The following is a 144,179-nucleotide window of genomic DNA, read 5'->3' as shown; positions in this document are numbered from 1 at the left end:
TAACCATGTACTTGTGGTAAATACAGTCATTTTCTCAGTGTGTCATGAATGCTTAATTAAAAATAAATCAATGGAAAAAATATTACATCTTTCATTGTGTTTATTTTTTTTAAATCCCCTTAATTATTCCCAAGAGAATAAAGGAAGAGGACAAATTGATACTCTCTCTTGTTCATTGCAAGTGGCATTTAACTTCATAAGACAGAGCAATTTGATAGATTTGAACATTACACCAGTACTGACAAATCTTATGTGCCTGAATAAAAATCAAGAAATTACTGTTGCTATTCAATGAGAATTTAGATGGCACCTTCTTTGTGCAACATTAATGCTAGAACTCTGGTGAATGTGACACACCAGGAAGGTCATTTTGACTAAACTTCAAAACATTTTTTTATATATAAGTGTAGGTCATCACTAATGACATAAGTGTAATTTTTGAAAAATAAATACGACACTACATCCTAAAAGATCTGGAGCTTTTAGTGAAAAAGCACCAACTACAGGTAAATTTTCATCTAATCATATAAACAGCTACAGATATTGGCACACTGCTAATAAGACACAGTGTGTAAACCAACAAGAGGGGGGTGTGAATATATGAACACTGCAACTGGCCTACACCTTCTGATTCCCAAATCAGGAGTATACAAAATATTTATACATAAGAATAAAAAAGAAAACCTGGTTTAACATGCTGACTGCCACAAGGCCACCAGCAACAAAGACTTATGCCTGATGACGTGTGCCCACCAGTATCCACAGTAGAGCCCAGTGCCACGTGGCTGGCCTGGCGATGAAACACCCATCACTATGTCTGCAGCAGTCGACAAGGTATAGAACATGAGCAACTGTTGTCTGAAAAATGCAGATAAATCTGCTGTTTCATATTGTGCAGTGGAATCAGGGAGCACCAAATTCATTTTTCCAGTGCTATAATTTATCAAGGTCCAAACATTACTACACTAAATGAAAGTATATGGTTCAGAGCCCTTTTCAAGTCTCAAACATCTATGATGTATACATGCAGACAAGCAACGAATGAAAATTTGAACCACAGACAGGATTTGAACCTGGGTCTCCAGCTCACTAGGCAGATGAGCTAAGTGCTATGTCACCCTGGCATAGTGGCTTTGTGCAGCCCACTTGTTATAGCCATAAACTCTAATAGCATTGCACAGGCCCTCCAACTATGCTGGAATTTGGATTGAGGAGGGAAGTGTACAAGGATAGTCGGTGCAGTTGTTGGTCCAAGAATCAGTTTCGTACATTGTTTCTACATGTGATATAGGACAGTGGTAAATGTAGTTAGTTTATAATACAGTAGTCATTTGGACTACATTGTTGACATACTGAAAATGCATAATAATGTAGGTTGGTGTACTACATTGCTTCTACATGTGATAATAGCAGTTATTAAGTGATATGACATGATAAGCACAATGTAAACTATATTATGAATTGACAATTAGTGAAATTTGGTAAATGAGGTTTACTTATTATGATGTTCCATGAACTCAGACAAAGAATAGAAGCAGTGGTCAAGCAAGAACTGTTTTAACTTTATTTTAAATGCATTTAATGTTGGTATGCATTTTAGGTAAGAAGGCATATGCTTATATAACATAGCTCCAGAATGATACACTCCTCTTTTGCATAAGTTTGTATTTACTGTGTTCCTGTGTAGGTGCATCTTCTGTCTAGTCTCATGTGTGTATATCGTAGGTGTGTTTGAAGAGATTTTCCTTTTTTAAGATGCTCCCTTTTGTGAAAATTAGTATTTCATATATATACAAGCAAGGCAGTGGAAATATTTTCAGTTTTAAAATGGGGTCTACAGGAATCCTTACATAAACTTTTTTTATCACCCTGATAATCTTTTTCTGTATTTTAAATGGTTTTGTAGTATTTGTGGAATTCCCTCAAAAAATTATTCCGTACATAAGTAGCAACTGTATACTGCAATGATACATTGTCAGCACTGATGAGCAGCTTATATTTTGAGTTAGGATCCTAACAGCATATGCTAGTGAATTCAGTCTCTTATTTAAATTGTTTAGGTGTACCTGCCATTTCAGATCTGCCTGAACATGTACACCTAGAAATTTTGTATGACTGATCTTCCACACATTTTTTCCTTCGATAGTGAAAACAGGGTTTGCAGGATGGAGGTTTTGTGTGGTATGAAAGTTAACTGCCACAGTTTTTTCAGAATTTATGATGAGCCTATTGGTCTTGAACCAATGTGTTAAGGTACGCATAACTGATATCCTGCACCCTCCAGCAGATTTTTCTCATTCTGTGATTTAATTAGAATATTAGTGTCATCTGCAAACAGTACAGTGATTCCATCATGTATTTTACTAGCCAAGTCATTTACATATAGCATAAATAGGACAGGTCCTAGAACTGACCCTTGTGGAACTGTATACTTGATTTTCTGCTCATCACTGCAAAAACTAGAAATTATTTGTGTTTCACTATCTTTGTGTTTTACTCTGTAATCTGCTGACGATTACTGAGGTATGACTGGATCCACTTTTCAGACTGGCCTCTAATTCCATAATTACTTAATTTACCCAAGAGAATGCCATGATCAATTACATCTAAGGCTTTACTTAGATCCAGAAATATCCCAGATACAATGAACCGTGATTTATTTTCAAAGAATATTCTTAAGAATGTATTTTATTTACTAGCGATTCATCAAGAACATTAACACATTTAATCACACTATGTAAGCATGGTAGTAGTTGCCAGGGAGTAACTGATGAAATCATAACCAAATTCCTTTTAACAAATGGGAATTTTATTCACTTTAATAGTGCCTAAAAGAATTTTTTAAAAGCAACAGATTTAAAATTATAATCAGAAAGCACCCTCTAAATATCCAAGTTACAATTTATTCAGAGGCAGAAAGAAACAAGTTTTGACTGTATGAGCTGTCGGGCAGAGAACCTTGCCGCTCCCTCTTGACGCAGTCATTGTTACAACAGCTTCTAGAGACTACACTGGTGCAAATCTGCAACACACCAGATTATTTTAAACTAAGAGTTTTAACAATTTACACAAGCACACAAACTATGCACCCCCCGTAGGAGGGATGAAAATGGTACAAAACACTAGCAATTGAAATATTAACCTTGCCACCGAAGGTGCAACTTGATTTTAACTTCTAAGAAAAGTCTAACGGTGAAAGGGTGGCAACTTTATATACTAAAATGATCATTTAAATAAAAGCACATTAAATGCAATCTTATATAAAATTCTACAAGGTTGGCCAAACAATAGTTAAGATGCTCTACAGTACACAGATACCGCCTCTCAAGATCATACGCAATAATAGCAAAGTTTCCAAAGATCAAAACATATCTCAAGTATTAGGCCGTTACACTCCAAGCAATAAATTCGTTAACGCACCATATCCGAAAAACATGACAGAGGCAGCTACTAATGTAAGGTAGATTGATAGGGAGATTACCGAACAACCCGAACCGCAGGTTGCTCTAACCCGCCCCTACTCCACAAGGGATAAACAGACCACCCAATTTATAAATAACCACCTTCCCATGGGTGGGAAAACTGAGAAGAACGGTGGGACGACCCCAAAGCAAAACGGTGACCTCACCAAGAAAACAAGTAGAATTTAACAAGAGTAAATCAAACAAGATATCACCAATCACTTAACTTCTAATAAACTGCGATTTCTCTAGAAGACCTGGCGCAGCACCCACAAATCACTCTCCCGAACCGTCTGCTGTCAGCCGCTTCAACGGACGCAGGACGGCGTGCCGATCTCACAGCGTCGCAGCTCGCACCGGCCAGACTGATGTCGTGGGTTGACTCCTGTTGCTCTCGTGTCAACCACGAAGTCACACCCTCTCTATACACCGCAGCCCACTGGCCTCACATGCGCCGACGCTCAAGACGGACAAGTCATCTTGTGTCTCAGTGTGCGACCGACCAACCGATCGATCCGACCACCAATGACCATTGCCTGAGCAAACTCGGGCAGACTGGCGGCTCAATGCGCAGACTCAGATGCAGGAACTAAGCCCCAAGCAGGCAACCACTCGCTGAATTCACTTACTCTCTTACTGGTGGAGTGGAAAGACTCATTTTGTCAGCTTTAAAGGTTGATCCAAATGACGGATATGCTAGCACTCCGAACAACAGACAGACACTAACAGCCTAACAAATGCGGACAAGAGACAGACTAGCAAGCTGGGGACGAGAGACTGAATGACTGGTGAGCTCATAGCACCCCTTAAATGCACATGAACAGGCACCCTTTCCCACCAGAGGGAGACACCAAAGCTGCGATTGCCACAGCGGTGCCACTGCCAGAAACGGAGGGCAACTGCTTCACACTACGCGTTGCGGCGCGCTATTCAAAACAGCAATTTGTACCACAGCTCATACATGTTGTTTATCATCCACTGCTTTTAATACTGCACTTAAGAAGGCAAAAATTGCTGACTGAGTTGACTTTCCAGCTCTGAACCCATGTTGGGAGTCACGTATCAGCCTCTCTTTATACAGGGTGTTTCAAAAATGACCGGTATATTTGAAACGGCAATAAAAACTAAACGAGCAATGATAGAAATACACCGTTTGTTGCAATATGCTTGGTACAACAGTACATTTTCAGGCGGACAAACTTTCGAAATTACAGTAGTTACAATTTTCAACAACAGATGGCGCTGCAAGTGATGTGAAAGATATAGAAGACAACGCAGTCTGTGGGTGCACCATTGTGTACGTCGTCTTTCTGCTGTAACCGTGTGCTGTTCACAACGTGCAAGTGTGCTGTAGACAACATGGTTTATTCCTGAGAACAGAGGATTTTTCTGGTGTTGGAATTCCACCGCCTAGAACACAGTGTTGTTGCAACAAGACGAAGTTTTCAACGGAGGTTTAATGTAACCAAAGGACTGAAAATCGATACAATAAAGGATCTGTTTGAAAAATTTCAACGGACTGGGAACGTGACGGATGAACGTGCTGGAAAGGTAGGGCGACCGCGTACGGCAACCACAGAGGGCAACGCGCAGCTAGTGCAGCAGGTGATCCGACAGCGGCCTCGGGTTTCCGTTCGCCATGTTGCAGCTGCGGTCCAAATGACGCCAACATCCACGTATCGTCTCATGCGCCAGAGTTTACACCTCTATCAATACAAAATTCAAACGCGGCAACCCCTCAGCGCCGCTACCATTGCTGCACGAGAGACATTCGCTAACGATATAGTGCACAGGATTGATGACGGCGATATGCATGTGGGCAGCATTTGGTTTACTGACGAAGCTTATTTTTACCTGGACGGCTTCGTCAATAAACAGAACTGGCGCATATGGGGAACCGAAAAGCCCCATGTTGCAGTCCCATCGTCCCTGCATCCTCAAAACGTACTGGTCTGGGCCGCCATTTCTTCCAAAAGAATCATTGGCCCATTTTTCAGATCCGAAACGATTACTGCATCACGCTATCTGGACATTCTTCGTGAATTTGTGGCGGTACAAACTGCCTTAGACGACACTGCGAACACCTCGTGGTTTATGCAAGATGGTGCCCGGCCACATCGCACGGCCGACGTCTTTAATTTCCCGAATGAATATTTCGATGATCGTGTGATTGCTTTGGGCTATCCGAAACATACAGGAGGCGGCGTGGATTGGCCTCCCTATTCGCCAGACATGAACCCCTGTGACTTCTTTCTGTGGGGACACTTGAAAGACCAGGTGTACCGCCAGAATCCAGAAACAATTGAACAGCTGAAGCAGTACATCTCATCTGCATGTGAAGCCATTCCGCCAGACACGTTGTCAAAGGTTTCGGGTAATTTCATTCAGAGACTACGCCATATTATTGCTACGCATGGTGGATATGTGGAAAATATCGTACTATAGAGTTTATACCTAAAAACAAAGATGATGTGACTTACCAAATGAAAGTGCTGGCAGGTCGACAGACACACAAACGAACACAAACATACACACAAAATTCAAGCTTTCGCAACAAACTGTTGCCTCATCAGGAAAGATGGAAGGAGAGGGAAAGACGAAAGGATGTGGGTTTTAAGGGAGAGGGTAAGGAGTCATTCCAGTCCCGGGAGCGGAAAGACTTACCTCAGGGGGAAAAAAGGACGGGTATACACTCGCACACACACACACACACATATCCATCCACACATATACAGACACAAGCAGACATATTGGTCTTTAAATATGTCTGCTTGTGTCTGTATATGTGTGGATGGATATGTGTGTGTGTGCGAGTGTATACCCGTCCTTTTTTCCCCCTAAGGTAAGTCTTTCCGCTCCCGGGACTGGAATGACTCCTTACCCTCTCCCTTAAAACCCACATCCTTTCGTCTTTCCCTCTCCTTCCCTCTTTCCTGATGAGGCAACAGTTTGTTGCGAAAGCTTGAATTTTGTGTGTATGTTTGTGTTCGTTTGTGTGTCTGTCGGCTGCCAGCACTTTCATTTGGTAAGTCACATCATCTTTGTTTTTAGGTATATTTTTCCTTCGTGGAATGTTTCCTTCTATTATAACCGTACTATAGAGTTTCCCAGACTGCAGCGCCATCTTTTGTTGAAAATGGTAACTATTGTAACTTCAAAAGTTTGTCTGCCTGAAAATGTACTGTTGTCCCAAGCATATTGCAACAAACGGTGTATTTCTATCGCTGCTCGTTTAGTTTTTATTGCCGTTTCAAATATACCGGACATTTTTGAAACACCCTGTATAAGAAAACTGTTAATCTTCTAAGGAACATTTTTTCCATAATTTTGCTGGGTTCTGACAAAACTGAAACTGGTCTATAATTAGCAATATCACTTTTTGCACCCTTCTTTTTCAAAGGTGTTACTTTTGCAGTTTTTAGATTATTTGGAAATACACCACTCTCAAAAGATGAATTTACTATGTCTGTTAGTGGTTCCACAATAAATGTTGCACTAGCTTTGATAATAGCTACTGGTACCTCATCAACACCCACTGAATATTTATTAGGTGATTCTGTTAGGATTCTTGACAGTTCCTCAGGTGTTGCTGGATACAGGAATAATGTGTTTGAATGAATTTTGTGATCTGAGTGACTGGTTGGCTGTTTGTCATGGTGTGTATTTATTAACTGCTGTGTTATATTTAAGAAATAATTGTTGAAAGCACTAGCAACATATTTGAGGTCAGTTAGTTTATTTTTATTCATAATCAGCTCTATATTATTGTGATTAACTGGTCTGGTACCCATTTCTTTTATTATAATTTGCCAAGTTGCTTTAGTTATATTCTTGGAATATCACAATATTTTGCCACTTTCTAGTTTTTTTGCTTTTGAAATAATTTGTGTTAGTATTCTTCTGTATCTTTGAAATATGCAATAAAGTCAGGACTGGTATTATGCTTGGAGTACTCATACAATCTCCTTTTAGTTTCACGTGATAAACCTTATCCCTTTTGTAATCCACTTGTTTGTTTTTTGAGTAGAGTGCAACATAGTTGTTTTCTTGGGAAAAGCCATTTCAAGAACATGTTTGAATGTAGCCATAAACTTATCATATTTCTCATTGGTCTCATTACAGTCACATACATCTTTCCAACTTTTACCCTCTAGGAGAGAACAAAAATATTCCACATTTTTTATACTGAAATTCCTTACAGTGTGTTGTATTCGACTGGGAATTTAGTGTCCTGAAACATTTATTGCAAGAATTTGAGCATAGTGAACGCTAAAACCCATGTTTACAACTTATATGTTATAGACATATTTGCACGTATTTATCAAGATCTGATCAATAATAGATGCGGAGGTAGGTGTTTCATGAGTTGGTTTGGTTACCGTTGGACTCCTGTTGAATGATTGTAGGAAATTTATAATATCATCTCTGAATTTATTGGATTTCGAGAAATCAATATTAAAGTCACCACGTTTTTCTTGGGAGAGAGAATTTCTTCCAAGAGATCCTCCATGTGATTGTAAAACACTTTTTTGTCTCCATCTGGTGACCTGTATACACAAAGAATAACTTTATCTTGCCTTGGTAGTTCAGAAATAGAGAGTTCTATATCTTTTTCACAGGACAGTTTATGGTATTTAGTTACACTAATGAATTCAATATTTTCTTTAACATATATACAAGTACCCCATGACTCAATATTTTCCTACAAAACATGCTTGCAAGTTTGAATTGAGGAAGGTAGTTTGTTCTAACATATCTTGTTTGAACCAGTGTTCTGTAAAGCATAGTTCAGAAATACCATTTAGATCATTTAATATTATTTCTATTTCATTTAGTTTATTCGGGAGCGACTGAACATTTTGATGGAGTAATTTAAAATAGGGACAGGGAGGGAATCATTTCTTGCTTGACCACTTACCTCACTATTTGAGCTAGTGTACTTATTGGTAAAAATTCCTCATGTTTTCCACAGACGGTATCATGGTTGTGCAAAGCCGCTGTACCAGAGGGGCGAGTTTAGCACGTCTGCCTAGTGAGCACGAGACCTGGATTCAAATCTTGGCCTCGGTACAAATTTTAATTTGTCGCTTCGTACTGCATATACACATCACAGATGTTTCACACTTGAAGAGACCTATGGAGCCATATAGTTTCATTTAATTAAAGCACCTACATCTGGGATTCAGGTAGGATCGCCATTTTGTAAGATGCTGTGGTGCTATTTCAATACAGTTGGAGAGCCTCTGCAACGCTGTTTGAATTTGGGGGAATACCAAGTGGGCTGAGGCATGAATGGGAATTTGGAATGAGGAGGGAGGCATGCTAGGGTAGTCCGTGGAGTTGCACAAAGCCACTGTGCCAGGGTGGCATAGGAGTCAGCACATCTGCAGGAGACCCATGTTTGAATCCCGGTCTTGGTACCAATTTTCATTCGTTGCTTCAGTCCACATACATACGTCATTACTATAGTAGAATATAGGGGCCACTTAAATTTAAATGCATGAAAACAACTTTTAATAGAAGAGGAGGAGAAATGAAATTAGACAAGTTGTGGCCCTTAATGTCAAATGCAGAAAGCAACGCCACCTCTTTGCTATTACAAACCCATAATAAATTATGGCGAGTCTCCGCGATCTTTACGCGCCTGTTACAACAGGCCGAATGCACATATGCAGACAATTTGCCAATGTTCACAACTTTTCGCTTGTATGTGAAGAAGCATTTATGCTGTGTGGAATAAGGGAAAACTGTGTTATTCTTTTTGGTGCTAATAATCAGTACACAGGATAGAACACTATATAGTTTGTCCCACAATACGAAACCTTGATATTCAGAGAGGATTATTCTGCATGGCGGATGCATTGTAAGAAAAATGGTGTAGGAAATGAAGGATTTGGGTGTCTCCATTTGTACAGCTGTCCTAGCTGAAAGTGAAGAAGATCTTGTAGTCCTACTGAATAGAATGGATAAAGTTATGGGGGAAGAATATGATATGAGAATTAATAAAGCAAAAACATTTGATAAAAACATTATGATCCCCATTCTAAAGAAGGCAAATGCTACAAGATGTGAAAATTATAGGACGCTCAGCCTAGTTACTCATGCCACTAAAATAGTAACCTCAATTATCCTAAAATGCATAGAACAAAAAGTCGAAGCTACACTCTCCAAAGACCAGTTTGGATTCCGGAAAGATAGAGGAATCAGAGAAGCAATATTTGCTCTAAAACTAATAACAGAGAAACGACTAGCTAAGAACCTGACAACATACATAGCTTTCGTAGATGTAGAGAAAGCCTTATAATGTTAAATGGAATAAGATGTTTGAGGTACTCAAAAAAGTAGGAATAGACTATAAAGATAGAAAAATGATATGGAACCTGTACAAAAATGAGACAGCAGTTATCCGTGGACGGACAAAACAAGAAGAGGTGCAGATACGGAAAGGTGTCCGACAAGGTTGCGCACTATCCCCTGTTATCTTTAACCTATACATTGAAGAGGCGCTGAAAAAAGTAAGGAAAAATTCACAGACAGGTGTAGTAATTCATGGCCAACGAATAGATATAATAAGACGTGCCGACGATATAGCTGTCCTGGCTGAAAGTGAAGAAGATCTCGTAGTCCTACTGAATAGGATGGATAAAGTTATGGAGGAAGAATATAATATGAGAATTAATAAAGCAAAAACAAAAGTAATGGCATGCAACAAAAAAGATCAAGTGAAAGTCCAAGTTCATGTAGGCAATGAACTGCTTGAACAAGTTGATAAATTTACTTATCTGGGCAGTAATATTACCAGGGACGGAAGGAGCAAGGCAGAAGTGAGAAGTAGAATTGCTTAAGCAAAGGCTGCTTTTAACAAGAAGAAAAACATCTTAACATCTAAGAGCATCAGCCTTGAAATCAGAAAAAGATTTTTTGAAATCATGTGTGTGGAGTGTAGCATGCTATGGGTGTGAAACATGGACTCTCGGGACAGAGGAAGACCAGAAGCTAAATTCTTTTGAAATGTGGTGCTATAGACGCATGCTCAAAATAAAATGTATCGACAAGGTCACAAATGAAGTGGTTCTGGAAAGAGCAGGCGAGAAGAGAAGCTTCTGGAGTTTCATTGTTAAAAGAAGAGTGCAATTTACGGGCCATCTATTAAGACATAAAAGACTCCTGAACACAATCATAGAGGGATATGTCGAGGGATAAAGACCAAGGGAAAGACCACGGCTGAGGTACATGGATCAAATCGTGAAAGATGTGGGATGTAACACCTATGAAGAAATGAAGAGAAAAGCTGAAAGACGCACAGAATGGAGACAAGCTGCCATTGTAGCTGTTGCAAACCAATCCTTGAACTGACCACTACAGAAGAAGATGAAATGTCTGTAGGTAGTGCACTTAACACTGAATTGCAGCCCCACCTTTCCTTAGTGTTATTCCAAAACTTTGCTCGCATGTCAGCTGATTCTTTTCATTGGCCTCTCGCTACAACTGAGGAGGAAATTTAAAAGCAGAACACTAATTACCAACATAACTTAAAGAAAGGCTTTGATATACACTATAATCTACTTAAATCAGTAGACCAGAGTTCTTGCTGACAAATTACTTTGTTACATAATATATGATGTCCATGAGATGTTATAAAAGGTCTGTCCAGACTTCAGACAAGAGGCTGCGTAAAATATACATCTGAGGTGCATATTCTCTTCTTCACCTTTGTTCATTTCAGGTTCTCACAGAATCTTCCATCTGGCATATTGCTTGGAGCTGCAGTTGGTGACTGAGATGTGTGCACTTGCCCTGACATCACAACACCAGCATGCCCCAACATCGCCTGTAGCCCACCAAACACCTCAAACATAAGGTGCATAAAACCAAGGCAAGACAAATGTCATGTTCATTACATTAAAAATTGTTTACAAAACATCTCACCAATTATTAACCACTACAAGAGCAACACTCTAACCTAATACATTCAATCATTCGTACCTGACATGGAGGGAGCAGAAATTTTAGTATGATGGTCGCACACATTTTGAAGATTCTGTAATCTCAACATTTCAGCACCCTTTTAGTATAAAGAAGGTACTGTCAGTAAAACATATTACATATGGTCTGCTTGATAAAATATGCTAGAAAGTTTGTTAGAGGGCTGATACTGTGGTTCTGGGCAAACCATTCTTACTGATCATCATAAATCTCTTTCAACATAGCAGTGATGAGTCAGCCATCTAACAACAGACACCAAGATTTCAAGTAAAGTTGGTGTGCTTTCTGTTTTTATTAAAAAGAAATTTAAAGCTTATGCTTAGTCACTCCTTTCCTGCCTGATGGAACCATTTAATGAATTTATTGGCTTCCTCACATGCCCGGTTGGATCTTTGGTGAGTTCCACAGCAATTTTCTACCAACCTTATTCCTTTTCCTTTGGCATTTGTGCTGTAAATCTCTTGGATCCTAGAAGCACCTCTAACTGTATTCTTCCATTAGCAACATTTTATTCTTTTCAAACAAATTCACCGCTCATCCAACTTGTGCCAACAACAGAAGCAGACAAGGCAGCAGATGAAATCTGTCTGTACTGCTAGTGCTGAGAGAAGACACAAATGAATGTAAATGTGAACTGAACACAACCAAATGCCATTAGCTGACATGGACCCAGCATTTGAACAAGAGAGAATTCTTGTACACTGTTGCATATTTGCTTCAGTGCAAAGGGGGCTTTAGGCAGTCATCCTATTATGTCAAGGCCTGACCGTTTGAAATGGCTGTCGATGTCTTCACAGCCTCTTGACGAGGAACCACTTGAGTGCAAAGTTGCACGTTCAGTCTTTAGTAAGGCTCATTTGTAAGTACTGTATTTACAATTATGACAGGAAAAATATTAGCTATTAATGACTCACCATGTGCATCAGGAGGGAACAGAAAATTTGTGTCCAGGAGGTGCAGACATAAACCTTTTATGGTATGTACGTAACAATATTATGAGAAGGAAAGTTGCTACCACACTGTGGTTTCAGTTGTCTGAGACTGCAGTCGTGTGTGTGAGTTGTGTTTGCGCGAGTGTGTGCACATGTATCTATTGTTTACGAAGGCCTTAATGGCCGAAAGCTATAATTGTGAGAGTCTTTTTGTTGTGCCTATCTCCGACTCAGCATCTCTGCTATATGTTGAGTAGCAACTTTCCTTCTCGTAATACTGTTACATTCCAGCCTGGATTTTCCATTGTATGGTATGTCTGTGTAACACTTCACAAAATGGACACTGTCAAGAATTGAGAAACATTCAAAACAGACCATTAACTTGCACCATAAACACCAAATGAAAAATGGCATGCTACAGTGATCACAAAGGTACACACTATCAAAATCAAAGGCAAACTGGTTGGGAGTTACAAACTTTGCAGTGCGTTCAGCTAGGTATCCACTCTTAAAGAATGCATAAAGCACCATATTGATGTAATGGGATGATGAGAACTGATGGAATGTGATGGCTTGCAACTGAATGCGAAACAGTCTGTCATGGAGCTTATCATGAAAGTGGCTATACTTTAAGGGATAGCTGCAGATAGTGTGATAACATGTTTTATAAGCATGAAAAAACAAACATCCTGAGACTGAATTCGTCCAGCAGTTCCAGGTGGATGAACTGCAATGTCACATGCTTTTCAGAAGGGATAGTTTGTTCTAAAGGAATATGATATTTTATATGCAGACCAGAAATCAAACAAGTTAGTTTGACCAACTATTGGCTAAAAACAGTACTCACACCATCACTGTGGCTCTCTCATACTCTTGCTGGTTGTGAGAAATATTCCCTAAGTCTTTGGAAGATCATGCACACAAAAAAGAACCATAGGGGCCAGAGCACCTGTAACTTCTCACAGCACAATAAATAATTTTCCAGTCAATTTACCATCCAGATTAACAGTCAGCATAATTGTATAAGAGGCATTGATGTAAGCTGATCTTGATGCAACTCTCTTGGTACCTCTGTCTTCCAGGGTTCCTTTTGTATACATTTCCTCTTCAAATCCTGATTGGTCAGAGATGAAACAAATTCCTTACTGAACGATGTGATAAGTTTGCTTATCTCATCTATAAATTTTCGGGCCAATTCTGCAGTTTGAGGTGCATCATCAAGTTGACACTTTGTTTGAAATTTCATTTTCTTACGTCTTCCAGTTCTGTAGCACAGTTTAAAGTTGTGCAACCATCCACTGCTTCCCTTGAAATCACGATAAACTACATTGAGCACAATTTTATGTACATACTGTAGTAGGTCACAATACTGAGGATCCTGTAAATTGCATCGAGCATCCTTGAAATGCACAAACACCAGTTATTGTAAGAAGTGCACCTTGTCTTCTGTTGAATATTCATAGTTTTTCTCATACACCACACTGTTGTATTGCTGCAGACTTATTTGAAATCTGCTCATAACTGAAACTTCCTGGCAGATTAAAACTGTGTGCCCGACCGAGACTCGAACTCGGGACCTTTGCCTTTCGCGGGCAAGTGCTCTACCATCTGAGCTACCGAAGCACGACTCACGCCCAGTACTCACAGCTTTACTTCTGCCAGTATCTCATCTCCTACCTTCCAAACTTTACAGAAGCTCTCCTGCGAAACTTGCAGAACTAGCACTCCTGAAAGAAAGGATATAGCGGAGACATGGCTTAGCCACAGCCTGGGGGATGTTTCCAGAATGAGATTTTCACTCTGCAGCGGAGTGTGCGCTGATATGAAACTTCCTGGCAGATTAAAACTGTGTGCCCGACCGAGACTCGAACTCGGGACCTTTGCCTTTCGCGGGCAAGTGCTCTACCTGCAGATGGTAGAGCACTTGCCCGCGAAAGGCAAAGGTCCCGAGTTCGAGTCTCGGTCGGGCACACAGTTTTAATCTGCCAGGAAGTTTAATATCAGCGCACACTCTGCTGCAGAGTGAAAATCTCATTCTGCTCATAACTGTTTTTTACTACATAGTGGGTGATCTTCCATGTACATGATTATGTTTAGTAACCACTCCTTGGACATTTCAGTATCATTTTCACTTGTTAAGCATGCATGTCATCATTGTACTCCTGATGTACGTTGTCCACACAGTCAAGTGTATACAACATGAGACATTCCACTGACTCATCTTGCAGAAACCCTAATATTTCAACTGCCATTTCTTTCTCACTCTGCAAAATTCCTTGGGTTCCTTTCTGATGAAGTATCAACTCCAGCAACTGTTGTTGTAGATATACTGCAACGTTTGGCTTGTTTATCACTGCCATCGCCATCGATCTGCTTTGTATCAACACCAGTAGCACAGCTGTAAGTTACTTGTCCACTATGTTCTGTAACCTCATGCTGTGTCTACCATTGGATACCTCAGTCCCACCCCTGTTGCCATTAGCAACCAATACTGTTGTCACACAGTAGACAATACATGAACTGTCAAAAGCCATGAACACCACTGGCCTTTCACAACCTCGCCCTCAAGGTTGCTTGTGAGAATATCTCCAGTACTAGAAGACGAAACGTTGGGTTCAGAAATTGCCTCGGACCACAGCCTAAAGCTGCATAAAACAAAATTAACCACATAAATTGTGATATAAACAATCCTAGGTCGCAGTTCAGTATGACCTTCAGTTAATATATATCAAAGCAAAATACAATAAAAGAAACTAATAAATTATGAGATAATTGTTGGCAGATACTTCCCTACATGAGGTGCAATGCATATTACTGCCAACAACAACTATAAAAGTGATGACACTATCCTAGTCTTCAGAACTAAATGTCACATCATGAGGAGAAAATAGGGGGAAGTTGAAAGGAAGATGAGTCTCAGTATTCCGACAAGAAAGAGGCCGTATGTGTTACTAAACCTGAAGGACTTCTGTAATCAGGGATGAGCACAGCAAACAGTCGTGTATCAATCTGTATTATAATGCAGATCTAGTTAGATTTCAGCTACAGTATAACCATTATCAATGCATTTAGGGAGAGTCATACAGACCTAGAAAGCTTGCCTATGCATGATGTTAAAATTACCTTAACCTTAACTGAGTTATCAACAGCTTAAGGTCATTTTAACATGTGCATTTACAAGCTGTCTGGGTCTATACAACCTGCCACTAAATACACTGATGATGGCTATACTTTAGCTGAAATCTAGTTAGCTCTGCAATAACAGTAAAGAATGGTACATGACTGCTGTGTTCATCCCTGATAGTAATCATTTCACATTCCCTGAGCACAAGGGAATCCAGTCCACTGGAGAACTTTGACTGGTAGCTTAGTCTACTTTAAACAACAATCTCCTTTAAGTGGTGAGTATAAATCCACCCTAATTCATAAGGTTCAAGTTTAAATTGTCATATGGTTGTAAAATACAAAAACTGAATTATAAATGTCTCCTCACATTTGAAATCTTTGGCCCCGTACAAACCCAACTACTCACCACTAACATATCTACGGTCAGAGGAAAAACCAGTAAGTCACTTCTTTTATTCGAGTTACTAGTACAGTTAAATTCAGATCAATCATACTCATCTGTTGAGAGGCTAAAACTGGAAAAAATGTGAGTCCAGAGACATCAGCATCTAAAAATTTACTGAATAAAAATGTTGTATTATGGAATACAAAGGCATTCACAGAATCACATGGAATGCAAAGGCATTCACGGAATCACCTGAAGATTTCAAGGAAGTGCTCGAAGCATTTAGATGCAACCCACCCCGTTTCACTGTGGTCAATATTAATCAAGAAATAGTGTTAGACTGGAAAACACTGTACTCAAAGTACACTGCAAAATGACCCTTTAAAACACAGCCTATTAAGATAATGTCATCTGATTCTGGACACTGCCATGTGCTGAAATATTAAATTATTTATTACAGGTGAAAGCAAATTGGCATCACAACGACACCACATCAATGGATAAGTTGTTTGACCTGCCCATACCTACTTATAATGGTATGTTTAATTTCAGTATTCCTTACTTGTCCAATGCACAACAGCTTCTGTGTGCTGTAAAATAACTCAAACAATTCTGATTTGCAGACTAAAATATAAAGATTTCCATACCTGATGTTTTGCTGTTCTGGTGCTGTGAACTTTTTCAGCCAGCTGTCACAGAGCTAAAATGATGGTTCAGTTATACTAATGTGACCACCACCAATATTTGATGTCAACATGAAATAACCACTCACAGATGGCAGGTGGTAGCAGTAGCAGTGGAGGTGGAAAACGGTGCCATCATTGTCATAAAGTGGAAACTCGGCGAATTATCTGATATCCAAAAGTGCATATTATTGGCTTTTGGGCCAATGGTGGAAGCACATCCATAACGGTTAAATTTGTAAACTGTTTGCGTGCTGCTGTGGTTGTATTTTGTGCATTGCAAAATAGGGATATCCAAACCTGGCACAGAGGCAACTGTGGAGCACAGGTGTGATGTACAAGAACAACTGACTGCCCAGATGAAGCAACAAGGATGTGGAGCCATACCGACTCCCGTGCTGTGGCAAGCTTTGCTGGGTCTCTAGGTTGAGGATCCGTGGCACAAACAGCCCAATTGAGTTGGTCCCACAGATTCCCTGATTGAGTTTAAATCGAGGGAGTTTTGCGGTTGGGAGAGAAAGGCAAACTCATGCTTGTGCTCTTCAAACCACACACGTATACTGCAAGCTGTACGACATAATTCATTATCCTGCTGGTAAATGCCATCGCGCCAAGGAGAAACAAACAGCACATAGGAGTGGACAGTGTCCCCAAGTATAGGTGCATACTTGTGTAGACCCACTGTGCCTTCCAGAATGACGACATCACCCATGAAATGTCACAAAAACATTTCCGGGACCATAACACTTCCTCCTCTGGCCTAGACCCTTCCGACAATTGTTGAATGGTGTTTACTTTCAGATGCTTCACGTCAACGGCCATTGTCTGACAGAGCATAAAATGTGGTTAATCTGAAAATGTCACCTGTTGGAACTCCGTTGACATCTAGAGGCGGTATTGGTGTGCAATTTCCAGCCTTTGTCACCAGGGGCAGTGGCAAGGGGGGGGGGGGGGGGCTATGGGGGCTACAGGCCCCCCCCCCCCCCCATTCAGTTGAGTATCATATTACACTGGATAAAATGACTTAAGAAATCAGCGAATATATTACTTCAACAGATTCAGAAGGAGAGCTGAAACTACAGAAGAAAAAGTGGGATGATGAAAGTAAAAGATCTGAAACAGCAACTGAAGATTTAAAGAACTGTGACAAGCAGTTTTTCCGAAATGTATATGTTTTACTTCATATATCTGGGACTATTCCTGTCACCACAAGCACTCCCGAACAAGACGAATGAAGACATATTTGCGTAACACAATGGGGCAGGTGAGACTAAATGGATTTTCTCTTGCAAATATCCATAAAGAAAGAGATATGGACATTGAAAATATCATTGACATATTCAGTAAAATGAAACAGAGACGAATGAGCACTACAAATTGGGCAGAAGACGGAAATAACCAGTGAATTTTGATACAAAACTTTTTTTTATATTCATGTCAAGTTCATGTTTTTACGTGCATGTCATCATCTGTATCCAGAAAATTAATGAAAACTTATTTGTTGTAAGTTGACCTTTCTTATGGTTTATGTAATTTATAAAATCTCCCATGTTAAAATAAGTTTTTTTAACCCTGAACTCCGAAACAGTTACCAAAAACTACTTTAAGAAACAAAATTTTACCAATTTGTCGGTGGAGGACTCTCCTTTTGTTAAGCGATATTCCATTCCCCCCAAACCCCCTCCCCCAATTAGCCGCCCTCCCCCTCCAATTGATCGACTTCTAGAATTGCCTCTGTTTGTCGTCAATGAACAGCATGGGTGCATGAACTAGGAGTCTGCTGCAGAGGTCCATACACAGAAACATCTGCTGAATGGTCATTGAGAAAATGCTGTTGGTAGTCCCTTCAGGCTTTTGACAGGTTGTCACACTGATGTGACTGGACAGTGTATATGTGATGTAAATACTATTACTGTATTATCACAACCATAATTTCACTTAGTCATGATTGTCATGGAATTACTGCATCTGCTTTTCTCAACTTACCTGTTTCTTCCCCATTACAGAGTGAAATTTGGCTGCAGTTGGGAAAATTACTACTTTCTGGTAATGCACGGGACACCAATAATGCTATTTCCACATTTGATGCAACTAAGATGTCTAATTTATGAAAAAAAATTGTATGTACTTATATATTGACGTAATCACACTTAAAACCTTGTTTTTGTTGCGGTCTTCAGTCCAAAGAATGGTTTGATGCTGCTCTCCACACTACTCTGTTCTGTGCAATCCTCTTCATCACAAAATAACTGTTGAAACTCACATCCTTCTGAATCTGGTAACTGTATTCATCTCTTGGTCTCCCCATACAATACTTACCTTCCACACTTCCTTCTGATACTAAATTGGTGATCCATAAATGTCTGAAAATCTGTTCTATCAACTGATCCCTTATTCTAGTTAGGTGGTGCCACAAATTTCTTTTCTCCCCAGTACTACTCAGTACCTCCTCTACATAATCTGCCTACCTAATCTTTAGCATTCTTCTGTAGCACCATATTTCAAAAGCTTCTATTCTATTCTTGTCTAAATTGTTAAACATCCATTTTCCCTTCCATATGTGGCTACACGCCATACAAATACTTTCAGAAAAGACTAGGCACTTCCATCAGTATCCCACCTTAACAAATTTCTCTACTTTGAAAACATTTTCCTTGCCACTGTCATTCTACATTTTAAATCCCTCTAGTTTGACCATCATCCGTTACTTTACTGCACAAATAACAAAAATCGTCTACTACTTTACGTCTCTCATTTCCTAATCTAATTTACCTCAGCATTACATGATTTAATTAGACAACATTCCATTATTGTTTTGCTTTTGTTGGTGCTCATCTTATATCCTCTTTTCAAGACACTGTCCATTCCATTCAACTGCTGCTCTAAGCCCTTTTCTGTCTCTGAAAGAATCTCAATGTCATTGGCAAAGCTCTAAGTTTTTATTTGTTCTCTTTGTACTTCAATTCCTACTTCAAATTTTTCTTTGGTTTCCTTTACTGCTTGCTCATTGCACGGATTGAATAAGATTGGGAATATGCTACAACCCTGTCTCGCTCCCTTCTCCACCACTGCTTCCTTTTCATGCCCCTCAACTCATAACTGCCATCTGATTTCTCACTGAAACAGGGCATAGTGCAGTACCTGGTATATAATCAAGAAATGAGAAGACAAGAACAGCATTATGTTTCTTCAACAGTATAATTAAGGAACAAACATCAGAAAACCTAATGGGAAGGAATAAGGTTTGCACCTGTAAGATAGCTTGGTCCCAGCTTTCTCTATCTTGCCATCTGATCTGTCATAGTGAAAAAATTGAGGAAGTTGATTTTACAGAACACTTGCAAAATATACTCACATAAAGCAGGTAGCCTGTCTCACACAAGACAATGAATTAGTGTTAGTAATACATAGAGTCTGTTAGTACTGACAGCAGGCATATACTCATATAAGACATCACAGCATCTAATGAAAACACTGTTTCCGTGAAATTTTGTGCAGAGGAATTGAATCACCCTCTTGCCTAGAAACATCAGTAAATACAGGGGCGATTCTGAAAGTAACTTTTATCTGCATCCTGCACAGGAAGGAGGAAATGAAGTAAAATCTACTGTTGCTATGTAGCAGTAGCCGACAAGTCTTGTGTGACAAAGGTTTTGAATGACCACTGCAGTCTAACTTAATAGTGCACAATGTTTTGTTTTCTATGGGTGAGAAAGAAAAGTCCATTTACATTCTGCATGAAACTGAGCATTTTATGGGGAAAATATTGAGCAAGTGGTGTCAAACAGTGATGATGATGATGTTTGGTTTGTGGGGCGCTCAACTGCGTGGTTATCAGCGCCCGTACAATTATCCAATCTTTGCTCAGTCCAATTTCGCCACTTTCCTGGATGATGATGAAATGATGAGGACAACACAAACACCCAGTCATCCCGAGGCAGGTGAAAATCCCTGACCCCGCCGGGAATCGAACCCGGGACCCCGTGCTCGGGAAGCAAGAACGCTACCGCGAGACCACGAGCGGCGGACGTCAAACAGTGATGTGACGCCTGCACCGGGAGTGATTTGCTTGGTTGGGCAATGGACCGTCACAAATCTGGGCAAGAAATGTATGAAACACTTAAGAGAAAAATAAACAACTTCGATTTTGCTGTCATCAATTTTTCTGACTGTCTGTGAAAGGTTTTGCATGATGTGGTATGCTAATCTATCAGTTATAACACATTCTGCACTCACTGGATGCCCAAATTACTTACTAACAACCATAAGAGCCAAGGTGGAGTTGTTATAATTCTCATATACGTGCACCAGGATGCAGGCATAGATTACTTTTCCCTTCATCCTTAAAAGATGATGAGGCATATTCAGCATGGAACAAAACTGCACTACGGTGCAAGACACCACCAATTCTCAATGGAAGTCCATAAAATACTTCCACACATTTTCTTTGAGTGTATGTTCATAGTTATGTGGCACAGCAAAGGTGTATTGCCCATTAATTCTGTGGAACATGAGAAAACAATCAAAGGGTTCAAAAGTGTACAGTGAAAATTTAAGAGAACCACAAAGATAATTTCAAAACTAATGATTTGGTATACTGAGATCTGGTGGGGTTTTGTTACATGTCTCCTTGTCACACTTTCAAACAATGCTGACAATTTTTAAATTAGTGTTGTCTGTCCATCCTTCATACAACCTTGTTTCATTTATGAGATTCTAAATAGCCACAAGTGTGTAATATTCCAAGCAGATATATTGCAGCAGTTAGTGGAAGACATCCTACTGATCATAAGGCAAACATGTGGCAATAACACGCAGTTGTCTATCCAGTCCACAGAGATGATTACAGACCCCCCATGACAAAACGTTTCGAGATCACTGGATTGTTTGTTTAAGATATTATCTTTGGGGGGGGGGGGGGGGGGTGTAAACACCCATCAATTTCCCCCAACAACCATGAAATACTGTGTAACACAGGCCTCTGCTGTCATAAAACCAGGTTAAATTATTCTCTCTGCAAACAGCTTTACAGCAAATTGTTCAAATGACCAATATTTTGAGCATTTACTGTGACAGTCATAATAAATATATGATCCATACCTGTTATGTGTTTGCTAACGTTTAATACAGGATCGCAGACATTTGCAGGATCTCTTCTACGTCTTCTGACAGAGGGACAGTGGTTTGCGGCACTGTTAACTTGTTGCATTTAGACTGAATTCCCAATTTTTTCATTGAAATTATCTTCAAAGGATCTTTCCCATGGCACAGAAACAATTACATAGTCCAATGTCTTCCTTCAGCAGCTATAAGTCCCTACATATGAGGTGTGATAAAATGTAAAGGAAATTTTTTGTTTCTCTTAAATAATGTTTATTTATTCATCAACATCAACTTTGTCCCATTCAAGTAATCCCCCTCAGCACTTTTTCCTATCTTGGAAACACTTCTGGAACTCATTGTTTGTTTGGTGTTCATCTTCTTCACTGATTCTGTTTTTTCATCACTGGTGGCAAAATTATGTTCTTTCACAGTTCTCTACAGCCTTGGGAATAGAATGAAGTCACATAGGGCCACATCCAGTGAATACGGTGGCTGAGGGAAATAACAGTTTTGTTTTTTGGTAAAAAAATTATGAACAAGCATTGAGGTGTGAGTGGGAGCATTATCGTGATGCAATTTCCACAAGTGTTTTTTGCCACAATTCTGATTGTTTTCTTCAGATTGCTACATGCAAAAGGCGCATAATTTCCAGGTAGTATTCCTTATTGAACATAGGACTGTACGGCAGGGACTCACGATGCACTATCCAATCGTAATTGAAGAAAACAGTGAGAAGAATCTTCACATGTGATCCAACTAATAGAATTTTTTTCGGTCTCGGCTCTTCAGGCAGCTCCCACTGAGGAGAATGGGCCTCAGTTTCAATGTCATATCCATATGCCCATGTTTTGTCACCAGTTATGACCTCCTTTACAAGTTCTGGTTTGTTGTAAACTTAATTCAGCAATTCCCGAGCAATGTCTATGCGACATTTTTGGTCAAAATTCAACAATTTTAGAACAAACTTTGCTGCTACCCATTTTGTGCCCAAATCACCAGACACAATTTCTTGGCACAAGCCAAACGATATGCCAACGACAGCAGCAATCTCTCTGATGGTGATTCAGCAATTTTCCACAATCAGTTTCTTCTTCCACATTGTCGTTAGTAATTGATGTGTTACAGCGCCCAGGCTGGTCGTCATGTTCAGCGTCTTGTTGACCCTCTTTGAAACATTTATACCGCTCGTAAACTCAAGTCAACATTTTGAATTCAGTGCTGCATTTTAATCCATTTCTCAGGCAAAATTTAATGCAAATTCCTTGCTCCCATCTTTTTCAGAAATTCACTGAGCATTTGAAAATACTTATAATCTTTTGAACTGTTAATAATACACTAAATATTCAACATATAAGGGGTGTTCAAAAATAAACGAGCCGGAGGCATAATTACCTGTATGTAAGAAGTATTGACCCTGGCTGTCGAGACACTTGTCCCACTGTGACACAATGCGGTGAATGGCTGTCTCATAAAATTCCTGGGGCTGCGATGTGAACCAGTTCCGTACGTACAGCTGGACTTCATCGTCCGAGGTGAATCGTTTGCCCCTCAGAGCCTTTTTAAGAGGACCAAAAATGGTGTAACCAAAGGGAGAGGAGTCCGAGCTGTACGGAGAGTGGTGGAGAACCTCCCATTTGAATTTCTGCAGGAGTGCCGCGACTGTGTTGGTCGTATTGAGGCTTTGCATTGTCGTGGAACAGAATGACCCCCCACGAAATTGCCTGGTCGTTTTGATTTGATCGCTTGGGGAGGGGCGGTCAAAGTTTGTGAGTAATGCTTGGTATTCACTGTTGTCCCATGCTGCATGAAGTGAATCACAAAGGGGCCCTATTGGTCAAAGAAGAAAGTCAGCATAACCTTTCCTGCACTCTTGTGGATGACGTCATCTGGCTGTATGTGCATCGCTGGTTAACATCGCAGTCCCGGGAATTTTATGAGACACTCATTCACCGCATTGTGTCACAGTGGGACAAGTGTCTCAACAGCCAGGGTCAATACTTCTGACATACAGGTACTGGTTTCGGCAAATATGCCTTTGGCTCATTTCTTTTTGAATGCCCCTTATACATCAGGAGCATGTGTACCAACAATATAAAAAAATATCTGACAACTGGATTTATAAAGCTCAGAAAATTAAAAAAATTCCCATTACTTTTGGATCACACCTCTTACAGATATACATGTATACAGGTGACCATGGACATAGGAATATGTGCTCACCTTACAATGTTCCTCTGTAGGTGGTACTCTTGTACCCTTTGGATCCAGTTGTGATGGACGTCCAGCTGCTGAAGGTGAAATGTGTTTTATTCATCTCATAATGTACACAAATTCAGAATGTATGTCTGATGTACAGGTGACATGTCAAGGTTACAATTTGCTTATTTAAAATTTTGTCACACTTACAATAATACTTTTTGGAGCATTTGCTTACTTGCAATTTGTCAAAATTACAGTATTTACATCTACTATAACTATCATACATTTTTGGTATCCAGCTCAAAGTATCACTTCATCCTTCATGAAATCTTCCACAGAGTAGTAGCATCGTTCAATTAGAAAATCATGTAACTTGCTTTCTTTATTAATATTCATTATGTCACACCCTTTTATTGTGTTTGTGAATTTTCATGGCTATATACCAAGGAGTCTGAGTAGGCAGTTTTAAGTGATGACAGGTGAGCATAAAGTTCTCTTTATGTCCTATGTCATATGAGTGTTCAAAATGATTTTTTTGAATAGATCAGCTCTGCTGCATAGGAAAAGAACCACCTCAAAGATGTATAAAGAGGGGACAGTTAATATTTTTAGGTCTTTAAATAATGGTCGACATGATTCCCTCGGCTGTGCAGAGCACATGTTGTGAATGATTCTTTTTTGCAACTTTAAAATTCGTGTAACATTTCCCGAGTTTCCCCCAAAAATTATTCCAGATCGAATAACCGATTCAAAGTAACTGTTGTTGTTGTGGTCTTCAGTCTGGAGGCTGGTTTGATGCAGCCCTCCATGCTACTCTATCCTGTGCAAGCTTCTTCATTTCCCAGTACTTACCGTAACCCACATCCTTCTGAATCTGCTTAGTGTATTCATCTCTTGGTCTCCCCCCCACCATGCTGCCCTCCAATGCTAAAGTTGTGATCCCTTGATGCCTCAGAACATGTCCTACTAACCGGTCCCTTCCTTTTGTCAAGTTGTGCCACATACTCCTCTTCTCCCCAACTCTATTCAATACTTCATCATTAGTTATGTGATCTACCCATCTAATCTTCAGCATTCTTCTGTAGCACCACATTTTGAAAACTTCTATTCTCTTCTTGTCCAAACTATTTATCGTCCATGTTTCACTTCCATACATGGCTACACTCCATACAAATATTTTCAGAAACGACTTCCTGACACTTAAATCTATACTCGATGTTAACAAATTTCTCTTCTTCAGGAACGCTTTCCTTGCCATTGCCAGTCTACATTTTATATCTTCTCTACTTCAACCATCATCAGTTATTTTGCTCCCCAAATAGCAAAACTCCTTACCTACTTTAAGTGCATCATTTCCTAATCTAATTCCCTCAGCATCACCCGACTTAATTCGACTACATTCCATTATCCTCGTTTTGCTTTTGTTGATGTTCATCTTATATCCTCCTTTCAAGACACGGTCCATTCTGTTCAACTGCTCTTCCAAGTCCTTTGCTTTCTCTGATAGAATTACAATGTCATCGGCGAACCTCAAAGTTTTTATTTCTTCTCCATGGATTTTAATACCTACTCCGAATTTTTCTTTTGTTTCCTTTACTGCTTTCTCAATATACAGATTGAATAACACCGGGGAGAGGCTACAACCCTGTCTCACTCCCTTCCCAACCACTGCTTCCCTTTCAAGCCCCTCGACTCTTATAACTGCCATCTGGTTTCTGTACAAATTGTAAATAGCCTTTCGCTCCCTGTATTTTACCCCTGCCACCTTTAGAATTTGAAAGAGAGTATTCCAGTCAACATTGTCAAAAGCTTTCTCTAAGTCTACAAATGCTAGAAACGTAGGTTTGCCTTTCCTTAATCTTTCTTCTAAGATAAGTCGTAAGGTCAGTATTGCCTCACGTGTTCCAATATTTCTACGGAATCCAAACTGATCTTCCCCGAGGTTGGCTTCTACTAGTTTTTCCATTCGTCTGTAAAGAATTCACGTTAGTATTTTGCAGCTGTGACTTATGAAACTGATAGTTCAGTAATTAACACATCTGTCAACACCTGGTTTCTTTGAGATTGGAATTATTATATTCTTCTTGAAGTCTGAGGGTATTTCACCTGTCTCATACATATTGCTCACCAGATGGTAGAGTTTTGTCAGGACTGGCTCTCCCAAGGCCATCAGTAGTTCTAATGGAATGTTGTCTACTCCTGGGGCCTTGTTTCGACTCAGGTCTTGTTTCAACTCAGGTAACTATAATATGTTATTTTCCAGGTGGCCATATCAAAAGCACAGGCTAAAATTTCCACTGCAAATGCAAGGCTGTTTAATTTATTTGCTAGATATTCTATATGAGAATTCCAACTCTAAGTTTTGTCTAAGTTTATTCCCAGGAACCTGGCTGAATCAAGCTCTTCCATTTTTTGATTGTTGTGAGTGACACAGATTTCTTCAGTTTTTGAATGTTTGGTTTTAAAACTCATCATGTGCGTTATGAAATGTTTAGCCTTAAGCCATTTTGACTGAACCATGTTTCCAGATTACATAAGTATTTATGACACTCTGTGGTATATTGTCAGAATTTTCATTTTCAATTAGGGCAGAAGTATCATCTGCAAACAAAGTTAAATGAGTATTTATATTGAGAGGCAAGTCATTTACATAGAACAGAAAGAAAATGGGTCCAAGGACTGAGCCTTGAGGAAGAACTTGTGACCAGTTTTTCCACTCAGAGACGTGATCTGCTCAATTTGATGTGATTGCTACCCTTTGTTTCCTCTCCAAGAGCTATGATTTCAAAGCAACATCCCTTATTCCATACCTGTTGAGTTTGAAAAGCATCAGGGCATGGTTTACAGAGACGATGCTTTTGTAAGATCACAGAATATTCCTGCGACCTTAGCTTTCCTATCTCGTGATGAAGTAATTTTTTTGATAAACTCATTTATCGCATCCGCTGTTTTTGCCTTGTTGGAAGCCAAACTGGTTATGTGCAATGATATCTTTCTGTGTGGTGAAGCATTGTATCTGTAAAGCAGCAAGTTTTTCAAATATTTTTGATATGAGAGGGAGTGTAGAGATGGGGGTGATAATTTCCAATATTATGTTGTAAAATTTTTTAATTATTTAGGTGGGTATCCCATCCCAGCCAGCAGAGATTTTGTTTTTTAAGAATGTTATGACCTTTTCAACAAATTTTGCTGAGACTGTATTGAATTTTTTGAGACATTCACTGGTATTGCTTTTTAACCCAAAACTATTTACTTTCTGCTCATAATTTGCTATGTCTGAATCAGATTTTGTTGCATTTATGAAGTACTCATTGAAGCACTCAGATATTTGAGATGGATTTACAATCGATTTTTCCTCAAGTTTGATTTCTAAAATGTCTTTCTTATGATTTTGGACACCAAATTCAGACTTAACTACAGACCATACTGTCCTTGTTTTATTTTTCTGCCCTAGAATGAATTTGTTATTTGCTATTTGTTTTGACACTTTCACAACTTTTTTAAAAATGGTTTTATAGCTTCTAACATATTTTACAAAATCAGGATCTTTGTCGTACTTCAGTTGATTGTATAGCTTCCTTTTCCTTTCACTCGATATTTTTATTCCTGGTGTGATCCATATTATCTTACTTCATTAAATACTCCAAGAAAACTGTTTCAGAATGTACTAAAGTTTTCATTTGTTGAATCACCATCTCCAAAACACCACTTACTTTACTTAGTTTCTCATAGAATATTTCAATATTTGTTTTATTGAAACTGCTTTTGATATGTGTTTTTCTTATATTATGTTTATCAGTTTTTGGCAATGACACAAATAAGGTAGAGTGATCAGAAAGTCCTAAGTCTAGGTAGAATTTATGTACATTATCAAAGTGTTAATTTGTTACAATGTTGTCGATGCATGTTGCTGAGTGAATATTTTCTCTGCTGAACTCCGAAAAATTTAGTTTAAAACCGGGCTTTTTTAATGGAATCAGTAAATGTTGTTGATTCTTTATTGTCATTTGCTGTGTTTATATTAAAATCTGCTGGTATTACAATTTTTTTCTTCTTTTCTTCCTTTAGTATATCTAGCCAAGTACTGGTATTTAGAGAGGAATGGCGTGACTAAAGCCCTTTCTGGAATTCCATAAATTGAAATGATTAAGATATTAAAGTCTTTAAGCTCTACGCAACAACTTTCGAATATGCAATATTCATTTAAACAATTAAAGTCTGTTTTCACTTCATAGCTTATAGAAGAGTCCAGGAGTACGCAGCAACCTCCATGAGATTTTTTCTCCCTGCAATAGCTGCTTGCAACATTGAAGTTTTAAATTTTATATAAAATTTTTATTGTATTAGAGCTAAGCCAGTGTTCATTTGAACAAATACTTTTTATGTTTTTACATTCTGAGAGAAGAATTTGTAACTCATAGAGTTTGTAGCTTAGGCTGCTGGAAGATTTAGAACTTAAGCCATTTGTATTCCAGTGCATCAAATAAGAACTTTTGCTTGTTTTGATGGTATTAAGTGTACATTTTAGTAGACACTCTTTAGTAGATTTCTTTTCACCTAACAGGAATTTTTCTTCTACATCCCCTCCTGTAAATATTAGTTTCCCTTAGGTTTAATGATTTTACAAACCACCATAAACATTTTGCTGAAGGTCATTGATCCTAGTCTGTTTAGATGCAGCCCATCCTTGGCTAGACATTCCTTGCCTAAAAACTTAATTGAGTTTATAAATATAGCACCTAGTCTGTCACAGCACTCAATAACCCTGCAGCAGGCGCGCTTAAGATTGTTGCGTCAGTGGGTGCGTGCGGCACTCAGTGCCGCCTACATTTAAATACATAAAAAAGCAGTTTTTTTAATTTTTTTGGAATTGTTTATTGTTCATAACATAATTCTTAACAGCAACTTTTAATATGATCTGTACACATATATCCAAGGTACATGGTAAAATTAAAATTGTTACAGAATATCTGACATATGTTTCCAGGAAATTTCCTAAGTGCTACTTTAATAACAAATTCTAAATAAATTATGTAATGCAGGAGTAGGTTTGATAATGAATAAAAAAAAATAGGAATGCGGGTAAGCTACTACAAACAGCATAGTGAATGCATTATTGTGGTCAAGATAGACACGAAACCCACGCCTCCTACAGTAGTACAAGTTTATATGCCAACTGGCTCTGCAGATGACAAAGAAATTGAAGAAATGTATGATGAAATAAAAGAAATTATTCACGTAGTGAAGGGAGACAAAAATTTAATAGTCATGGGTGACTGGAATTCGGTAGTAGGAAAAGGGAGAGAAGGAAACGTAGTAGGTGAATGTGGATTGGGGGTAAGAAATGAAAAAGGAAGCTGCCTCGTAGAATTTTGCACAGAGCACAACTTAATCATAGCTAACACTTGGTTCAAGAATCATAAAAGAAGGGTGTATACATGGAAGAAGCCTGGAGATACTAAAAGGTTTCAGATAGATTATATAATGGTAAGAGAGAGATTTAGGAACCAGGTTTTAAATTGTAAGACATTTCCAGGGGCAGATGTGGACTCTGACCGCAATCTATTGGTTATGAACTGTAGATTAAAACTGAAGAAACTGCAAAAAGGTAGGAATTTAAGGAGATGGGACCTGGATAAACTGACTAAACCAGAGGTTGTACAGTTTCAGGGAGAGCGTAAGGGAGCAATTGACAGGAATGGGGGGAAGAAATACAGTAGAATAAGAATGGATAGCTCTGAGGGATGAAATAGTGAAGGCAGCAGAGAATCAAGTAGGTAAAAAGACGAGGGCTAGTAGAAATCCTTGGGTAACAGAAGAAATATTGAATTTAATTGATGAAAGGACAAAATATAAAAAAAATGCAGTAAATGAAGCAGGCAAAAAGGAATACCAACGTCTCAAAAATGAGATCGATAGGAAGTACAAAATGGCTAAGCAGGCATGGCTAGAGGACAAATGTAAGGATGTAGAGGCTTATCTCACTAGCGTAAGATAGATACTGCCTACAGGAAAATTAAAGAGACCTTTGGAGAAAAGAGAACCACTTGTATGAATATCAAGAGCTCAGATGGAAACCCAGTTCTAAGCAAAGAAGGGAAAGCAGAAAGGTGGAAGGAATGTATAGAGGGCCTATACAATGGCGATGTACTGGAGGACAATATTATGGAAATGGAAGAGGATGTAGATGAAGATGAAATGGGAGATATGATACTGCGGGAAGCGTTTGACAAAGCACTGAAAGACCTGAGTCGAAACAAGGCCCCGGGAGTAGATAACATACCATTAGAACTACTAACAGCCTTGGGGGAGCCAGTCCTGACAAAACTCTACCATCTGGTGAGCAAGATGTATGAGACAGGTGAAATACCCTCAGATTTCAAGAAGAATATAATAATTCCAATCCCAAAGAAAGCAGGGGTTGACAGATGTGAAAATTACTGAACTATCAGTTTAATAAGTCACAGCTGCAAAATACTAACGCGAATTCTTTACAGACGGATGGAAAAACTAGTAGAAGCCGCCCTCGGGGAAGATATGTTTCAATTCCGTAGAAATATTGGAACACGTGAGGCAATACTGACCCTACGACTATCTTAGAAGAAAGATTAAGGAAAGGCAAACCTACGTTTCTAGCATTTGTAGACTTAGAGAAAGCTTTGACTGGAATACTCTCTTTCAGATTCTGAAGGTGGCAGGGGTAAAATACAGAGAGCGAAAGGCTATTTACAATTTGTACAGAAATCAAATGGCAGTTATAAGAGTTGAGGGACATGAAAGGGAAGCAGTGGTTGGGAAGGAAGTGAGACAGGGTTGTAGCATCTCACCGATGTTATTCAATCTGTATATTGAGCAAGCAGTGAAGGTAACAACAGAAAAATTTGGAGTAGGTATTAAAATCCATGGAGAAGAATTAAAAACCTTGAGGTTTGCCGATGACATTGTAATTCTGTCAGAGAAAGCAAAGGACTTGGAAGAGCAGTTGAACAGAATGGACCGTGTCTTGAAAGGAGGATATAAGATGAACATCAACAAAAGCAAAACGAGGATAATGGAATGTAGTCGAACTAAGTTGGGAGATGCTGAGGGTATTAGATTAGGAAATGAGACACTTAAAGTAGTAAAGGAGTTTTGCTATTTGGAGAGCAAAATAAGTGATGATGGTCGAAGTAGAGAGGATATAAAATGTAGATTGGCAATAGCAAGGAATACGTTTCTGAAGAAGAGAAATTGGTTAACATCGAGTATAGATTTAAGTGTCAGGAAGTCCTTTCTGAAAGTATTTGTATGAAGTGTAGCCACGTATGGAAGTGAAACATGGACGATAAATAGTTTGGACAAGAAGAGAATAGAAGCTTTCGAAATGTGGTGCTACAGAAGAATACATACAGAAGATTACATAACTAATGAGGAGGTATTGAATAGAATTGGGGGAAGAGGAGTTTGTGGCACAACTTGACAAAAAGAAGGGATCGATTGGTAGGACATGTTCTGAGGCATCAAGGGATCGCCAATTTAGCATTGGAGGGCAGCGTAGGGGGTAAAAATCGTAGAGGGAGACCAAGAGATGAACACACCAAGCAGATTCAGAAGGATGTAGGTTGCAGTAGGTACTGGGAGATGAAGTAGCTTGCACAGGATAGAGTAGCATGGAGAGCTGCATCAAACCAGTCTTAGGACTGAAGACCACAACAACAACAACAAATAAATTATAACCACAGATATGATTCGATTGTTTACCATTGTTAAAGAAAGTTTTACAAAGACGTGTAATATGTATAAAAACTTTGTAGTAATAATAAAGAATAAGGCAGTCAGTAAATACATATCAAGAATCGCACACTTTCTTCCTCCGGAGAAGCTCTGCAATCATTACATGTGACAACATTGTAGCAATGTTGCTTGCAAACGAATCTTTTGCGGCTATTGCAAGTGACAGTAGTTTTATTATTATTATTATTATTATTATTTCTTCTTTTTTTTACCACCACAAAGATGGCACCTATCACACCATCTTACAGTCTCATCGTGATTGGCGGGAATTGATTGATGAGGTGACATAAATCCTTGAATATCTCGTGGTAGTGTACAGAGCTGAGCCCTTTCTTTGAAATGGTAGTCCATCAGAGCCAAGGCCAGGTTTGTTAGGTAGGTTCTTCTTCTGAATCTTTTCTCTGGATTGTTTGCAAAAAACAAGACCTGGGAATTTATCCCAGCAATATCCAGATAACGAAAAAACAATGCTAAGGGCCATATTCTTGCTGTCCTTTGTGTAGACAGTGTGTATACATGGACAAGGAAAAAAAATTCCCGGATTTCCTGGTTGAAAATACACTTTCTCCCGGGTGAAAATACACTTTTTCCATGTTATGTGACAGTGTACGTTTCCTCGGCACTGCAAAATTTATCAATCTTTAGAATGTTTATGCTTTTCTTCACAGACGTAGAATTTGCCGGCACTTTAGAAAACGAAACGCAGGGGGGAGGGAGGGGGGGAACAAGTTTTGGAAAGATCTTTGATGTGCAGCAAACCGACAAAAATAACTTCATTGTTCTGCAAGGCGATTAATGCTTGACTGTCAGAAAGGTGGAAATAAAATCTGAAACTAATAACATTTTTACCTTCCGTAATTATGCGAAAGTATTTTAATTCATTTGCTAGCTCCCGGCCACAAAAATCCTTTTTGTTTTCATTTAACGCGAGAGCAAGAAACAAGGAGGAAACAACAAAGCCACTGAACGTAAACACAAGTCACGTGGAGACGACCCACCTACCCACTACACCTCAGACTGCTCTGTGCATCACCCCCCAACCTACGTTATTTCCGAACCGGAGCAATTTAGATAGTGGCGCCCAGCCACACATCCGTAGCCAGAAGCGGGAGAAGGTACTACCCATAAGCGACTCAACTGCGCATGCGCAAGAGCCCGTCCGCAAATGCTCAAATGAATCTAATGTAATCAGTTGTCACATCACGCTCATCGGAGGCAATTTGTTGTTAGGAAGCACTGCATATTCTTCCTAAAGCCTTTGACACACATTGGTTAGCAGACGCTTGTATGAGCACTGTCTTTTGTTGTTGTATATGGCGCATTTCCTTTGCGACTTAAGTTTTATTTTCGTTTTTTTTTTTTTTTTTTCTCTCTCGTTCATGTTTTGTTGCTGCAGTATTATCCTGCAGAAGCAGGATACACTAATATCCTTCGTTAGAGTATTGGTTCTTACCAGTCAAAATCACAAAAATTTAACTGGTAACTAAAACAACGAAAAATTCCCGGGATTCTACAAAATTCCCAGGTTTTTCCCGGATGTCCCGGGTTGTATACACCCTGTGTAGAGTAGGATGTACACATACGAGGGCAGTTCAATAAGTAATGCAACACATTTTTTTTCTCGGCCAATTTTGGTTGAAAAAACCGGAAATTTTTTGTGGAATATTTTCAAACATTCCCACTTCGTCTCGTATAGTTTCATTGACTTCCGACAGGTGACAGCGCTGTACGGAGCTGTTAAAATGGCGTCTGTAACGGATGTGCGTTGCAAACAACAGGCAGTGATCGAGTTTCTTTTGGCGGAAAACCAGGGCATCTCAGATATTAAATAGGCGCTTGCAGAATGTCTACGGTGATCTGGCAGTGGACAAAAGCACGATGAGTCGTTGGGCAAAGCGTGTGTCATCATCGCCGCAAGGTCAAGCAAGACTGTCTGATCTCCCGCATGCGGGCCGGCCGTGCACAGCTGTGACTCCTGCAATGGCGGAGCATGCGAACACACTCGTTCCAGATGATCGACGGATCACCATCAAACAACTCAGTGCTCAACTTGACATCTCTGTTGGTAGTGCTGTCACAATTGTTCACCAGTTGGGATATTCAAAGGTTTGTTCCCGCTGGGTCCCTCGTTGTCTAACCGAACACCATAAAGAGCAAAGAAGAACCATCTGTGCGGAATTGCTTGCTCGTCATGTGGCTGAGGGTGACAATTTCTTGTCAAAGATTGTTACAGGCGATGAAACATGGGTTCATCACTTCGAACCTGAAACAAAACGGCAATCAATGGAGTGGCGCCACACCCACTCCCCTACCAAGAAAAAGTTTAAAGCCATACCCTCAGCCGGTAAAGTCATGGTTACAGTCTTCTGGGACGCTGAAGGGGTTATTCTGTTCGATGTCCTTCCCCATGGTCAAACGATCAACTCTGAAGTGTATTGTGCTACTCTTCAGAAATTGAAGAAACGACTTCAGCGTGTTCGTAGGCACAAAAATCTGAACGAACTTGTCCTTCTTCATGACAACGCAAGACCTCACACAAGTCTTCGCACCCGAGAGGAGCTCACAAAACTTCAGTGGACTGTTCTTCCTCATGCACCCTACAGCCCCGATCTCGCACCGTCGGATTTCCATATGTTTGGCCCAATGAAGGACGCAATCCATGGGAGGCACTACGCGGATGATGAAGAAGTTATTGATGCAGTACGACGTTGGCTCCGACATCGACCAATGGAATGGTACCGTGCAGGCATACAGGCCCTCATTTCAAGGTGGCATAAGGCCGTAGCATTGAATGGAGATTACGTAGAAAAATAGTGTTGTGTAGCTAAAAGATTGGGGAATAATCTGGTGTATTTCAATGCTGAATAAAACAACCCCTGTTTCAGAAAAAAATGTGTTGCATTACTTATTGAACTGCCCTCGTATAATCCACAGTATCGACTCAACCTTTTGTTGCATTGTGTTCAAATTTACATCAGACTTGCCTGTAGTGGTGTCGATTTCAGCAGTTTCATGCACTGACGACAGGAAAAGCACAGCCTCGTTCCTTTTTGTTTGGCACAAAACAAGACAGAAGTTATCTTGAAATCCGAAAAGACAATTTCCAATATCTCGCGATCTGTTGGGCAAAAATTCCGGAGGAATTTCCTTCTTGTTCTTTTTCAATGGTCCAATGAACGTTAGCCCATTTTCTAAAATATGCTGGGCTACAGGGTAACTACTGTAGTAGTTGTCCGTAGTTACATTCCTGTGAGTTCCCTTGATTGGCTCAACCAATCTCTTCACAATATCCATTGGCTGGTTAGATGCAACATATGGTCCAGGATTCTGTCTGCCGCAGTACACTTCAAAATTAAAAGTATAAAATGTCTTGCTATCGCACAATGCATACAACTTCAATCCATACTTAGCAGGATTATTGGGCATGCACTGAACAAAACCACAATGCCCGCGAAATGGGACAAGCATTTCGTCTATGGTTGTGAACTCCCCTGGTCTATAGTTATTTATGCAGTTGTTCAGAAATGCTGAGTGGAGATTGCGGATGGCAGCAAGTTTATCAGTTGCTAGTCGTTCTTTTCTTGTAGAAGTATCGTCAAACCTGAGTGATAGGAGCAAGAACAGAAAGCACTTGCAGCTAAATGCTACCCTTAGAATAACCATTCCTGTTCCATTTGATGCCCACAGTTCTAATACATTCGTGCTTCCTCCTTTTTGTACAGCAATGAGAAACAGTGCTCCTAAAAGAGCCGTTATTTCAGAAGCAGAAGTAATTTTGCAATCTCTAGCCCTTGAGTAATTCACAGATGAGCTCTTGTTATTTACGTCCTTGTTTGTGTTTGCAACGACATAATCAATTATTCCAGGATCAAACAATTTGAGAAAACTTTCAGTTTTAGCTTCTCTACCATTGCGTTTCGGGCCAGATAGGACTTTCATTATATTCTTACGTTTTGCTTTCCCTGGTAGTGCTAACGGATTATTTATCCACAAAGTTTCTTGGTCCTTACCAATATAAAAATGGCACTCATCATGTGGCATTCCTTTCACTTCATTCCCTTCAATGCATGACTGCTCGGATTCGCTGGAATGATCCTGCAGTTTCAATTATTTCTCCTTCCTCATCACTGTCAGAGAAATCTGCATAATCTTCTTCGTCAGATGATTGCAGAAGCAGCGCTCAATTTCTGCTGGTGTTTGTCCTTTCCTTTGTGCGGACCTGGGAGACAATAAAATAATTATAATACCAAAGCAATGTTAAAAACTAAATCATCATTCACCAACAGAGTTGTAAAACAAAGCTTCTAATCACCAAAACATTCGACAGTGGTACGGCTACATACATTACCGGGCGCGTGCGGTACGCAGTGCCGTCCCGGTGCAGTCGTCCACTTCACAGATGTTATGGTGGGTATAATGATGGCGCAGTAATGCAGTTTGGCGCGTGATTAAACAATCGAAGCATATCTAGCACCATTGTTGTGTGCTCGGCGAGCTGACGTAATTATTGAACGAAAACAAAATTGGCGGTACTGTATGCCGCCACGCGCCCACCGCAGGGTTAATTCTGCAATTGTTTCCATTGATATAACTGTCACTCACCTCCTGTTTATAAGATTCCGCTAATCACTATCCTGGAAGCAGGGTAAATTTTTTCTGGCTAATCGGATTGTATTTTTTGATTCGTTAATGATTTCCTCTTCACTGTGTCCTCGGAGGGAATTTGTCCCAACATGGATTAAAACGGCTTTGTAATTTTTGTTCGCTTCTTTTTCGATGTTTTCTTTTGAATTTGTTATGTTTTTGAAATAGTTACTGAGGTGATGGGACCTAATTTCTGGGCGGACTTCAACTTCACAGGTTGGCACTAAAACATTTTTCAACATGGAATCGCCAATTGTGAAAAATTCATTTTCAGCTACACTTCTAATACTATGATGTCTTTTGTTCTCAAACTTTCCACTTATACGTAGTATTTATACCTGCTGAGTCTCCACTTTGCTTTAATTCACGTGACGTGAAACACTTGTCTTGCAGGGAGCTCATATTTGTATCCCTCCGCAAGTGGCGTACTTCCTTGTTTGCATCGGTCATTTTTTGGTATATGTTTGAGTTGCAGTTTTCTTCATGAATAAGATGCACATATTTATTTCTAGGCGTCAATACTTCTGATTGTCGTTTTATTGCTTCACAGAAAGCTACATTTCCGTTTTTTTGAAACAAGGTTTGTATCACTCTGTATCCACAGATTTTCATCATTTCTTACGATGTAGTCCCCGCAGTCACAGTGTTTTTGGCGCTTAAGTACACTGTTTTCTTTTTGTAACGCGAACAAGTCGTCCTTAAGGGATTCAATTTCTTTCTGCAGTACTTGAATAACAGTTAATTTTGCAGTCACTTCACTTTGGAGATCAGCCTTTTCATCACTTAAACATGTCTGTAAACAATCCTGACAACACCGCAAGAAATCACCAAAGAATCCTTCAAGTTCATCCCTCTACCACTTCCTTACAATTGGATGAGTTTCATCGGTTTTCCCATAAGCACAGCTTTGACCTGTCAAGTTTTTGGCTTCCTGGCAGTGTGCCCTGCCAGGTTTATTCTCTGTGCTTTCATTTCCTGCATGATGTTAGGTTGTTTCATCAGGTCGTACAGCTTATGGTTCTTCCTATGTCTCCAGGTGTGCTCTTCATAGATTAATCCAAAGATCTTTCTTACAATTTTCCATTCAAAGGTCAACAGGTTCTCCATCTTTTTTGTGCTGCTTAAGGTTTCTGTCCCAAATAACATTACCAGAACTATCACTACATTACACGCTTGTTCTTACTTAACTGACAGATTTTTTGGTGACATTATATGCTTCAGACTGAAGTAAACTTTAGATTCACTGATGATACATTGATTAATTTCTTGTTTTAGGTTATTATGCCTGTTGAACCAGGTGCCTAAATATTTAAGATTTTCCATATTCCTACTTGTAAGGGAGTATATTAAGCCAGGGGAATGTTATGGGTTTCTCTGGATACTTCTATCATTTCAGTCTTCTGCGTCCAATGCTACTGTCATTCTTTGCAAAGTCCTTCAGCAACTACAAACATTCAAAAATTGTGTATGACAAAATTCTGCCACCATGGAAGTTACAACATACACACAAAAAATGCTGTGGTGTGTCTTAACAGCTTACAGTGTGCAAAAGCTGAATAAATAAGTTTGAATCTAATTGTTATTTGAGTGCCCTTATATTTTTAAAGTGTGAAACAACACTACAAAAATTAATTTATATTCATACAACAATAGTGATGGAGCCACTCACCTACAGAGATCAGTGCGTGGAGCACAGAAACACATAACAGAAAACATTCACACAAGCTTTTACACTCATTTTCTAGCATTGTCCACCTGATTAGTTGAGTGGTAACGTGTTTGCCTACCACGCAGCGGGCCCAGGTTTGATTCCTGGCCAGGATGGATAGTTTCCCCACCCCTGAATCTCAAGACTCTTATGATTGATAATATACATAGCCAGTCACATTAATGTGGCCATCACCTATGTTCAATGTTGAAGTGGAATAACCAGTCACAGACGGAAGATGACAGCACCAGCAGTGTCGGGGAGACTTGAAAACAATGCAGTTGTTGACGTAATGTGGAAACAGATCAATTTATCTGATGTCCAAAAGGTTATTTCATTGGCTTCTGGGCCAAGTGTGGAAGCATTTCCGAAATGAAATGACAAAGTTTGTAAACTGTCTATGTGCCGCCAGGTTAAAATATACCACCTATGGCAAAATGGTGCTAGCCAAAACTGGTGTCAAGACAACTGATGCACAATGGTCCACAGATGACAAAGGTGAATTCTGGCTGTGGTGATGTGTATGAGTGAACAGTCATGCAACTGTTGAGCAACTGACCACCCAGAAGATCAAGAGGCTACCAACACTGCTTTCTTAATGGCCAGTAAGTGAATGCTGCTGAGTATGGGCCTCTATAGCAGAAGCTGTTTCATGCACCAATGCAGGCGACGAAGGTGGAATTTGCATGCCAGTACCACAATTGGATGTCCACCGAGTACAGACAGTTGGCACTTCAGACGAATTACATTTTATGTTCCACACGACAGATGGGTGTCGGTATGTATGGCACAAAACGTATGAAAGTAAACACCCTGCAACAATTGTCAGAAGGGTTGATACCAGATGGCATTCCCTGGGTGATCTCATTATTCTGGAAGGTACAACAGATCAACACATCACATGGGGACTATGTCCACACCCCTACATTGTTTTTCCTTGGCACAAAGGCATCTACCAGCAGAACAATGCAAAGTGTCACATGACACCCAACGTAAGTGTATGGTTTGAAGAGCACCAGGATGAATTTACCATACTCCCCTGGCCCCCAACACCCCAGCCCAATTTAAACTCAATCAAGAATCTGTGGGAACATTGCGATCGGGCTGTTCGCATCACAGATCCTCAACCGAGAAACCTAGCACAACTGACAACGGCACTAGAATCAGTACAGTTCCGCATCCCTCTCCGTACCTTCCTTAACCTCATAGACATAGTTCCTGCATGTCTAACAGTGGTCCATGTTCCAAAAGGTTGTAATTCTGTCTTTTGACAGGAGGTCTCATTAATGCAGCTGGACAGTGTAATTCCTTAATGTATTCAATAATCTGAATGAAGAGGAACTGGGTTGACAACCGACTTTGTGGCATGAAATAATGGGATGTATCATGTCACTAACATTCAGAAAACTGATCTGCAGAATCAGATATAGATTTTCCTTATATTTCACAAGTGATACCTCTTCACAGGTTTGAGAAGATTTGTATACAGGTAAATTCTGCAACAAATGCAAATTAATTTGCCTCAGATGAGCATTCCTTCAAAATTAGATCTGTAATATACCTTTCAAACAAAAGCTTTCCAGTATTCTCAGTAACAAAAAGTTGCAATCTGCTCGACTAACATATGACTAATTTGAAAGAGAATAATATAAAGCACTACTTCATTGCAAATAAACAGAAGTTTAAAATGTTGTTTAGATGTGACAAACTAGATATTTCTTTGAGTTCAGTTCCAACACCAGAAGAAAAGTCTCGGAACCTTAGGTTCAACTTGGTGAGCCTATAACTCTTTAGCTACGTGAAACCTTATCCGTACTTGGGTGTCAGATCTACATAGACAAGTTCAATTCCCTGGGCCTACAATATTATTTGAGTGAGAAGAATAATGACAGTTGTGGAACCAAACAAACCAACCATAAATACGCCAAAATCATTTTCTCTCAATAATGATACGCAAGCTGTGACGCACGATATCAGTAGCAATGGTTTGACAGGCTTGAACAGATGGATAACAACATCTGTTGCAAAAGCATTAGTGGAAAAAAAAAACTGTGTGCTTATTCTGACAAAATTAGTGATTCTTATCCAATACAAATACCATCAAGTACATGAGAGGCATTGATTTCATGGATCAGAAGAAAGTAACAAATTACAGTCTAATGTTTATACAAATGTAGGGAAACTGATGAATTCATTAGGATTTAAATAGTATGTTGCTCAAAGTCTAATTGGGGATGGTTCAATTCTACAAAGGAATCTGACAGCAATCATTGAAACAAAGAGAAGAATTCAAAATATCTGTCATCCTTTATGTCCAGGTCATTGTATGACCGACACTTTACTCTCCTCCTGTCACTCCTTTCAGCCCCCCCCCTCCCCCCCCTCTCTCCCCCCCCCCTCCCTCCCTCCCTGAGTCTTAAGCGAATTGTTTATATATAAAATTATGCCACTGTTGGCAACACAGTTATCATGTTTCTACAAGGTACAGGGTGGGGTAAATAAAAGCGAACTGGACAAGTGGATACAATTGGATATGAATTTGTGGCAGTATTAATGGAGGAAAGTACCTACAATTACTTTCAACCTGACGAAGCAACTGCCCATACATCTGCCCGAACCTTGAAGCACATTTACACAACCTTCACGCCTGACTGAGTTGTTAGCAGAGGTCAGTCTGGTCACAACCCTAGCTGGCCACCTAGGTCACCTGATCTCTCAGAGTGATAAGGTGAATGTGTAAGTATACGAGTGAGATTGGAGTACGTATCAAATGCAGCTACCGATGTTTCAAATGGGGAAAATAGCGACTTCCATTGTTATAGAGCAACAGAAAAAGATATGATGGCAAAATAGCAGCCTACAACATTCCAGAGTAATAGAAAAGTATTTAAAAGGAAAATTGCAACTTCCAATGTGCAAGCAGAGCACAAACTGTGTGTGATGTGTTAACAACAGATCTGTGAAAATGTTCAGAAAGAGCTTCATGTCGTCTGAGGCTGGAGGGTTAAAGCACCAAAATGCGTTGTGGAAATAAATAAAAACAGCGGGGCTGGTTAACTTGTTTCATTCAATGTACCAACTGTGCATTGAAAAACATTTAAAATCATACTAAAAATATTTGTGATGATGATTTGGTTTGTGGGGTGCTCAACTGCGCGGTTATCAGCGCCCGTACCAATTCCCAACCTTTGCTCAGTCCAAACACGCAACTTTCATGAATGATGATGAAATGATGAGGACAACACAAACACCCAGCCATCTCGAGGCAGAAAAATATTTGTGAAGAATGAAATGAGACTCAGATAAATCGTGCAAACAGGAATTGTTTCAGTGAATTTCAATACAGACAGTGACAGTAAACAAAGAAAAGAACCAAGAAAATTAATTTTTTTAAAAAGAAACTGTTACTTCTACATGTTATGTACCTTTAAAGTACATAGGTAGCTGTATGTCCCAAAAACTTCCTTGGGGATATAAATTAACAATTTCAAATTTTTCTGAATGTTAAACATTACCCATAAATACCATATTTTAATTAAAAAATACAAAAATCTACTCCTGGTCATACATGTGCTTCAAAGAGTTAATACTGATTCCTTCCTCATCTACTGAAGAATCACACCGTGCCATCTTCGTCTTCTTGTAAAAACTCCACCCAGCTGCACTGGTGTCCACCCCTAGCTGCAACAGCTGCCACACTTCCAGAAACGCCACTGGTGATTTGCATAGCTACATACTTATTGACAACAGCAAGGTGGGACTAATCACAGTTGCTCTCTTACCGAGCCTTAGACAAACCCTCTGTAGCAGGGAGTCACAGAGGGGGGTGGCCCAAAGTTCAGTTTTAACGTCTACACTGTGCATCAGAATTAAAGTATCATTTTTTCAGAACCCCATAACAGCCTTCCACTGCAATGCATAAATTTGAAATTTGGCTCGAAAGTGTCTACAACATTCCTCTGAAATGGTGCAAAAACATGGCATCCTGCGATGTCCCCTCTGGGCTTGGTGACACTTCAAACAGCATTTTGTTGATACATGCGAAAAAAGACCACAACTAAAAAGTTCATGGGAGCCACTGGTGGGTTAATGATGTGATAACGGGATCAAATTTCACCACAATTCCGCCCAATGCCACCGTGGAACTGTCACAGGATGAGATCGTCACCACAGCCCCGTTACCCACATTTTGCACCTCCTCCTGACGTTTCTGAGATGGGAGGTCAGAACCGCAATGCCTACCATTGAAATCGTGTGATTTTCTTCCACCTGGCTGAAGAAAGCATTTCAGACTCATCACTGCTCAGAATCAATAGAAAAAGGCCTCAGAGTGTGGTATAAAGGGTGTCAATGGAACCAGCCCTTCCCCTGGGGCATTGATTCACACACAATTTTTGTGTCACAAATGAAGTTGACATTGAGACGAGCAACAGGGAGATGTTCTTGTCAACTGCAGTCGCACTGCTAACACCCTCAGATGTTTCATTCCTTTTCTAAAGACATTGTAGAGCTGCATTCCCAATGAATGTAATCACACTCCTGGAGTGCAGTGTGAACAAAATTTTTGCTTTCATGTAAAAGTTGAAATCACTAGGGACTGTTCAAAACCATTACATGAACTATGAGCAAAGAGTACCTTTGGTTTTTCAACCTTCGTTTTTCGTGCTACTGTGGCATGATCAAGCGAGAGGGCAACTTTTTTCTGTTTTCTTTCTGCTTCATTAGGATCATTCAGGATCACGTGAACTTGTTTTGCAGGTCGTCTTTCTTCCCAATACTTCTTCATTCTCTCGCTTCTTCTGTTAAGACAACTCCGATTTCGATCACCTGTGACCATCCTCCAATCCTTTAATCTTCCCTGTCCTGTACTGCTGCCTGCAGATTCCTTTCTTTTATTCCTACAGCCTTCCAGTCATCTCTGTCTTCCTTCACCCAGTTGTTTCCTGTATGACATGTTGCACTCCATATCTTCTTAGTCAACCCCTCCTCATCCGTCCTTGTGATGTGCTGCACAAATTGTAACCTCCCCTTCCGTATCTCGCTCGATATGGGTTCAATATTATCATACAGTTCCTGTCATGTTCTGTGTATCCAGATATTCCCATGTTTTTTTGGTGCCCCCAAGTGTTTCTCAAAATTTTCCGCTCCTCCTTCTCCAACTATATAGAAGCTCTGTTGCCGAGTGTGATAGTTTCTGATGCATACAGAGCAGCATTTGTTAAAGTTGGCATTCCATGACAGATTTTTCTTGCCATATGTTGTTATCACCACATACCAAAGCTTCCGCAAAAGCTGTGACCTGTCTACTGCGCTACTGTTGCTCTGTATGCCACCAGTTATCTTCTCCCCCAAATAACAAAAACTGTTATTGAGTTTCTCAACCGCTTGGCCATCTATCTTCCAGTGAGACTCAGTGTTCAATGTCTTGGTCTTCTTATATGCAATCTTCAGTCCAACCTTTTCTGCTAGTTTTTTAGTGCTGTCTTTGCCTCTTCTTCTGTCTCATTTAAGAGTTCCACTTTATCTGCGAATGCCAGGCAGTCCACTGTTGCATTATGTTTGACCTTGTACCCTATTTGCACACCTTTGATCTTCATGTTACTATTTAGTTGTCTCCACTGTCTCACTACTTTGTCCAAAACCAGGTTAAATAAAATTGATGGCAGTCTGTCTCCTTGCGGGACCTTTTTTTTTTTTTTTTTTTTTTTTTTTTTTAAATTTCGAAGCTGTGTGACAGCATACTGCTAGTGTAACATTCACATGTGCATGAATAAAATGACACCCCCATTTCCTGATCCTCAGGCAGTAGAGCTGCTGCCAGGCTGAATCGGTGTCAAAATTCATGACAGATAAATTTGTAACGTGCTCAACAAAGTGGCACGGGTGACACTGAGGGTGTTGCAGAACTGGGAAGTCTCAGAGGGACCCTTTGCCATCTTATTCACGCACATGTTAAAGTTGCACCCTCGCACGATTGTGCCACAGGAGAGCGGAAAAGAAAGGCTGAAAATCGTAAGTACCTTTTGCTGCTCGTATCACATTCAGATTTCGTCTAATGGTTTTGAACAGTCCCTTGTGGTTCCAACCTCTGCACGAGTGCAATTGTACTTGCACTGTACTGCACATGGGTGTGATTATGTTCAATGGGGATGCAGCCCACAACGTCATTAGGGAACGGTTGAAACATCGAGGGAATCGGCAGTGTCAAAGGTTGTCCAGAACAACTTCCTGTTGCTCATCACACAGAGAACTGTCATTTTCAACTGTGAAATGTGTGGGAATCAATGCCCCAAGAAAGGGGTGGTTTCATTGATGCCCTTTTGCTTTTTCGTGTCGATTCTGAGCAGTGTTATGTCAAATGTTTTCCTCAGCCAACCAAGAAATACCCCAGGGAATCAGTTGGTTTCAATGACACCCTTTTGCCACCCACTGTCGATTCTGAGCAGTGGTGTGCCAAACGTTTTCCCCAGCCACCCGAGAAACCATGTGATTCCAATGCTGGATGTCGCAGTTGTGACCCCCACACTGAGGCGTCAAAAGAAAGTGTGAAATCTTGGTAAGATGAGCTCCGACAATCTTCTCATCGTATGCGACATCCGTGGTAGCACCAGGAACAACTGTGGTGACATTTGGTACAATTGTGACTTCACTAACCCACCTTACAGCTCACATGAACTTCTGAGCTGTGGCCTGTTTTTCCACATGAGCTGACACCTTGCTGTTGGAAGCATTGCCCTGCCAAAGGATGATGTCAAAGTGCATCACGCTTTTGCACCATTATATGGGAGCAAAATCTCATACTTATGCATTGTAATGGGAGACAATTACGGGGTTTCGAAAAGTGATCCTTTAATTTTGTTGTGCAGTGTATATTACAAGTCATTACCTGTGTTTGTGTTTTCCTAATAAGCAAATTCAAGTTACTTTCTGAAACATCCATCCTTCAAGCAATAACAAGTTGAAACAAAATTGAAGGATTCACGAATATATGCAGTTTTTCTTCTTCAAACGTTTATTCCAATAAATGAAGGGATAATAACAGAGGCAAGGTTGCAATGGATAGGGGAAAAAATAATTCAACAAATTTATTTGCCTGTTATGTGGAAGCGTTTATGACATCTGACTGTTGTTGCATATTTGCAACAATTATACTATGAAAGATAATAAGCTTAGGAGATTATAAACAAAACAATATTTCAAATTTTACTTATGTTTCTACTCCACTGGAGCTCAAAAGAAACACACACTACTCTATTTTCAACATCATGCAACTGATGTTAAAAGCATATATGGGTGTTTCTGAACGCAATGTAATGTGTCCACCTGTTCTTCAAAATTACCTGGGAAGTTTTCAACTAGAGTGTCATCAGGGGGAGTATGAACCCTGAGCTTCGTATTTTATTTTGGTTCTTTTTTTTTAATACAGAGATCAATGCCAATGAATTAATCAATGCACAAGCACTTATTTTGTTAGTGCGTATAAAAAACAGTTCATTATTACGGTAAATTTGCAACCTTTTGGCCAAGCTGACAATTACATTTTTAGGCACAATATTTTGAATACTGTCCAAGTCTTCATCTGATATTGTGAGCTATAGCCTCTGGACTTCAAACTAGACCATTAATCATCAAAATCGTGTGCAACTACGGAACCGTTAACTCGACTAAGAAACTGGAATTCAATCATTCTGACTACACCTCAACAACTGAAAGTTCATTTTATTTAAGCGCAATAATACTGTGCTCTAACACTGCTGACACACCATAGCTTACGCAAATGCTATTTCTGAAAATTATCAATCTCACAACTAGTAAAAAATTGTGTTATTCTCTGAGACATGCACGACTCTTCTCTGTCTGATGTGGCATCACAGCATATCAACAAAAACATGACAACCGTGTCCTTTTTCTTAGATTTCCTTCATTTATAAATATGTTGAGGTTATCAGTAAAAGTCCAATAAAAACAGAACCACATTCAAAAATTCACTGTTCAGATTCCAAAATGTGTAGGTTCCTTACCTTGGCTAATCAGATATCCACTCAGGCTGCATAGTCACTTGATTTTTAGAACATTCCCTTAATGGATAGGTGACATTCTTAATGACAAACCTTAATGATTTTGTGAATCATATTTGCAGGTAACAACGGATATTTAAAGTTTGTGTGAAAGCACGCTTAATAACTAATACAGAAATGTTTAAAATACAGATGTTAGTTTATACAAAGAATAAAATATATAGCAAAATAACAAAACAATAAAGACTACAATTACTTTTGATTAAAAGAATACCTTCAGGTAAATAGCAGTTTCAAAATGTACACAATCCTTCAAGATTATCACTTCCAAAGAAAAGGTGTACAAAATAAAAATTGTGTCTTATTTCATAGCTTGTAACCATCATCACATCAAAATGCTCTTTAATTTATGGTTAGAACAAGCAACTATACTTTCTGATATTTAGCAGGAGGCATCACCACATGAACAAATTCAGAGTGGCCGATATTGCTTAATTGTAACGATCATTATGGCTGTCTCACATATCAAGAAACGTTCATAAGTTCTTTTGGAAGTAACGTGCACAGTTTACAAGTGACATCACAAAGTTATGATGCAGGTATTTGAGGCAGACCAAATTCATCCACAGGTACACCATCCTGAAAAAAGAATGGAATTTTTGTCACAGGTGATAAAGAAAAGCAGTCATTCAGAATTGAAAAACAGTATTTCTACATAAGATGTATTTGTGAGGTACAATCATCATGTATTGTTGACACCCTTAAGCAATATTCTAAAATGGGACACACAAGTGATTTGTAAGCAGCCTCTTTTGTAGAATAATTCTATTTTATCAGTATCCGGTAGAATAATCCTATTTTATCAGTATCAGGTTCAACACTCAAATATTGTCTGACACCATCGTGATCTTATTTAATCTGATATGAAAATTTAAAGACGTGGTATTTAAGAAATGTTTGTGCTGTATTCATTGTATATTTCATTTAGGAAATTCAAATATCCATACAGATTATAAAAATGGATGTATTTACATGCATAGTATGTAAATATACAATGCATGAAATATACAGGGTGACTCTAATTAAAGTTAAAGTTTTAAACCACTGTAGAAGTAACGTCACTGGTCAGAACGATGTCAAAGTGCAACGGAATATTATCGGAAGAGGAGGGAAAAAGTATGGCAGAAGAAAAATAAATAGTTATAAATGTAGCACTCTGGTGACCTCGACCCTCATGAATCGAAACATGACTGCATGCGTCGTTTCATGATTCGAGGGTCAGCAACTGATAAAAAAAAAAAAAAAAAAATGGGGCCCCGGGGGTCCCAAGGTCGCGATGGCGGCGTCACTGTCCCGCTGAGATAATTTGTCCTTTTAGGACAATTATCTGAGCAAGCACCTACGCCAGCAAAAGGTTGCCCGACACGTGCTGTTTGATAACGTAATGTATATAAAAGGTGGTAATAATTTATTTAGTGTAGTCAGCACAATGTCTTGGGTAAATCAGTATTTAAGCACGGGCAACCATGGCTCTATACAATACGATGGAGGTGTTTTATATCCGGGACCTGAGGAAGACATTGAAATGGCGGAAAGAATTCCATTAACAAATGTTAATCGTTCACGTAGCAGTAATGATATTCGAACAGTGCAAAGAGAGGATGCTGCTACTCGTATACGGTATGGAGATAATCCAACATTCGATGATCTGGATACGAATGGCGAAACAGTTGAATTTGAACGGGTGCCAGAATCAAGGCCAGAAGAAAGTAACATTGGCGTGCAACGGCGCCGCCCAAATAGACCACTAAAACGCGGTGCTGTAAGCATCATAGTACAATAGTGGTTGACTACAAATGACAAATGAATCACACAACAATGCCTAAGGTGTACATTTGACACTAACAAAACTGTTCTACTCAAGTGTGCTTTGGTGTAGAGGTGTGATACTGTCAGTTACGTAATCCCATCCACCACAGCAAGGTCATATCACATCATACGAAAAAAATATGTTTTTAATTGTCCTGAGGCCAAAAGCTGCATAAAAAGCATCCATCACATCGGTTTTTAATTCTCCTGAGGCCAAAAACTGCATAAAAAGCATCACTCAAAATCAAATCAGATTATTAATTTCCACGTGACTGGCGCAAAAGATGTTCAATATGCTGTCCACCATTTTCTTCAACAAGTTGAAAACCAGAAACAGCATGTTCCACAACTGATCGAAGCGTTTCTGGGGTCACATTCAGATTGTGTTGTGCAATGCGTGCCTTCAATGCAGCTAAGTTTGCAATCGGAACACTGAACACAACAGCTTTCAGATAGACCCACAGCCAGAAGTCACACGGATTAAGATCAGGTGATTGGGACGGCCTTGCTGAAGGGAAATGGATGGCTGATAATTATAGCATTTCCGAAATGGCATTTCAGCAGCTGCTAAACTGGATTTGCAATGTGCAGAGGTGCGCCATCGTGTGTAAAAATGATCCCATCCATACATCCACGCTGTTGGACAGATGGAATGACGTGGTTGCGCAAAAGGCACTCATAGCACTTACCAGTGATGGTACAGGTAACTGGACGAGAAGCACCTGTATCTTTGAAAAAAATATGGCTCTATGACAAATGATGCTGTAAACCCGCACCACACAGTGACCTTTCAGGATGAAGTGGTACTGGACGATTTGTGTGTGGATTTTCTGTTGCCCATATTCGACAATTCTGTGTATTGACATACCTGTCAGATGAAAGTGGCCTTCTTCTGTCCACAGAATCTTCCACAGCTAATCATTGTCCACTTCCATGCAAGTAAGAAATTCTAAAGCACAGGTCTCTCTTGCTGGCACATCAACAGAAAGCAACTCGCGCACATGGGTGATTCTGAATGGACAGGAAAGAAAAATGTTTCATAGGATTTTATGCACCATGTTCACGGGTATGTCCAATGTTCGGGCAATTTTCTGTGCACTGTACATTTGCACACCAGCACCCTTTTCCTCCTGCATTGAAGTGGTCACTGCTTCCATTGGCGTCGAATCAGTTCGTTTCCTCCTCCTACCAGGTTGCACACCAAAAGAATCTGTCTTTTCGAATTTCCGAATCATTTTCTCCAGACCCACAGCACTCATTGGACCAACGCCTTTTTTCAAACCCTTCAGTGAACAGAACTTCTGAAGAACAACATGTGCACAGTCATCATTCCTGTAGTAAGGCTTTACAAGCAAACGTGATCCTGCACTGAGACAGTCATGGTGAATGTCACAGATGCAAAAGGAGGAAAAGCCATGTACCCGGCATGTTTATACCAACTTCAATAGGTCGTGTGCATGACAGATGTCTTCATTTACGTAATCTGACACCATCGCCATCTATTGATCAATTTCCACACTTTTTTTTCTGCTATACTTTTTGCCCCTTTTTCGATAATATTCAATTACAATTTTACGTCATTCTGGCCAGTGGTGTTATTTCTACAGCGTTTTGAAAGTATAATTTTAATTATAATCACCATGTACATTGAATACAGCATGAATGTACGTACGTGATGCATGATACGGCGGTTTTTCATGCATCTCAGTTTTTTATCTCCTGAGTTATGATAGGTAGGTGGCTCTTACCCCCACAGCAATTGTTGCCTGACAGTATGGAAGATGCGTACCAAGTTTGGCTGAAATCAGTCCAGTGGTTTGGGAGGTGTGTGTGTGTGTGTGTGTGTGTGTGTGTGTGTGTGTGTGTGTGTGTGTGGGGGGGGGGGGGGGGGGAGGGGGGGGGGGGGTGAGATCGCGCGCGTGCGTGTGTTTCTGTGCAACTAACTCTTATTTGCAATAAATTTTGCAGACAGTTTCCACATACGCTGCTAGACTGTGGTATCATACACTGTTCAGGAGATATGACATCATAAACACTGAGATGTGTGAAAACCTGCCACACTGCCCATGACGACCAACTATTCACAACACATTTTGCAGACAGTACCCACATATGCAACTGAATGTTCATATACAAATATATAATTATACTACACACAGTTCTACATCTACATCCATACTCCGCAAGCCACCTGACGGTGTGTGGCGGAGGGTACCATGAGTACCTCTATCGGTTCTCCCTTCTATTCCAGTCTCGTATTGTTCGTGGAAAGAAGGATTGTCGGTTGGTGGTGTTTTAGGGCGAAGAAGGATTGTCGATATGCCTCTGTGTGCGCTCTACTCTCTCTGATTTTATCCTCATGGTCTCTTTGCAAGATATACGTAGGAGGGAGCAATATACTGCTTGACTCCTCGGTGAAGGTATGTTCTCAAAACTTCAACAAAAGCCTGTACCGAGCTACTGAGCGTCTCTCCTGCAGAGTCTTCCACTGGAGTTTATCTATCATCTCCGTAACGCTTTCGCGATTACTAAATGGTCCTGTAACGAAGCGTGCTGTTCAAGAGACACAATGTCATAAACAATTAAATGTGAGAAAAATGTTTTAATACATCTATTCTTTATAACTAAGACACTCCTACAGTCAAGTCAGCTTAAGGAAATCCTCAACACCTGGCAGCGCTTTTGAAAGTTTTCAGCTGCGAAGTGCAGATGGCTCTAGAAGAAAACAATAGTCAGCTATAGAGCTAAGAAGAGGCATGGCACAGAGATGGTTACAAAAAATTTGGATACTGTGCTTATACATTTGTTTATTATACATATTTATTTGTACAAATATTTCGTAACTTCAAAGGTGTTTTCATGGATGCATGAAAATGAAATTTTCTTGATATTACATGATAAAGGAAGTTCATTTTTTTTGTTTTCGTTTCTAACAGAAAATTGGCAAAATTAATAACCGGGCAATGCTGGGTTTGTCAGCTAGTATGATAAGAGAGGTGAGATTAAGGCACACAGCGTCGCATCAGCCTTCGAACTGAGTCAACGTAGCCTTCTCCTCCTGTACCAGCCTCTTCCTCTCTGAGTAAGATTTCCACACAATGGCCTCAGTTATCTGTTCCGTATATTCCAGCCTCCTCGTTGATCCAGTGGGGACCTTCTCATTTCTTATCTGCCCAGCTAGTTTTCAACACCCTTCTACAGCATCATATCTCAAATGGTGTGATTCTCTTCTTTTCCAGTTTTCCAATAGTCTATGATAATTCAATACAATGCTGTACTCCAAATGGACGAGTTGTGACGATAAAGAAACAGAACTCACGCTCTAACTGTTTATTGAAAAAGCTTACACAACTGAAACGCCCCATTCAATGGATTCTGCTCTCAGATCGCTGCACCGGTCCATGTGAATTTGCCATTGTTGGAAGCAGTGCTGCAAGTCTTTTTCTGTTATGCTGTTGAGGAGTCTCGTTGCTTTTTCCTTAGTTGCATCCACTGACTCTAATCTTGTTCCTTTGAGTACGGATTTCAGTTCTGGGAAGAGAAAGAAGTTGCACAGTTCTACATCAGGTGAATACGGTGGATGTCTCATCACTGGAATGTTGTTTTTTTGCCAACAACCTCTTCACAGACATCGCATTATGAAACGGCGTGTTGTCCTGATGAAGAACCCTGGAGTGATTCTTCCACAGGTATGGTCTCCTTGGTCTCACACATTCATTCATGTAGCGTCTTCAGAACAGTTACATAATAAGCTTGATTGACAGTCTGACCTTCAGGTCTTTAATCAATGTAGATAACCCCTCGGATATTGAAGAAAACGACAATTGTCATCAAACCTTTGTCGTGCCCAAATCATCGCAAAAAGTCTGTCTAATGGTTTCCTTATTGATGCAGGCAAGTTCTGAAATTGCTGGAATGCTCAGGCGGTGGTCTTCTCGAACATTTTTACTGACCGCCTTCCAAGTGGAAGAATGGCCCAATTTTGGATCTTCAATGTCATCCCTACCATCCTTGAACCTCTTAACTCGCTTGAAAACTTGTGTACGAGATAGACACTGATCACCATAAACTTGTTTCAACAAATCGCAAGTTTCTGTGGCTGATTTTCCAAGTTTTGTGAGGAATTTGATGTTAACATGTTGTTCACTTTGGAGCATAGCATAAAATTCTGACAGAGCTCGGACACACGGCCTGTTTCTAAGAAAGCTCACAGCCAGACTAACCACCACAGCGGTGTGACATTTTGTACACATGTCATGGGAGACCCAAGGTTATTCCCCCACTCTCCTTTCTGTCATCAATAAAGCCAGAGATGTGCACAACCAGTACAGTTTCTTTATTGCCACATCTCGTATATTCTCGGAAATTTCCTCCTCAAATTAAGTCCAATGTCTGATATTGGAATTTTTTTTCCCCCCTGGGAATGTCCTCTTTGCCTGTGCTAATCTACACTCCTGGAAATGGAAAAAAGAACACATTGACACCGGTGTGTCAGACCCACCATACTTGCTCCGGACACTGCGAGAGGGCTGTACGAGCAATGATCACACGCACGGCACAGCGGACACACCAGGAACCGCGGTGTTGGCCGTCGAATGGCGCTAGCTGCGCAGCATTTGTGCACCGCCGCCGTCAGTGTCAGCCAGTTTGCCGTGGCATACGGAGCTCCATCGCAGTCTTTAACACTGGTAGCATGCCGCGACAGCGTGGACGTGAACCGTATGTGCAGTTGACGGACTTTGAGCGAGGGCGTATAGTGGGCATGCGGGAGGCCGGGTGGACGTACCGCCGAATTGCTCAACACGTGGGGCGTGAGGTCTCGACAGTACATCGATGTTGTCGCCAGTGGTCGGCGGAAGGTGCACGTGCCCGTCGACCTGGGACCGGACTGCAGCGACGCACGGATGCACGCCAAGACCGTAGGATCCTACGCAGTGCCGTAGGGGACCGCACCGCCACTTCCCAGCAAATTAGGGACACTGTTGCTCCTGGGGTATCGGCGAGGACCATTCGCAACCGTCTCCATGAAGCTGGGCTACGGTCCCGCACACCGTTAGGCCGTCTTCCGCTCACGCCCCAACATCGTGCAGCCTGCCTCCAGTGGTGTCGCGACAGGCGTGAATGGAGGGACGAATGGAGACGTGTCGTCTTCAGCGATGAGAGTCGCTTCTGCCTTGGTGCCAATGATGGCCGTATGCGTGTTTGGCGCCGTGCAGGTGAGCGCCACAATCAGGACTGCATACGACCGAGGCACACAGGGCCAACACCCGGCATCATGGTGTGGGGAGCGATCTCCTACACTGGCCGTACACCACTGGTGATCGTCGAGGGGACACTGAATAGTGCACGGTACATCCAAACCGTCATCGAACCCATCGTTCTACCATTCCTAGACCGGCAAGGGAACTTGCTGTTCCAACAGGACAATGCACGTCCGCATGTATCCCGTGCCACCCAACGTGCTCTAGAAGGTGTAAGTCAACCACCCTGGCCAGCAAGATCTCCGGATCTGTCCCCCATTGAGCATGTTTGGGACTGGATGAAGCGTCGTCTCACGCGGTCTGCACGTCCAGCACGAACGCTGGTCCAACTGAGGCGCCAGGTGGAAATGGCATGGCAAGCCGTTCCACAGGACTACATCCAGCATCTCTACGATCGTCTCCATGGGAGAATAGCAGCCTGCATTGCTGCGAAAGGTGGATATACACTGTACTAGTGCCGACATTGTGCATGCTCTGTTGCCTGTGTCTATGTGCCTGTGGTTCTGTCAGTGTGATCATGTGATGTATCTGACCCCAGGAATGTGTCAATAAAGTTTCCCCTTCCTGGGACAATGAATTCACGGTGTTCTTATTTCAATTTCCAGGAGTGTATTTGTTATGTTCTCCTCCTTTGTCTGCCACGAGTCACTTTGCTTCAAAGGTATCAAAATTCCTTTGCTTTACCTACTACAGGGTACCAAATGTTTATGTTCACTTTATTTAATCCCATTTTTGCTACTCCTCACTACTTTCATCTTTGGTATACCGTGTGCTCAGTAGGTTTCATTATTCTCAACAGGGCCTGTAATTTCCCCTCCCTTTGACCAAGGATGGCAATGTCATCATCATATTTTATTATTGATATCCTTTCATAGTGACTTTTAATCCCACTTCTGAACCTTTCTTTTTGTTTCCCTCATTGCTTCATCAATGTACACATTGTTTAGCAGTGGCAAAAGACAGCATCCCTGCTTTATACCACTCTTAATCCTATCAGAATCTCTCTCGATCTTCCATTCTTATTGTTCTCTTTGTTTTTAATTTGTCATAGGGTAATTCAAAATGAATATAGCAACTACAAATGGCTATAACCACTTCATGGATAGTGATACATTGCTAATAATTACAATGTCGAAAAAGTTCAAAATTTCAATCATAGCCCACGTGTTTGATTGGTCATACTAGATAGATGTGACGACTAGATAGGTATGACGATACAGTTTTCTGCTCCTGGCCACCTAGATCTGTGGACCCAACAACCGTGGTTTTCTTTTTAGAGGAATAAATGCATTTCTAGTGCCCTCACATCAATGACTCCACATATGCTACAGAATGTATGGCATCAACTAGTTTTTGCTAAACACTGTGTGTGTGACCAAAGGGAGTTACATAGAGTACCTATAAAGTAGGTACAACAGGACCTTCTTTTTCATTCTCTGCAATAAATGCTTGATCACTATGCACTGAATTTTTAAAGAAGCTCATAATTGCTATATTAATTTTGAACTGCCCTGTACAATATCTGTCTTTTCTATAGCTTATATCTATTTTCCCGATAACTTTGAACATTCTTCAACATTTTATGTTGCTGAATGCTTTATGTTTGCAAATGCTAGGAAGATATTTTGATTTTTCTTGCTCCCATTTTTGAGGCAATGTCACAACAGCCTCTTAGCTTTTCCTAAAGCCAAATATTGTCCTCCAACAGATTTTCAATTTTCTGTAATTATTCTTGTCAGCAAATTGGATGCACTAGCTTTTAAGCCAATTATGTGATAATACACATTTAGCTGCATCTACTATCTTGAAGATGGTGTGGATGATATTGTTCCATAAGTCCAGTGGTAGGTCTCAGTCTAAGTGCCTTAGATTCTATGTCATACAGGTCAGAAGAAGGGAAGAGTACAGCACATCCCACATGACCACGTCTAAGCAAAGCACTATGATGTTGACACCATCCCTTGATCTGATGAATGCTTTACCTCAGCAGTTCATATGTCATTTCCCCCCCTCAATCCATATGTGAATAGAATAGGATAAAAAGTCACTAACAGTATGAAGTAACCTCCACTACACACCGTATGATGGCTTGCAGATTATGTATGCATTTGTATGTGTGATTGAGCATAATACTATAACTGATTCAGGAATTCAATAAACAACAGAATATTCTCACAGCTGGCTTGTTGATTTACCCTGAGGGAAATTCTATCTTCCAACAATTATACAACTTTGCAGGGTTGAATTTATCTTACAGCTCCCTGTTCTTGATTCTCTGCACCAAAAGGATATTTACGTGAAAAATCTTAACTGAATAAAGTTCATTAAGGCCATGGATAAGACTGAGTCAAGTAGTCAGGGATTTTGAGAGTTTGCAGGAAAGCAATTACCATCATATTTCTATGGTCGATGAAGGGAGAGCTTGGAAATTAAGTCCACTACAGTGTGCATCACATCTACATCATACTCCAAATGGTGTGTGGCAAAGGGTACTTCTGGTACCACTAACTGAGCTCCACTTTCCTGTTCCACTAGTTCATTGTTGGTAAAGTCTCTGTATTAGGTCTAGTTTCTTGGATTTTCTCGTCACGGTCATTTCGAGAATTGTATGGAGGAGGAAGTAACATGCTGTCCGACTCTTCCCGGGAATCGGCCACTTGAAATTTCAATAAACCTCTCTGCAATGCACAACGTCTCTTATAGCGTCTGCCTCTGGAGTTTATTGACCATCTCTAAGGCTTTCACATCAACTAAACGAACAAAACCCACCACTTTTCGTTGGATCTCTCTCTCTCCCTCCCCCCCCCCCTCTCTCTCTCTCCCTCCCCCCCTCTCTCTCCCTCCCTCTCTCTCTCCCTCCCCCCTCTCTCCCTCCCTCCCTCTCTCTCTCTCTCTCTCTCTCACTCCCTCCCTCTCTCTCACTCCCTCCCTCCCCCTCTCTCTCTCTCTCTCTCCCTCCAACTCTCTCTCTCTCCCTCCCTCTCCCTCTCTCTCTCTCTCTGCCCCCTCCCCCCAATCAGTTGTATGTAGTAATGATGCCAAATTGACTAGCAATGACCAAGAACCAGTTGAATTAGCATCATGGTAGCCACTTCCTCTGTGGATGAGTTACATTTCCTTAAGACTATTCTTCCTATGATCTAAATCTAGCATCTGCTTTTCCTATAATTTGTTTCATGTGGTCTTCCACATCATCTTTCTAGATATTTTATGGTAGATATTGTTTCCAGAAATTTGTCATCAATAGTGTAGAAATTCACTAGCTGTACGTAGTGGATTTATTTTTCTATGTACCTGCGATATGTTACATTTACACTCCTGGAAATTGAAATAAGAACACCGTGAATTCATTGTCCCAGGAAGGGGAAACTTTATTGACACATTCCTGGGGTCAGATACATCACATGATCACACTGACAGAACCACAGGCACATAGACACAGGCAACAGAGCATGCACAATGTCGGCACTAGTACAGTGTATATCCACCTTTCGCAGCAATGCAGGCTGCTATTCTCCCATGGAGACAATCGTAGAGATGCTGGATGTAGTCCTGTGGAACGGCTTGCCATGCCATTTCCACCTGGCGCCTCAGTTGGACCAGCGTTCGTGCTGGACGTGCAGACCGCGTGAGACAACGCTTCATCCAGTCCCAAACATGCTCAATGGGGGACAGATCCGGAGATCTTGCTGGCCAGGGTAGTTGACTTACACCTTCTAGAGCACGTTGGGTGGCACGGGATACATGCGGACGTGCATTGTCCTGTTGGAACAGCAAGTTCCCTTGCCGGTCTAGGAATGGTAGAACGATGGGTTCGATGACGGTTTGGATGTACCGTGCACTATTCAGTGTCCCCTCGACGATCACCAGTGGTGTACGGCAAGTGTAGGAGATCGCTCCCCACACCATGATGCCGGGTGTTGGCCCTGTGTGCCTCGGTCGTATGCAGTCCTGATTGTGGCGCTCACCTGCACGGCGCCAAACACGCATACGACCATCATTGGCACCAAGGCAGAAGCGACTCTCATCGCTGAAGACGACACGTCTCCATTCGTCCCTCCATTCACGCCTGTCGCGACACCACTGGAGGCAGGCTGCACGATGTTGGGGCGTGAGCGGAAGACGGCCTAACGGTGTGCGGGACCATAGCCCAGCTTCATGGAGACGGTTGCGAATGGTCCTCGCCGATACCCCAGGAGCAACAGTGTCCCTAATTTGCTGGGAAGTGGCGGTGCGGTCCCCTATGGAACTGCGTAGGATCCTACGGTCTTGGCGTGCATCCGTGCGTCGCTGCGGTCCGGTCCCAGGTCGACGGGCACGTGCACCTTCCGCCGACCACTGGCGACAACATCGATGTACTGTCGAGACCTCACGCCCCACGTGTTGAGCAATTCGGCGGTACGTCCACCCGGCCTCCCGCATGCCCACTATACGCCCTCGCACAAAGTCCGTCAACTGCACATACGGTTCACGTCCACGCTGTCGCGGCATGCTACCAGTGTTAAAGACTGCGATGGAGCTCCGTATGCCACGGCAAACTGGCTGACACTGACGGCGGCGGTGCACAAATGCTGCGCAGCTAGCGCCATTCGACGGCCAACACCGCGGTTCCTGGTGTGTCCGCTGTGCCGTGCGTGTGATCATTGCTTGTACAGCCCTCTCGCAGTGTCCGGAGCAAGTATGGTGGGTCTGACACACCGGTGTCAATGTGTTCTTTTTTCCATTTCCAGGAGTGTATTTACGTTCAGGGTCAACTGCTGGAGCCTGCACCATTCATCAATTCTCTGCAGCTCACTCTGCAAATAGGTAATGTCTTATGGCATTGCTACTTTCTTATAGACAACCACATCACCTGCAAACTGTCTTAAAGAGCTTCTGACACTTTCTAATAGATCATTTATATACACTGTAAACAGCAGTAATAGTCGTATTTCACTTCCTTGGGGTACTTCAGAAATTATCTTTGTGTCTGTCAATTTTGTCCCATTAAGAGCAACATTAAGAGTGACATGTTTAGTTCTATCTACAAAGAAGTCTTTAATCCAGAGGAAAATCTGGTCCAATACTCAAAAAAACTCTATGTTTTTCACTAAACGGCAGAGCGAGTTGTCGTCAAATGTCTTCCTGAAGTGACGGAACACTGAATCAACTTGAGCACTGCTGTCTACAGTAATATGGATCTCGTGGAGAACAGAGCAAGCCAAGTTTCACAACAGAAGGTGGCCTAGTTTTGAACCATTCTCCCTTCCACTAATCTCCAGCAGCTAATCAAGTTTCGTCTTCTTCCACACACCTTGCCAGGAACAGGGCTGGACAGTGATTAACACTCTAAGGCAAACTGCTACATGGGCCTCACTTCAGTGGTGATACAATCTTTCTCACTGTCCCCTCACAGCTGCCATGTGTATGCAAACCTTGTCCTCGTCCGTGTTTACTACAGTTATCGTTCTCTGCACAAAAGTACCTTCCAATACGTGTACTACAACTTCCTTGGAAGAACTTTGGTAGAAAACTACAAGGCTCTGGTGGCAGATCTACAGCAGTGCCATTAGTGATTACTAAATAACACAAACTTTAAAGTCCATACACTCAAATCTGGGTTTAATTATCGACCACTGGGGTTCTTTAAGGAAGAAACACGAGGAAATTTTGAAGATTAAACAACAGTAGCTCGAATGAGGACTTCATCAGGCGCTGCATGGATCACAACCACCTTGTCAGTGTTAACAACAAAAGAGGGTCACCGCTGGTCGACGAAATAGACATCTATTTCTGTTGCAAATTGATTTCAATCACTACCTGACCATCATCAGGATTAGTATTGAAGCTCCATGGACTCCTAAATACAAGCAGTAAGACTGCAATATCTGCACATATCAATGAAGAGTACATATCATTTGTACCTTCTTGCCTAACAAGTACTCTTCATCAAACAATGGAAACTCCAGGTAGGAATATCAATGATGTAGGAAAAGACACATTGCTACTTGCCGTAAAGAAGACATGATAAGTTGTGAACAGGCACAATTAAAAGACACTTACGTAAAGCTATGGGCCACAACCTTCATCAGCAAAAGAGAAACATGTACCACCATTCATACACATAACCAAGCACGCCTCATGCTCACATGATCACCAACTCGGAGAGCTTTACAAATGAGTTTGTGTCAAGTATTTCACCTTAAGCTTGAAACAGTCTAAGTGTTCTTATTATGAAACACTGGACAGATATAATCTGGGTAATTTGCACTCCATTTTAAGCAAAAGCTAATTTTTCATGCATCTCAATGTTTATGACATCACATCTGCTGAACTATATGTCGTACACTGACATAATTTTGTAGGTATACTCAGTGATATATATGAACATTGTCTGCAAACTGTATTACAAATAGAGTACGTGGTAAAGTAATAAATTAAAATGTCGTGCCTGATGTTGAAGTTTTACTGAATATAAAAATGTTTTAACTGATAAAAAGTTTTCATTTCATCCTTTTTTATCATACAGGTTTGAAATTACATCTAATGTTTGTTGAAAGTCTCTAAGTGCTACAATTCTCAAATAGTGGATGAATAAAGTCTAGGTATTTTTGCGCCATCAGTTACGCTGCGTCAAGACCAACACTGTTTCTAACTATAACATTCATATTATTGCCTTAAACTTTTAATATAAGATGATTTCTCTTAATGAGCAGATTGTGACAGCATTTTAAATTTGTCAATCATTACACAAAAAACGGAGAATAAAATTTTTGTTGACCGTGGAATCCATTAAAATAGGCAAACTGCAATTGGTACTGTGATAGTTGCATACAGGAAGAGGTCCCCACAGGTGGGATCAACTTTTTGAAACCATCTGTATAGTGATGTAGATTAGGGTCCCAGATATCTCACCCTGTTGCCATTCACCCCAGTGGACTATCATTTATGGGTAATCAACAAATGTAAACTTTGTAATTCTGTGTGATGTTACAGAGCCATAAAATAGACAGTCCTAATTAGAGAGTCATTTTACCATAGTGTTCAATGCACATCTGTAATATGCAGAGGGTTATAGGTCCAAATTTTGGTAGGTGCTTCAAAACTTTTTTACAATTGTTATTTCAGTGATTTTGTTAGTTATTTTTATTCAGTTACTTGATTTAAAAGTATTTTTTTTTAATTTTTAATCTTTCGTCACAGCACTTCTTTAGTCAGCATATCAGCTTTGGCATTTGCTCTTACTTTTTCTTCCTAGCATTCCGTTTTCATTTGGAATGTGCACCATTCCACACTGTTTCAACTACCTGGGTGACACTGTGTCATTACTGCAAGTACTACGAGCAACCACCTGTACGATCTCCGGGCCTTTTTTCGAACTCCTGGCTGTTGGTCCGAGTTTCAACTTGCAGAAGACCAAATTTTTCAACCATTCCCCGAGTATCGGCGTCACACCGTATCATGGCAGGGCATCCAACTCCTGGTGATTCTTGTCAGGGCCATTACTGATCTGCCCTGTCCCTTGGCATTGCAAGAACTGCAGGATTTCCTGGGTGCAACTGCCTATCACACCAATTCATTCCCAGGGTGTCCACAACTGACCACCCCCTACCTCTACTTCCACCTTTGTCTGCTTCCTTTGTCTGGTCTCCACCATGTGACCAAGCCATCACCATGCTGAAGGATCGTCTCAGGTTGGCACAATGTGTAGCTACTTTTGATCCCACCAAAGCATTGCTTTTGGCTATGGGCACTTCGCACTATGGTGTAGGGGCAGTCTTTGCCCATTGCAATATAGACACCTCAGAGCGGCCACTGGTATTTCCATCCAAAAATCTCAGTCCAGCATAGGTCCACTACTCTCAGGTCAAGACGGTGGCTCTAGCTATTGTGTATGAGGTCATCAAATTTCACCTTTTCTTGTATGGCACCAAATTTCAAATAATTATGGGCCAAAAGCCATTTGTTTCTGCCTGGGACCCCAATAAGATGGCCCACAGGGTACAGCAGTGTGTCTTACACCTCTCCAAATACCACTACGACATCCATTTTTGCCCCACTAGGTACCAAGAACACGCAGATGCTTCATCCTGGCTGCCAGTCGCCCTGGCTCTCCAGTTTGAGAGACATTCGTATATTTTCATTTGGATATCACCTGCCGCCAAGCAGTACACGGGTTTCTGATCACTAGTACCCAGGTCGCCGACGCTACTGCGTGTGACCCATCCTCAAACAGGTCATGCCACTTGTCCAGCAAGTTTGACTGTCTCATCCCCTGAGCCAGGCTTATAACCCATTTCATAACTACTTCATGTGTTGCGTCATCATCTCTCGGTCTCAGATGGGGTCCACCTCCTCCCCACGGACTACGCAGCTCCCATGGTAGTTATTCCTGGGAGATTGCCACAAAAGGTCTTGCAGCTGTTACACGATTGTTGTTGGTGTGTTTCCCGCACCAAAGCCTTGACTCACAGACATGTACAGGATTGGCATTGACAGGGAGCTGTAGCATTTGGTTGCAGACTGTCCCCAGTGGGCTAGTCAACAGATGGCTCACAAGGCTTCGTTCTCCTGATGGCCTGTAGCTACGTAGCCCTGGGAACACATCCATATAGATTTGAAGGTCCATTTCTGGATGTGTTTAACCTGATTGTCAGTGATGCATTTTCGTGTTTTCCGTACATGGTCTAGCGCTTCTCAGCCACTACTGAAATCACTATTTTTCCTCCGAGAGGATTCCCAGTTACTCTCGTTTCCGACAAGGGACCTCATTTCCAGTCCCTGGCGCTTTGTGATTTCTGATTTCTGTGCACGGTCAAGCACTGGCCATGTTTGCTCCACTCCCTTTCACCCCCAACCTAATGGAGAGGCAGAGCGTATGGTTCACACACACTCAGACGAAAAAATATCTGCAGTAATTTCCCACAGAGGAGGCATTAAGGGTTTTTACGCTGGCCAACCAGATGACTCCTACTGATTCCCATTAACACTGCCGGCTTTCTCCACAACACCACTCGCAGGTGCTGTTCCATCTGGAATCTTGCCCGCCATCATGTTCTGCTGTAAAGTTTCTCACCAGGAACGGAAGTCTGGGCATGTGGTTTTGTTTGGCACCCTCTCTAGTTACTGGCAATCATCATGCGTCTGAATGGCCACAGCGTCTACACCCTTTAGACTGGGATCAGAAGGTCCGGCACCATCGAAATAAGCTCCGAGTCTGGGTAGACACACACTCACTCCCATTCTGGCCACATCACTACCTTCGCTGGTGCCCCAGTCGCTGGGTGCCACCTATCCACTGGTGTTCCAGCCTCCTCTTCTGCCTGCGTCAGTGCCTCTGCCTGAGGAGGGTGAGAGTCAACGGCTGCCAGTGGCGGCTCTGGCACCCCTCCAGCCGGTAGACGTGCCCCTCGCGACCTCCATCTGTGGCGGAGTCACTTCCACCTTCCCCACCGCTGCCAGACACCGCAGGGAATCCCAGCTTGGACTGTTTGTTGCCAGTCCTGCTGTCTCTTGCTTATATATATGGGTTCATCAGGGCACTCCCTGTACTGGACACTTTCACCTGTGTTCTAGTGACCAGGAGTTGCTCTCCCATCTCGCCTCCACGGACATGGAAGCCACCCCCACATCCTCGTCACCTGCGCTGTGCCCGTGAAGCTGCAACGATCAGTCCCTGATAGGGGAGGGGTGTAGTGACCCACGAAGATTCCACACTCGTAATCCGGACACACAGTCATACGCTGCGCCACAGGAGTCTGAAGATGCTACCATAGCACAGGCCACCACTCTCAGATGAGCACGCAGCCGCTCCTCAGGGAACTCTATTGGCTGGCCGACGGCTGGTAAAAGTGGACCCGGCCAGCCTCGCTCTCAGTCATATGTTGACATTCAGCCTACGTTTACCAAACTAATAGTGCAGCCACTCTGTGGCAAGTGTGTTCTTGTACAAGTGTTCTACACTCAATAAAGTGTTGTGTCTGTTATGATCTGTGTGTTCTTGTGGTCAGAACAAGTACTTCTTCATTTCTTGGTGCATCAACAAGTTTCAAGTGATCTTTCTGAGCCCTGCCCATCTTGAGGAATGTGCTAAGAGAAGTACTAAATGTTACAAATAAAAATTAGAATGCTACACTGAGCGATATAAATACTAACTGGCAGTGAAACAGAGGACTTACAGTAAAAAACAAGAAGTTATGCCAGACTTATTGCACTCTTCACACCTAGTCAGTATAAACCTTCTCATCCACATCTACTGAAATTCATAAACAGGAACAAAAAATGCACCTGGAGAATTCTGATTATTTTAGGCATACAACCTGTGTAACATAACTTGCATTTACCTTCGCAGAAAGTGACAATGATATCTTCTTTACAAACATTTTCAATATCAGACAAATAAGCCAATTTTTACAAAAAATACTGCTCTTCAGGCAGAAGTTCCTGCAAAACAGTCCAGAGTTACTTGAAAACCGCTTCAAGAGAAGCAACAAACAATAGCATGTCAAAGTTGTATTGACTAAGATAATGCTCTTTTAAAAAAAATGAAACACCACACATAAATGACTGTTGCTTCAATGATTTACACTAGTGACAGAATGGTACTTCATAAAAAATACTACTATGCTTAACATGACCTAACTGCAAGTTAAGTATATTCATAGACACAAGTAACTTGGTAATTCTTCAAAACTGCTACTATTTCATATTACGACAACTCCATGAAGTTGTGCTGAGGAGTGTGCTGAGGAGTGCATTTCCAGCAGTAATATAAATGTTTCTCTGTTATACTCTGTCTCTTTGTAAGCCGTAACATGATGGATCTTAACTCAGACACATTTTGCTTTCAGTTAATAAAATCTTTAGTGGGCATAATGAAATATAATTAACATCATAATCCTTAATTAAGTATTGTGATTTTTAACCCAGTACGAGACACTAGCTAACAAAGAAGCAGTGATCTGATTCCTCCATTACTGGCTTCATCTGGTTAAGGCCATTTCCTGGTGCAGCTGTATAGTATGAATTCTTATGAGATTCATCAAAACACAGGACACCAGCAAAATTCACAATGTATATTACTTCAATGAGCATTGAAACAAATGAGCTACGTGGATTGTGAATCACTGCTTTATAATATATGTTGACATTCACTTGCTTATAAAGGGGCTGGTGCATGGCACACAGAAACATTTAAAGAGTTAACACCAACTTTTGAGTGCCTGCTCTTTTTCTAGTAGGAGAGTACGACACACACACACACACACACACACACACACACACACACACACACACACAAGAGAGAGAAAGAGAGAGAGAGAGAGAGAGAGAGAGAGATCCAAATATACACACTCATGGAGGCAACAAGCAACGACTTTCACTGTTGTCACGAGTATGTACATTTGGGTGTTGTCGTGAATGTTTGTAATCTTACTAGAAGAAGACAACAGCTCGAAAGCTAGTGTTAATTCTTTTCTATTATGTGCTTCTATGCACCATACACCAGTCCTCAATGCGTGAATGTTTGCATTTTCCTTATTTTATGTATTTTTCCGTCCACAGATCGTGGTCTTTTGGTAGCGTTCTCGCTTCCCGCACACGGGGTCCCGGGTTCGATTCCCGGCGGGGTCAGGGGTTTTTCCTGCCTCGTGATGACTGGGTGTTGGGTCATCTTCACCATCGTCATTCATCCTCATTACGGTTGGAGGAAGGCAATGGCAAACCACCTCCACTAGGACCTTGCCTAGTACAGCGGTGCGGGTTTCCCACATCGTTCCCTACGCTCCTCGGAGTATGGGACCTCACCACCACCACCATGTATTTTTCCATCCAGGAATTTCCATATTGTTATATGTTGATGTTCATCATTTTTGATGTATTGTATTGTGACAGTGAATTACAGCTACAACAGAAGACAGCAGAAAACTGGTACATTGGATAACTACAATAATCTTGTTTGACTGTGTTTAGATAAAAACATTTGAGGCACTGAGAACCATTTAAGTGCATATCATAGAAACCAGTAAGACAGCTATACGTGAATGTTCATACGTACAATGTGGGTCTACAGCACAGATAAACTTGACTTACCATAAGATCAACAGACACCGGAGGCATGAATAAATGCAAAAATCTCACTACTGATTACGATATGCTTTAGGCCCCTATGGTTCTCAGTGCCTCAATTTATACACTGTAGTTTCAACTTTAGTTATTAAGACATCTTGAGAATATTTCCTTGTATCTGATACACAGCATCCATCGTTTAGCTGTCTACTATATATAGGATATACTAGGCATTCAAGCTCAAGCACGTGATGCGTGTTCCGAAACTACTGTAAAGGTTACAGGAAGAACTCGCACTGAACAGACATTTCAGCCTTGTAACAAGTACAGGGTAATCACCTATTGAACAGAACCGCTTTGTGGCGTGTGGCCAACTGGCAAGGCCACCTGTAGTGTCTGATGTGCAGATGACAGGAGGTCCACAGTAAACACAGTACAGTTTGTCACACCTGTTATTTCTAATATACCTAACAAACACTTAAAAAGAAAAGTAAATTAATCACACATGTGAAGCAAGGAGATACTAAACTGCCTCATTACATTCCCCATGCATTTCTGACACCTGCTTGGGAAATTAGTCATTATACTCTGCATTTTCCTCTGAGAAATGGGAGTAATTTCTTGACAAATGTTAATTTTAAGTTCACCTAAAGTATGTGAATTTGATTTGCACAATTTCATTTTCCCCACAGGAAATCTAGCAGGGAATGAGGAGGCCACATGTTATTGATAACTATTCTCTCTAAACACATCATGAGTTTCCTGTAACGACAAGCTGGCTTTGTGTGTCATTGCAGTCCTGCTGGAAGTTGACGAAAGCATGTTCTCTCTTACTTAAGGACATCTGCACAGGTTGGTAATCCCTTTTTATTCATATGAAAGGTGCCTTTTAGCAGAAATTATTAAAAAAAATTATATAGGTTTTGTACGTTACCCATTTCTAACCAATTTACCAGAAGCATTTCAAAAAATATTGATCAGTTTTAAGACAATGATACTTATTGAAAACGTGGACATCAAAATAAGAAACTGTTTACAATTTTCTATATGCGTAAGGCTCTAACTTCTTTGAGATTTACAGAATACGAAAACCTCTACGTTAAAATACGTACAATGCTTGGTTAGTATATCCTCTAATTTTGAACAAATTCTGGCAAACAGAAGCTAAGAAAACGTATACTTTACTCTTAAAAAATACAACTTGTGGAAAACAGACAGTAAAGTTGTCAATGAAGTCAAGTTTTATAAGATCGGTTAGTGCATTCTCTTCCTCCTCATCTTGTAATGTCCTTTTTTCCTGCTCGTCTGTGTTACCTTGATCTTGTTTAAAGGTCTCTAACAGCTTTCTCTGATGGCCTAACTCTTTTTTTTATCATAATTTAACATATATTTCACTGTGAAATGACCAACAGTTTGTAGCAGTCTTTTCAGGACTTCACACCTAGCAACATTTCCTTCACTGATCACTGCCACTGCTTCACAGACACCAAAATGCTGTGTACTAATTGCCACAAACACAAAAACTGTCTTGGGAATTCTGGCCCAGATTATACTGCTGATGGAATCATTAGGATTCTGGGTGCAGCCATAAAGGTATTTCTTCAATAGTCTTTCTTACATCTGACAAACCACTGAAAATTTTTCTCAGGACCTCTAATATGGCAAAAGGTATAGTTAGTTTGTGAATCAATTTCTCACAATTTTGCTGTGCTCTGCTGTATTTGCACCATTAATCACTTCTTGGAGGGCACAGTCTATGGATGGATTTATCGTCTTTTGAGGAGAAGTTAAACAAAATAGGGCCCACAGCTTTTCTATCTTCAACGCTTCAAACTTTTGCCTAATACCATGCCACAATAATTTTGGATTTTATCTACGATGGATTCTGTGAGTCTATTATTACCAACGAATCCTCTGCCACCTTCCAATTTCTTTCTCTAGTATGCAGTTTTCAGTCTTCGCAGCCTCGTACCCATTTGTTTTTGTGCATGACCTATGCACTCCAGGTTAGTGATAGTTACATTTTCTCCATATAGCTTCTCTTCTTTAACTGCTTTGAAAGCTTTTGAATCCCCACCTCCTAAATAACTTGTGAATCTTACATTCTTCGACTGTTCAGATCCTTGAAAAATGGTCATGGCCACACAGTGTTTTGTTTAAACGTATGAATAAACAAGAAATAAGGCAATAATACATGAAACAAACAGAAACTGAAAATTTTCAAGATTTCATCTGGAACAAAACCCCTTAATTGTGAGAGGGGGTGGGAGGAGAGGTGGGGGGCACAAGGGGGGGGGGGGGGGGGAGCCACAAAATGCATTCCACATATCCCCCATTGTTAATTTTGTCGTGGAAGGAAAAGAGGTCTATTATTCTCTCAACACTAGCAGCACCTCACAATCCTATTTTTTGATTACATAGGGGTGTCTCATCTTCTGTGAGTATTTATGTGACTTGTAGGTTTCCTTTCAAGAACACTTCCTGTTTCCTGAATTTCATTTATCAATCGATCAATCGTACTCCAATTATGAACATGAAGAGCAAGAAATTCCTCCTGAAATAAAATCCTTACTGCATGTGCTGATTCAGTGCTCACATAGGAATTGTACACGAATACTCTTCGGATAATACAGTACTCTTATCATGTACAAGCTTTCTACAGAAACAAAGGCCTCGCAGTGGATGGGAAATACACTCCCCGCCAAAACTGCTGGCACTGCGAGGAAAAAATCCCTTCAGGCAGTTGTGTTACGAATTGATCGCCCTATATTTCACATACAGTAAAGAACTAAATTATGGGTACTATGCTTCAAATATAAGAACGATATCTCATCAAACTGATATTGCTTACTTAATAAGTTTTCATTGGGCTAACGTTTTAAATGAAATACATGGTCAATTTTCAACAGACAACATTGTTTCTGGGTGTGTTTCTAAAAATATTACAGACATATTCCGTCTCAGTTCTACACTCAATTAATAGCTACTTCCATTGATTTTTCTTCACCATTCCATGAAAGTTACACCTCTTTTGAACTTTCTCAGTTCTGCTTCACTTCTATCATTGCCCAACAACATTTTACTTTGCCTGCACCACATCAAACAATGATTTTAATAATGGCTTGACCATTAGCTGGTTCCCTCCTGACAAAAGCTGCCGTACTTCTGTAAGACAAACTACTTCTTCATTACGAGTGCAACATTACTGATGAATTTCAATGGTCAATTATTAATGGTGGATTCAAAAATTTTGTGTCTTTTTCCTATTCCATGTGTTACATGAAACTGTTGGAACTCAACAGCTAATGTAACACAAAGCGCCAATTGCTGGCATGCTTTTGGTGTTTCATGCCTATTTTTTTTAATGATACAATCTTACTAGACCGTCTGCAAAGAGTTTTTGAGCACTAGAGTTGTAGTGAAGAATTTCTGAGCTTTATTCAGTGTATGAGTCAGAGTAGCAACTGCGAGCCAGTATGTATTCCTTCATTACTGATTCAGCTAGAACACTAATAGGTTGTGGTGTCACACGTTCAAGTCAGCATCAATAATATAAAATAGTGAGCTTGATGAGAAAAAATTCACAATCCGTGCACGAAAATTACACAGATTTTGAGCTAACAGTACAATTCTAGTGTTGTGTGACAGTTACCTACGAATTAATTACTAATCATATAAACAACTGGCAAGGGATCTGATGCAACTGCACTGCTTAAGGTTTCGAGTGGGTTATTAATGTGGGGAACATTAGTACACAGAAACAGAGCTATGTAATGAACAGTGTATTTTTTTACTGCTTAGCTGAACAGTTTTTTAGCTCTTATAATGTAAGTTTAATTAAACTAAGATAAATTGTGATTTTGCTCTTACACATTTACCTTGGTAACATAAAGACAGCTATCCTTTACAAACGTACTAAGTGGGCTGTGCGCCCCCTCTTGTTACGAAAAATGGCGTGCCCACTCTAGGATTAAGGATACTGATGAAGGCTTCACAAAAGTGTACAGCACTTCACCCCTTATTAATGCAAGACAGTTTTCAGCAAAAATTAATTTACAAAGATAGGACACAGTACCTTGTTCCGCAAACTGTCAGCTCCGGGTTCCTTATCAGGAGCAGTCGGGGCCTTGACCGCATCATCGAGATAGGAAGTGTCATCGTCGAGAGCTATTTCGTCACCCAAAGCGTCCAACTCAGCAGCCAATTCGTCGTCATCAATCTCGGGCATGCCGTATGAACGTCCCAGAGCCTCCTGCACTTCTTCTGCTTGATCCAACAGGTCTGCCATATCGTCTTGCACATCCTTCAATGAGAAGTGGCACACACGTGTACTCCACATCACACAACTCTCAGAAACAGATCAACTGAACTTGTGAAAATCTTGTGTTTCACAATACACACAATGAGAATGGAAACAGGTTCACAAGTAATTTAAGCGACATCAGTATTAGTGTGATATTTTTCCACCATCAGCAGGCATTCAGCAAACATTATATCTGATCATGAAATACAAAATCATCAGGAACATGAATCAACATACTTTATGACTGCAAAAATGGAGCTATAATGAACTGCTTCTGTAGCTCACACTAATAATAATCAACAGAGCTTTACTTGCCAAGGACAAATTGCCAAGTTCTAGTTCAACTAAAAAACATTGCAATTACATGAATAACAGGGAAGTTGTTAGTTTCACAGAAAAACTGATCCTCCCTTAGTTATACGAAAATACTGCCGCTTATCTACCACTGTGGCCTATGCTGTGAATTTGCCTGTAGGCCATAAAGCAATTAAATAGAGTAGTACATAAATCTTTGCTTGAGGAGATATGGTCCTTGCAAGGCAAAGTATATTACAAGAGTTTTTGCTTTAAAGCAGTTTTTTACCAAGGCAGGTGGATCACTTTCCACATATTTCCATTTGCTATTCCTGTGCTACTTGTGAGTTACATCAAACATTTTGTTTATGCTCTAAAACTCAAACAAAAAGAAACTCATACTTGATCTGAACAGGCCTCAGAATGCCCAACAGAATTGACCGACTGCCGTATCATTCTCAGCAGTCAGTCAAGCGTCATTGGATGTGGATGTGGATATGGAGGAGCACCTAGTCAGCACACCACTCTCCCTCAAGTTGCCAGTTTTCATAACAAACTTCTCAACTGGCCTCACACGGGCTGAGTGCACCCCGCTTGCCAATGACACTAAGCAGACCTGGACGGTCACCTATCCTAGTGCTAGCCAAGCCCAACAGCACTTAACTTCCATCATCTAATGGCAACAGGTGTTACCTCACAGTAAAACTGTTGGTGTTCTGGAACACAGGTTCCTATTTTCTCTCACTATACAAGTCAGTCCCTGAGGAATCCTTTAATTATGTTCTGTAACTCATAGGTAGATCTCCTTTTTTTATCACCACCATCACTCACTCAGTAATTAGGTCTTAGACCTGTTTTGGCTAGATAGCTGGTGCCTACAAGGCGGTACAAAGAGCTTTGTGTGATCGTAGGACATGGGATCAGCAGATTGCTAATCCCTCCAGCCATTATTGCCAGCAAATGAATCCTGAAAATGCTACTACTTCTTTATTCAAGCAGCTCCTCATCTGACTTAATGAGGCTGAGCTGACCCTGTTCCAGATATCCATACCTGATGGATCCACAACCACACACACTCTTGCACTTTCTCGTCCATTGACACCCACACACGTCTTTCTTCGTTGCCGAAGGTGTGTAAGTCCTAAGATAAAGGATCAGGGCTGTATGGAGGATGTTGCAGTGTTTCCCAACCAAATCACTGATGCATGGTCTAAGTCTGATTGGCAGTGTGGGGGAGGGCAACTGTAGGGGTCCTCTGCTTGTAGAGTTCCTTGAGCATGGAACAACAATCAGTGTGCAGAACTATGAAAACACTTTGCAGAAACTGTGATGCACAATAAATTCAAAATGGCCAGGAATCATCCTGTTGCACTTCAAGCAATGTGGCTGGGAAACAATGCAACATCATCTGTACAGACCGGATCTTTCACAGTGTGATTTTCATATCTTTTGCGGACTGAAGAAAACCATGCGTGGATGTCTGTCTCAGTTGGATGAGGAAGTGCAAGAGTGGATGAGGTTGTGAATACGTTATCAGCCAACTGCGTTCTACAACACAGGAACTGCTCATCTTGTCTCCCAGTGGGATAAATGTCTTAATGTGTGTGGTGATTACTTTTGAATGGAACCACACCATGGTTCCATTCCACTGGGTGTTCAGTTTTCACTTGACTGTCTCTTATACATAAGAATTCCAAGAGTTCCAAATATGTAGGTACGTAAAAGGCGTGACTTAACTCATTCCTCCATGTTCTATAAATCCTTTCAATAAGGACAACCTTGAGGAAACATGCAACAAATCAAGGTATACCTGACTTGAAACTTTCTGGCAAATTAAAACTATGTGCATGACCAGGACTCTAAACTGGGACCTCTGACTTTCATGGGTAAGTACTGTCTCTACTGAGCTACACAACCACTTCCCACAACCTGCCTACACACTGCAGCCAGTGACTACTCTCCTAACTTCCAAACTTCACAGCAGTTCTCCTCCATACTGTATGGGACTAGTAGTCCTGGAAGAATGAAGTGAAGCTGTGAGGGCAGATCGTCAGATGTATTCCGATAGCTCACAGACCGTAGACCATTTGCCTGCAAAAGGCAAAGGTCTCACATCCGAGTCCCACTCCAGCAAACAATTTTAAATTTCCAAGAATTTTCAAATCAGCACATTCTGCTGCAGAGTGAAAATTCATTCTGGAAGGTATACCTACATTACCACATTGTAAGACACGAACACCTATTGTTATTAATATCTCTATGACTTACTTATTAACAATAACTGTTTTGACAACAGTACCAATTCTTTAGAAGGAAATCTCTTACAATACCAGAAACTGCACAAATTGTGCATTACTGACAAGAGGTTACGACAGTGAGGTAAACTTTATGGAGCAAAGCAGATGAACTGAGTTCTTTGATTAACTTACCAAAACACTTTACAAAACATTCTACTTACTACGTAATCAACATTACTTGTATTTATTTCCGGTCGACTGTTTGGCACAATGATAGAGCATATGACCGCAGATTATGAGGTTGTGCGCTCAAATCACATCAGGCTCATCACAAAATTTTCCCTGCATAGGACTCCTACCAAGTTGTGTGTGTGTGTGTGTGTGTGTGTGTGTGTGTGTGTGTGTGTGTGTGTCTCTCAAGTCTTAAGAGCACTCAGGGCAAAGGTTATCAGCATCCTTATAAATATTAAAACTAATGAATTTGGGTAGAAGGGCTAAAATGTTCACACACCACAAGGACTAAACCTACAAAATGACTCCTTTCACCTTATTCACGCTGACCAAGTTCAATTTTCAAATCCGCATGGGACTTTACTTGTTGGGGTAACTGGTGCGGGGTGCACTTAACCTTGTGGAGCCTACTGGCGAGATGCTAGAGTGAAAAGTAGCAGTGAGAAGGTTCCGAAAGCTGACAATGGCTGGGAGTTATGTGAGCTGATCCCACAGCAGTTCGTACCACTTCAAATGAAGTCACTGGTACGACAGAGACCTGTCAGCATTTTTCAGAACTAGGAGACTAATCAAGAAGTTTAGTTTTAATATACACGAGTTATAATTATTCCATAAAATTTCAGGAGCAGCAAACCTCTTCCACATCTATAACTCTCTTGTCTTCTGCCTGCCTGTACAGAGAAAACACTGGGAAAATGTACCTCAATTTCATCAATGTTGAGCTTCTTGAACTCCTTCTGCATTTGCTTTGCACCGGCCTTCATGGCTGCCACAGTGGCGTGAGTGTCTTTCAATGTCTGAGTTGCATAATTGGCCTGTTCCATGTTGAACGCCTGCTGTCTCAAGTTGTCCACTTGCTGTTCGTACCTGAAACATGAGTCCTCAAAGCGATTTTTAAAATGTCAGTGTGTGGTAAAAATTATATGCACACCTGTGGTGCCCTCTTATGAAGGTAGATTATGGACTGTGAAAAAATAGAAAAAGAAGAGAGTGAAAGTGTTTGAGGCATAATGCTTAGGACGTTGAAAATTAGATAGACTGACAAGAAACTAGGAGATTCTCGGAATAATCAAAGATAAGATGAATGTGTAGAAAACACTGACAAGAAGTAGGGGCAGGATGATAGGACATGTTAATACATTAATAAATAAGTTCCACGGTATTTTTTGGGGGTGTCGAGGGTAAAAATGGTAAGGGGAAACTGATACTGGAATATATCCAACTAATAACTGAGGATGTTGGGTGCACCTGCTGCTCTGACATTAAGAGGCTGGCACAGGAGAGCAATGATGGGCAAAAAATATCAAAATTTTTTCACAATATATTGATATATATATGCCGATATCTAAATTAACAATATATCAATTAATCAATATCAAATATTGAAAGAGATATTCTTTCTGTCTGTCTTTTCTAGACTCGGAGGCACTGTAGTTTTAACACATTTGGTGACAGCACTGTTTGAGAATGATGGAAATTACCAATCCCCGCTATTAACTACGATGCAGAATGTGCACTCTCCTTACCCCACGAGTGCTTGGAACAAGAAAAGATAGACACACTGTAAAAGTAATGTAGACTTGGCACAAAAGTCACACACGTTACTGCACTGGAACTTAATGGAAAATGGACCCTTTTTGTCTAAAGTTTCATGTTAAGTACAGTAATACATGTGCAGAACACCTATCAAAACTGCTTAAAACCCGAGACTTATCACGCGTGAAGATGAGCCAAAAATATCCGTATTTCACAATGTATCCTACATCTGTGAACTAATTTATTTTCTTTAAGAAAACCAGTCTTTCCTCACCCCTCACGTACAACAATCAGAGGATCCCTTTCCCAACAGGTGCCTTAAGGCCCCCACTTTGGCTCGAATTCTGCATGATGTACAGTTGTGAGTAACCCAAGTTTCACACAAATAGAATATAAACCGCATGTCACTTGAACTACACAGTGAATTTATTGCCCCCAAAAATTTTATTCACGAGGTTGCTATGTTGTCGTGATTAAGTAAAAATTGTCTACCGTCATTTTGATACTTGTATTTCAATCCTATATCATTTAATATGTCTCTCACTGACCTAATAGATCTAAAAAAAATTATTTTTGCAACTAACTTTTTTCTCAATTTTTCTGATGTTGGGTCCTTGGCATTGTCATAAAATTCACGGACTGCCCATATGATGTAGTCTTTATCAAAGTTGTTTAGTTTCGTTAGAGAACTGTAACTAGACAACTACATATGCTCAGCATTTTTTAATATTAGAGACAGAGCATTACACAAGACTAGGCAGAAGTGTAAAATTAGCACACTTTCAGCTACATGACAGAGCTGTAGTCTGCAACAGTCGTCATGACGTGGGGTGTACGAAATTATGTGGTGGCACAATGGAACATACTGTGCAGAATGTTGTTACGTAAAACAGAATAAATCGTAAAATTTAAACTGTACTCTTAGGTGCCTGCATAACGTAGCCACTGAGTAAGAGGATCAATGTTATGTTAATATATTAAACTTGTGACTCTATTATTAATGAACATTCATCAACCTATCTTCTCCCATGATTTAATTGTAAACACTGATCCACCTAACTGCTCTCAAATTTTAATTAAAAACATTGATCCATTTATGATGTTTATCAAAAACTATTTTCCTTTGCCCTATCTGACACACCATTCAACATGTTCCTTTCCCATCTTTCACAGTGCACACAGCTACCAACAGCAACATGCAACAGAAAAGCCACCAATACCACAAGTGAACTTTTACTTTACGGTTGACCTATATAGGTGAATTTGAGATTGAGATGCTGGCTTTTGCTGTGTGTGTGTGTGTGTGTGTGTGTGTGTGTGTGTGTGTGTTTCAGTGTTCCAGAGTGTTGCATCTTGAACCTTGTTGTTGTTGTCGTCGTCGTCGTCTTTCTCATTAATGAACTATTAGTTAGTCCCCACCCAAAACCCCCTTTTCACATGACTGTCCTGCTATCATCATTGTGTTCAGTTAGTGTATGGATTTGCATGGAATTTGTGTCTTTAGAGGTGTTATGAACAATGTTTTGGTCGACACGTTTGATATAGCAAAGAAAAAGGCATGGGAAGAGTTTACAAAAAACTTGGAAGAAGATGTGAAGAGCAATAAGAAAATGTTCTATAAAATGATGAAAAATAAAAGGAAGGCTTCTGAAGTACCAGTAAAGATGGAAACAGAGGACAGTACTGTGACTGAAGATCCAGGGAATATAAAAGATCTCTGGAAAGAACATTTTAAGAAAGTGTTAAACGCTGAGGAGCAGGTACACGAGGAAACAACAAATAATGGAGAAATTGAGAGAAGTTGGGAAGCAGAATTAGGACAAATTACACTGGAAGAAATGGAAATAGCTGAGAAGAAGATGGATGAGGGGAAAGCCCCAGAACCTGATGAAGTATCTGTGGACATGATACGAGCAGCAGGTCCAGTGGGAATGCAGTGGCTGCATAGGGAACTATCAAGTGTATGGAGAAACAGTACAATACCTGACGACTGGAGGAGGGGAGACATTGTTCCCATCTTCAAAAAGGGCAACAAAAGGCTTTGTAAAAACTACAGAAGAATAACCCTTATGAGACATACAGCCAAGATTTTTGAAAGACTTTTACTAAATCGAATAAGTGAAAAGACAGAAAAGGAGCTGAGTGAAGAACAGCATGGGTTTAGGAAAGAAGGAAGGACGATCGACCTGATATTTTCTATCCATCAACTGTGGAAAAAGTTGAGAGTATAACAAAAGAGTGATAATGGTTTTTATAGACATAGAAAAGGCATATGACTCAGTTAACAGGGAAAGACTCTGGAAGAAATGAAGAAGATTGATATAGAAGATGGATACATTAATGTAATAAAGACAATGTACAGAGGACACAATTGTAGAATTAGAACACCATAGGGGAACTCTGAATACTTCGAAATAAGATAAGGACTTAAGCAAGGAAGTATTCTATCTCCTGCACTTTGTAATGTTGTGATGGAGGGAATGAATAGGGCAATTAAAGATACAGTAAAACAAAAAGACAAAAAGATGATTTTTGCAGATGATATGGTAATATGGGGTGATAAAGAGGTAGATGTACAGTTACAACTTTATGCATGGAAGGAAATAATGTAAAGGTATGGATTAAAAATAAATAAAGATAAGAGTGAAGTAATGGTATTTGGAAGAGAGAAAAGGATCAACAGAAATACTAGCTTGAATGGAGAACCCCTCAAAGTGCTAGAAAGTTTCACTTATTTAGGGAGTGAAATATCTAGGGATGGAAGAATAACTAACAAAATTAATAGGAGGTTACAGAAGGGAGGCAATTTCTACCAAACAATAAAACACCTGATTTGGAATAAGGTAGTTTCAGAAAAAGCAAAACACCTTATGTATAAGAATTATTACTTCCCTATCGTCATCTATGGTGGAGAAACATGGACAATGACAGAAAGGGACTGGAGCAGACTGCAAGCAGAGGAAATGAAATTTCTCAGAGCAGTTAAGGGAAAAACAAGAATGGACACAATAAGGAATGTAGAGATTAGAAAGGACCTTAAACAAGAAAGTATGAGAGAAGAAATTGAAAAAAGTAGATAAGATGGTATGGACATGTTAAGAGGATGCATGGGCAGAGACTCCCCAAAATTATGGAAGAATTAAAGATGGATGGGAAAAGACCTAGAGGGCGCCCAAGAACACGGTGGAAAATGGGAGTGAGAATATCTGTGGAAAGGAGATGTGTGACCTGGCAGCAAGTGGAGGAAGAAAAGTGGTGGGAGGACCGAGCCAAATGGAGAGGACTCGTCAGCACCAAGACTCGGCAGTAGCTGGAACGGAATCGGATACAGAGATGAACAATGTTTTGGTCCACATGTTTGATACGCTCGAAATAGGGGTTTCTGGCAGGGCGATGATGTCATTGGTCAAAGAAGACAGGTGGTATTCCAGTCTCCAGTAATCCCAAATGGAGATATACTCTTGCGCACTGTTCTAAAAATTGAGTCGAGTCATGACGAAGGAGGCTGAGAATTAGGTACGAAGTTAAAGTGTACTTACAGTGTCAGCTTTTCTGTTGCATGTTGCTGTTGGTACTGACTGATTAATTGAGAGGGTTTATGGGACCAAATGGCAAGGAGACCTGTCCCACGATTCCAAAGTTACTCACCGAAGAGAGAGGGTCCGTTACAAGTGGACAGACCCAGTCAGAGGAGTCAAACTATAAAACAAGGAAGTTAAAACATACATAATAAAAGGCATAAAAGGTTAAACCAAACAAAAAACTGGAGAAAGAAGAGGAGTGTTTTCCATGGGGGATTGGTCATGAGGTCCCAGACCGATAAAACATGAAGAGAGGCCCCAACCATAACCACCCTGCCCCTGCTCCAAGAGTAAAGCAAAACTTTATAACTAAAAATAAAAACCATCCATCAATCATCTGCTAATATTAGAACTAAGGAATCTGGAAGACTATACTTAGCACAAGGGGCCAAAAGAATGAGACATTCCTCCAATATGTGGGATACCATCAGTCTGGCTCCACAACCACATTGTGGGGCTGGTTCGTTACACAGAAAGAAACGATGGGTGAGCCTGCTATAACCAACACGTAGACGGCATAAAACAGTGGACTGCTTTCAAGAAGCAAGGAAAAGCTCTAAATTGCAGTAGTCGTCTTGATTGTGTGAAGTTTGTTACTGAAAGCAGCACACCAGATGTCATTCCACTTTTGGGCAAAAAGGGATGTGACACAGATCCGCATAACCGCAGCTGGAGTCATGAAAGGAATGGGAGGTAAGTATCTGCTTCTCTAGCCAAACAGTCAGCCAGTTCATTCCCTGGGATACCCACATGACTTGGGACACAGAGAAAGACAACGGAGCAGGCAGCATTGCCAAGGGAGGAAAGGTCACGGATAGCAAAGACCAAAGAATGACGAGAGTAGCATTTGTCGATTGCCTGCAGGCTGCTCATTGAGTTGATACATATTAAAACACTGTGAAAGGCGGTCTGAGTAACAAAATGGAGGGCGTTGGTAATGGCTAGTAGCTCTGCTGTGAACACACTACCTGATATCAGCAATAAACTGTGTTTTAAGCCAGTAGAATACGTGAAAGTATATCCTGCTTCATGAATCATCTTAGAACCGCCAGTGTAGAAGATGGTAGCATCCTGGAACTCTGCAAGGATGGAATGTGCAAGATGCCGGAAGACCATAGGGATGACAGACCTTAGGACCCTAGAATAGGTCGGTCCTAATCCATGGTCTAGGCACTATCCAAGGGGAGGGGGTATGAGAGGAAATACACAGGGTGCATTCCAGTGAGTGGAGATAGAGATTCTTACAAACGGAAGTAAGACGCATACCAACCGGCAATCCCACCCATGGGGAGTGATCAGGAGGGAGATGCCCCTCGCTTGCAAAGAGGACAGGGTACACAGGATGATCAGGCAATCTGAAAATGGCAATTGCGTAAGAAACCAGGAGTTGGCTGCATCGTATTTGTAGAGGGGAATCTCCACATCTTCGAGGAGACCGTCAGCGGGACTAGTGCGAACGGCACCAATGGCCAGATACACCCCACAGTTGTGAACAGGATCAAGTATTTTCAAAGTGGAAGGAGCCACTAAGCCATAAACCTGACTTCCATTATTCAATCTGGACAAGCCAGAGCACAGTGAAGATGGAGAAGAGTGGCACAGTCTGCACCCTAAGATGTGTGGGCCAGGAAGTGGAGAGCATTAAGCTTCTGCATGCATGTAGTCTTCAGGTGGCAAATATGGGGCAGCCATGTCAGCTTTTTATAAAAAATATGACCCAAGAAATGTGACTGTGCTACAATTTGTGGGAGCTGGTTGCCTAAATAAAGTTCTGGATCGGTGTGTACTGTGGGTTGACAACAAAAAATGCAGCATCGAGGGAGAAAACTGGAAGCCGTTGGAGACAGCCCACACGTGGGTCCATCGGACCACGCCTTGGCGCCGGCACTCAGCAGACGCTACTGAGTGGGATCTGCACCAGATGCAAATTCATCGACATACAATGTCGGGGTAACCAGGGGCACAACAGAGTTTACGAGCCCATTGATGGCTGCGAGGAAGAGCATGATGCTTAATACAGAACCCTATAGGATACTGTTCTCCTGAATCGGAGGGGTGCTGAGTGAAGTGCAACTTGAGCCTGAAAGAGCTGGTGGAATAAAAACTCACGAATAAAAATCGAAAGGGGATTGCGAAAGCCACAGTCATGGAGGGTAACTAAAACACGTTAGCACCAAGTCGTGTCGTATGCCTTATGTAGGTCAAAGAAGACCGTAACAAGGTGACGGAGGTTACTAAAAGCCTGTCGGATTGCACTTTCCAATCTGAGTAAATGGTCGGATGGAGATCATCCTTTACAGAAGCCACACTAATATGGGTACAAAAGGCCCCAATATTTGAGTACCCAACATAATCTGAAGCTAACCATACTCTCAAGAAATTCATCAGGGTAATCGGGCTGCAGCTGTTTAGAGACGCTGGGTTCTTCCCAGGCTTAAGGATGGGATAACTATACTGTCTCGCTGTTGAGAGGGGGAACGCACCCGTGAGCCAAATGCGGTTGAAGACCCTGAGTAGATACTGACTCCATGTAACGTCCAAGTGTTGGATCATCTAGTTGTGGATGGAATCTGGGCCTGGGGTTGAGTCACATGAAGAGGTAAGAACCTGCAAAAATTCCCATTTAGTGAAGGGTTCATTATAGGGTTCAGCTTTTTGAGGGGGCTCTGTTTAACTCTGTTTCTGCCAGAGAAAGGTAGCAGGATAGAATGAGGATACCAATAATGTCGCAATGTGTGTCGCGAGATGTTCTGCGAGGACCAACAGATCAGTAGACAGAGTACCATGGAGATATGGCCCTGGATAGTTGACTGTCACAGGTGGCCCAGAAGGCTACGGAGCTGGGACCAAACCTGTGTTGAGGAGGCATACACCCACAGGGAGGAAACAAATCGCACCCAGCATTCCTTTTTACTCCGCTTCGTAAGGTAACGAGCCTTAGCTCAGAGACACTTAAAAGAGAGGAGGTTGTTCGGTGCAGCACCTCTAAGCAGTCCTGGACAGCGACGTTCTTGGTCCACCACGGTAGTGGCCAATTATGAGGGGGACCTGTGGATAGGTGGAAAGCAGTGCCAGCAGCATGAAGAATAGGGGCAGAGATGCACTGCATGACCCCATCAACGCAGTTCGAGAGAGGGGTGTCTAAGTGCACAGCAGACGTATATAAAGGCCAATTGGACCTGCGGAATGCCCAATGTGAGGGGCCTGTCTGCCTGGCGGCAGATGATAGAATCACCAGAAGTGATCACTGTCACATGATGATATCATCCTGGGGTGACCAATGCAGGGAAGCCACAAGAGCAGGGGAAGAGAGTGTGACATCAATAACAGTAACGGTGCCAAAGTGGCACTGAAGTGAGCAGGGGAACCATCATTGAAGAGAGTCTGTAATAAGTTGACCAGTAGAAGACTGCTACCCACTGAAGTGGCACTCCCCCACAGGGGTAGTGTGCACTGAAGTCCCCAAGGAGGTGGTACAGGGGTGAGAGTTGCTGTATTAAGGTACACAGTTCAACGTAAGGAAGTGGCCTACCTGGAGGGAGGTAGACATTGTAAATGATGATTGTCAGAGTTGTCTGCACTCTAACCTCTATTGCTTCTAGGTTGGTGTGAAGGGAATCCAGTCACTAATGACATCAGCGTGAACCAAAGTGTAGACCCTACCAGACTATCACAAGGCTGGCACAGTTCTGACAGAATGTCCAATAATCACAAAATGTTGGGAGTGGTCATAATGAAAGTGCATTTCTCTACGAGCAAGACAGAATGAAGAGTAGGAGAAAACAAGGTGCAGTATTTCCAGAAGGTGACGATAACATCCATTGCAATTCCACTGGATTATCGTGTGGTGAGACGCCAGGTAAGACAAAGAAGCCTAAGGGGAGGTCATGTCACTTGGTCGATGGTCGTCCCCAATGAGGATGGATGACATCCATAAAAACTGGATCTGATTCAGGACAAGGAGGAGGGAGCGAAGCCTCCCGGGAAGCCTCGTCTTTTGACTTGTGCTGCTTCTTCTTCTCCCTCGGAGAGAGGGAGGAAGTGTTATCAGTAAGAAAATAGGTGACAGTGATGTCCAGATCAGACAGGGAGCGAGTGGCTTTGGGGTCCTCTGAGCACAGGTCTCTTATATGACCTGAGCATGCAAGCATCCTATCCTGAGAACACGAGGGAAGGATGTTCCGAGAAGGAGTCTCATCCCTAGCACTAGCCACAGAAGAGGATGTCTTCCCTGGGTAATGGGGAGGAAGAGGAGTGATTCCTGGAGGGGAAGGTATGGGAGCTGCCGAGGGTGAGTAAAGGGAAGGGGATAGGATGGGGGAAAGGGGGAGGGGTGAGGAGGGGAAGACGTAACTGAGGCACAGGTAGAGGAGAGATTTACAGAGTGAAGTCTGTCAAACTTCTTCCGAAGCTGAGATGGTCAAGGACCTTTATTTCCTGAATTCTTTTTACCTTCATGTACATTGGACAGTCCAATGAGCGGGGAGAATGGAGACCAGAGCAGTTAACACAGTTAGGCGATGGGGTATAAGGCTTCCCCACATGAAATGGACGGCCAGTCACCACAGATGGGAGTGGCATCACAGCACAAGAACATGTGGCCGAACTTGAGACAACGGAAGCAATGCAAGGGAGGTGGAATGTACAGTTTCACGTCACATCTATACACTATTACCTTGACCTTCTCGGGCAGGGTATCCTCCCCTCAAATGCCAGGATGAATGTGCCAGTGTCTACACAACTGTCTTTAGGGCCTTTCTGGGCACGTCAGACGAAATGAATGCCACGCCGTTCTAAATTAGCCCCAAGTTCATCATTGGACTGGAGGAGAAGGGCCCTACGGAAAATTACACCCTGTGTCATATTGAGTGTTGAGTGACTTGTGATGAACAACAGTCAAGGGGATGTCTCCTAAACGGTCGCATGCACAGGGGAGGGAGGGGGGGGGGGGCTGGCTGATTGGCAGAAGTTGTTTTTATAAGGAGAGAGCCATATCCCATCTTGTTTAACAACTCAACTGAACTTGTCCTAAATAAGTCCCACAAAGAAAATGGGTTTGGTGGCAGCAAAAGTCTTCCTGTCAGTCCTGGTACAGGTCAGGATCCGTGAAAAGAGTTTTGCCTCAAGCCGGCGGGTCTGGCCCTCCTTCCAGGGGGTAGCCGAGGAGGGTAAGGCCGGGAATGCAGAAAGAGGAACTGACACAGAAAAGGAAGAGAGACGGCCTGAGAAGAGTGACCAGAGAGTCTAACACGTTTCATGTGCCAAACATTCACCCTGGTACCACCCATTCTGAACAGGCGCTCGCCCTGTGAGCACCACCCAGTCACACTAATGGCCACCTGGTAGGACAGTTGTTGCTGGGAGTTCTGATGCCCTGAAAAGTTGGGCAACCACTCCTAGGCTTGCACAAGGCTTCCCAGCACAGGTGCCAGCAGTGTGATCCCTGTGGTATCAATGGGCTCAGTCAAATGGGTAAATAACAGTTCCATCACACAGAATGGCTACCAAGCTGATGACCTAGCGGTGTGAAAGGGCTATGGCGGGGAGTAAGGGGAAGGGGGAAGGGGGTAGAAGGAGGAGGAGGAGGAGGAGGAGGAGGAGGAGGAGGAGGGAGGGGGGGGGCAGGAAGAGGAATCCACACCAAAGACATTAGAGAGGGAGTTCTTCCCCATCTGGCTCACACTTCAGATTTCAAAATTAGAGATGGATGTCAAACCCCTGAGGGGGACCAAAAAAGAAAAGCCAAAGAGGAGGAGGAAAAGCACCCAACGAAAACGCAAGACGAAGTAAAGTTACGAGGATAGCTGGGCTGACAAAGAAGAACACAAAGAAGAGGAAAGGAAAGCGCAAAGGGAAAGGAAGGAGGACAGGGAAGGAGTAGGAAGGTAAAGCAGCTCGAAAAAGAATAAAGGCTGCAACAGCTTGGGGGCCCGTGCGTGACATGCACGAACCCACGAAACAGCTGTGGACCCCCTGGGGGGCTGTTGGTACTGGTCGGCGCAACGTATAATGGGAAGTCAATAAGACGAATCACGAGTTAAATGTAGGTGGCCAATGAGAGTCTTGTTCATGACATATTATGGTTTGTAAATAAAGTTACCTGGTATTTTGTTCTATTAGGTTCGAATTTAACCACATCATCTGAATTATAAGCACTACTGGAGGTAAGACACACAAATAGTTGATATTAAAATAAGTAAATAACATTAAAATTCATAATTAGCAAATCACTAAAATTATTTTGCAACTCTCCATATCAAAAATAAATGTAACCAATTCATATCTTCTGGTGAGAGAAGTCATCAGATTCACCGATTCTCACTTGGTACCTTATACTATCACCCAAGTGATTATAATGAGCGTCAAGAAATTGCCAATATCAACACGCAACGCAAAAGCTGCCGACACAATTAAGTGTAATTTAGTGAGACAGAAAGAGTGATATAGAGGTGTGTTTCATTCCAGCACTTCTTTCTTGTTTGCTAAGCAATGCAATATTACTAAGTTATGCACATCACAGTTCATATTCCAGTAAAGCTTTATCAGTTTTACTGAAGGCTAAGGTTCAGATTCACATGTTATACCTACAAGGTTATCCACCAGATAGACTACCAATGTCTTCGCATATGTCCATTTAGAGCAATGGATGTATATCTCATATAAAGAACACATCTGAAGATGTATACCATCTAAAATTACATGACTGTCATATAATAATGCTATTCTAAGAATCTTATGTACAAGTTGAAGTGATGTGTGGACACAAAATACCTTGAGTGAAGCAATAACAATATAAAACACCTCCCATGCACATATGTAGACATGTAAATTAATTGCACATTTCCTTGCAGTGCAGTCACACAGTTACACTTTACAATTCATATATCTCCCTATTCTGGGCTCTTTAGTATGTAGCATTAATAAAGACAGAGAGAAAAAAGTCCAAGAGCTGCACAATTTCCCATGGGTCCATTTGGTCAGTGATTTCATCACAAAGCTCAGCCAGTCCTAGTGAGACACACTACAACTGGCATTATGCATCGCACTGAGGCATACTGTTACAATAAGACATTTCAGATCCTTGTAAGCCTCTAGCAACTTAATACTGCCACATAAATAATACAGAATTATTGTAAAATTGAAATCATAATAATTGAATTTTATTTATGTTATATACATTCTGAGGGGCCATGGTACTTGGTCATGGAATGCGTCGAAACATAGTTTACAGCTATGCCGATTAGGAAACTTATAGTCAAAGAATTAACAAAACATGAAAAAAAAGAGTATTTGAATATACAACACACCACACACAAAGAAATGTCTCAACTACTCCAGGAAACTCTTGTATAGTAACTTATAGAGGTGTCTGCTACAAGGAAACCTTTCCTCTTGGATATGAATAGTTGTGGTTTAATAAATTAATTTTTTTCCTGTTCTGCTGGATGTTTGTTGACAATGAACCTTTCTGAATAGTGCAGATCTTTCTATACAATGCTTAAGGAAGTGTTAACAAGTGTGTTATATCATTTTTCCAATTGGTGTCCACTGAATGAATTTTATAGTTTCTCCTGAATGGAGAAAATAAAATGCTTCTTGACCATTGCCCTTCCATCACTTGCGAAAGAAACAATTTTGAAAAAGGGGGTGAGGGCAAAAATACAGTGGTACACAACGCACACACAAAGGTAGCTTGTGTACTGTAAACACAAAAATCGAAGTAGAAGGTGGCAACAGCATAATACTGGTCCCACATAAATCTTGGGCCTAGCCACTGATTAATCTGCAGTGTAGCCAGAGGTCTTGGCCAGACTTAAAGTTGAACTATTTGGCTGAGAGATGGTGAAGCCACTGAATGTGAATTAAAAGTTGTGGCGAGAGAGTGACCTGTAGCACAGCCTCAGTCCTTGTTTATGGTACTTTAAACATACTCTTTTCTGTTTCAATACAAAATCTAAAATGGATAGCCAAAGCGTTATCAGAGGATATATAGATCTCCAATGAGTACCTACACAACTTGTGGTTTCAATTGCCTGTGACTGCAGTCGTGCGCGTGTGTGTGTGTGTGTGTGTGTGTTTTCCACTGTTTGATTCCATTAATATTGATTGTATATATATATATATATATATATATATATATATATATAGCATATGCTTGTACACGGACTACTCCACGACATCCTACTTACAAAGTTTCACAAACCAGCTCTAAATGAGGAATCTAAGAATATATTACAGCCCCCTATGTGTCACTGCTATAGGGCTCAAGAAGTCAAGATCAGACTAATTACAGCAAGTGCAGAGGTGTATAAGCAGGCATCGTTTGTGCACTACATATGCAAGTGGAACAGGAAGCCTCCGTAAAAAAAATGGTACAATCAGAACTACCATCAGCCATGCACTTCACAGAAGTTTGCACAGTACAAACATAAATGTTTTCTAATAGTCATTCATCAATACCATATTCTACAACATTTATACATAGAATTATGTATTATTTCACCCTCAGACCACCAGATCCAAAGTTATCACTAAATAGTACATCTCATCCTTCATTTCACACAGGTGCTCCTACCAATAATAAAACTAATATTAAACCACAACAAATATAAATATGGGCCTAGTTTTGTGTATCTTCCAGGTTTCCGTCTAAATCATCATAATTGGCCTGTCAACAACCCACAGTACTCACATTTTTTTCTGCTTCAACACTCTCAATGCTTTCTGCTTAACTGAATTTTTTGCTGGCCCTTCTCTCATTTTCTTCATCTGGTCTTTGTATTTCACTAGTTCCTGATCAAGTCGAGCTATTTTCTTTTCAACTGATTCCGCTCTGCTATCAACCTAGAACAATCGATGTAGGATACATAGCGGTAAAAAATTGTTCATGTAAACATATTTCTCGTCTGCTAACAAGGATTAATAAAACAGGTTAGTTCCATCAAACATGGGGGTCATACAAGTTTTGCGTTTTTATGTTTTATTACGGTAAAAGATGCATCTTTAATAAATACGTAATAAACAATAACGGCAACAATAACTTATAAAGTAAATAACTTACGCCAGCTATACAGTCAGTCAAATTTGGTGGGGGCTCTTTAGGTTTTCCTTTCCCGAACAACCTATTCATTTTTCTTTTTTTGGTGTAACGACGAGCGACTACTGTTCTCCAAATAACAACAAAATCCCCATACAAATGTCACAATTTCCAGATCACAGTCATGCGAATTCAAAGTATTTAGTAACACAGATTTTAGCTCAAGGATGTTCTGTCAACTACATAGAAATCCTAATGATAGAAAATTCGATTTCTTTCGTACATTGTACCCATTACTTTTTGATAAATCCAGCTCCTGATGGTAGCGGAAGACTGGCACATAGAAATCATTTAATAAATTTTTATTCGAAGACATCTGAACCAAATTAAGTAGCGCAAGAGAAAGAATGACGATTTTGCATAAAACTTATAAAAAAATATTGACGTTTTCATTTATCATAAAAATATTGAAAAGAACACGATTTTGCTTTAAAGGATATTCCTTCGGGAATCGTTGAGAAAAAATCGTATTTACAAGTTGTCGGAAATTTAATTCGGAAAACCAGAGATGAGCAGCTGTTACTACTGATATCTCTGACGAATGGTAAATACGTGAGTTTGTTTTGTGTTTTGCATAGTGAGAGTGGGTAGTGGCACGTGAAACGAGAAATATGACAACTGCTATGAATGCGATGAAGAAAAAAGTAACACAAAATGATCTTAGAAGAATAATGAGTGAACAGAAGCAGAAGCTTCTACAGTCTGTAAAAAAAATTGATTCACCTCTGGCAAAATATCCTTTCTTATATTGTTATGTATAAGATGTATATTTTAAAGGTCTTTTATATTGTTTCGGTAATGTTACACTGCCGTGCCGTCTGTGTAAATTTAATGTAGGCATGACTGAGTAAACGCATGCCTCTCATTAAGTATGTTTATTTTCGTCACGTAACTTGCCCGTGCTCCTCATCCGAAGATCAAACAGTGTCGGGTACTTCAAACAGACGTTCTATACTCATCCGTGGTTTTGTGCTGTACTGTTATTAGACAGTGTTGATTTCTTTTCAAATTCTGAGTTTGTATTTGCAAAGAAGCATTTTTACTTCAAATACGTTAACCGCAGGCACACAATATATTGCGAAGACATATGGAATGTTCTCTTAAGTGATGTTATGGAATGTTCTCTTAAGTGATGTGGAGGAATGTGGTTGTATATCCAACTCCTTGACCAGATTGCTTATATTTTTGTCTGCCCTGAGATACGCCCATGAGCTATGTTTTGAGATACAGTAACCATGGTTGATGTAGTCTTTGAACACCTGATTACTACTATTAAGGTTCAATAGCAATATTGTTTGCATGACTTAAGTTTACATTTCTCTTATCTGGTTAATATTTGTAGTCACTGTATATCCTGTATTATTTCTTTATCCTCATCATGTAATGACTGTGCTTCCTCAAATAAATATTGGCAGAATGAAACAGAGCAGTACTGAGTCAATGAGCACAAATCAAAGTCAGGAAGGAATTCGGGAGGTCCAGGTTTGAATTTTCTGTTTGTCAAAATCGCAGCAATGAGGTCCTCCTGACCAAGATTTCTACAGCACATTTCATAATTGTTATAGAGTTTGAGACTGTTCCAGGCATGTGCATATTCATACTTTGTTAATTCAGCTATTGTACATACAACACTACATTGACACTCCCTGGCAGATTGGAGCTGTGTATCAGACTGTGACTCAAGCACAGAATATTTGGGTAAAGTGTAGGTACATTGTACCTGGCCCTTCCTTTATGTGCTGCACATGAATGATGGGAAATGAAAATGATGAATTGTGAATCAGCTGTCAGTAGCCAATGTCAATCATTGAAGGCATTGATGCCTTTCAGTCAAACACGGTTATTGATTTCACTTGTTTTTGTTATAGAGAGCAGGAAGGAAACTAGATATGCTCGCAGGCTGACCTGTGGTGAAGATCTAGGTTAGGTTAGAATGTGACAGGTTGTGTACAAGTTGGCAAATCCAACAAACCTCAACACAAATATGATTGTTTTAGTAGATTGATATCTAGTATAGCCTGAGATATATGTTCCTCATTACAATACCCTACTTGTAGGTCTTATTTCCAGTTTTGCCAAAAATCATGACAGTATGGTTAATTTCTAATCCAATAGCTAACTCTATTTACAAACCATAGGAAATAACGAACAAGCATTCTGATTGGCCGCTACAAACCATTCATTGTGCAGTTACCAAGTGCAGCAAATAACGGAAGATACAGATACCAACCATAACTGGGGTCGACAGAAGCGTCCGATCCCACGCGTTGGCTTTGACCCGTGACGTAAGGGTGTTGTCGTGTGTGACGTCATGACGGCGCGGAGTTTGGTTTGAGTGTGGCTGTCTCCAGTTCTGTTTTATCTTATTTTATTTACTTTTCTGATCTGTTCGTTCTATCTTGTGAGATTTTTTTTTAAAATTTAAGAACACTTATTACTTATTTTAATTATCTGTTTCCTCCAATTTCTGTTTTAGTTTATTATATTTGTCTTTCTGATCTGTTCGTTCTATCCCGTGAGATTTTTTTTTTTAAAAAGACAAAAAACACTAATCAGCTACTGAAGCATCTTTATATCTTCTATGGGTTGCAGGGGTTATGACCCCTGGGGAGGTGGGCGGGTATTCATGCATGGCTGTCTTCACTTACACGTTGTAGCTATACAAGGCGTCTAAATTTGTTTATATTTAGTTTGCCCCCACCCAAAACACCCCATTTCCCGCGCTTGTCCCGTTAGTGTCATTAGGCTTCTTGTGGAAAGTGTGTGTGTTTGTTTTTATTTCCGCCATATTTGTGACGTCATGGGTCAAAGCAGACGGGCGGGATCGGACGCTTCCGTATTTCCCATAACTGCTAGTGCCACTTCAGATTGTTATCAATCTAGATGGATTGGAGCTTCACACAGTGAGCCTCACTCATTGTGGATCCATTCATTTCCAGTTGTGGTACCTGTAAGTCGTTTTAATTTGTTTGAAGTTACATAATATTAGTCTTCACAAACTTAGGGTTTGGGCTTTGCTGTGAAGCAGTAGTAAGCCTGTTTCATTATTCTCCTGGCTTCATCTGGTGTGGATGTGCTTGAGACCTTTATCAGTATGCGAGTGTCATCACCAAACATCACAGTTGTCTGAGAGTCCTATAATGTCCCCAATAAATTGTTTATGAAGGCAAAGAATGGTTGTGTACCAGGCACTAAATCCTATGGAACTCCATATTTAATGTTGAAACAAGTTTCAGGCTTGCAGCTGATCATCGTCTAGTACATTCCACAGTAGTTCAACTGGGCACTTGCCAGTCTGATTGACAATCTTTGATGGCTCACCTGAAGATGACTAGCAGGTGCTCAGTTGAAATATTGTGGGATGTATTAAATGATGACCGGCTGCAAGCCAAGAAGTTGTTTGTAAGTTCAGTTTGCCAGGAAAATTTTAAAATTAACTCCATATTTTTTGTTTTCCTATTCCAAAATTCGTCTAATTCATGTTGTGTAATTTGCTGATGTGACTCTCTGTGTTCTGTTGTTAAGATGTGTGACAAGCTAGGCTGTGACTCCCTGGATTTGTGATGTAGGGTTGAGAACTGTAGGTAAGGTGTGCACTACACATCAGAAGCTACTACTCAGGCAGTTGACTGTGTTGGGTGCACACAAGGGCTTTTTAGATTAGGCAACTTTCCATCCAATCCAGAAAACAATAACAGTAGGAAAACCAGGAGTATCAATGTAAGATCGAAAGAAATGCTTCCCACAGATGAGAGTTTTAAAATCCTAATGTAAACTGCCTAAGCATTCACAACAAAGTGCCAAGGCTTGAAGTGCTCATAAGAAGCAGTGAAGCTCACATAATACCAGGTACAGAAGGCTGGTTGAAACTGGAAATTGATAGCAGTGAGATTTTTGAGGAAAATTTGAGTGTCTATTGATCGAAGGGATAGGCAGATGGCAAGTGGAGGTGGCGTATTTATCACAATAGGTAAGAAACTTGAACCCACCGATTTAGAAATTGAAGTTGCATGTGAAACAGTTTGTGCAAGACTCAGTATCAGGGGTGGGCATAAAATGATTACTGGATCCTTCTATCACCGACCAGACTCATCTCCTGATGTAATCGAAAACTTAAGAGAAAACCTCAATTCACTTGTACGTAAGTTCCCCCATCATACTATAATCATTGATGGAGATGTTAATCACCCAACAATTAATTGGGAAAATTACAGTTTTGTTAGTGGTGTGTGTTATAAGACATCCTGTGAAACTCTGCTAAGTGCCTTCTCTGAAAACTATCTTGAACAGATAGTTAGGAGCCCCACTCACGATGAAAACATATAGAATCTAATGGCAACAAATGGTCCTGACCTCTTTGAGTATAACATGGTTGTGGCAACAATGATTACCAAAGTACAAAGGGCAACTAAAACAAGCAGAAATATGTATATGTTCAGTAAACTTGATAAAAAGTCAGTAGTTTCATATCTCAATGAGGAACTTGAAACTTGCAGCACAGCTCAGAAGCATGTAGAGGAACTCTGTATCAAGTTTGAAAGAATATTTTCTATGCCCTGGATAGATATGTACACAGTAGAACAGTTCATAATGGAAGGGAACCTCCATTGTATACAATCACTGTAAAGAAATTTCTAAAGAAACAGAGGTGTGAAATAAAGTGTAGGACTATACATAGAGAGATGCTGACTGAAACATGTTTGGCTGTCAAGAGAGCAATTTGACCGAGTGAGGTGGCTCAGTGGCTAGCACACTGGACTCGCATTCGGGAGGACGACGGTTCAATCCCCCGTCCGGCCATCCTGATTTAGGTTTTCCATGATTTCCCTAAATCACTCTAGGCAAATGCGGTGATGGTTCCTTTGAAAGGGCACGGCCGACTTCCTTCCCCGTCCTTCCCTAATCCGATGAGACCGATGACCTCGCTGTCTGGTCTTCTCCCCGAAACAGCCCAAGAGAGCAATTTGTGAAGTCATCAAAGACTACCATAGCAGAATACTGTCAAGTGCTCTTTCACAGAACTCAAAGACATTCTAGTCATGTGTAAAGGCTGTTAGTGGCACCAAATGAGACAGGAACTAAAATTAGGTGGCGCAGTGGTTAGACACTGGATTCGCATTCGGGAGGACGACGGTTCAATCCCGCGTCCGGCCATCCTGATTTAGGTTTTCCGTGATTTCCCTAAATCGCTCCAGGCAAATGCCGGGATGGTTCCTTTCAAAGGGCACGACCGACTTCCTCCCCCGTCCTTCCATAATCCGATGAGACCGATGACCTCGCTGTCTGGTCTCCTTCCCCGAAACAACCAACCAACCAACTAAAATTAAGGGTAGAAAGGCTAAACCTGAAATGCTTAACTCCATTTTCAAATGTTCCTTTGCAAAGGAAAACCCAGGAGAATTACCCACGCTTAATCATCGTACCATTGAAAATATGGGTGAAATAAGTATTGGTGTCAGTGGTGTTGAGAATCAGTGGAAATCATTGAAATTGAACGAATCTCCAGGCCCTGATGGAATCCCTGTCAGATTCTATAGGTCTACTGAATTTGTGACCGAGTTAGCCCCTGTTCTTACTGTAATCTATTGTAGATCCCTCAAACAAAAAACCATGCTCAGTTCTTGGAAAAAGGCACAGGTCACACTTGTCTACAAGAAGGGTAGTCAAAGTGATCTACAAAGCTACCGTCCAATATTCTTGACAGCAATTTGTTGTAGAATCCTATAACATATTCAGAACTCAAACATAATGAGGTATCTTGAACAGAATGACCTTCTCAGTGCCAACCAGCATGGATTTAGAAAATGTCGATCCAGTGAAACCCAAACTCGCACTTTTCTCACACGACATACTGAAGGCTTTGGATCAAGCCAAGGTAGATACAGTATTTCTTAATTTCCGAAAAGCATTTGACTCAGTATCGCACCTAAGCTTATTGTCAAAAGTACGATCATATGAGGTATCAAGTGAAATTTGTGATTGGACTGAGGACATTTTGGTTGGGAGGACACAGCATGTTATCTTGGATGGAGAGTCATCGTCAGATGTCGAAGTAACTTTAGGTGTGCCCCAGGGAAATGTGTTGGGACCCTTGCAGTTCATCTTGTATGTTAATGACCTCGCAGACCATTTTAATAGTAAAATCAGGCTTTTGTAGATGATGCAGTTCTTTATAATGAAGCAATACCTGAAAGAAGCTGCATAAATATTCAGTCAGATCTTGATAAGATTTCAACGTGGTGCAGAGATCAGCAAACATAAAATTTTGCACTTAACAAAATGAAAAAAATGCAGTATCATATGACTATATTATCAATAAGCCACTGTTGACATTGGCCAACTCATACAAATAATTGGGTGTAACACTTTGTAGATAGATAGATATTCAGCGATCACAGGCCCTGCAGACCATGTGCTGCTTCCACAAACTGTCTCCATTCCTTCCTGTTTTGTGCCCGGTTCCTCCAGGTGTCTTCGATTCCCAGGGCTGCTAGGTCCTTCACCAGGTCGTCCATCCAACGTTGCCTTGGTCGTCCAATGGAGTGTTTGGTGTTTGGTTTCCCCACTAGTGCCATCTTTGCTTGTCTTCCATCTGGCATATGAGCTACATGGCCCACCATTGTATTCTTTTGCTTTTTATCTTTTTTAGGATAGTTGGTTGTCACATCAGAAGGTAGATTTCCTTGTTTTTCCTCCTCCTCCATTCTCCGTTATCTAAAACTGGTCCCCATATCTTCCTCATTACTCTTCTTTCAAATATTAATAGTTATTCCCTTTCTCGCTTAGCCATGCTCCATGTTTCTGAACCGTACATTACTGCTGGGCATATCACTGTGTTGTAGATTTCATCTTAGTGTTCACTGAGATGGATTTAGAGCCGAGAGTCTCCGAGGGAATGCATGCATTTCATTCCCACTGCTATTCTTTCCTTGATGTCCATTTTTGTCTTGTTGTCCGTGGTAAACCAAGATCCCAAGTATTTGAACTGGTGTACTCTCTTGAACCTCTTGCTATCTACCTTAGGAAATTCTTCCTGCTCTCGTCTTCTTCGTGCTCTCGTCTTCTTAATTGCATGAACTCTGTTTTGTCTCGATTCACTTTGAGCCCTACCTTTTGTTCTTAATTGTCCATTTTCTGGTACATTTCTTTCAACTCGTGCTTTGATTCACTTAGTAGTACTATGTCATCTGCATGTGCGAGACAGTTGAAGTTACGGTCCATCTCTTCTCCAACCCACTCCTGTTGTCTACACTCTTTTATTACTTTCTCTAAGATGACATTTAACAGAACACATGAGAGAGCATCACCTTGTCTGAGGCCTGTCTAATCTCGAATGTTTCTGATGTGGCTCCTCGGAAATGTACTGCTGCCTTTGAGCCTTTCATACAAACTTGCACCATTCTCACTTACTTCCCAGGGATTCTGAAGTCACACATTGCATTGTATACACTATTCCTGTGGATGCTATCATATGCATGCTGAAAATCGACAAACAGGCTGTATATATCCTTGTCATATTCCCAATGTTTTTCAAACAATTGTCTTAGTCTGAAAATGTGATCTATTGTTGATCGGTTTGGTGGAAAGCCAGCTTGGTACTCCTGTATGTTGTTCTCTATGAATGGTTGCAATTTTCTGTGGATAATGATGGACAGCACCTCATATGTTACATTCGACAAGCTGATTCCTCTGTAGTTACCGCATTCCATTTTGCTTCCCTTCTTGTATATTGGGCATATTATAGCCAATTTCCATTCTTCTGGCAGTGCCTCCTTCTCCCATATGAACTGGATCAGTTTATATATCTCTTAAGTGTAAGCTGTCACCTCCCTTCTTGATTAATTCTTATGTTATTCCGTCCTCCCCTGGGGCTTTGTTGTTTCTGAGTCCTTTGACTGCGATTTTCACATCTTCTTCATTAACTTCCCAGTCTTCTTCATCTTTCCTTTCCTCCATAGAGTTTGCAGGTAATATCGCATCCAGGTCTGGGCGATTCAACAGTTCTGAGAAGTACTCTTTCCATCTTTTTACAATTCTTTCCTTGTCATTTATCAAGTTGCAGTTCTTATCTCTAATGAAAAAAGTTGGGCTCTGAAATCCGCATTTCCGATTTTTATGGTTTGGAATTGCCTTGAGTTCTTGTTTTGTCTCTCTGCTTCCACTAGTTCTAGCAAACTGGTTAGATATATTCTCTTCTCTGCTCTTAGGATTCACTTTGTCTCCCTTCTGATGTTCCCTTTTCTGCTCATTCTCCCTGACAGCTAGCCACTTCTCCCCCATCTTCCTTCTCTTTTCTGTAGCCTACTGGCATGTCTTGTTGAACCATTTCCTCTTCTTTATTATCTTCTTTCTTCCCAATAACACTTTGTAGGGATATGAAACAGAATGATCACATTGATTCAGTTGTGGGTGACGTAGGTGGTAGACTTCAGTTTATTGGTAGAATACTGGCAAAGTGCAATCAGTTTTCAGAGGAGATTGTTTACAAATCAGTCATGCAACCAGTTCTAGAATGTTGCTCCAGTGTATGGGACCTGTACAAAATAGAACTAACAGGGGATTTTGAACATATACAGAGAAGGGCAGCACAAACTATCACAGATTTGTTTAATTGGTGGGAGGGTGTCACAGAGATACTGAAGGAACTGAACTGGAAGACTCGGGAAGATAGACGTAAACTGACCCAAGAAAGTCTATTAACAAAATTTCAAGAATATGAAAATATGCTACAACCCCTACATATCGCTCACACAGGCATCGTGAGGATAAGATTAGAATAATTATTGCATGCACAGGGGCATTCAAACATTCTTCCTGCACTCCGCATGTGAATGGAACAGGGCAAAATCCTAATAACTGTTACAATGGAACGTACCCTCTGCCATTCACCTCATGGCTGCTTTCAGAGTGTAGATGTAGATATGTCTCTACCCACGTAAGGAGGATATATTAAACACCATACCATTTTTGTTGCCCTTGTAGAATGTTGTTATCCCCATACAGTTATTGAAATGCTCAGCAAGATCACAGAAAATGCTGACAGGGTAATTTTTGTTGTTAGGTTCTACCAGAACTCAGTTTGTGAGATCATTTACGTAAAGAGTCTGCTGTTTTTGATAATAAATATGTCATTCTTTCTCAACTCTCCTTCATCTATGATATTGTTACTTAGGGCACTCTGTGTAACATACATTTGTACGGCAGCTAAGGATCAGGTGAAGAATCTATTTGCTTATATTTATAGAATTGACCAAAACAAAAGCTAGTGCAGTCTGTCCAATGTACACACATTAAAGAGCATAATATTGGCAATTTGGTTGTACCACTATGTACCCTTAACTCGTAACTGTACGTATACCGATTCAGGTCAACTTACGTGCATCCTGTGTGATTCGGTGGTGCGCAGTGAGGCAGTGTGGACTGTGCACATCAACAGCAAGCAGCACCGTGAAAATGTTGCACAGGTTAAGAAGAAACGAGAAGCAGAGCGCGAGCGAGAACGTATTGCGGAACTTGCCCGTGTGCAAGTCAAGAGGCGGCCACCCACACCACCACCACAGCCAGCTAAGAAGCTGAAAAGTGAGCAGTTTTGTTTTATATCCAAACTTACTAGACTAGAGTCATCATATAAGATTATGAGTGATATAGAAATTAATCACAGAACAAATTATATGCTTATGGAAGCGTAATTACTACATTGTTCATAACCTCTGAAAAGTTGGTCATATGCTCTGACATTAAGTATGTGCACTTTGTGGGATGCAGTTGTAATTTACTTATTATAAATTTCTGTCATAAATGTTTCATTTTCAAATGTGTACCTCATACACATGCAATGTCTATGGACTATCTTATGATGGGTCCATAGAAACAAACACCAAAATACTATGCCTAGCCAAATCATCCACACATGCACTAAAATTTACTGAACAGGTTGTGAATAATGACTTAGGGTTGTAATGGGAAACATAGTTTATGATCAAATAGCTCAAATATTCTTGTAGGAAATGCACCAATTCTTACTTGGAACAACCCAATACAAGATCTATCAATATCCTATTACCCCACCAGCTGTAGAATAAAAAAATAGTGCAATTCATAATTTGCACGGCTTAAAACACCAACATTCATAAGTATCAAACGTTCAGTCCTCCACACATGAACACATCTGTCGAAGTTATTTAATGTACAGACTCCATCTAACTTATAAAAAATCAGAGCCCCCGACATTCGTGACATTTAAAGTTCGCCAGTATAGTGTGCACCATAGCATTACTATAAGTGTCTACACTCAGTGCAACACTCTGGGAACAAGAGTCTGAAACTTTTCTTTCAAAGTATTTCTGCTTTTAGTAATGACCCTCATACCTGTGTGTGTGTGTTGGTGTGTGTGTGGGTGTGTGTGTGTGTGTGTGGGGGGGGGGGGGGGTAGGTGGAGGGTACGGGGGGGGGGGGGGGCGGGAGATCTAATTACATTCCCTCATTCCTAACCTCACTTACATTTCCTTGTATTCTCATTAGCTCACATATTTAAAAAGCATAAAATTGCTCAGTTGGTGTTCGTAAGTGTAATCCACACAAATAACACCCAAATTTTGGATTGCTCACCAGAGCATGGAACTCTGGGCCCTCAGACGTTTAGACATCCTGAACACAAACCCGTAAACAAAATGATAGGTCATCAATGAATGTCAGCTGTATAATCAGACATATTTTAACTTCAGTGATCTCGCAAGTAATGACTCGGCTGTGGTGGCTGGACAGTCTGTACTAATGGCCACAGTTGGGTGAGGTACTCCAGTGCTTGTAAGAATATGTAGTCTGTGTCTCATTTGGTCAAGCATTTTTTTCATTATTGTGATGTAATGAGTTTCTGAAACTGTGTAATGTACTATAACAGAAGTTTTATCTTGTTGATGTATGTGCGACAAGTGTGTCTCTTCCAGTCAGATACTACTAGTAAATTATTCTGCTGGCAGTTTCTTACATTCAGAGGCAGTGGGGTCAAATCTCTGTCTAATCACTTTGATGTAGGTTTTCTGGTTTTTTCTTGAACTGTCTCTGATAAACATCAAGAATGGTCCTTCACAAAATGCACAGTGAATACCCCACCAAACTCAAACTTTCTTTTTATTGCCTTCACTAATGTGACACACACAAGCATTTACAGCTCCTCTGGCATCTTCTGAAAAATACAATTTGTGACATTTAAATGTTAATCTACTACTTGAGCTAAACATTTCTCCCCACCGTAAAGCTTATGTAGGGTAATGTCAACTTTCCTGTGATCATTTTGCTGCTTGTGACTGTCACAGTAACTTCAGAAGGAACAAGCTGTCACATTTCAGTGTAATCACCATCTCATGATATGGTACCTTCGGGGTCACTATGCTGCTGAAAATCTTCAGGAAGCTCTGTGAGACCTGAGTTTCTCCCAGCACATACATTGTTCAAATAACTTACTGGAATGCAGCCAAGTGATGTCAACAACTGCTGACTGCTGATGTTTCAACAAGTGCACACCCAGTCATTTGTCATTTTCAAACATATGCGCACGCACGCACGCGCGCGCGCGCACACACACACACACACACACACACACACACACACACACACAGAGTAAACACTAGTGCTATCTCACAACCAGAGATGACTGGCTTCACAGGTTGCCAATAGTGAAAATTAATAACCAATGGTGAGATAGCATTAACTCTGTCCCTCTGTTTTCGACAATCGAGAGAGCAGGATTCAACACATAGTTTAAACAAAATCCTCCATCTCTGTTTGTAAGGTTACTTGCTAATTTAATTTCAGCTGTTTCCTTACTAACACTATCCCAGCTGATGGAAGTGCATCCCAGAATCTCCATGTTGTTACATTTCATAGGATGGCCACTACCAAGACAATGTACTGCAATAGCAGATTTCCTTGGCTGTTGTAAGCATGTGTGACGCTTATGCTCATTACACTGGTCCTTCACGGTGCTGTTAGTCTCACCAATACATGACATGCCACAACCGCAAGAAAACGATAGAAACCAGCCTTAAGCAAACTGAGATTATCCTTTATGGAACCTAAAAAGATCTTAATCTTAGAAGGTGGTCTAAACACCCAAGCCTATGACCTTTTTGCCCTATGAAGGGAGCATTTTGAACAGGATTGGCTGTATTTTGTGGAAATATGTGAATTGTGTTTTTCAACTACTATCTAAGATTAAGGTCCTTTTAGGTTCCATGAAAGATGATGATTGTGGTTTGTGTAAGGTGGATTTGTGTTGTATTCCTAGCAGTAGCGCCATGTCATATACTGGTCAGACTATCAGAACTTTGAGCAAAAGCAACACACATGCTTAGAGTTGCTGAGCAATCAGCCATTGCAGAACTTTGTCTTGGCTCCAGTTATTTTATGGAATATAACAATACGAAGATTCTGACATGCACTTCCAGTTATAGAGATAGTGTTATTAAGGAAGCAGTCAAAAATTAAATTAGCAACTAATCTTGTAAATAGAGATAACTTACTGTCAGTCATCTTTGATAATGTGATAGCACTAGCATTTACTGTGTGTGTGTGTTAATCTTTCCTGAATTGCTCTGCAAACTGAGATTTTTAATTCCCTTGCACAGTGGTTAGTTGCTGAAATTTTGCCTTGCAAATTACAGGGCATGCACCTTTGGAAACATCAGTGATTGTTGACTATATCACCTGGCTGCACTCTTGAAAGTTACTTCTGGAAGCTCATTTGCTCACTTTAGATGACGTAATACAGTAGAAATGTGCAGTTCTCATGATAATGACATAATGTGCTGCCCAAAAAGCTTGGGGAACTAAACTGCTCCTAAATAGCTGAGGTATCAGCAGTGACCAGTTGCATGGGGATGCAGAAGGCAGCAGAAACTATTGCATTGAAGGCACATAACTTGTATCCACAGGACATGTGGACTGTAATTGAAAAACAGTCAGAGAGATCACTAAAGAGTATGACACTATCAGATGAGAACTTCCATTCTGCATTAATATGCACACTGCGGTGCAACTTCATGACAGATTAAAACCAGGTAAAGAGAGACGCAAACTGTGATTTTTCTCTTTTATTGAAAGTCTCATAACAGAACTTTCAGCCGACTTCGAAGCTTCATTCTGTCAGCTTTTTTCTGCAGCTACGTCTGCAATCTGCAAACCATTATGAAGTGCAGGGAAGAGGATATTTCCCTTTGTGCCATTCATTAGGTTGTCTTCCCACCCCGTTCACGTGTGGATGGTGATAAGGAATAATTGCTTAAATGTCACGTGTGTTCCAATTTTTGTGACGGTGTCTTTGTGATCCCTACTGGAGTGATGTGTAGGGGACATACTGTATTCTTAGATTCCTCGCTAAATGCTGATTATTGAAACTTTGTAAGTAGGCTTTTGCAGGGCAGTTTGCACTTGTCTTGAAGCCAATTCGTGTTTTTCAGCATCTCCGTGATGCTTTTTCATGGGTCAAACAATCCTGTGACTATTCATGCTGCCGTTCTTTGCAGACATTTAGTATGGGTCCTCCACATTTGAGCAGTACCATAAGATAGGTTGTATGAGTGTTTTGTAAGCGTCTACATCATACCTCCCAGGCTAGTAATAGTGAGTGGTGGAGGATACTTCTGGTACCATTAGTTGATCCCCCCTTCCCTGCCCTTTTTGCGAATGGGACATGGGAAGAATGATTATCAGTAAGCCTCTTTATCAGCTCTAACACTTGAATTTTCTCATTGATGTTATTTTGTGAGATGTTTGCGGGTGGAAGTAATATGTTGTCTGACTCTTCCTGGGAAGTTCTCTCTTGAAATTTCAAAAGTAAACCTCCTAGTGATGCACAATGCCTCTCTTATATAATGTCTACCACTGCAATTTATTGAGCATCTCTGTAATACTCTGACGCTGAATAAATGATGCCATAAGCAGTTTCCTCTGTAGACTGATTCCACTTAAAAATCCTACTAGCGAACCAAAGTCTGGTAACTGCCTTTCCTACGAGTGAGCCTGTTTGGTGATTCCATTTCAGATTTCTACACACTATAATCTTCAGCTACTGGTATGAGTTGACTGACTGCAGTTGTAGCTTGTTGATACTGTAGTCATGGGATACTATGTTTTTGCAGTTTGTGAAGTTAACAATTTTACTTTCTGTACATTTAAAGCAAGTTGCCAGTCTTTGTTCCACTTTGAAATCTTATCCAGATCGACCGGATATTTGTGTAGGTTCTTTTTTCCAGACTGCACTTCATTGTGTATAGCTGCATCATCTGCAAAAAGTGTGATGTTACTATTAATACTGCCTCTATGTCATTAATATATGGCGTGCATATGAACAGCCTCTGCACACCTCCCTGAGCACACCTGAAGATACTTACTTCTATGTCTGTCGATGAGTCTCCATCCGAGATAACGTGCTGCATTCTCCCTACCAAGAAATCCTCATTCCTGTCACAAATTTTACTTCATACTTGTCATGATTATACTTCCATTGATAAGCATTTCTGTGGTTTGGAGACAAAGGTTTTCTGAAGTAAAAAATTACTGCAGCCATCTGACTGCCTTGATTCATGACTCTCATGATGACTTGTGAAAAAAGCACATGTTGAGTTCCATTCAGTGGAGCAGTAGGCAAAATGAATCCTTCACATGTTTCATGACCTCCTCCTTTTGTAAACAATTAATGTTGTGGTTCAGTTTGGTTTTTTGTATGTTTTGTGACAATTTACTGTATGTGGAACATGTTACTAGGTTTGTTGATATGGCCATCAGTATTTTCTTATAATTTTTTATAATGTAACAAAATTTGATAACTGTAACCCAACCACATAGAAATACTATGCACTCAGAAATTCATCTATGAAGGAGGAGTTGTCCAGTAGAAATAATTTCAATTTCTTTTAGAACTTGTGTTATCTACTAGCATCTGAACTCACAATGAAGGTGGTCATATATTTTCATGGCTCCATACTCTGCTCATTTTTGTGCAAGAGTAAGATTTGAGTTTCGAATAGTGCAGACTTCTTGTTCCAAGTGTGATATATTGTGAGATGGTTGTTACTATGACGGATTTTTAAATTGTTGTAACCAAACAATGGCAACTCCAGGTTGGAATATCAGCAATATTAGGAAAAGGATAATTTGCTAGAATAAAAATCATCACTAATGGCGACTGAAGACCTCTGGCAAAGAAAGTCACTCTTGTTGTGCCAACAGTGTTGTCAAATAGGGCGGAGGACCACACAGAGCTTCAGGGCACTCTCTTGCCCATGGGGTGGCAAACTGCTCCCAAAAGGCTTGGGGAACTAAACTGCTCCTAAGTGGCTGAGGCATCAGCAGTGTTCAGTTGCATGAGGATTCAGAAGGCAGCGGAAACTATTGCATTGAAAACACATAATTTGTATCCACAGGACATGTGGCCTGTAATTGAAAAATTGTTGCGATGATCTCTCCATTGACAAAAGATCCCGGAATGTTCCCCCATTTGGATCTCCTGTAGGAGACTGCCACGCAGGAGGTGACCATGGGAAAAAGACTGAATAAATAATGTAAGGGTAACATTCTGTGAGCCTGGGTGTGGAATGTCAAAAGTCTGAACGTGGTGGGGAAGCTAGAAAATCTGGAAAGGGAAATGCTAAGGCCCAGCCTAGATATAGTGGGAGTCAGTGAAGTGTAATCAAAGTAAGACAAGGATTTGTGGTTAGACAAGTGTAGGTCAATGTCAACAGCAGCAGAAAATGGTATAATGGGAGTAGAATTCATTATGAATAGGAAGGTAGGGCAGAGAGTAAGTTACTGTGAACAGTTCAGTGGTCGGGTTCTTCACATCAGAATCAACAGCAAACCAAACCAGGTATCACAAGCTGAAGATGAAGAGACAAAATGGAGGAAGTATATGAGGATATTGAATGGGTGATTCAGTACGCAAAGGGAGATGCAAATCTAATGTTTGTGTGGGGGATTGGAATGTGGTTGTTGCGGGAGGCAGTAGAAGAAAGGATTGCGGGAGGATATGGGCTTGGTACTAGAAATTGTAGAGGAGAAAGATTTATTTGAGTTCTGCAATGAATATCAGTTAGTAATAGTGAATACTGTGTTCAAGAAGCACAAGAGGTGGCAGTATACATGGAAAAGGCCAGGAGGCATGGAAGGATTTCAGTTAGATTATGTCATGCTCAGGCAGAGATTCTGAACACAGATGTTGGATTGTAAGGCATACCCAGGAACAGATGTAGCCTCAGATCACACTTTGGTAATGATGAAGAGTAGGTTGAAGGTTAAGAGGCTAGTCAGGAAGAATAAATGCGCAAAGAAGTGGAATACAGAAGTCTGAAGAATGAAGAGATGTGCTTGAAGTTCTTTGAGGCTAAAAATACTGCAGTAACAAATAGCTCAGTAGGCAGTTTAGCTGAAGAGGAATGAACATCTCTAAAGAGAACAATCACAGAAGTTGGAGTGAAAAACGGACGTACTAGGGAGGTGTCTGCGAAGAAACTGTGGGTAACAGAAGAAATACGTCAGTTGATTGACAAAAGGAAGTACAGAAATGTTCAGGGAAATTCAGGAATAAAGAAAAACAAATCACTCACTAATGAAATAGATAGGAAGTGCAGGGAAGCTAAGACATTGTGTGTGTGTGTTTGGGGGGGGGAATAAAAAAGAGAGAGAGAGTGAGAGTGAGAGAGACTGTTAGGAGGATTGACTCAGCAAATGGAAAGGTGGAAACAACCTTCGGCGAAATGAAAAAGAAGGATGGCAACATTGAAAGTGTAGTTTGAATTCCACTGTTGATGACATGATAGAAGAAGTAGTAGTAGTCAACAGGGAAGAGCTAGGAGATACAGGATTAGAATCAGAATTTAAAAGAGCTTTTGAAGACTTTAAGATCAAATGAGACAGAAGAGATAAATAACATTCCATCAGAATTATTAAAATCCTTCAGGGAAGTGTCAACAAAACACTTATTCACATTCATGTGTAGAATGTATCAGATGCAATGTACCATCAGACTTTCGGAGAAACATCATCCACAAAATTCCTAAGATAGGAAGAGCCAGCAGGTGCAAGAATTATCACATAATCAGCTTAAGAGCTCGTGCATCCAAGTTGCTGACAGGACAGGAATAATATTCAGAAGAATGTAAAAAAACTGGGGATCTGTTAGATGATGCTCAGTTTGGCTTAAGTGAAGGTAAAAGTATGAGTTCATATCCTGTGCTTGATAATGAAAGCAAACTGAAGAAAAATCAAGAAACTTTATTTTTATAAGAGTGTAAGTCAGGGACATAGTCTTTCAATCCTACTGTTCAGTCTATATATTGAAGAAGCAAAGACAGAAATAGAAGAAAGGTTCAAGAAAAGGATTGAAATTCAAATGGAGGTATATCAATGAACTGAATTGCTGATGACATTGCTATCCTCAGTAAAGTGAAGAAAAAATACAGGATCTGTTGAATGGAATGAACAGTTTAATGAGTTCAGAATATCAGAAATAAGAACAGTAAGAAACTGAGCATCAGAATTCGGGATCCAAAGTATATGAAGTTGAGGAATTCTGCTACCTACATAGCAAAATAACCCATGGTGGGTGGAGCAAGGGGGTCATAAATTGCAGACTAGTAGTGGCAAAAATGACATTCCTGGCCAAAAGAAGTCTAGTATTATCAAACATAGGCTTTAATATGAGGAAGAAATATTTGAGAATATATATTTGGAGCACAATATTATGTGGTAGTGAAGTATGGACTGTGGGGAAACTGGAACAGAAAAGTGTTGTTGCATTTGAGATGTGGTGCTACAGAAGAATTTTGAAAACTAATGGGACTGATAAGGTAATAAATGAGGAGGTTCTCCACAGAACTGACAAGGAAAGGAACATAGGGGGAACACTGGCAAGAAGAAGGGACAGGATGATAGGACATGTGTTTAGACATCAGGGAATAACTTCCATGGTACTGGAGGAAGCTGTAGAGGGTAAAAAGTGTTTAGGAAGACAGAGATTGGAATACATCCAGTAGATATTGAGGACATAGAGTACAAGTGCTACTCTGAGATGAAGAGGTTGGCACAGGACAGGTAATTCGTGGCGGACCACATGAAACCAGTCAGAAGACTAATGACTCATAAAAAACTTAACAGCTGTATACAACTGCTCGTTTGTTTAGAGATCTGCACCTAAAGACTGAGGATTTGCACAGGTAACTCCAATCTCCGAGAATGGAAAAAGAATAATACACCAAAATACAGACCCATATCACTGATGTCGATTTCCAGTAGCATTTTGGAACATACACTGTTTTAACATTGTGAATTGTCTCCGTTAAAATGGTCTGTTTGTAGGGAAGCAGCATGAATCCCAGACAATCTCCTAATTCCTCAGAGCTATAAGCTGTAGCTATAAATGTATTTCTCAGGTGAAGTGGGCACTAGGAATTCTAATTACAGGCTTCACGTTTTGCTAATCACTTTCTGGTTGCCAATATTGCAGTTAGAGAGCCAGTGTTGAGAACGGCAAACAACAGCATTAAATAAATAATAGGAACATTAACAATTATTCCACCCACTGCCCCACATGTTGGTATGCAGTCAGCAGGTATTCAGAAAATATTGTTCTTGTGAAACACAACTAGCTCTTTATTCTCACGAAGTAATGAGTGCTATCAAACGAGGACCTCAGTCATTTTTAGATTTCCAAAAGGCTTTTGATACTGTTCATCACAAGGAGCACCTAATGTGTGACTGGATTTTTGATTTCCTCTCAGAAAGATCACAGTGTGTAGTAACTGATGAAAAGTCATTAAGGAAGTGTTATAGAACCTCTGTTGCTCCTAATCAATATCAGTGATGTAGGAGACAATCTGACTGGCCCTCTTACATTGTATGCAAATCATGCTGTCATGCACCATGTAGTAAAGTCTTATGAAGACCAAAACCAACTGGAAAATGATTTAGACAAAATATCTGTATGATATGAAAAGCAGCAAGTGGCCTTAAATAATGAAAAATGTGAGGTCGTTTACATGCATAATTTATTACGCTTCTGTTAAATTTCATTAACATGATAAATCATACAAATTTAAAGTCTGCCAATTCAACAAAATACTTAGGAATTACAATTATGAACAAGTTCAGTTGGAATAATCACATACATAATGTTGTGGCGAAGGCAAACCAAAGACTGCATTTTATTGGTAGAACACACAGAAGGTGCAACAGGTCTACTAAAGACACTGCATGCACCGTAGTTGTTTGTCCTCAGCTAGAGTATTGCTGAGCAGTAAGGGATCTTTCCCAGATAGGATTGATAGAGGGCATTGAAAAAGTCCAAAGGAGGACAACTTGTTTTGTATTATCGTGAAACTGATGAGATAGTGTCACAGATATGATAAGTGAGTTGGGGTGGCAGTCATTAAATTGAAGGCTTTTTCAATTGCGGTGAGATCTTGTCACGAAATTTGAATTTCCAACATTCTCTTCTAAATGCGAAAATATTTTGTTGACACCTCCCTACATAGGGAGAAATGATCATTGCAACAAATTGATAGAAATCATAAAAGGCACAGCAGGAGTTAAGTATTCGTTTCTCCATCATGCTGTTAGAGAGTAAAACGGTAGAGAAGTAGTGTGCCCCTGCCAGGCACTTGAATGAGAGTTGCAGAGTTGTCATGTAAATGTAGAACTATGGTGATAATGAATTTGAGCTGTAAGTGAAACATTTACGTATCTATTTTTTTAAAAGTACTCATTATCAAATTTCATGACATTTCCATTTCTTTCACTCAGGTTTTTTAAGCGCTACAAATACTCATAATGTAACTAGGTTTCCAGAATAAACTGATAATTCTGCAGGATCATATTAAATATTTTATTTGTGATTAGAGAACAGACTTGCGCCTACTCATTGCTGAAGACTGATAGCAGTGTGCGAAAACTGAAGACAGACTGCAGACTCACTACAAATGACTGCACCTTGGCATGCTGGTACCTAAATGCATTACAGTAGGTACCATCTCCGTGGAAATCAATTTTTTTTTTATATTAATAAGATTATTCTTACAGGGAAACAAATAATTAGTGATGAAACTTACAAATTTCAATTTGTAATTATCATTATTTAACTAATTTGTGTTCGTGATGGATCCCTATAGTTAAAATTTATGAATTTATTAATGAAATGTGGCAGTTCAGTGCCTCTACAAACTATATCTAACTTTTATGATTCATGAATAAATATTTGAACAAAAAGTGTCTTCCCCAAAAATCAAGATTGTACATAGTTTAATAAAAGCTCTATATCATAACAAAGCTATTACAATAATGCAAAAAATTTGATAATGTTGTTGTCCCTCCACATTTAGTAAGCTACAGTTCATTTTACTCCCAATTGCACATTACATGTTATCAAAGTTGACAGAAATTTCTCTCATGAAATATGAACTGTGTATTGTTCAGTGGCTTAATTAATGTGTTTTTATGAATGATTCATACAGAAATAATATGTTTATTGAAGCTTCTTTCAGTGAGAACATAAACTGACGAACAAAAATTTTGCTCTTTAATTATTACATGTAATTTTGCAATTAGTGTGTTTGTTGAAAGTACTACATCAAATAAGCATTGTTATGAGAATAACATACAAGTGTGCTGAAAAGTAATGTCTCTGAATTGTATGTGAAGTCTCTTAAGGCTTTTTAAATGAAACAGTTCATTCACACGTAGAGCATCCTCTCCTTCAGCATGACAATGCCAGACCACACACAAGTGCTGCAACAATCCGGCACATTGGGTTTGACGTATTGATCATCCTGCGTACAATCCTAACTTTGTCCCATTTTATTGTCATCTGTTTCCAAAACTTAAAGGACACCTTCAAGGACTTCGGTCTGATAGTGATGCTAAAGAACACCTCTGAGGACTTCAGTCTGATAGTGATGAAGCAGTGCAGGCAGAGGTGAGGCTGCGGCACCATCTCCACATTCAAACATTCTACAGTGACATTATCAACAAACTGGTCTCTCATTGGGAGACTGTACTGAGTAAGAAATACGTAGATATGAAGGAAAAGGTGTAGAATCTTAATAATGTTTGTGTTATTGAGAAAGCTTTAACAGTTTTCTCATTAAAAAAATTGGAGGCATTACTTTTCAGCATGCCCTTGTATTTCATTATGTTGATATAATAACAGTTCAGTTGGAACAATCATATCACAAGGAAAATTCATAATATTCAGGATGCATTAGTGGATGGTATGTTGCTGCAAGTTGAAAGAAATCATAAGTGTATTACTATATTGGTTGCAAGTAAAAATAAATGTTCATACAGCTCTTATTTTCATTTGTCCAGCCATTGCAAGGATAGCAAAGACCAGAATTTATGTGGCAGTGAGTAACAGAAATGAAGTGGGTTTTACTACTGGGTGAAGGTGCACGAGTGTTACTCCAAAATAAATGCTTGATGGTTTTTTTTTAAACATCCATTTTATTTTCCATTTCTTTGATGTTTTTACAGTGTGTTGATACACTTGGAGAGAAAACATGTCATTTTTTCACATAATCTCCCTCCCTTTCAACTGCCTTACGCCACAGTGCAATTGAGGGTTTATAACTGCATAGTAGAAGTTGGGAACAGCATGTTGGAGCCACTGTTGAGCAGCCTTCACAAGGAAGTCTTCATCTTCAAATGTCCTTCAGTCTGCTGAAGAGGTGGTAATCACACAGTGTCAGGTCAGGTCTGGAAGTTGGGTGTTGCATAGTGATGGTGGTTTTCTCACCGATGTGTGTCCTCGCATTATCATACGACTGCAAAATGCCGTGCTTTTTGCCCTGTTGTTGAACATGACACATTTGAGTATGATGTTTTTTCTAAGGACTGCAATGTGTATGTCAGAATTGATAGTGGTTCTGTGTAACATGATTTTCACAAGCAACAGTCCTGAATCACTATTTTCCTACAAAGTGTCACTGCGTAGTCATTACGTCCCTACAGTATTTCTTGTGTTATGTTGTCTGTAACATGTTTGCAAACAACCTATCTCCTATTCCAATTATGTCTTCATCAGTAAACCTCGATTCATTAAAGAATTGAACTCCCATGTATAAAATGTCTGATTACTTTAAAAATGAGTTAATGTGTTAAATGTATGGCGTTAAGCATATAAAGGAGAAAAAATTTAGAATATGTTTGAAATTATACTTGCATATTGTTGGAAAGTGCCAAGAGGTCTTATTATGAAATACTGGATGAATATAGTCTTGGTAATTTGCATTCTGTTTTAAGCAAAAGCAAGTTTTTCATGCAACTTATTGTTTATGACATCACATCTCCTGAACTGTGTGTTGTACAATGATACAGTTTTGCAGATACAGTCTGTGTTATATGTGGAAACTGTCTCCAAACTGTGTCATGAATAGAGCTAGTACTAATTAAATAATAGATTAAAATGTCATACCTGATGCTTGCATTTTACTGTATGAGCAATAAACTTTTTACCTTTCATCATTTTATGGGGGATAGCAGTGACAAAAAGTTTCACAAAGGTTTGAAATTAGGTCTCAAGTTTGTTGAAAGTCACCAAGTGCTCTCATTCTCAAAAACTGGATGAACAAAGTCTCTTGGTATTTTTGCGCTGTCAGTTATGGTGCCTCAAGTCAAAAACACAGTTTCTGACTGTTTATTTATTTTATTTTCTGTGTCAAGAACCCCACATGTTAAAATCTAAATCTGGTAACAGTCAACTTTAATAAAATTTGAAGTTTAAATATGTTTTGCCCAATAGTCAGCTATGCAGATGGCCTCATCATAAGCTAGATGTAAATCTAGTGGGGTACAGCTTGTACTGAGGTTTGGGCATGTCAGTAGGTGCTCAGCTGTGTGGACATTCCCACAGTCACATAGTGGCTCGCCATCGAGCAAGGCTACGCTTGCAACTTGAGACCGTAGTCCTCAGCCTGTTGAGAGACTTCCATGTTGTGAAGGATTTATCATCTCCAGCTGCAAGTTCTTCCTTCAGCTCCAGGAAAGGATTTGGTGTTGCCTCCTTTCATAGATGCAATCTGCTCTCTTCGACAATAATGTCAACTGGCTCTGATGTACAAAGGGAGCTGTTTCTGGAGTTAAGTCACATGGGTCGTTGTCGGTGCTCGTGTAGAAGGTGACGATAATCTGTCATATGTATCTTCCTCTCAACCTCAGCAGCTACTTGGTGCTGTATGCTGGGGGAGCTATCTCTATGGGAGGGTAGATCCTCTCTGTCGACACGGCCTCGGGTGTCCTGATATCATGTGGGATGATGTATTTGCGGCCACATCAATGTGTTTCGTGTGGGGTCGAATTCCTCCTCACACGTACGGCATATACAGCTGCCGACAAACTGAGTGCAATGGCTGCTGTTTTAAAAGTGTTAAATTTGTAATGCAACTTTAAGCCTTTTAATGAGTATGTTATGACAGCATATTAAGTTTTTGAATGTGGTAAATAGTTGTTGCCCCTGGAAGCCAATAGATACGAAACCTGTGACTGGTATCAGGCATGAGGATAATCGTCTAGTAATATAGATTATCCAGTCTGTAAACTCAAAGTATGGATTACACAACAGCTGAATAATGTTCAGTGGATAGCTCTTCATTTTTAGTGTTATACTTAATGTGCATTTGAAGTTGATTTTAACCATCCGAGTTGAGATACGTCCCTTATTGGAATTGTATTAGCACCTAATAATTGTATTGTGTCATGTAATTTGTCTGTTCCTTCACAGGTATCTTGAAGAATGCCAGTGAAAGTCCACCAATAGTAGTCAACAGCATTCCACCTGACTTTTTTGATGGATCAGCGCAGATGAAAACTGCCCCTCCCGCAACACTGCCTGAGAAAAAGACCGTACAGTCGAGGGTTCTGTTGGTTCGAGGTGTGCCGTCGGATGACGATGAGGAGGATGAGGTAGAAAATGATGGTGATGAGGCTGTGTTGAAGGCTAAGGAAGAGGAAGCTGAGACAGATGCGAAGGATGAGAAGGCTGCAAAAAATAGCAAAGTGGCTGCAGAAGATGCCTTACCTGAAGGATTTTTTGATGACCCTCTGTTGGATGCTAAGGTGAGTTATTACCTGGGGTTCACTGTCCTAAAACTTTTTGATGTACATTGTTATGACCTTCGACTGTTAAAACTACTTATTTGTAAAATCCACTATTCCAATTTTGGTCATTTAGTCATTTTGCAGTGGAGTACAGCATAACTACAAAAACGAATCGTATGTAAGCACCCCTGATGATGGTGACATGATCGATTATTAAAATGTTGGGCCCACAGTATACCAACCTGTGTGTGTTTTTTAAACTTTGAATTAGTTATCAAGAGACTCCCATAGGGTATATGCCCTGTAGCAAATAATCTCTGACAATTGCAGACAAAATATGACCTTTGAATATTTTCCTCATACCAGCAGCCTCAATTGCCAGTAGACACTTAACACGTGTTACGGTCTGATATTATTTATGCAAAAGATGCCAAAAACAGTAACAGTGAGTATAGTTTATGCTATTTTTGCTGTGTAAAATAGCGTTGTTCTTTTTTAAAGTGGACAAATTCTTTCAGTTGGCTACTTACCACCTGATTGTGGTGATGACATACAAGTGGTATTTTAAATAAGGACATTTTTTTCAGAAGAAGAAAAATACTATATCATTAAAATAATTTTTGTCCACATTCTAAACACTTTTATCTACTTTCACACATAGTTTCCATTATTGTTATAACTTTTGTCATACTGTTCAGCAAATTTTTAAATCCTGACATCAAATAAATCTGTCACCTGTGAAGAAACCCATTCCAATTTTGCAGTTTGTCCTTTTTTCTGTGAAGAAACCCAATCCAATTCTACAGTTTGCTCTTTTTTGTCATTGTTGAACCATTGACAAAATGCTGAAACAAGTAAAAATCACTAGATGCGAGATCTGCACTGTGAAGCTGATGAGCCAGTTGTTTGTATCAAAAATATGTGATTAAACTGTCTGCTTGCGCATAACCATGTGGCCTTGCATAGTCATTAGCAACTTTGTACCGTAAGACAGTGGCCACACTGTTTGTTTTGTTTGGCACACTATATTTTCTTGCACAAAAAAATCAAATTACAGATCATATCTCAGAGTCGGTGGATGAATGCGTTCCTGAACTTTTTTTTAACTTCTACAGCTAAGCACACCGACAAGTGAAACAGCTGCATTTTGGCGATCGTTTAGGATTCTCCCTCTTATTCACAAATGAACCTTATTTAGAAAGTCTATTTGTGTTAGATGTTTTCAAAATTTTGCGTGTGCTGAAGCAGAAAATGTGAGTGAAGTGTCATTTTAATGTACACTGAGGTGACAAAAGTTGTGGGATACCTCCTAATATAATGTTGGACCTCCTTTAGCCCAATGAAGTTCAGCAGTTCAGTGTGGTGTGGACTCGACAAACCGTTGGAGTCCGTTGTAGGAATGCTGAGCTGTACTGTCTGTATAGCTGTTCATAATTGTGAAAGAGTTGCGGTACAGGATGTTGTGCACGAACTGCCCTCTCAGTTATGTCCCGTAGGTGTTTGATGGGATTCATGTCGGGCGATCTGGGTGACCAAATCATTCACTCGAATTGTCCAGAATGTTCTTCAAACCAGTCACGAACAGTTATGCCTCAGTGACAAGGCACATTGTCATTCATATAAGTTCCATCATTATTTGGGAATGTGAGGATGGTCTCCAAGTAGCCAAACATAAGCATTTCCTGTCAATGATCAATTCATATGGACCAGAGGACCAAGTCCATTCCATGTAAACACAGCTCACACCGTTATGGAGTCACTACCATCTTGCATAGTGCCTTCTTGACAACTTGGGTCTATAGCTTCATGGGGTCTGCACCACACTTGATCCCTACTATCAGCTCTTACCAGCTGAAATCGTTTAGGGTCCAGCTGATGCAGTCACAAGCCCAGGAGAGGTGGTGCAGAGGATGTCGTGCTGTTAGCAAAGGCACTCGTGTCGGTCATATGCTGCCGTAGCCCATTAATGCCGTACCTCACCACAATGTCCTAATGGATACGTTTGGCATATGTCCCACATGGATTTCTGTGGTTATTCCACACAGTGTTGCTTGTGTGCTATCACTGGCAACATGCCTCTGCTCTTGGTCGTTAAGTGAAGGGCATCAGCCACTGTGCTGTCCATGATGAGACATAATGGCTGAAATTCAGTGTTCTTGGCATACTCTTGACACTGTGGATCTCATAGTATTGAACTTCCTAATGATTTCCTAAATGGAATGCCCCATGCATCTTCCTCCAACTACCATTCTAAGTTCAAAATCTGTTAATTTCCATCATGCAGCCATAATCAATTCGGAAATCTTTCCACGTGAATCACCTGAATACAAATGACAGCCGTATCAATGCACTGCTCTTTTATGCCTCAGCTACGCGATACTGGCACCATTTGTGTATGTGCATATCGCTATCCCACAATATTTGTCACCTCACTGCACAACTGCCTCATGCAGTTACTGTGAGTGAAATAATTCCATTTTATATGTACACTCTTTTTATGCAGTTGTGCTGTACTCCACTGGAAAACAGCTAAATGGTCAAAATTACAATAGTGATTTTATGAGTAAACTGTTTCAACAGACAAAGGTCACACTTACGTTGTGCTAAAAAATTATTTTGGTCACAAATGGTGTAAGGGAAGAATTATAGTGTAAAAAGCTTCTTTGCGGGACTGAACATCTCTAGTTTTACTGTCAAAGTCATTTTGTGAGATATGTGTGGGAGGAAATACACATCACTCCTCTCTTCTCAGATGCTTGCTCACTGAATTTTAACAATATGCCATCCCATTTTGTACATTGGCTCTCTTGTAATGTCTGCCACTAAACTAGGAGTCTCAACAATGATTGGATGAACCTGAAAAGTTCTTTCCTGAGTCTGTCCTCTGTTTTCAGTTAATCACACATCCACATCTGTACATCTTACTAGTACCGAGCGAGGTGGCGCAGTGGTTAGCACACTGGACTCGCATTCGGGAGGACGACGGTTCAATCCCGTCTCCGGCCATCCTGATTTAGGTTTTCCGTGATTTCCCTAAATCACCTCGGGCAAATGCCGGGATGGTTCCTTTGAAAGGGCACGGCCGATTTCCTTCCCCATCCTTCCCTCACCCGAGCTTGCGCTCCGTCTCTAATGACCTCGTTGTCGACGGGACGTTAAACACTAATTTCCTCCTCCCTCCTCTTACTAGTGTGGTAGAGGGTACTTTGCACACCACTGTTATTTGCCACTTGGAATGTTGCTGTTCTACGGTTGAACTGAGCCAAGAAGGCATATTACCTTCATTTGATCTGTCACCTTGATGATATCTATAATACTTTTTCCTTAAGTATTTGCATATTGAAGTTTCTTGATTTAGTGGACCTGCTGTGCAGTGTCACAAAATCTTGCCGTGAGAATTCTTCACTGTCTGCAGAGGGTCGAGGGCTGGAAGAGAACTTCAAAGTATTCACACTATGAAATGATATAATCACTCTTTAGGTAACTGTTCTTTATTTTGCTGCTCTGGTGTAACCATTACAACATTAAGTGAACAAATCTTTTATTAACTCATAAATCGGAACACCTCTGAAGAGAGTCTTAGAAAATAACGGAAGAGAATGACATTTCTATTAGACTTCCTTCAACTTTTTCTGAGCACTGTCATTATCAGCAGCCACTCTTTGTCTTGTTCCTTCCGAGACATCGCCAAGCCGTGACGCCAAAGTTTAACTCTCCAGCGGGTGCACTTTTGTATAAAGTGTGCCAACTGCCAATAACATTGTCTTCTACTGTTCCAATGTTGTTTACATCTTTGAGCCCATATCTATTCGTTCATTATTGCTTCAGCTAACCCAGTGCTAAGTTGAGCTGTCATACATCCATGTGAGCAATAGTAATATAAAATAAACTGGGTGCTAGGTAAGAAAAAATCTATGATCCATGGAAGAAAATGACCCAGAACAAGATAATTAGCAATCTAACTAGCAGTTGGCTGTGATCTGATGCAGCTGCACTGTTTAATGCTTCGAGTGTGTCATTACTGTAGGGCAAGACCTGCATGTGGCATCAGAGTGATATACTGAAAATTTATTTTATTATTTTTTAACTAAACAGTGCTCTAGCTCGTATAATGTAAGCTAGATGGTAAAGTGCTCGGCTCCCATTCAAGCGGGCGGGGGTTCGATTCCTATCCAGGTCGGAGATTTTCTCCGCTCGTGGACCGAGTGTTGTGTTGTCCTCATCATCATTGCATCCTCGTCACCAGCACACTAGTCGCCCAATGTGGCATCGACTGCAATAAGCCTTGCACATGGCAGGCGAACTTCCCTGGATGGGGCCTCCCAGCCAACAGTGCCATGTGCTCATTTCATTTCCATTTCATCATTGTTTAATTAAACTAAGATTAAACTGTGATTTATCTCTTTCATTTTTACCTTGGTAACATGAAGACAGATATTCTTTCAATGTGTACAGAGTCCGCCATGCGCTCACTCCTGCGCACCCACTTGAGGATTAAGGAACCCCACCATAGCAGGTGGAAATACTCAGTCGTCCTTTTGCCTTGGCAGCGTCCTGTGCTCAGACTTCTTTCACCACATCAGACCACAGCACATACAGTGAGACATCCTCTGTTTAAAAACTATTTAAAAATGCTTTTACGCAAACATCTGTAATCAGCTCGAGAGGAAGAATTGGTATATGCGGATGGATATGTGTGTGTGTGCGAGTGTATACCTGTCCTTTTTTCCCCCTAAGGTAAGTCTTTCCGCTCCCGGGATTGGAATGACTCCTTACCCTCTCCCTTAAAACCCAAATCCTTTCGTCTTTCTCTCTCCTTCCCTCTTTCCTGACGAGGCAACCATTGGTTGCGAAAGCTAGAATTTTGTGTGTATGTTTGTGTTTGTTTGTTTGTGTGTCTATCGACCTGCCAGCACTTTTGTTTGGTAAATATTATTCTGAATGAATGACATGTCACACCACAACTATTCCATTCATGAATCATGCACAGATGGAACAGCTGTGAGTAATGTCTACTGCAAACCTCATTTCAATACCTTGAACCAATCATGAAATAAGAGAGATGCTACAATATGTGTGACTCACCCTGTACTGTCCACATAAATGACCTGTGGTGGATAATGCCAGGTAGTTGTGTGGAACACGCTTTTGTGTATATCAAAGAGAAATGCAGGAAGACCTCGACATCATTGATACAGTTTGTCCCATTCGTATATTTTCCCAAACTCGTGTTCTGATTTTTTACATGAAATTCAGAAATTAAGAAGAATGCGGGGCAGTACCAAATTAATGAGTCCACATTTCGTGATGTTTAACACTGTAGTAGTCACTGATCTAGATTCCAATTTGTATAATTCATAGCTTTTGAAGTGTCCCCTTGTGTATTTTAAGAAGAGCCAACCCAGGTATACCTATTCTTCATTTTTCCTGGCCTTTATCCCATACTTTCACGTGTTCAACATGTTAATTATTTGATTGGGTGACATTAGTAGTGGTTGATAGTGGCTACATGCACTCCTTTTACCACCCCTTCACCACAATACTTATTTTTATTTACATGTTAAGTTCAGTAGAACCAAATTGAGGAGCAAATCTCCAAGGTCATGGAACATGTCAGTACTTGAAATTACAACATAAAACTAATAACAGATAAAAATAAAATGTTTATGAACCCGAAAAAAGTCAGCCCATAAGTTTAAGTAAATACAATCAACAATACAACAAGAATCAGCTTCATTTTTTAAGGAACTCCTCAACAGAATAGAAAGATTGACCCATGAGGAAACTCTTCAGTTTTGATTTGAAAGTGCGTGGATTACTGCTAAGATTTTTGAATTTGAGCAGTAGCTTATTGAAAAAGGGGTCAACAGTATACTGCACACCTTTCTGCACAAGAGTTAAGGAAGTCCAAAGCAAATGCAGGTTTGATTTCTGCCGAGTATTAACTAGTGAAAGCTGCTTATCCTGGGGAATAAGCTAATATTGTTAACAATAAATGACAGTAAGGAATATATATATTGAGAGGTCAATGTCAAAATACCCAGACTCATGAACAGGGGTCGACGAGAGGTTTGTGAACTTACACCACTTATTGCCTGAACTGACCATTTCAGTGCCAAAAATATCCTTTTAAAATGGGAAGAGTTACCCCAAACTATAATACCGTATGACATAAGTGAATGAAAATAAGCAAAGTAGACTAATTTTCATGCCTGATGTTCACTCACTTCATATAGCGTTCAAATAGTAAAAATGGCAGCATTGAGTCTTTGAACAAGATCGTGAACATGGGCTTTCCATGACAGTTTACTATCTATCTGAACACCTAGAAATTTGAACTGTTCAATTTCACTAATCATATGCCCATTCTGCGAAATTAAAATGTCAGGTTTTGTTGAATTGTGTGTTAGAAACTGTAAAAAATGAGTCTTACATTGATTTAGCGTTAGTGTTTTTTCTACAAGCCATGAACTTACATCATGAACTGCACTATTTGAAACCGAGCCAGTGTTGCACTCAACATCCTTTACTACCAAGCTAGTGTCATTAGCCAATAGAAATATTTCAGAGTTACCCATAATACTAGAGGGCATATCATTTATATAAATAAGGAACAGGAGTGTCCCCAACACTGATCCCTGGGGCACCTCCCACTTTACTGTACCCCACTCCGACTCCACATCACAGCCATTCTCAACATTGTGACTAATGACCTTTTGCTGTCTGTTGCTAAAGTAAGAGGTGAACCAGTTGTGAGCTACTCCCCATATTCCGTAATGATCCAACCTCTGGAACAATATTTTGTGATTAAAACAATCAAACGCCATAGTTAAATAAAAAAAAATATGTCTAATGTTCGAAACCTTTCGTTTAACTCATCCAGTACCTCATAGAGAAAAGAGAATGTAGCATTTTTAGTTCTCAGACAACTTTTAAAGCTGAACTGTACATTTGATAGCAAATCATTTGATATAAAATGTTCAATTATCTTTGCATACACAGCCTTTTCACTAACTTTAGAAAACACTGATAGCATAGAAATAGGACTAAAATTGTCTATATTATCCTTTTCTCCCTTTTCATAAAGCTGCTTTACTACTGAGTACTTTAATCGTTCAGGAAGATGACCATTTCTAAAGGAAAAATTACAAATATGGCTAAATGCAGGGCTAACATGTGCAGCACAGTACTTTAATATTCTGCTAGGCACTCCCTTATATCAATGAGAGACCTTAGTCTTCATTGATTTAATTAGTGACTCAATATCCCCCTTGTCTGTATCACAGAGGAGTGTTTCAGACATCAATGTCAGAAAGGCATTTGCCATGAAAGTTATAGGATTCCCTGTAGAAACTAAATTTTTATTTAATTCACCAGCGATGCTCAGAAAATGATTGTTAAATACTGTACATATGTCTGGTTTATCAGTAACAGAAATATTTTTACTATGTACTGACTTTATATTGTCGAACTTGTGTTACTGACCAGACACTTCCTTCACAACTGACCATATGGTTTTGAATTTATCCTGTGAATTAGCTATTCTATTTACATATCACATACTCTTTGCCTTCCTAATAACATTTGAAGCACCTTACAATACTGTTTGTAATGGGCTACTGCAGCTTGATTGTGACTACTTCTAACATTTTGATATAATTCCCTCATTGTTCTACATGATATCCTTATCCCACAAGTCAGCCATCCGGGCTTCCTATTACTGCTAGTACACCATTTAGAACGTTCTAATGGAAAACATCTCTCAAAGAGCATGAGAAATGTGTTAAGGAAAGCATTATATTTATCATCTATTTATCGGCACTATAAACATCCTGCCACTCTTGTTCCTTGACAACGTTTAAAAAACTCTCTATTGCTGATGGATTAACTTTCCTACATAGTTTGTAATTATATATGACATTTGTTTGAGTACAAAAGCCTTTTAGTGTTAAAATTTGTGCATCATGGTCTGAAAGGCTGTTCACCGTTTTACTAACAGAATGCCCATCTAGTAATGAAGAATGAATGAAAATATTGTCTATGTCTGTGCTACTGTTCCCCTGCACCCTAGTTGGAAAAAAAAAACACAGTGTGCATCAGATCTTATGAATTTAGGAGATCTACCAACATCCTTTTTCTTGCACCACCATATACAAAATTTATATTGAAGTCACCACATATTACTAATTTGTGGTACTTTCTGTAAAGTGAAGCAAGAGTCAGCTTGAGCAGAAATGTTCTGAAGTCAGAGTTAGGGGAGCTATAAACAACAACAATTAGAAGTTTAGTTTTAATAAATACAAATGTCCCTGCACAACATTCAAATATCTGTTCAGCTCAGTGCCTTAATACATCTATGGACTCGAAAGGAATAGTGTTTTTCACATACATTGCTACTCCCCCACCCCGCAAAGAACTCCTTGAAAAACAGCCAGCTAAACTGTATCTTGTAAAGGAAGCCTCTGAATTGTCAAATTATTTAAGTGGTGCTCTGACATACCAGTAGCTTCAGAGTCAACATCTATAAGCAGTTCATTAACTTTATCCCTAATACATCTTATATTTTGATGGAGTGTGCTAATTCCGTCTCTACTTGGAAACATGACATCCTCTGAAGGTGAGCCCTTAGTTACACGGACTTCCTGTAAGCAGGTGTACTGGTATGAAATGAGCGTTTTTTTTTGTGATAATGAAACACTAATTTTGAATTGAAAAGTAAAAACATTTTATTCAAAGTACTGACTATGTACTGATTTCTATACATTTTGATCACCTTTCTGGCAATTTGTGGACACCACGCCAATAGAAATGTTCGTCTTTTGAAGCAAACCAATCAGACACCCAATTTTCGACTTCTTTGTAGGAACAGAAATGTTCTTCAGCCAATGCGTGTCCCATTGATGAAAACAAATGGTAGTCGGAAGGGGCCACGTCTGGTGAATACGGCGGGTGGGGTAGCAGCTCCCAGCCAAGTGTTTTGATTGTATCCTGAACCAGTTTTGCTTTGTGCGCAGGTGCATTTTCGTGTAAAAAAAATTACTTTGCCATGCCTTCTGGCCCATTCTGGTCTTTTTTCGATCAATGCATAGTTCAGATTGATCATTTGTTGTCTGCAGCGATTAGTATTCGGGTTTTAGAAGCTCATGATACACCACACCTTTCTGATCCCACCAAACAGAGAGCATTGTTTCTTGCCAAATCGATCTGGTTTTGCAGTCGATGTTGATGGTTGTCCCGGATTAACCCATGATTTTTCCCATTTAGGATTCTTAAAATAAATCCATTTTTCATCGCTAGTAATAATTCGATGCAAAACTGATTTTCTTTCATGTCTTTGAAGCAAAATTTGACAAATGGTTTTTCGGTTTTCCATCTGTCTTTCATTCAATTCATGTGGCACCCATTTTCCACACTTTTGGATCTTTCCCATAGCTTTCAAAGGGTCAGAAACTGTTTGTTGTGCAACATTTAGCATTGCTGCCATTTGCTTCTGACTCAAAGTATCATCTCCATCCAATATTGCTTGCAATTCAGCGTCTTCGAACTTTTTTGTTGGTCTTCCACGTTCTTCATTTCTTACATCAAAATCATTATTTCTGAACCGTTGAAACCATCTTTTGCATGTTGCTTCTGATAGAGCATGATCACCATATGCCTCGACAAGCATTCGATGCGACTCTGCAGCACTTTTTTTCAAATGAAAACAAAAAATTAATGCTTTCTGCAAATCATCACTTTCTGGTTCAAAGTTTGACATTGTTAACATGATGAAAACATATGATGTTGTTTGTTCCATGACTTGATGTATACTAAAAAAAAAAAAAAAAAAAAAAAAAAAAAAAAAAAAAAAAGGCTCATTCACAACAAATGTTCCCTATCGACACATTTGTATCTTAACGCTCATTTCTCATTTCATTCCGGTACAACTGGTATACCTATCAGTTGACTTCAGTCTACAAAAGGTGCAGCTCTAACACCAACTACTACATAAATTTTTCCATGAGTGATCCCACCACTACATTGTCACCTATAAGCTTTGTCAGCCTCCTCTCCCCATACCTATTGAGGTGCAGGCCATGCCTATTGAAACCTGATCTACCGATACACCCATCTGGCACCACTGAAATGTGACGCGTGCCCTCTGCCATCAGCGCCCTCTCCAGCCCCATTTAACACACCTAACAGCTGCATTAAGATGAGGCCGATCATAACGCTGAAACAGTTGCACAAAATGCACTTTAGTGCCACCAGTTTGAGTCGCTATCTTTACCAGGTCACAACCTGCATCATATTCCCCGTCTCTATCAAGACTTTTCCCTGCTCCACCCACTATCGCTACCTGATCCTCCTTCATAAAATTCCTGCATAACTCCCCTATGCTGTCAGTCACCTGAGCCAACCCTGCACTAGGCTTCACAATGCTGGTGACCTGGTACTCACTCTCTAACACTTCTTGTAACTGCTGGCCCACACCTCTCCCGTGTGAACTACCTAGCAGCAGAACCTTCTTCTTTCTGTTAGACTTTGCAACTGACCTAGGCCTCCTAACTGCTGAGGACTGCTGTATGTTCCCTCCATCTACAGCGACAACTCTGATAGTTGGTTAAATCTATTGCATATACACAAAGTATAACTGTCTAAATACCTCCTCCTCCTAGCTGCTTTCTTTCCAACTGCCAATTCCCATTCCCCACCACCCTTCACCCTCCTCAACCTATCTAGTTCCTCCTTTGCGCGTTTAACTGCACCTAAAGGGCACAGATCTTTCGCTCCTATTCCTCTGTAAACTTTTCTACTTCAGATTCCGCATTCCCAGGAGAGGATCTTGCTAGAATGCCCACTGGCTTCCCCACTGCATTCCCCCCAATGAAAATACTTCGAACAAATCCCACACCGTATCTCACTACTCACAAACCTAAGACAGAGCCCACACATCTCACTCATCCTAGAGCTCACACTACTCATGTACCTGCGCATCGATCGAACTTACTGGTAACAAATCTTTCAGCCCTCCGCTGAATTGCTTCAGTGTCTTCTTTCAATTGGACCTAATGAGGATCACAAACACTCGAGCAGTATTCGAGAGTGGGTCGCACTGGTATCATGTATGCAGTCTCTTTTATACATGAACCACACATTCCTAAAATTCTCCCAATAAACTGAAGTTGACGATTTGCCTTCCCTACTACAATCCCTATGTGCTTGTTCCTTTTTGTATATTTTGCAACTGAGGCTGGGTAACAGTTATAGCCATTTAGTAATATAAATTTGACAATGTGTCAAACAATTTTTGTGCTTGTGAGCTTGATTCCTTTTGAATGTAACACAGACATATAATTGGTGAGTATGAGAACTAACTGTAACATTATGTCTGTAGAATATGTTATAAAACACTAACTTTCAAACTGGTGCAATATACGTGCCATTTTTGGAACTCCCTAGTAGCTTAAAACTGTGTGTCAGACCCAAACTGATAATTGGTGTTTTGCCTTTTGCTGCAATGCACTTACAGACTGAGCTATTTGGGTATGACTCTGAAAGTAGAGAAGAGAATCTGGTGGGATTAAAGCTGTGAAGGCAGGTCGTGTGTCATAACTGGATTGCTCATTTAGTAAGAATGTTGCCCACAAAATGGCAAGTTACTGGTTTGAGTCCCAGTCTGGCGTGCAGTTTTAATTGGCCAAGAAGTTTCAGAAGTTTGAGACCTTATTCATCTTCGGAGGAGGGCATCTTTTTATGTATGTGCTAACAGTGTAAAAGACAATGTTTCAAATTGTCTTTGACAAACTATTTTGTGTATTGTCTAATGTTTTCTTCGTCTTTCTGTTTTCAATTTGTTGGAACATGAATTTTGAATACAGGCTCGAAATGTGGAGTATAAAGACCCAGTGGAGGAGGAGTGGGAGAGGTTCCAGCGAGAGATTAAGGCGACGGAGAACATGTCTGCTGCCATTATAGCAGAGGACCAGGAGGCAGCGACTGCAGAGAGGCAGATAGATGAGATAGACGAGCAGATACGCAACTGGTCCAGGTAATGTGCCTATCCTCTTGTCTATAGTTTGTGTATACTGAGGGTATATAGGGTGATTTTGCTGAATGTAGACTACCTACAGGAAACAATACCCGACAGGAAAAGGAGCAAAAAAGGTCATATGGACACACGGCCTGAAGCGCATTGTGTCTTCGGTACAGCGTATTTACTAATCCATCGTGTCTCTACAGTTCAGTGCAGTGCACAACATGCTACAATGAGACCTCCGTTAGATGAGTTCTTCAGATTGGCCCCCGTGGGCATTTAAGCTTGTGTGGACATGTTGCAGCAGTGCCTGGCACAGATGTTTAGATGTGTAATATTGCAGTCAGAGTGTCACAGGCAACACATTGTTATAGTGGCTGCTCACCCACAATGGGCTTTGTATGCACATCTTTCAAGTGCCCACACAGGCAGGAATCTAAAGGGTTGAGTTCCAGTGACCAGGTGGACAATGCGACAGGGCCACTTCGTCTGATCCATTGGCCATGGTAGGTGTTGTCAAGATGCCTCCGCATAGAAATTTGTAAGTGAGCTGGAGCACCATCATGTAGTAGCCACACTACCCTTTGTGCCACCAAAGGCAATACTTCCAGCAGGGAGACAGAGAACCCCAGGAAGTGGAGATATGCGTATCTTGTGACTGGTCCCACGAGCCGGTTGATGATAATCCCCAATCAGACGTTACGGCTGAACCAGTGCTGATGGTTCACTGCCACAGTAATGTAGGATTCTCCGTAGCCCGCAAGTGGATGTTGTGAAGGTTGACCGTACTGCCCCTCGCAACCTTTTCTGGGAATAGGATGGATGACAGGAAGCCCTGACCTGTGGGGGCATGCGCGCTGAACCGGTAACAGAAACCATCACGGAGACAAGTCTATAGATAAGGCCTGCATATGTTATAAGTTGTATGGATATTCCCAGTTATAATGTAGAACTGTCCACATGGTTTGTTGGCTTACACCATGTTTTGGGCCACCTTTGTGTTGTCGACACAGGAGTCATATTCTGCAACTTTCAACACCTGTTCCTACAAGGCCCATGTACGTACTGGGCATATCTGTCTTTTATAGTTATCCACTCATGTAAACAAGACCATCTCACACAAATGGTGAAACTGTGTTGCAAATAGTGTATGGTGTGGTTACTTTCAATAGGGATACTTTTAGCAGCACGGCCATACTGCTGCCCACCCGTAGCCACTTGCCTCTCTGCATAAACAGACTGTGTTGGCCTGTTCTGGTCAGTATAGTCGGCTTTTGTCTCTCTGTGCTGCACTATGTGATATACCGTATTTACTCGAATCTAAGCCGCACTTTTTTTTCGGTTTTTGTAATCCAAAAAACCGCCTGCGGCTTAGAATCGAATGCAAAGCAAGCGGAAGTTGTGAAAAATGTTGGTAGGTGCCGCCACAACGAACTTCTGCCGTCGAATATATGTAGCGCTACACAAGCATGCTTTGTGGACACAAAGGTAAATACTGGCGCCAAAATCTTTTTTTTCTCCGCCCCGAGTTTCGACTACTGCATTTTCATACATTATCCAATGAAGTAAATACAAATTCCGTATTGTTCATCTTCGAATGTGGCAGAATTTCAATGTACTACGAAAATCCGACTGGCAAGACTGTTTGTTTGTCAATATGGCCAACTCTATGTTCCGAGTTTTTTCCTACCTGTGAGAAGAGATGGTTGCTAATAGGAACCTGATGAAATGTGAATCACATGCAGTATTCTCTTCACCATAAGAATAATACAAAAATAAACATTTTGCCATGTATTCTTTCGTGTTTGCTACTACCTCATTTAAATCCTGTCTGCCTAATAAACTACGAAACTAGAGTGAAACAACAGCAAACGCGGAAGAATATACGTATCGTGTCATGTTTATATTCGTATTATTCTTATGCCTAACAGTGATATAGTCAGAAATGAAGCACGGCAACTGACTAGATTTTAAATGTAAGATGACTAATTTCTGCGCAGAATTTGATGTACTAAAGAAGCGGCCGCAAAGATTTTCAAACGGAGAAAAATTTGCGCCTAACTCTCGTTCAGAACATGTTCTATCATACGCAGCAAGGTTACTAAATAATAGATACGCAGTCTATTATTTGGTTCTTGTTGATCATTATCAAAGAAAGCAGCAATGTAAGTAACAACAAATAGCAGTCTCTTGCCACTGTTTCGCTAAAAAGCGGCGGTAGCGCGCACAAAAGCAAGTCATGCCGCGAGCGGCGACAGGCCGTAAACACGCACTATCAGAATGCGACAAACAATGCATGACACAGTACAGTAATGCATTTTCAGCTTAGAGTGACGTAAACACCTATAACAAAGAAAACGGCACTTATCAGATCAAAGCAAAATAAGCAATCGATTCAAACCAGACGAAGCACATGAAAAAGGAAGGGTACCCGTATAAATACGGACGGAGCGCCTGACGCATAGCAATGGCTACCTGGTAAAGCTTAACTGCTAAGCTTACGACTCGAACCAAACTACTGTAGATGTATCGTCTTCCATTCGACCTAAATTGTGTCGCATATTACAATGGACCAACTTTGTTTCGATTTGGAGGTGGGGCCTAAAACTTTTCTCCCCCCTTGAATTTCGAGTCTCAAATTTCAGGTGCGGCTTAGATCCGGGAAATCATTTTTTCCTTTATTTCGAGTCTCATTTTTCAGGTGCGGCTTAGATTCGAGTGCGGCTTAGAGTCGAGTAAATACGGTAGGTCCACACCAGAATGAGTCAGCAGTGGCAGTGAAGAGGATGATCCCTAGTACTGATGTCTTGATTGTGCTACCATTGTGAACAACATTGTTTCCCTCTTGAGTCTGGAGCTAAAACACAAGTATTAGGGTGGTGCATAAGTTCATACTGTTTTTCCATAACCGTAATAAAGACTTCGAAAACTCACAAGAGAAGTTTCAGACACCAATAGTATATTCTCCTTCACTATTTACAACAGTTTGCCAATGCTGCAGTAACTTTTCAGTTCCACGACTGTAGAAATCACATGGTTTTGAGTCGAAGAACTCATCAAGCTCTGTTCAGAGTTCATTTTCATCCAGAAAGGAAGTTCCGTGAAGGTTGTTTGATGGAGAGCAGAAAAGGTGAAACTCTGAAGGTGCAAGATCAGGTGAATAAGGTGGATGCAGAATGACTCCCCAACCCTATGCCTTTATAGTGTTTTTTTTTTTTTTTCCCCAGTCTAACAGAATGCGGGCAGGCATTATTGTGAAGTGGCATCACTTCGTGCAGTCTTCCTGGTTGTTGTTCTTGGATTGCGTCTGCAAGACGTCTCAATTGTTGACAGTAAAATGTCAGAGGTGGTGATTACACCTCGGGGAAACAATTCGCTGTACACCACACTATCGCTGTTCCACAGGATGTGTAACATTATCTTTTGTGGATGCGCACATAGATATATGGAGAGTTGCTGCCTTGTATGGGCTCAACCATTCCTCTCTCTTCTTTATGTTAGCATAAAGACACCATTTCTCATCACCAGTAACAACTCAGGATACGAATGGTCAGGGTGGTTTATGACCCAATTGATGGTGAGCAAGCAGACATGTACATATTGCCATCCGCCTGATTTTTGTGATATTGGCGTCGTACCTATACACCCAATTTTTGAACTTTCCCCAGTGCACACAAATGTCACACAATGATGGAATAACATTTCATTGCATTTTCCAATAAATGAGTACACTGATGTCGATCACTGCGGATTAATGCATTTAAATGATCTTCATCAGACCCTGAAAGTTTTCCTGAATATGGTGAATCACTAATGTCAAAACGGTCCTCCGTAGAATAAGAAAACCATTTTCTTGTCATGCTCTATCCAGTGGCAACATCTCCATACATGGCACAAATATTTCTGGCTGCCTCTGCTACTGTCACTCCCCTATTGAAAAACTGAAGAATATTTTGGAAATGTTCCGCATTCTCCATGTGGCATTCCATCTTCTAGGATCCACGGCTCCACTCGCTATATGTCCACGGCTCCACTCACTATATACGCTCCACAGTATGTAAACTCAAATAGCAATAGTGAACTAAAAGTAAAAAATGATAATCTATTAATAAACTTGTAGCAACCAGAGGTCAATATGCAAAACAAAAATGCTATGAACTTGTGCACCAACTTAATACAAACAGAACATTTCTGCTTATCTGATATTATTTTTGTGTGAGCTTTCAATCACGAAAACCTACACTTCTCAAAGATATTATATCTCCATTGTGAAGTGTTCAGAAAAAAGACTAAAATAATCTTCTCATCTTCGGGTGAAAATCTTAAGGAAGATCTGTGGTCCAATACAAGATGAGATCTCTGGAGAATGGAAGATCCAGCATAATTGTGAGCTGGATAAAATCTACAGTAAACCAAACATTGGAGGCCTGATGAGAAGCTAGATGAAATCCACAAGGACTTCCTGCAAATCAGCATAGAGGGTGAGTGGTAACAGAAGGCACACAGCAGAATCCAGTGGAAGAAGAATCTTGTAGATGCATTTGGTCCTCTGGGTCTGATTGCATAAACTAAGCTCTTCAAGTATGTGAACCTCCCTTGGAATGCGTATCAGGACATACGTCCATTTTCGTTCCTTATCCTCTCAAGGAGTGTTTCCTGCAGTTTGTTCCCATTTATGAAAATCACTCTGCATTTTCATACAAATATCTCACATTTGATGATGATAATGATGGTGCTCTTGATATCAAACACAAACCACTTTTTTCCCATGTATTGAGAGAGAGAGAGAGAGAGAGAGAGAGAGAGAGAGAGAGAGAGGGAGAGAGATGTAAGGACAGAGCTAGTTAGGTGTTGGCAAGATTGAGCAATGTAAGACATTAATGTTGTGTGGCACAAATGTATCCATTTGAGAGAGACCCTTAAAATCTAAGAGATATTTATCTTAGGAATCACAAATTTTTCTGTTATCCAAAATCACAAAAATATGCTTATTTCCATACTATGATTTATCAACACCATACAAAGAGAGATACAAATCCTAAAACATGTTGAAGAACAAAATGATTGTGATCCTAAAATTGTTACTTGCCAGTATCATAGATACACTAGGCCTATACAATCCACTATACGTAAGGAAATAAAGCTGACAGGAGTATTACCAACAACACAAAAATTTATATATACAGTGCTGCATATCTAGGAATGATATTTCACACAACGAACACATTACTGAAACGCACTAACATAAAATTTGCGTACTAGATGTGACACAATCTTTGAACACTACTGAACTCTTGACAAACAAAAACAATCATATATTCATATCCAGGCATATGTAAAATTCACTGTGAAATATGTGATAAATTCTGGATAGGTCAAACTGGACATAATTTCAGTACTTGATATCGAGAATGACAGTAAGCCAGCCAAAAAGGCCTCCTTGCGAACTAGACCCCCCCCCCCCCCCCCCCACACACACACACGATCACCATCACCATCTCTGGCCACCTCGGGCCCAGAAGACCAGCCATTTGTGCTGTTAATTAAAATTTTAGTGGCACATTTGTGTTGAATATATCTTAAAGGGTAACACATGCTAAAAAAGACCAAGCTTCAAGGTTAGCTCTTCACATTTATTTTAGTTCTTTCATACATTACAAATTATGTAATAATGATGGCAAAAGGTATAATTATTGTTAAAAAAAAAGTACAAGTTAAGTTCTTCAGCAATATCATAGGTAACTGACTCTTCTACGGAAAACTCAAAGTTCTTGATGGAACATATATTCAGCCAGGAAACTCACAAAACATTTCATACACAGCAGTGAAATTTATAATTGTGCATGCCAGAAATATTCAGCTGCTGCTGTGTTACCATGCCCTCATAAAAATTTTTGACAACCAGTATTATATATGAAAGCTTAACTTTTCTTGTGGGTATATTGTTTTTTATATTAATTCAAACCATTAACTTTTGCTGTTGATGTGTTTGCAGTACTTAACAGTAATGTTGCCATTGGCTGAGTACATCTTACGTCCTATGCTCTGAATCTCTGCTGTCATTGGCAGGCGAGATCATGTGACATGAACCATGATTGGCTGACAAAAGTGCATTGCAGTCTCAATTTCAGTGCTCTGAAGCTACCACACTGTATTTGGTAGAACTCGTATTATGCTTTCGGAATACAAAAATATGCAGTGTACATGTTACCGTGGCGCAAAGATCTTTCCAGATTTATTTATTTATATTTGCTATGTTTTGTTTCCTAAAAAGCTGGGAAGTTGTATGCTGGTGTATAAAACCTTTACCATTCAAAGGATTGAATCCTTCTGAATCTGCTTGCTCATCTTTTGGTCTACCTCTACAATTTTTACCCCTCACACCTCCCTCCAGTACTAAATTGGTGATCCCTTGATGTTTCAGAATGGGTCCTATCATCTAATCTCTTCGTCTAGTCAAGTTGTGCCACAAATTTCTTTTCTCCCCAGTTCCGTTCAGTGCCTCCTAATTAGTTACGTATCTATCCACCTAATCTTCAGCAGTCTTCTATAGCATCACATTTCAAAAGCTTCTATTCTCTTCTTGTCTTCTTCTATTCTCTTCTTGTCTTAATTGTTAACCATCCACGTTTCACTTCTATGCATGGCTACAATCAAGACACGTACTTCCAGAAAAGCCTTTCTAATGCTTCAATCTATACTCAATGTTAACAATTTTTTTTTTTTTCCTGAAACGCTTTTCTTGCCATTGTCAGTCTAAATTTTGTATCCTCTCTATTTCACCCATCATCAGTAATTGTGCTGTCCAGATAGCAAAACTCATCTCTTTCCTAATCTAATTCTGTCATCACCACCTGCATTAATTCAACTACATTTCATTACCCTTGTTTTACTTTTGTTGGCGTCCATCTTATATCTTCCTTTCAAGACTCTGTCCATTCCAATCAACTGCTCCTGCTCCTGCTGTTGTCCTTTGTTATCTCTGACAGAACTACAATGTCATTGGCAAACCTTGAAGTTTTTATTTCTTCCCCTTGATTTTTAATTCCTACTCCAGATTTTTCTTTTGTTTTCTTTACTGCTTGCTCAGTGTACAGATTGACTGGCATTGGTGGTAGGCTACAATCCTTTCTCACCCCCATCTCAACTGCTGCTTCCCTTTCATGCCCCTCGACTCCTATAACTACTTTCTGGGTTCCCTACAAGTTGTAAATAGCCTTCCATTCCCTGTGTTTTACCCCTGCTATCTTTGGAATTTCAGAGAATGTATTTCAGTCAACATTGTTAAAAGCTGTCTCCAAGTCTACAAATGCTATAAATGTTGGTTTTGCCTTTCCTTAACCTATCTTCTTAGATAAGTTTCTGCCAATTTTTTCCATTCTTCTGTAAAGAATCCACATTAGCATATTGCAACTGTGGCATATTAACCTGATAGTTTGGTAATATTCACATTTGTCAGCACCTGCTTTCTTTGGAATTGGAATAATTACATTCTTCCTGAAGCCTGAGAGTATTTCACCTCTCTCGTACATCTTGCATGCCAGATGGAAGAGTTTTGTCATGCTGGCTTTCCTAAGGCTGTCAGTAGTCCTGACAGAATGTCATCAAGCCCTGGGCCCTTGTTTCAGTGTTTTAGGTCTTTCAGTGCTGTGTCAGATTCTTCTTGCAGTATCATATCTCCCTTCTCATCTTCACCTATATCCTTTTCCATTTCTATAATATTGTCTTCAAGTTCATCTCCCTTGTACAGACCCTCTAAATACTCCTTCCACCTTTCCCTTCTATGCTTAGGATTGGTTTTCCATCTGAGCTCTTGATATTCATACATCTGCTTCTCTTTTCTCCAAAGGCCTCTTTAATTTTCCTGTAGATGGTACAAATCTTTCTCCTTGTGAAGTATGCTTTTAAAACCTCACATTTGTCCTCTAGCTGTTTCTACTTAGCCATTTTGCACTTCCTGTCAATCTCATTTTTTAGACATTTGTATCTCTTTTGCCTGCTTCATTTGGTGCATTTTTACGTTCTCCTATCATCAATTAAATTCAATGTTTCGTATATTACCCAAGGATTTCTATTAGGCCTTGTCGTTTTTCCTATTACATCTTCTGCTGCCTTCACTATTTCATTCATCAAAGCTAGCCATTCATCATCTACTGTATTCCTTTCCTCTGTTCTAGTCAATTGTTGCCTAATGCTACTTGTGAAACTCTCAACAACCTCTGGTTCTTTTAACCTATCCAGGTTGTATCTCCTTTATTTCCTTTTAGCAATTTCTTTAGTTTTCATCTATGGTTCATAACAAATAAATTGTGGTCAGAGTGCCCATCTGCTCTGGAAATGTCTTCATGGTTTAAAATCTGGTTCCGAAATCTCTGTCTTATCATTATATAATAAACCTGAAACTGTCTGGTGTCTCAAAGTCTGTTCCATGTAAACAACCTTCTTTCATGATTCTTAAACCAAGTCTTTACTGTGATTAATTTTTGTCATATTTATTCACATTTAAAGAGTGTCTCCATTGATTACACCAAGTGGAAACTTTGTCCAAGTCTGCCTGCATTTCCATAGGATCGTCCAGCGATGATGCTTTGTTGTGGGCAGCACCAAACAGTGAACAGTCTTATAGTGTTTCCACACTATAAATTGCTTATGTATGAGGGTTGTCCAGAAAGCAAGGTCTGAATTGCCGCAGCTAATTGAATGTTGTGCAAACATTGAAACATGCATGCACACCAACTTGCGCCATGCCTTGCTTGTCAAATGGCACCATGTGCATTTATATTGTCCCAGTGCATTGTTTATAGTATCAGTTCAAGATGTTTAAAACAATTTACCAGCCTGCTTGGTGTTTCACAACAAGGAATGTTGCAGCAGTAGAAAATCATTGACAAATAAGTGACGTGTATATCCCCAATACGACAAGTGACAGCGAAGCGTGTAAGTGGGTGAGAGCTTTGGAGGATAGATGGGACATGTCCATGATGAACTGCAATGAGGCTGCCCTTCCATGATCTCAGTAGATTTGGTCAAAGCCATGGACAAAAAGATTTGTGAATACCAGCAATTCACAAGTTTGGACTTTCCAAACATGGGTAAAACTATTTCTCATAAAATTGTCTTTCAAAAGTTGCAACTTTCCAAATTGTACAGACCTTGGGTTCTCAGGCTACTGTCAAAGAAACACAAAATGGGAAAATGGCTTGTGCTATTGACATTTTTGACCAGTATCGTGCAAAAGGTGATCAGATTTTAGAGAAATTTGTAACAGGGGACGAGACATGGGTTTCTCACATAACCAATGTCAATCAATGGAATTCCGGCACACGACATGACTGGTCAAAGTCGAGGCCAAGCAGACAAGCTGAACACACAAGATAAGGGCAACTGTCTTTGAGGTTGATATGGAATCTTGTTAGTCGAGTTAATGCTGCAAAGGACAATAATATAAGGGGCATTTAAATGAAATCCGGTCACTTGTGTAAGGTAATGGTAACGGTTTTGTTAACTCAGAAATGTAGTTTTACACACTACCCATACTCAAAAGTAGTCACCAAAACTCTTAGCACATTTATCCCACTGCGACACTAGTCGGTCGATTCCATCCTTGAAGAAGCTAGGAGGCTGCTGTCGGATCCACGCCTGGATCCAGTCACACACTTCATTGTTTGTTGCGAATCAATGTCCGCAAATAGCTTGTTTTAGAGGTCCAAACACATGAAAGTCCATGGTGAAAGTTAAGGACTGTACTGTAGGTGTTCCAGCATTTCCCACTGAAACTGCTGCAGTGTCCTCTTCACCGCATTGGCCGCATGCAGGAGGATAACACCATTGGACAACATGCCTCGGCGTTTCAAACTGATGGCTCGTCTAAGGTTCTGTAAGGTGGCTTGATAATGCTGGACATTGATGGTCATTGCCCGTTCCAGGAACTCAACAAGAAATGGGCCCTTGTGGTTAGAAAAGGAGGACATCCTGACCTTACCAGAACTGGTGTGCATGGTCTTTAATTTCTTTGGAGGTGGTGAAGTCACATGTTTCCACTGCTTGCTCTGATGCTTACTTTCCGGTTCAAAATGTTGACACCGTGTTTCGTCACCTGTGACAAAATGTGACAGAAAGCTGTATTCCTCCTCATGATAATGTTGCAGATGACTCAAAGGCAGTGCCATTTGAATATTGCGTCGTTCAGCGGTCAGTTGGTGGGGAACCCACTGCGCGCAGATTATGGTGTGGGCGGTGCCCATGCTGATACCCAGTAACCAATAGATCTCTCAAGGAATCATTTGCGCCATTCCACAACACGTGAATGACTCTGACAGCCTCCATCCATCGATACATTTCACATCCTGCAATTCCCTCCACCTCCAAAAATTGAATCATTTGTCGTTGTTCCTGCTCATTCGCCTGCATGTTCGGTAGTGGACGATAACTTGTGGGAACTCCTTCTCTTCAGCGTGAAACCACACTGGTGCTATGCAGCATCAAACAGAGCACATGCGTCATCTCTCTACCAATAGATGGCGCCACGATACCCGCAGTTACGTGGTGCCACTTTAGATATGAGGCAAAGGTAGACACACTGACCATGTTTCATTTGAATGAACCTCATAAACGCGCCTACTTATTGCACTACCCTGGCTAAACTTTGATCTGCAGTACAGAATAAGTGATGTGGCCTTCTGACATCTGGAGTTTTGTTGCCACGTGAGAGTGAAACCCCGTTCTGCCATTCATACCCAAAATCTGGTCAGATATTTTGGCTGGGAACAGATTGTCCACTTATTGTACAGTCCAGACACTGAGCGATTTTCACTTGTTCCACTAACTATAGGAGTTTCTCAGCTGAAAGTGCTTAGCGACATATGACGAGGTGAAAGGAGCTGTTAAAGACTGGTTATCCTCACAGGCGGCACATGTCTGTGACTTAAGGGGAAAAAAAAAACCTTGTAAAATGTTATGTTTAATCCAATATGGAAACTATGTAGTTAAATAGAGAAACGTGAGGAATTAAATAAAAACAATTTATGTTGTATAAGAAATTAGAATGCTTTCTGAATAAGCCTCATATATTGAGAATATTAAAGATCCTATTACACTTCCTTGGTGCCTACTCATTACTTTTGATACTCTTGCACACAGTTGAAGCACCACAGAATGGCGTACCTGTATCTGACATCTGAGCTCAGTTTGATACTATTCGTAATTGGGCTAGGGCTGCTGTTGTTACCAGAGTTGGAAGCTCTGTGTACAGAATTTTGCGCTCTGTGTGCCGTCAAATCATCTATAAATGTAATTGTTTGTGTTTGTGTACTATATACACTGACGGGAAAAAAATAACAACACCAAGAAGAAGTTGTGAAATGAAATTGGTAAGCGCATTTTTACATCCAAAAGATGACATCTATAGAAATTTGGCACTTGTCCGGCATATGGCTGTGGCACATCGTACCGAGTCTGCAGGAATTTGAGCAGCAGTTGGCACCACAGTGACACAATGAACTTTTACTATTGGTTAATTCAAGGACAGCTCTGAGCCAGATGTCCTGTAGCATGCATTCCACTGACCCCAAACCACCACATTTTTGACTTCAGTTGTGTCAAGTGAGAGCTCATTGTGGAGTAGAATGACAGTCTGTTGTGTTTTCTGATGAAACATGGTTCTGTCTCATTGCCATTGACATTTGTGTGTCAGTTAGGAGCAGGCCAGGTGTGCATCTGTAACGAACCAGTCTGCGGCCTAGTCACACTGAACCTACACCTACACCAGACAGAGGTATAAACGTGTGGTCAGGGTGCATATGATAGCCACAAGAGTGCTCCTGCTGTTGTGTAAAATCGTATTGCTGTTGTGGTTATTGCACGCACCCTGACTGCAAATTTGTATCCCAGTGTGGTGGTTGTGCTGCCACTTACAAACAGCATTCCAGGGGGTGTTTTCCAGCTGGATAATACTTGTCCACACACCACTGTTGTAACTCAACACGCTCTATAGAGTGTCATCATGTCGCCTTGACCTGCTCGATCACCAGGTCTGTCTCTGGTTGAGCACATATGCAACATCATCGGACAACAACTCCAGGGTCGTCCTCAACCAGCATTAACCATCCCTGTACTGACTGACCAACCGCAACAGGCATGGAACTTCATCCCACAAACTTACATCTCACAACTGTAAGACACAATGTATGCAAGTTTGCAAGCTTGCATTCAAAATTTTGGGAGTTATACTTATTATAATGCACCAAAATTTCACATTTGCAGTGGTGTATCTCGAGCTCACATTAACCTGTGAGTTGCCTGCCCAGTTAGCTGTGCAATCTAATGCACTGCTTCATGGGCGGTCCCTGGCACAAATCTTCCCAGCAGATTAGTGTCGAGGTCCAGTGTGCTGGCCAGGCTGTGGATGCGTTTTTCCATCTGCCTCAGCGAATGCGGGCTGGTTCCCTTATTCTGCCTCAGTTACACTATGTCAGCAATTGCTGCGCAAACACTTTCTCCACATACGTGTGCACCATAATTACTCTACCATGCAAACATTGGGGTTACACTCATCTGGTGTCCACTGTGGGCTGAACCGCACACTAACCCTGGCCTGGGTTAAGTGTGGGGCAATGGTGAGGTGGATGGACTGCTGTAGCCTATTTTGGGGTTGTGTACCACTGCGGGCTAAGGTGGGGACGAAGACTCTCCGTCGTTTCTAGGTCCCCAGTTCCATACAGTACAATACAGCCTTTGAGTCTGCAGCATTAATCACTTTAATATGTTGTCTAGACAAATTCATTCACAACATTTCTGTACTCCACATTACTTGTTTCTAGGTGCGCTTTTTTTCTGTTAGTGTACTACACACACAATAAGTAAAATTTCATTATTTGCTGTCCTCCTTGGTGTTGCATTATTAATGGGTAACGGTGTATTAAAAAGAATTGAGGCAATTTCCCTACTCATCCTTGTCCTTCTGAGCTTGTGCTGCACCTCTGATGACCTCATTGTTGATGGGATCCCAAAAACCAAACTTCTTTCTCTCCTTGTATTTGATTTATTGAGTTAAAGCTTTCATTTCTGATGTCGTTGTTTCGTTATTAAATGATGAGTGTAAATTTGTCATTTATAACAGGGTTTTGGACCTCGAAAGGAAGAAGGAGCTAGTGGCGCAACAGTCGAACACTTCTGGGAAGGGCGGAGCAGGAGCCAGCGATGAAGAGTCGCCCAACAGTTCGGACGAGCTCGACCCTGACAGTTTTGACGAGTACCTGGACTGGCGAGCGAAAAAGTCCTTCAAGTGAGAAGGCGGATTGCAGTTTTGGATGCCATTGCCAGGTTACAGTGGAGGTGCATAACTGCTGTTGTTCCAACAACCACGTCTCAGATCATTTTTTGAAAAATAATGGGAGAATCGAGCAGTGTTCTTGTGGGTCTGCAACTGGACATTGTAATGTGTCTCAGAGAAGGTGATGCTGGTGACCTGCGTGCAATTTTGCCCTGAACTGTTATGCAAAATGCAGTCAGATACTTCCAACACAGTGTTTGGATGATTCTTCAGATTGTTGGTTGCTACCAAAAGGTACTTTGGTGCATTGTTGCTCAATTGTGATGGCAATATGAGGTTCTTAGTTTCTCCTATCAACACTTTCATAGTTGAACTTTTGTTTGATATTTACAGTACTACACATTTTAGGCTATGATAATCACTGCCAACATTGTATCGTATCAGAAGCATGTGTTTGCAAACGTAGTGTACATGATTCTGTCCTATAATTTAGGCAGTTGAGGTTCACCAAAGCTTTCTTTATGCATATTGGTTTGTTTCTATCAGTGCAGAGTGAGTGGTCTCAGTTACTTAATGTTGAGTTAAATATAGAGTGCAGTGAGAACAGAAAATCAGTTGTACACTTTATATTAGGATGGAAAGAGTGTATTGTGTAGTAGCAGATGGCTACAAATATCACTCATACAAGAGCTTACGTTTGACTATAATACATTATTTTATTTAACATATGACTAGAATGTTTTGAAATTGTATAGATGGGGTGCTTCGCATGTTGCTAGAAGTTGAATGTTCTGAATACTAGGAAGATTTTTTTTAGCATGTTAATATCTCTTGTCTGTATGTGGAAGGGTTCCTACCAACATGAATAAGCATATAGCCAAGAGAAGTTGTTTTGTGGACAACTGACTATAAGAACAATGTACCAGTTATCGTGGAGCAATGTTCAGCAATTGCGAAGACTAATAATGTATAAAAGACAATGAGTTTATCTCCTGTGGAGAATATTGTTTCTAGACAAGCAACAGAATTTGCAAAATATTTTTTGTGTAACCAGTCCTATGATTACAATAAAGATGTGAAATATCTGTTGAACACTGCTGCAGTTGTAAACGTAATAAAAATGACTGTTACTGTGCAACATAGGTTCTATACCAGTTATTTTGAGACATAACAAGGAAAAAAACCTAACATTAAGAGTAAGTTGCAAATTTAACTGCCTGCTTTGAACTTGAAAGATTGTGAGAGTTGTATAAAATTTATGTAAAAAATTTATAATGGTGTATATGAATAAATAATTTTGGATATTTCCTTGTACTTTGTGATCTTTACATTTTTTATTTTGCCCCTTGCACCAACTGCTGCTTCTTCTTCTTCTTCTTTTTTTAAAAATGTTAGTCATGTAATCACTCTTCTTCAGTTTTTGATAAATTGTGTTATCTTCCATTGTATTTTATTTGAATAACCATTGTATTTTATTTGAATAACCATTGTATTTTATTTGAATAACTATATTGCAGGACCTGCACCCCACCCCCATCCCATCGCCTCCTCCCTCCCTCCACCCCCATCTCTCTCTCTCTCTCTCTCTCTCTCTCTCTCTTTCTCTTTCTCTCTCTCTCTCTCTCTCTCTCCCTCTCCCTCTCCCCCCTCCCCCCTCCCCCTCCCCCTCCCCCCTCCCTCTCCCCCTCTCCCCCTCTCCCCCCCTCTCGCCCTCCACTCCCTCCCACCCTCTCTCCCCCTGCTTCTCCTCTCCTCCCTCTCCTCTCCCCTCACTCTGCTCCTCTCCTCCATCTCACCCTCCTTCCCCTCCCCACCACTGCCCCCTCTCTGATCTATGCTCTCCTCTCTCTCCTCTCTACCCTCACTCCTCTCCTCTCCCCCGTCACCCCCCTTCCCTCCCCATCTCCCCTCACACCTCACCTTCGCGAATCCCTGTCTCCCAATACACACACACACACACACACACACACACACACACACACACAAAATCAACTTATTTAACTACATATCGTACAAAATTAAATGCCATGCACTCACATTGCCATTTCTATGATATATAGTCAATGTTTTGCCTAGAATGTTTTGACACTAGCAACCTGTATCCTCAATTATGTGCTGTTGGGTCTCCAAAGGCTAAGGGAAGAAAACTCTGATTAAAAGTCACCCGTCCACCGGTAGGGGTTGGACGCAGGGTTGACAGCCCGCTCTGTAAAAAACAGTTGTTGCGGAACTTCTACAAAGTAAAGTCGGATGGATGAAGGAAGATGGACCTGGCATGGAAAAGGACAAAGAGGATGGAATACAAGTAAATGAAGGAGGGAAAATAAGGAAGAAGAGAAATATAAGGGTGGATCAGATCTATATATTGGTACTTGGAATGTGACATCCCTATATCAACCATGAGCACTGAAAGTAATGCTGAATCAAATAATGAATCTGAAGCAAAGTATAATAGCACTACAAGAAATTAGTTGGACAAGGAGTGGAGTTTTAGAAAAGAAAGGCGAATATATTCTATAGCTGTAGCGAAAGAAATCATGAGCTGGGGACAGGATATGTTGTACACCATCAATTAAAGCATTTGGTAATAGGGTTTACAGCCATTAGTCCAACATTATCAACATTCAGCATAAAGGGAAATTCTTTAACTACTCCATAATTAATGCCCATGCACCAGCAGAACAATCCGAAGAAGAAGAGAAAGAAATATTCTATGAATCTTTGGAAAGGGTATGTTATGAGCGCCCAGGGCATGATATTAAAATAATAGCCGGAGACTTGAACGCTCAGGTGGGGAAAGAACAGATTTATGGACCGATAATTGGCCCCCACAGCAAACACGCAACAAGGAATGAGAACGGAACAAGGCTTATACTGTTCGCAGAATCAAGAAATATGGTAATAGGATCAACACTGTTCCCACATAGAGAAATACATAAGGGAACATGGAACTCACTGAATGGAAACACAGTAAACCATATCGACCCTGTGTTGATAGATTTGAAACACAAATTGGACCTGTTGGACGTAAGGAGTCTGAGAGGCCCAAACATAGATACATATCATTTCCTGGTATGGGCGCAGGTGAGGGCAAGGATATCTAATGCAGTTCAAGGAGACCAACCCTGGGCACAGAAATATAAAAACTTTAGAATCGATGGAAGTTAGAGAACAGTATCATGAGAAGGTAATTCGGATTCTGGAAAACACTGGAGAATATAACAATGTCGAAGATCAGTGGGAAGTGATAAAAAAGATGGTGGAGACATCGGCAAGAGAGATACTTGGAATTGGGACAAGACAAGTAAGACCATCATGATTTGATACTGAATGTGAAATAGTAACTGAAGAAAAGAACAAAGCATATAGAAGGACACTGTGAAAAATGAAATACGAAAATTCTATAGAGAGGTGAATGCAGCATGGAAGCCTTTTGGTAGTAAAAATACGTTAATAAAAGATGAGACAAGGAATATAATAAGTGAAGAGAAGGGAATATGCGAAAGATGGCGCAAGACACGAATGGGGAAGTGGACCCAGACAACAACACTACTACACCAAATATAGAAGAAGTGAAAACCGCCATGAAAAAATTGAAAAACAACAAGGCGGCAGGGACAGATGGTATTCCAGCAGAACTGTTTAAACAAGGAGGCAGAGAGCTGGAACGAAGCCTTCTGAAAATGGTCACCAGAATATGGGAGAGGAGAAAATGCTCCAACAATGGAAACAGTGTATTATATGTCCCATATATAAGAAAGGACATAAAATGGAGTTTGGCAATTACAGAGGGTTCACACGCTTAATTTGGGATATAAAATATTCTCTAATATGCTATTCGACAGAATACTCCTGATCATACAGAAGGAGATGGGGCTGTACCAATGCGGATTCCTTCTCGGGAAGTCAGCTATAGATCAAATATTCATCTTAAGACAAATCTGGGGGAAAAAATGAATATGTGGTTGGTATGCATCACCTCTTTATAGATTTCAAAGCAGCTTATGTTATTGGAAATAGAAAGCAGTTATATCAAGCTCTAGATGAACTGGGAATCTCGAGAAAGTTGGTAAGGCTAGTGAGAATGACAATGAGCGAAACACGAGGTAGTGTAAGAATAGGGGGAATGATGTCCAATACATTGAGTATTAAAAATGGAATGCAAAAAAGGGATGCATTGGCAGGTCTTCTGTTAAATGCCCCCCTGGAGAAAGTGATGAGAAACACAAACCTTCTGAATAGGGAACGATCTTCTATAAATCAGTGCAGATACTGGCCTACGCAGATGGCACAGATATAATAGCAAGAACCCAAAAAGCAATGGAAGAGACATTTACAGCTCTTGAACAGGCTAGTAGGAATATAGGGTTAATTATTAATTAACAAAAAACAAAATATACGGCAGCTGGAAAAGCACACAGAGAAAATATGCCAAATGCAATAACAATGGGAAATTATACGTTTGAGAGAGTTGAACATTTCCATGGGCTCAACAGTTATGAATGTAAATGATACTTACTATGAAATTAAGCAGAGATTAATACTAGCCATTAGAGCTTATTTTGCCCTAACAAGAATTCTATCCTCAAGGCTCCTGACTCGTACCACGAAATTAAGTATGTATAAATCACTTATACGACCAGTGCTTACATATTCCTCTGAAGCCTGGACATTAACAACTAAAGATATTGAAACACTGGATGCATTTGAAAGAAAGGTACTTAGACGAATTATCGGCCCAATCTGTGAAAGAGGAAGATGGAGGAGGAGATACAACCGTGAGTTGTTATATATCACATACAAAGACCAATCCATCAGAAGGATAGTGAAGTCATCCAGACTGAGGTGGGCGGAACATGTGGCTCGCATGAATGATACAGAAGTACCAAAAAGAATCTTACAAGGAAAGCCAGGAGGGTAGAGAGGACGTGGTCGACCAAGAGCCAGGTGGGAAGATGGAGTAATCGAAGATCTTAGGAAGATGGGCTATAGAGAGTATTGGCAAAGGACCGAGAGAAATGGAAGGAAATTGTAGAAGAGGCCAAGGCTCATGAGCTGTAGAGCCAAGAAAGAAGAAGAAGCAGAAGTTGTATTTCAGTCTGTCTCCTCCCACAGCTCCCTCTAGTACCATAGCAGTTATTCCAGGATGTCTTAACAGATGTCCTACAATCCTGTCCCTTCTTCTTGTCAGTGTTTTCCATAAATTCCTTTCTTCACTGGTTCTCTAGAGAACCACCTCATTCCTTACCTTATCAGTGAACCTAATTTTCAGTATTGCTGTAGGACCACATGCTGTGATTTTCTTCTTTTCCACTATTCCTACAGTCCATGTTTCACTACCACATAATGCTGCACTCCAAATGTATATTCTCAGAAATTTCTTCGTCAAATTAGGGTCTATGTTTGATACTAGTAGAATTCTCTTGGCCAGGAATGCCGTCTGCTTTTTATGTACTCCTTGCTCCATCTGTCATGGATTATTTTGCTGCCCAGGTAGCAGAACTCCTCAGCTTTATCTACTTTGTGATCACCAGTCCTAATGTTCAGTGTCTCAGCTTTCTCATTTCTGCTACTTCTCATTACTTTCGTGTTTCTTCGATTTACTCTCAATCCACATTCTGTACTCATTAGACTGTTCATTCCATTCACAGAGTATACACCCTGGGAAGTCTGGGAAAAACCCGGGAATTTTTTCATCTGGGAGAAAAATTTTTCATTGTTTTAACTTTCAGCTAAATTTTTGTGATTTTGGCTGGTAATAACTGATACTCTAACAAAGAATATTACTGTATCCCGCCACTGCAGAATAATACTGCAGCAATAAAACATAAACAAGAAAAAATAGTTAGTTGCATAGGAAATGTGTCTTTTACAGCAACAAAACACTGCGCACACACAAGTGTCTGCCAACAGCAAAATGTGTAACAACAAACTGCTTCCAGGGAGCGCGACGTCACAACTTGTTTGCATTAGATTAGTTTGAGCAGTTGCCAGAGGGCTCAGGCGCATGCGCAATGAGTTGCATACGAGCAGTACCTTCTCTTGCTTCTGGCTACTGCAAGCCAGACGCTAAACAGAAAAATTTTTCTGGTGCACCCAGGCAGCCAGATTTGCACACGCACAGAGCAGTATGATTATTAGTGGGGGGGGGGGGGGGGGGGGTGGTTAGTCTTCATGTGAAATGTGTTTTATGTTTAATGATTTTGCTGTTTCTTCTCCGTTTACAGCCTCCACTTCAGATAAAAACAAAATGGATTTCTGTGGCCAGAAACTATCAAGTAAATTAAAGTATATTCACATAATTATGGAATGCTGAAATATGTAATTGGTTTCATTTTTCTGATTTTATTTTATTTCCACATTTTCGGTAGTCAAGCATTCATCGTCTTACAGAACAATGAAGTTATTTTTGTAAGTTTGCTAAAGAAATTTGGCTTCTGTTAATCTTTTCCGCTGAGGCAGTCAATTTATTTGAAACAAAGTGTTTCATTCCTCAGTATAGGCTAGTTCCAACTGTTTGCTGGATTTCAAGTGCACATTTTCATCTTCTGGCTCATGTGGCATTGTGCCATAACAAAGAACCAAACATGATCTAGTACAGTAGTGGTACTCCAAGAAAATTTACATCCCGAAAACCACACTGAAAAGCTTAATATCAGGTTGGGGCTACTTTATTGTGAATCTGGACATACGAATGTGCACTTCAACCCTAATTATGCGTTTGAGTATGGTTTATGAAAGTCCAATACTCTTGGGGGTATCCTCTGATGTCCTGTTTCTTTTATGGCATAATGTAAGATCTTTTAATTAAATCACAGAGTGTTTGACTCTCATTTAAAACTTAACACTTTGAGGACCAGTCAAGATGTTTATGTCATTATTTTAAATTTTACTGGCACATTTGTGTAATGTATCTTAAAGTGTAACACACACAAAAAAGACCAGTACTGCATGTGAAAGCTTCGCTTCCCTTGTAGCTTATTAGTCTTAGAGGTCAATATTATACGTGAAAGCTTAGTTTTTCTTGTAGTTACAGTATGTACATTAATTTAAACCTGTCACTTTTCCATTTGTGTGTTTGTGCTACTTAACAGTTGCTATTGGCTGACTACAGCACGTGTCCTATACTCTGAACATCTGCTGTCATCGGCTGGTGAGATCACGCGACACGAGATATGATTGGCTTACAAAAGGGCATCGCGATCTCGATTTCAGTGCTTCAGAAACTAATGTGCAGTGTTTGGTTGAATTCTAATTTATGCTTCCGTAATATGAAAGTATGCAGCTTACATGTTGGTGCACATCAGAGATGTTTCCAATTTGTTTGCTATGTTTCATATTCTACTCTAAAGTGCTGTGTATAAAACGTTAACCATTCAAAGGAATTATAAGGTTTACAGTTCCATGGAAAAGTATACTGTCACTTAAACGGAAAAAGTGTATTTTTTAACTGCGAAATCCGGAATTTTTTTTTTCTTGTCCATGTCCTTGTCCTGATTCTGTAATTCTTCATTTTCTCTGGGAATAGCAGTGTCGTCAGAGAATCTTCTCATTGATATCCTTTCACATTGAATTTTAATTCCACTCTTGAACCTTTCGTTTATTTCCATCATTGCTTCTTCAACATATACACTCCTGGAAATGGAAAAAAGAACACATTGACACCGGTGTGTCAGACCCACCATACTTGCTCCGGACACTGCGAGAGGGCTGTACAAGCAATGATCACACGCACGGCACAGCGGACACACCAGGAACCGCGGTGTTGGCCGTCGAATGGCGCTAGCTGCGCAGCATTTGTGCACCGCCGCCGTCAGTGTCAGCCAGTTTGCCGTGGCATACGGAGCTCCATCGCAGTCTTTAACACTGGTAGCATGCCGCGACAGCGTGGACGTGAACCGTATGTGCAGTTGACGGACTTTGAGCGAGGGCGTATAGTGGGCATGCGGGAGGCCGGGTGGACGTACCGCCGAATTGCTCAACACGTGGGGCGTGAGGTCTCCACAGTACATCGATGTTGTCGCCAGTGGTCGGCGGAAGGTGCATGTGCCCGTCGACCTGGGACCGGACCGCAGCGACGCACAGATGCACGCCAAGACCGTAGGATCCTACGCAGTGCCGTAGGGGACCGCACCGCCACTTCCCAGCAAATTAGGGACACTGTTGCTCCTGGGGTATCGGCGAGGACCATTCGCAACCGTCTCCATGAAGCTGGGCTACGGTCCCGCACACCGTTAGGCCGTCTTCCGCTCACGCCCCAACATCGTGCAGCCCGCCTCCAGTGGTGTCGCGACAGGCGTGAATGGAGGGACGAATGGAGACATGTCGTCTTCAGCGATG

At 40.7% G+C, this 144,179-nt stretch overlaps 3 protein-coding genes across 6 annotated transcripts in view; 2 read left to right on the top strand and 1 right to left on the bottom strand.

The window, feature by feature from the left end:
* The window catches only part of LOC126109408 (coronin-2B-like), a 118,324-nt gene extending 118,239 nt beyond the window's left edge, over positions 1-85 (top strand). For all 4 annotated transcript variants that reach the window (XM_049914440.1, XM_049914441.1, XM_049914439.1 and 1 more), the window contains one exon: positions 1-85. This exon is cut by the window's left edge and continues 5,929 nt beyond it. The gene's annotated coding sequence lies outside the window, so the exon portion shown is untranslated.
* Positions 86-45,396: 45,311 nt separating this feature from the next.
* LOC126109709 (charged multivesicular body protein 5) lies at positions 45,397-86,638 on the bottom strand. The gene is made up of 5 exons (XM_049914762.1): positions 86,437-86,638; positions 86,068-86,219; positions 72,960-73,125; positions 69,269-69,496; positions 45,397-46,657 (listed from the first exon to the last, which is right to left on the bottom strand). The coding sequence occupies exons 1-5, from the start codon at positions 86,503-86,505 to the stop codon at positions 46,607-46,609; spliced, it is 666 nt and encodes a 221-aa protein (XP_049770719.1). The 5' UTR covers positions 86,506-86,638; the 3' UTR covers positions 45,397-46,606.
* Positions 86,639-87,015: 377 nt separating this feature from the next.
* LOC126109774 (zinc finger protein 830) lies at positions 87,016-136,005 on the top strand. Its single transcript, XM_049914828.1, has 5 exons — positions 87,016-87,205; positions 95,825-96,051; positions 110,237-110,571; positions 122,415-122,584; positions 135,687-136,005. Exons 1-5 carry the CDS (start codon positions 87,084-87,086, stop codon positions 135,853-135,855), a joined length of 1,023 nt encoding a protein of 340 aa, XP_049770785.1. The 5' UTR covers positions 87,016-87,083; the 3' UTR covers positions 135,856-136,005.
* Positions 136,006-144,179: the final 8,174 nt, after the last annotated feature.

This window comes from Schistocerca cancellata, chromosome 12, assembly GCF_023864275.1.
Source record: "Schistocerca cancellata isolate TAMUIC-IGC-003103 chromosome 12, iqSchCanc2.1, whole genome shotgun sequence".
Taxonomy (NCBI): Eukaryota; Metazoa; Arthropoda; class Insecta; order Orthoptera; family Acrididae; genus Schistocerca; species Schistocerca cancellata.
Note: the sequence above shows the minus strand (reverse complement) of the source record. Positions and strands in the feature narration are given on the sequence as shown.

Excerpts from the sequence above, each read along its gene's own strand:
- LOC126109709 (XM_049914762.1), bottom strand. The coding sequence starts at position 86,505 with ATGAATAGGTTGTTCGGGAAAGGAAAACCTAAAGAGCCCCCACCAAAT. Across the intron at positions 73,126-86,067 it reads GTGTTGAAGCAGAAAAAAAT|GTACGAACAGCAAGTGGACA; the intron begins GTGAGTACTGTG and ends CTCATGTTTCAG. Across the intron at positions 69,497-72,959 it reads TCAACATTGATGAAATTGAG|GATGTGCAAGACGATATGGC; the intron begins GTACATTTTCCC and ends TTCTCATTGAAG.
- LOC126109774 (XM_049914828.1), top strand. The coding sequence starts at position 87,084 with ATGACAACTGCTATGAATGCGATGAAGAAAAAAGTAACACAAAATGAT. Across the intron at positions 96,052-110,236 it reads GCCAGCTAAGAAGCTGAAAA|GTATCTTGAAGAATGCCAGT; the intron begins GTGAGCAGTTTT and ends GTTCCTTCACAG. Across the intron at positions 122,585-135,686 it reads CAGATACGCAACTGGTCCAG|GGTTTTGGACCTCGAAAGGA; the intron begins GTAATGTGCCTA and ends CATTTATAACAG.